The following is a 140,816-nucleotide window of genomic DNA, read 5'->3' as shown; positions in this document are numbered from 1 at the left end:
CATAAAAAATATCATCGTAAATGAGGTGCTATATATCCCCGGCAGAAGTTTTAGCAGCTACCCAGAGCACATTAGCCTTTGCTCCTGCAGGGCCACATTTCCATCACAAAAAGCTAACACCCTCTGCCTGTCCTTGCTGAAAAGGTTCCTGCCACCCCTGCCATGGCGCGTGGCTGTGGGACCCTCAGGGCCAGGCTGAGCCCTCGGGGTCACAGAGGATGGGGGGTCACAGAGGATGGGCGAGCTGGCCCAGAACTGCCCCAGAACTGCCCTAGGTGACAACCTCCTGCTGTGGCAGCAGCACCCTGCACCGGGTGGGGGCTGCTCCCACACACTGGGTGCTAGCCGGCACCTAGGGGTGCTGCTGCCCACGCAGCCCCGGGCTCGCTCCGTGGGGAGGCTCTGCTAATATTTATTAAGCATCCTGGCACCAGAGATTAATGGAGCTGGGATCATCCAGAATACCGAGAAGGGTCGTTTTTTCCCCCCCGGAGTTGTTCTTGACCTGTCACTCGATCTCTCCCCACACACTGCCCGCCAAGCTGGCTTCTCCAGGGACATTGAGGAAAGATGTGCAGGCAGCAGCCTGGATTGCAAGCGATCCTGGAGCAGAGCCTTGGGATGCTCCTGAAAACCAGGAGGCCTGGAGGGAGGCTGGTGGCCAGGCAGGACCCCACATCCTGAGGCACGAGCTGACCCTAGCATCCCTGGGTACCACTGGGCAGAGCATCTCACTGCCGTAGCTGGCCCCTCCAGACCCATCTCCACACCATGGATAACCCAGAGCACGTTTCTTCCACGTGCAAACCCCTAATACCAGCTGCTCAGTTCCTCAAAGCCAGAGAAACCTTCCCAGTGAGACCCCAGCCAAGCCAGTACCTCCTGGGGAAACACAGCTTTGCCAAAAGAATGCTTCCTGCAGAGAGGTCCACAGGAGGACTTCGGTGGGGAGAGGCTCCATGCCACCCTCCCCCGTGCAGGGAACCCGCCGCTCTCGGCGCCGCCTTATCAAATAAAATTGCTTTGTGCTGTGCCGTGCATTAGGGAAACTCAACTGCGCAGCGTGATTGATTCTCCCCCAGGGTCCACCATTAAAAATGTATGGAATTACTCATGCAAAGTCCCACTTACACATGGGTCTTTTGTGAGGACATTAAAATACCAGCGTTTGTCAGTCACTTACCCACTGTTTGTGATTTGCTCCCATTTATTATCATGAACAAACCAGCACTGATTCTATTTTCGACTCCTTACACATCACACTGAGCTCCCCGGCTCCCCGGCAGGGTGATGTGTGCTCGGCGCAGCGCGGCTCCAGCCCCCCCCCCCCCCCCCAAGTGCCCTGCTCTGCCCTGGGCAAAGCTCACCTGGGGGCAAGCCAGGAGAGCATTAGGATGCTCAGGATGCTCAGCATCAGGCCCCCCCATCCCCTCCCAGCTCCCTTTCCACCTCCAATGGGGACCAAGCCCACCTTGTGGGAGGCCAGGGGAGCATCAGGATGCTCAGGATGGAAGGGGCTTTATCCTTGACCAGGATGCAGGCTTTCCCCCAGCCCCTGCCCAGCATTCCCTTCACCCCTCCGGGCCAGGCTGGATGCAATGGGTGCCCAGCCTGTTGGGAAGCGGGTGCCGCAGCAGCCAGCTCCTGGTTGCAGCCCAGGCTCTTGGAGCTGGGGAGGGAACAAGCACATTTACACACACGGCACAGGGAGGTGAAGGAATGTGAAGAATACAGTATATTGTGTTCACCGGGTTCCTCTTGCTGGGAGGAACGGGGCTTGAATCACATAATATTTCCCCTCTGCTCTCAAAGCATTTCAGCTTGTAATGCATTTCCCTCCCCGCCTGAGCACCTTGCAGAGTCAGAAAGACAAATTTCCCAAGGCTTCAAAAGCTGCTGAGAGCCACAGCTTCGTGCTTTGAAACAATCACTCATTTACCCAAACAGCCTCTGCCTTCAGTGCCTCTTGCCCACCCTCACTGTCCCCTCCTCTCTCATCCCAAATTATGAATCGGTGTTTTCCCAGCCTCAGGGTGAAGGTGCCAAGTGCAGCCACAACCTCCAAACCTGGGGGAACACGGCATGGTGCCTCCCTTGCCCACCTGCCAGCGGGAGGAGGGAACCCCAAAGCCCAAAAAGCAGAGGAGGATTTAAAGCAAGGTGGGTCTGGGGGCTCTGGCTGGAGGGAGAGGGAAGGACATGGAGCTGGCTGGATCCAGCCCCTGCCCTCAGGGATGACAGCGTGTCATGGAGGGGAGCCTGGCGCAGGTGAGGATGGTGCCATCGTCCTGGCAAGCAGCACCCGAAGCGGCAGCGATGACCTTAGCGCCTACAGGGACAGCACCCGAAGCCACCAGTGACTGACCCTTGGCTGGAGCTGGGTCCTGGTGGGAGACTGCGCCGGTACACAGGCAGGACACGTTCCACAACATCGCCCGGTAATTGCATCTCCCAAAAAGCAATTACCATGTAACCAACCCTGCGGCTTCAGAGGCGAGACATTATTTATTTACCCAGTAAGGAGGTGGCAGCCCTGGAAGGTCCCCTGGCACAGTGGCAGGGCATTTAACCCCCTGTTAGGTGGCCGTGCCATGCCATGCCACGCTGGCAGCCATGCCCCAGTAGGGCAGCCCCATGCCCAGGGGCCAGGGCAGAGCCCTGCACTGAGCTCCCCTGCATGCCACTAGCCCGTGCCTCAGTTTCCCAGCCCTGTTTGCATCCCACACATGCTCAGAGCAGAGCTCTGCAAGGTGCCAAGCCCAGCCAAGCACTGGCACCCCTCCAGCCTCTGCATCTGATGGAGCTGGTCCCCCCAAGCTGCCCCATCCCCGCCTCCGTACCAGCAGTGGGTGACAACGTGCCAATGCAGCTGAGCCCCAGCAGGTAGAGACAGTAGGAACAAATCAATACCGAGTCTCAGGCAACATCTAAAAATAGGCTGATGAGGATCCCAGCATGTGTCACCTCCCCAGCTGCAAAGCCCAAGGAGATGCACGCAGGGTCTGTCGGTCCCTGACGCCAACCCATGTCACCATGCCGCGGCAGGGACTCTGAGGGCTGGGGAGCATGGCAGGGGCTCTCCTCCCCTGCAACCCCAAACAGGGGGTTTAATCCCAAATGCCGCTCCCCTGGCAGGGGCATGGCTGAGGTCCTGCCCCATCTTTCCTACTGGAGACCTGGAAAAGATTTCCTGCAGATGAACAAACATCGTCTGTGGCTTGAGACATCAAAGGGGTAAAAAAAAACAACCAAAAATCAACAAAACAAAGCAAAATGTGACATTTCTCTCCAGGACCAAAATAAGCAGCGATATCGAAGTGAGAGATGCCACTTGGTTACAGCAGCTCCGGCAGACTCTGTTCGTTTTGACTCTTGCAATCAAGGAAAATCAAAACATTTCACAGCCACCAAAATCCCCGTGCGGGAGCCATCAGCTCTCGCCGAGCCCCAGATCCCCGGCATGGAGCTGGGCAGGAAGCACAGGCAGTCTCTGAATTGGTTTAAAATGGAATTGGCAAGAGGAGAGACCTCCCCTCTCCCCTCTCCCCTCCATCACACCTTCCCATCACACATGAGATGCAGGACGCGTCTTTAACAGAGAGGAAGAAACGGGCTGCGGTGTGCTGCTGGGGGTGCATGGAGGGGGATCTGGGGACACCTCCCACCCCTCGCAGGGTGTGAAGGCAGTGGCAGGTCCCATTCGACGCCTGGAATGGGGGCAAAGCACAGACCCACATTTGCCAGCCAGGAGACAGACAAGGAAGGACTTTTTTCTTCCAAAATTATGGACCAGTTTTGAAACCTTCTCTCCGGTAGCACAGAGGATGGAGGTGACATCTTTGCTCATTCAGGGATGGCTGGCACCGGCGGAAGCTTCTGGGGGATGACAGGGCATGCCGGCCACCCTGACAAGCTCCCTGCAGCCCACACCAGCCCATTCCCCTTCCCCTTCCTTCCATCCCAGTTTCCCCCATCCCCCAGAAGAATGGCGATGCACCAACCTCCTGGAGGGAGCAACCTGGGGCGCACCCCACGGCGAAGCCCCCTTGGAGCAGCATGGCCAGCAGCAGTGTGGCCCCATCCCCACGGAGACCCCCTTGCGGTCCCCAGCACAGGGAGGGGACCACTCCATCGCTCCACCCGGACATCCCTGGGCCAGCGGGTGCTGAGGTCAGGGTGGCACCGCCAGCCCCAGAACTGGCTCTGAGCTGCGTGGCGAAGCAGCGCATGCAATTAGTAAATTAATTATCGAGCGGTAACGGAGATTTCATAGCTTGGAGCTGTCACATCAACAGTGTTTTGTCAACCGAGATGACGACTGGTAGAATTATTACTGCGGTGCTGGGGCTGAAAAAAGAGGAGAGAGAGACTTGCAGGGAGAGGGAAGGATAAAAATATAAAGGGAAGAGATAGGAAAGAACAAGATAAGTGGGTTTTGTTGCTAATGGAAGCTGGCACAGGGACAGAATCACAACTATTATAAGACAACACACTACACTACTAGTGGCTCTGAATGATCCTCTTAATTAACAACCAGCACAAAAGGAGCCCCTGCCCACCTCCAAAAAACAGCGTCGCTGCTGGAGCATCATGTACAGTTCCATGTGCATCCAGACTGGGGCCAGTGATGTTCCAAAACACATGGCTGTGAGCTGGTGGGGATGCTCGGAGTGGAGGGGATGCTCAGAGCTGAGGGCAGCGAGCCCTTTGGATCCTTGTGTGGAACAGCCCCAGGCCCTGATGACAACTCCACGGCTTTGCCTTCCCTTGCTTTGAACATTTGCAGTTTGCACCCAGCGCCGCGGCAGCATGCTGAGCTGCAGGGACTTACCCAACAAGGGCACGGACAGGAGCACGCACAGGTCCCTGTCCCCTCCTGCCACCCCAGCCGGGGCCTGGGCAGGAGGGACACAGTGTGGTGTGGCCAGGGGCTGGCAGCAACAGGCAATTCTGGCACATCCAGAGCCGGTGGCTGCAGAGCAGTAACACCGGGACATGATTTCCCTTCCCCACCCTGCCCCATTTCCTTTTCATTTTCCAGGGCCAGATTTAAGCTGCGTATCCAATAATATATAAAAATAACACCCCGCCCTCCCACTTGGGAAATTGATTCCTTCGCTTCCCACCCGGCTCTGGCTTTAAATATCCCCATTTAAATGCAGATTGTGCTGCCGCCCTGCCACAGCCTGGTGCAGAGCAGGAGCGGGTGGGTGCACAGCCATGCTGGGACCCCAACCCACTGCTGTGCTCAAGCCCAAGGTGGGGAGAGAGGATTCAGAGCAAATGCCTCCAACGAGGTCCTTGCAATGTGCTGATGCTCCTTCCCAAATCGGGCACCGGCTGCACCGGCACGCCGGGGATGGCACTGCAATCGAAGGCCACCCTGCCCACGTTTTGCCATGGGAAGCCAGGCAGAGACCAAATGAAGCAGCAGGACTTGGATCCGATCCCCCCATATCCATCCCTGGAGCCCTCCAGCCCTGTGTGTGCTGCACCCTGGGAGGGACACTTCTGCTCCCCCCCCACTGTCCCCAGCACCAGGAGCAGCAGATGCCAGGGGGGATGAGGAGACGTGGGCAGCATGGCTGTGCCCTAGTTTTGCAGGGCAAAATCTGGAGGGGGAAGCAGAGCTGTTGTGTGAGCAAATACAGCATCTGTGCCGACTGGCAGAGCTCACACCCACGGCCCCAAGCCTCCCTGTCTCCGAGCGAGCCTTCCCCAGCCCTCCCTGCATGCCAGCACCTGCCTCAGTGGAGAGAAACCAGACTGGGGGAAGAAGGAGCACGCAGCACGGGGGAGAAGGTGTGGGCTGGGATTTAAGGGTCCCTCAGGTCTCCCAGTTGCCTCGCAGGGAGGTTGGTGCACGGATGTGGCAACGGGCACCCGAGCATCATGAGCTGGGGGGGTTGCAGCGCCCGAGCGGAGCAGGGATGGGCAGCGTTGGCAGCAACCACGTATTGTAACTTCTGATGGGAGGGAAAAACAACGATGGGTTTGAAGAAGCCACCGCAGGGCTCCCAGAGGGACCTTTGCCAGCTTCTCAAAGTGCTTAATTCCTTCCCCTCGGCAGCCGCCGGAGAAGCCGAGATTCATGGCACCGCTCCCAAAATATCCCCTCTTGCCGCATAAAGAGGAATCGACTCCGGGCTGTGAAGCTCTTCCTCTAAGAGAAGTCCAACCCTGTGCCGCAGGGCTGAGCCTGATCCGCACACCCCCACACACACACCCCCACCTCCTCCCAGGAAGATGCTGATTCCAAAACATCCCTCGGCGGGATGGGGACCAGCCAGGAGCGACACTGTGTCCCCCCCAGGGTGGCCAAAGGGAGCTCGCATGCTGCTGCCTGATGCTAGCAATGGCACTTGCCAATTTTGGGTGGAAAATCAGTCCTTATAGGAGCTTCTGGGAAGACCATCATCAGTGCTGAGGGGGGCTCCCAAATCCAAGGAACCCCAGCTCCTTGCCCCCCGGTACAGCTCTCTGTCCCAGCACTCCCTGATCCAAAATCACCTCCTCAGGCTGAGGTTGGAAGAAAAACATCGTTCTTGCTGAAATTAAGGAGGCAACAGGGTGAGCACAAATAGCATTTACATATTCAAGCGCCTTAATTCTATTTTAGCACCTCTTTGGCTATTTTTGTCACAACGGAAACACAACAGGAGGACAAGGCCAGAGAAAGGGCAAGGAACGGGCTTGAAATGTGGGGCAGAGGAGGAAAAAATAAATTCCAACCCAAGCACAGGAACGACTGAGGATTCTACTCATCATAGGCACTGCCTTGAGTGTCTGGCCGTGCCCATGTCCCCCCACCACGCTGCTACTAATGAGATTAAACTGGGTGTGAAAGGCACATTTCCTCTGTACACAGTGGATTTATCCAAGGGGGTTTTAAACGGGGAAAATTCACCTCATTTAAAAAAAATAATAATTAAAAAAGGGTGTAATTTGAACATCTGCTCATCCTTTTGGGCTAAACTGCTGCTTTCCATGGCAGGGTTCAACTCTGCACCCAAGTGTGGCATCTGAGGGGGGAGATTGGGAGGGGAAGATGGGGGGCTTTGGTGTGGGTGGGTGTCCGGCCGGTGCAACACAGCCACGCGCCAGCACCAGGGGCTGCACCGAGACCCTATCCTTGGAGAGGAGCCCCCCAGGGCTCTGCCTGCCCCAGCGCTGTTACCTGCTTGTGGCAGGGGGGCTCTTAAGTCCCAGAAGACCCCCTCCAACAAAAGGCTTAATGCTGGCAGCCAGGCAGGCAGCCTGCCGATAATTAACTAATTGATACTTCGCTGTGCTGCCAGCCCCGCTTTGCTCCCCGCCCCGTAAATAAGCAGAACCCACTGAGGAAATGAGTGGGACAAAGGGACATGGATGCCACAGTCACCCCTATTCTGTGTGCAGCCCGGGGGGAGTGGAGCAAGCAGGGGCTGTGATGATGGGGTTGTGCCCACCATCCATGGGGCAGAAGTGCTCTCCTCGCTGGCTGGCTGGGAAATGCAGCGGGACCCTCAGATCCAGGCACAGGGGGGATATTTCAGGGTGAGGGTAGCCCCCCGTAGCCGGAGGGGACCAGCCGAGGCTGGCTCAGCAGCATCCTTGCCTGTTGCCAGGACAACGGGATGTGATGGAGTCATCTCCATCAGAGTGATCACAGGCACAGGGAGATGTTGGAGCGTGGGGGATGCAATTAGCCAGCAGGATTGGGGTGCTGGGGAAGGCCCCCCAGGCTGGGCTCCATATAAGCCCCTCAGAGAACCCCCTCAAGAGCTACCTGCATCATGCTGAGCGCAGCCCCGCTGGCCCCACGCGGACAGGGACGTGGCCCCATGGCACGGGGCACTGTGGGGACATCGGGAAAGCAGGATGGAGCAGGGAGCCCACAGGGAGCAGCCCCAGATCCCTAGGGAAGAACCAAGGCGCAGCACCAGTGCCAGGGCCCAGCTGCCCCATCCTGGCCCCTGCAGACACTGGGCAGAGGCCAGGGGCAGGCAGGGGGACTGTGGGGTCCTCCGCACCCCGCAGCACCCCACCACCCCAGGGAGAGGGGCTGGGAATGGCTGGAGGCTCCGGAGCAGCCATAAAGGTGCAGCTTCATTTCTTTGCTTTTGGTACCATGGCAACCTTTCCCACTTGGCTTAATTACAGAGCTGGTTGCTGCCTCCGTGGGGGGCAGGGGGGGCTGTTTGCTTGCTGATCCCCAGAGCCAGGGCTGCAGGACCGAAGCCAACAGGAACCCACGTGCTCCCAAGGGAGCTGCAGGGTCCTTGCCTGGCCCCAAAGGAGCATCCTCATGGCACAGCTCTGGTGCATGGCTGAGCTGATGTGCTGCTGCCCTCCTATCCATGGCTGGTCATGCTGGGGGGACAGTGTCCACCCGGATTCTAGGGCAAAACCTGTTCCTGTGCCAGGGAAAAACCTTTTCCTCATTATGGCACAGCCACCATGCACCAGTGCCCCCAGCACCTTGCCCCAGCTCATTCCTACCCTTGCTGCTCCTCAGACCTCACCACATACACCAGGGTGGCCCAGCCCAACTATGCATCCCAACCGGGGTGCAAAGCAAGACCAAGGGGACCAGGTTTCCCCAGCGCAGGAGCCTGACGTGCCGGCACACGTGCATGCAGCAGGATGGTACACGCTTTCCCACGCTCCTCCCCAAAACACCCCAGGCTGCAGCTTGCACCATTCCTGGCTCAATATTTCCTCCCGCTCCTGCCAGGGTCATCATGTTGCTTTGGTGTAAAAACTGGCTCTGGGCTGGCTTTTTCATGTGGGATGTGGGAAAGGTCCATCACACCAGGCAGCAGCTCAGCAAGAGGAGTGACGGCAGGGCAAAGCCTTGCAAACCCTGCAGCGTTTGCAAGCAGCCAGCACCGAGGCAGGCGAATCCCGAGCACTCACGCATCGAGTTAAAATGAGCAGCAACGAGACATCCCCAGCCCCGCAGCGATCAGGAAGGGAAGTCCCCTCACCAGGGCAGGCGAGCAGCTCTTCGTTACCGATTACAAACAATTACTCTCCCACTGCGGCTGACCCTGGCCCTGTGTCCAGGTGCCAGCTGGCCAGATGGAGCCTGGCCATGGCCGGCTGGTGGGGATTTAATAACCTTATTGATCTGCCAGACAGCCCAACATGCTGCACCCACTGTGCTGGAGACCATGGGGAGCATTGGGCTGAGCCCATCCCCTCGCCGGGGGCAGATCTGAGAACCCACAGGGACAGACAGGACTGGGGAAGGAGGCAGTGGCAGGAAGGAGAGCATCTCTGGAGGAATGTTATTTAATGCCATTAAAAAGCAAGAGAAAAGGAGGTATAAAACAGCCCTTCTGAAACAGGGGGGAGCGTGAAGGAAAAAAAAAGAAAGAAAAAAAAAAAAAAAAAAGGAAAAAGATATACAAAAAACCAACCCAACCCAGCAGCAGCAAGTGCTGGGCTTCAAAGGTCACCTCTGGGCATGAATTTTAATTTCACAGAAGAGTTTTGTTCATTTGTTAATTATTTTCAGATGAAAAGGGAGATATTCCTGCAGTGGGTGAGGAAAGGGCTACAGCAACATTTGAATTTCAAAGGCAAGCTGTTTGCAAGGAAAACAGAAGGGGAGAGGGGAGGAAGGACTTCAGGAGGACGGAGGGGCTGGTGAGGGTCCCCCACTGCCACTGGCATTGCCAGGGACATGCCAAGGGCATGGGGGCTCTGTGATAGACCCCAGCTGATGCCAGCCCTGGTGTGGCATGCACTGACCCCTCTCTCCTGTCCCCTTGCCATCACATACTCTGCGCCCTTCCCGAGCAACAGGGACACCAAGGATGAGTCCTGACCCCGGGATGTGGCACAGGCTGGGGGGAAAAGGGCCTTGAGGATGCTTCTACAACCAGCTACAAGCTTCCCACTTGGCTTAATTACAGAGCTGGTTGCTGCCTCCGTGGGGGGCAGGGGGGGCTGTTTGCTTGCTGATCCCCAGAGCCAGGGCTGCAGGACCGGAGCCAACAGGAACCCACGTGCTCCCAAGGGAGCTGCAGGGTCCTTGCCTGGCCCCAAAGGAGCATCCTCATGGCACAGCTCTGGTGCACGGCTGAGCTGATGTGCCGCTGCCCTCCTATCCACACTGTCCCCCCAGATTCCAGGGCAAAGCCTGTTCTTGCACGACTACAAAGAAGGGAGAATTGCCTCTGCCCCTCTGCAGGGTCCGCAAAGGGTCTAACGCCGGGGACAGAGGGGAGAAGAGAAGCAATGAGCAAGCTGGAGCCAGACAGGAGAGAAAATAGAGCGGGGGAAAATAAGCCGGAGAGCGCTTTCCTCCTCCTTTTAGTTTTTAAAGCAGCCGTTTGCTTTTTATGGAGTCAGAGGCCCGGGGAGGATGCGAGTGCGTTGCACATAAAGCACAACCAGGCGCGTTAGCCCCCGAGGGCCGTGCAGCGCAGCAGTGCAGCACTGTGCCAGCGTTACAGCCAGCACCCCCAGCACCCACCCCAAAAGGTGGCTGCTTTGGGATTGAGCACAACACACAGCCTCCCTAGGAACCTAGAGGTGTCCACAGCCCCCAGGACCCCCACCACCACCTGGACCAACCCATCCTGGATCATCTGCAATTTCTTTCGCTCAGCAGTTGTTTTTCTTTTGCAGCAGAGACATAAACCCCTGGAAAACGAGCCCCTGGAAAGGCTCCTGCCCACGGTGGGGGGCAGCCTCAGCTCCATGGGGCACAAATATTGACACTGCCACAGTTACTCTTTGTGTGAAAGAGACAGAGTTATTTTTCCACTGCTGAAAGGAAACGTTTCCCTTCTGCAGATAAATGTGTTTATCCTAAAACAAGGGGAAGGAGGCAGGTGTTCTGGGGGCCAGAGAGACCCTGCGCTGCTGCCTCCTGGCTCTGGGGAAATCCTCTATTGAACTGCCAGGTTGGGCTGGTGCTTCGCTGCCCTGTGCCTCAGTTTCCCCAGTCATCAGCTGGGGAGGGCCAAGGCACTCTGCAGGCAGCCCGCGCACGAGGAGCTGAGAACGATCGTTATTTGCGAAGAGGAAGATTAGACCAAGGATTCATCATGATTTCATGACTACTCTTGATCTCCCCCTGAAGCTACCACAGGGATTTCGCTCTCAGCTCCTCCGCAGCGGTTCTGCCCTGCCAAAGCCAGGGAAAAGTCCAATTCCAACAGCTCTGAATCTGTTCTGATCTCCTAAAACCAAGCGCATTTATGCATAATGCGGAATTAAACTGCAGCAGCTTGCTGGAGGAGAGCGTGGTACGCAGCAAAGGGTCTGGGGGCAAAGCAGCTCTCCCAGCAGCCGTGATCCTGCTGCCTGGGCAGGGGATGCTCACGCTGTCCTGCCTGCTTGCCTCTCCTGGCATCATCCCTCCCATCACCAGCAATGTCGGTGGGACACAGAGGCAGCAAAGGGACCCGATGATCTGCAAACCCCATCTGCTCACCCCCAGCCCCAGCCTTTGGGGATGCCAAGACCTGAAGCAGCAGCACAAGAGGCTGCCCCGGACCTGGAGGTGAAGGGCAGAGCCCAGGACACCCTGATGCCATCCTCACCCTTGCATTATCCCTGTGGCACAGGGACATCCAACCCCTCCTGGGGCTCCCAGCCTGCCCATCCTGGCGGAGTCATGCCCCAGTGCATATATCACTTGTATTACCAGTTCCCCCTGGGCTCTTGCTAATAAGGCAGCAATAAAAAAATCAAGGGCCAAGTTATTAATAAAGCGAAGCAGCTCAGCAAAGCTGCATTCCCCTCCCAGCAGGATGGGAAGTCAATACAGACAAGCAAACCTGGCACGGTTTGAACGTCGCTGCCTGCACCAGCAGTGCCGAAGCTGGCCATGCCGCAGCTCCACGATGGAGCCGCTGCAGCCAGAGCCTGTCCGCTGGTGAGCATCCCTGGCCGCGAGGCAACTGCTCCTGCCACCCTCCACCAGCGCTCCTCCAGAGCTGCAGCATCTCACGACGTGCTGAAACGCTCAGTATTTTATGTGTCTACAAGAAAATACCAAGTGGAGTTTGCAAAGATTAGGCACATTTAAATGCAAATTGCGTTATTTCTGTCTTGAAAAGTGTCATTAATACATTTTCTGCAATTTGGAGAAATCAGTGGCAATTATTTTTTCCGAAACGAACCATTAGCCAACTTTCATTTGAAGGGGGAAAAATATCAAGAAAAATCATTCTATGACTGACACATTTCCTCTCAGGTCTCAGAGCTGTTGAGCTGCTTTCTCATACCAAGAATAATTTCTAAGGAAAAGAGCTAAAAAGTACTTCCAGGAGACGGATATATACGAAGCCAAGTGTCTTTTCTTTTGCCGTTTACTGAAGGGTTGCACCAACACGTGTGCATTCGGACCAGCCCGAGCTCCCACGCTCATCAGTCCCTGCCCAGGAATCACCGTGTGGCAGAGCCCATCAGCTGTGGCATCAGGGCTGCATGTTTCTTACTGGACCTTCTAATGAGACAGGTCCCCAAACCTTTGTCAGCGTTTCGCAATGATCGTGACCACATGCTGACTACAGCGGAGGGTTTCTGGAGGGATGTAAAACACCGTAACAGAGAAGGCTGGGCAGGGGGCTCTGCTGCCGTGCTGGCACGTGCTCCCTGTGGTACCGGTACCCGAGTAACGCCCGACGATGAAATCCACATGCGCTGGTTTGAATTCAGCATTTGGTGTGATCTCCCAGCTGCTTTGCTGCTAAATGAAAGGAAAAGAAGGAAAAAGAAAAGATGATCTGTGGCGAGATTAAAAGAGAAAGGGAGAAAAAAAGGTACCGACTCTTACTTGATTCCTTGGGGTAAGAGTGAAGAGCCAATTTACATAATGCTGTAAGTGCTCATTAACTGATGTTAAATGACAGGCACCTGCCTATGGAGTACGGCGGGGATACCTGCTGACCTCTCCTCTCCCTGCCCGCACTGCAAAGCCACACCATTAAGACACCTTCAAAGCAGCCCTCGCTCCCCGGGGAGGAACTGGGGCCAAGCTGGAGCCACTGGGCTGCCCACCCGACTCAAGGTTGGTCTCTCCCAGCACCGTGCCCAGACTGTGTCCTATTTTCCCCGATCTCCATCAGTGCCTCTCTGCAAGGCGGGGTCTGGCAGCCGGCGATGCCATGCTGATGAACGCACCACGTCCCCCTCCAAAAGTAGGTGGGGAGAGCCAAAGTATGAGGCCAGAGCCACCGAGCTCTGCCTGAATGCCACAGTCCCCGGGACATCCCCGTCAGCATCACCCGCTGTGGGTTCCCAAAGTCTTGCAATGCCTCATTTCTGCTGGATAATTAGTGAAAACCCTCACTCTCCCTCCCCAGGAACCCAGGAGCTGACCCAGCAGCCCCCTGCCATCAGCGTGGAGGACACAGGAGCCTCGGGGCTGGCTGGGTCCCGGGCCTGATCCATGCCCATCCCTCCATGGGATGCAGAGCACCCGTCGATGCTCAAGAAGCACCCACACGCTCTGGCACAGCCCTGCGGGCTCTGTACAGCTCTGGCTGAAGACATCCCAGGGCAGTGGCCAAAGGGGCATTGCAATTAGGCACAACACCCTTTTTGCCATGGGACCCCCCCACCACCCCACCCTATCGATTCCCAGCTGCTGCTAGATCCTCTGTTCCTGCACCTCGCCCGCAGCTGCCTCCCAGCCTTGCTGCCCAGCCCTGCCCAAAAATCCCCATCCCTTCACCCAGAGCCCTGCTGCCATCACCTCCGCTGGGTGACAAAAGGCCGAGGGAGCGGGTGAGCGAAGGCAGGAGACAAACCCCCCCAGCAGCACCAGCACAACCCAGTGAGGGGCCGGGTGGATGGAGCCACTGGCCAGCTCCACGGTCTTCCCGCTGGGATAAGCCTCAACCACAACAGCAGCTCCTCGCCTGTGATGGATGGGCCCTGCCATCCCTCCCGGCCCTTTCCTATCGACTTTTTTTCTTTAATACACATCACAAACCCCCCAGCAGAGCAGCCTGCCACAGCCGGGCAGGTGCCCACACATCACCTGTGGGCAGCAGCAGGACAGGGGATTGCAACCGCCCTGCTTAGAGCGGCCGATGGATGAGGGCTGTAAAGCAACCCCAGGGTCAACAGCCTCTTGGCACGGCGAGCACAGAGCCCTGCAGGTCCCAGCCGAAGGGGCAGCAGCTGAAGATCAGCCCCGCTCCCCAAAAACCACCTGCAAATTTCCCTGGGCACCCCGAAACACAAGGCTTTGCAGCCTGGTTTGCTCAGGGGGGGTGAGAGCATTTCCCCCAGCCCAAGGACTCAGGTCCTGCCTTCAGCAGGGCTTCGTTTACGCCAACAATTAAATCCCCGCTCCTGGAAAGCGTCTCCTTTGCTGCTTCTCGCTTGCTCTTTGACAGTCAACGGCTTGCACCGGTAAAGCACCTTCTTCCATCCCAGCACAACCAAATTGCTCCTTATCAATCTCAGCCTCCCAGAATCGCATTCCTGGGGTGCAATGCCCCACGGGGTCAGGCTGTAAGGGTCTCTGGGGGTCCCCAGGGCCATCCCTGCTATCCATCAGCCACAACAAGCTGCAGGTAACACTGAACCAGCGTTCTTCGAAGGAGCCAGCTCTCGGTGCCGAGCGAAACCCGGCGCGCAGCTGTTTAAGGCCCATAAATTATGTTTGGGTTACCTGCTGAATGCTTAATCAAAATAGCGTATTTCACCCGACGGCTTGACTGATCTCCTCTCCGTTTTTAGTAGCTTTTTTCACGTCCTCTTTTGCTCTGATATGGATCCAATATCTCCTGCAGCGTCCAAGGCCATAAAGATAAAAAATGGGGTAATTGTGGCAGAAGTTTATCGGTGGGAAAATACACGCGCACACAAACCAGCCCTGACAACTATTTTTCGGGCAGATGCTCTGCAGGGATAGACCCTCCGGCAGGAATCAATTCATCCTCTGGCTGTACCCGCTCCTGCCTGTGCTGCCAGGTGGCTGCCATCTCTGACGGAGGCACTGAGGTTTGAGTATTATGAGATGTCAGATGGGTGAGCGGCAGCCGGCAGGGCTGGGGCAGGGGGTTGCACCCTGCGAGCAGCCCAGCACCCCCTGAAATGCTGTCCCAAAGTGGCAAAGCAAGTGGGTTGGAAAAAAATCAGCTAGAGCAGAGCAGCCTCTCCAGCTCTGGCTCTCACTATCCAGGGTGAAATCTGGGGAGGAGAAAGGATGAAAGTGTGATTTTGAAGAAAGGAGCAGTTTGGGCTGCTCCCTCTGACACCGCCGGACATCCCTGGTCCTGTTCCACGAGGAGCAAGGTCCAGGCTGGAGCATCCCAGGGTGCCAGCTGGGTTTGCTCCCCTCCGGCTTTGAAGGATTTTGACTTTCCCAAGGCACACAGCTGCTCACCACGGCCATCAACCCTCCGGCACAGGGCCTGATGGGCAGCTCTGCTGGGAAGAGCCGACACATCGCCCAACATGCCAGCACCTCCCGACCTCCCTCCGCTTATTCCACCGATAAGCAAAAGCCCATAGTTAGCAGCCAGCAGCACCCGCAGCTGCTGACGAGCGAGACGCGCTTGCTCCGCTTTGTGCATCATCAAGCAAGTTGCCAGCGAGGCCCCAGTGCCTGACTCGTTATTGCCACGCTGATGCCGGAGTCAGAAATAGCCCGGCGCGGCATCGCAGGCAGCAGGGGGGAACCGCAGGCAGCAGGAGGGATGGGAGGCTGATTTATAAACACGGCAAATTTGTTATGTCCGACGCATTGATGGGAAATGGAGAGAAAGCCCCAAGATGGGCTCTTCAGAGAGCCGCTCTCTGTCTAGCGCTGCGCTTTAAAGTATATTCAAAATAACAGCCCAATAAATTAAGAGCCGCCAGGCAGCCCGCGGAGCCGAGCGGCGCGGCAAACTGATCTGCTCAGGCTGCTTCCCTGCTCCCATCGCTGATTTGGTGACAGTGTCAACGTGCTGCAGCACGCACCGGCATGCTTGCACTGATTTCCCCCAGATGTAATTTGGCCCAGGACCAAGCCCCTCTGGCGGAGCTGGGATCTCTCCCAGCAGCTGATGGGGGACCCTCTCCTCCCCCTGCTCTCTCCTGCACCATCCCCATGCTGTTCCCCAAGCATTTCTTGCACCTCCCATCAGCATCGTGCCTGACCTGGAGAACAGCGCTTCCTCCCAGCGCGAGCATCCAAACACAACGATCCCCCCGCAACTCCATCGGTGCCCCACAAACCCCCCCTCGCCTCATGGCACCGAGCCCTGAGCTCCGGCGAGCAGCTCCATGGATAAAGGTACGCTGCTAATTAAACCACAACTGACTACAGCTACATTACAATTAAAAGACAATTAGCTGTGCAAGCTAGTGCGTGGGACCGATGAGCACACTTTGGCAGGGAGACAAATCCCCCGTCCCTCCCAGCTGGGGCTGCAGCAGCCGGGTGGCTTCTCCCCACGGGCTTGCAGACTGGCAGCTCCTGGCTACCAGCCCCCTCATCGGCTGGGAAAACACTGGCTGCACCCCAGCACCCCCACACCAAAACCGAAGCCGCTCCCCCACCCACACCCCTTTCCGGGGGGGAAAAGGGGGTTGCCCCCAGCTAGAATTTAACTAAATCCCACCCAGTGCCTCCCCACCACCTCTCCCATTGCACCAGTTGAGCACAGCGCCGGCTTATTGTTCCCCTTTTAATTTCTTAACTCCTAATGACTGTGTTATTAAGCCTGTAATATCCAGTTAAATTGTGCATGTCCTTCTGCTGGATGCCGTCCTGCAAGGAGGCGAAGCTCCAGGCAGGAGAGCCGGGGCTGAATGGGTGCAGCAGCATCATGCTGGGGTGACTGCACCGGTGGACGCCTCCAGGGGTGAAGGTGGGCAAGAGGGACCCCAGGGCTGAGCAGGGAGACACTTTCCTTTGCCCCCACCCCCACCCCCACCTGGGAAATCCCCCTTTTCCATTTACAAAAGGTGGATTTGAGCCTGGGAATGGACAGGGGCACAAGGCAGCATCAAGGGCAGCTCCAGACATGGGCTCCGGCTGGGGGGATGAGGGGGGATCGGCCACGTGCTCACACCTGGGGCAGGATGGAGTGATGGACCAGGCAAAGCCACGCTCAGTGCTGGCACCGCCACCCCGTGCCGCTGGCTGCCAGCAGTCCGCCGCTGCTGTTCGCTTTCCAAGCCCAGCAAAAACCTCCCCGGGTTTCACACTAAGGCAACCGGAGCTGCTTAAGCTCACAAATTCGGATTTCCTTTTTTTTTTTTCCCCTGAATAAAGAAGAGATCCCGCGAGCTCCTCCAGCAACCGAGATTATCAACAATTTATCAAAAACCACAACACGCCAGCCCTTTTCCCCCACGCCAAGCCCCAACACGCTCTCCCCCCGCCACCCCCGGCTCTCCAGCGGCGTGGGTTATGGCAGCGCGATTGGATCAGGCAGGAATCGCTTGGCTTTGCTGGATCTTTATGCAAAAGCTTCACGCTAATTCGGTTTGATCCTCACTTGCCAGGGTCCCAGCGGAGCGGCAGTGAGAGGATGACTGCGGGAGATAGGCAGGGATGGGGCCGCAGGTGCTGGGCGAGGAGCAGGGATGTTCTTGGAGAGCAACGCAAGCTGACAGCCGGCTCCCACGGGATGCGGGGACCCGCGCTGGGAGATGCTTGGGCGGGGAGGAGAAAACCAGGCTTAAAGGCTGATAATTAAAGCCCTCCTGTCAGGGTATTAATACCTAAATGCAACCAGCGAATGCATTAGCAGGGATCCCACTGGGGCTGTTGTGCTGTTTTATTTGATGGGTTTAATTAATTTATTGCTCTGCACACAACTGCTTCCCAACCGGTGGCAAACACATTCAGCCGTGTCTTTCACAAGGGTGGCCCTGGAGATGGCTCCACCAGGCTCAGGGACCCCCACAGGGGCCCAGGGATGACCCCGAGCTGTCCCCCCACCACTCAGGGGCTGCAGCCTGGCTTCCGGCACACACCACTCACCCACCTTGGCTCCCCCAGCTTGGCCACTGTGCTCCGGCAGTCGTGGTCCCCAGGTCTCGGTGGCCCATTGCAGTGGCCCGGTGGCCCAGCTTGGCTGTGCACAGCTCCACAGGGTTCCAGTGCAGGGACCCAGCTGCTCTGAGCTCCCCACTGTGTGCTCAGCCCTCTCCAAACAGGGCAGGAACAGCCTCCACCTCCACCGTCATCTTCCTCCTCACGCAGCACAGCTGGGCTCATGGGTGGGGAGGTAACCCACACCCACCCACCTGCCCAGCCCTGCAGCTGCTGGCTACCCTCGTTAGGGACTCCCACTGGGAGCACCCCAGTGCTTCATGGTGTCCCTAACAGGGTGGCCCTGTCCTTGCCCAGTGCTGGGCTCACCTACCCTGGGCTCACCCCCAAAACATCGAGAGGACAGGGACCCCCAAAGGACCCATCCACCCACCCAGCACCCCCCTGTGGCATCACCTGCACCCGGCATCCCCAGGCTGGCACCTCCACCCCCCTTCATCTTTCTCCTACAGTCACATAAGTGCCTCTCCCCACCCCCAGAGCAGCCAGAAGAGACGCTGGCCCTGCAATGGGGCCAGGCGCAGGCAGGGCCACCAAGGGCAGGATGGAGCTGGGGCCACCACAGGCCATGTCACCGCAGGGCATAGCCCCAGATTCCCAAGGGGATGACAGCATCATGCACCAGCATCACTCCTGGTGCTGTCCCAGCACGTGGGGTGCCAGTGGCTTTTGTGCCGCTTCATGTAGGGCATGAAGCCACAAAGGCTCCAGGACTGCCTCTGCGCCCAGTGGCGAGGGGCAGGGATGGGGAGAGTGGCACTGTGCAGGTTTGTTTATGACACACCAGGAAGGAAATAAAAGGCATCTATAAATTATATGATTTCTCCCACCATGCTGGTAACAGGAGCGAGGTGGCTGGCGGTGACAGCCGGAGCCTCCGAAATGCCAAACCAGCTGTGCTGCCTGCCGTGATGCCAGCGCCAGGGCCACCCCCGTGTCCCCCAGCTCTGCTCCCCTCCGGCTGCCTGGGGGTGCTCGGGGCTGCACCCACCCCAGGGGGAGCATCCCCACTGCAGGGGGCTGGGGCACCCACCGAGGCTGAGCTGCAACTCGGCTCTTGCAGCCAGGGGTCCCCACCATCCCCACTGCCCCCACCACCGCAGCCATCCCGCTCCCAGCCCGGGGACAGCGGGAGGAGGCTGCAGTGCGAGGTCAAGTGATGGATGAGCAAAGACGAAGGTCCCTGCCTTGTCGCTTCGCCGTGGTGAGGAGCATCCTGGAGCATATTTATGGCTGCCATCCTTTACACACCAGAAGCTGTTACCTCCAGGCACATGCAGTCCCAGCAGCCTTTAGAGGACGATAAATCATCGCTTCCGATGTGACAGCATGGAGAGAGCATGCAGGAGATGGGGACCGGTGGTGGGCACTGGGACCAGCCAGCCCCGGGTCCCCATCCTGAGCCCTGGCCATGCCTCCAGACATGACGAGCCACCTCACCCCATCCCAGAATCACACACCAGGCAGTCCTGGGCTGCATGCACACCCCCCGGTCCACACACATGCACGCACAAACACACATGCACGCTTCCCAACACACACACTCGGGTCCCCCTTACTTCATCCTCCCTCCCATCATCACTGGCCACAGTACGGGGGAAGATGTGAGCAGCCACAGTGGCCCCCTTTCCCTCTCCTCTCTCCCAGGCTCCCTGAGGAGCAGCGGGCAGATGTTTGCTCTGTGACAACCTGCGTCCTGCTGGATTCGATAATAATATCAATTACCCCAAGCTTTCATCCACGGAGCTCTGTGCTCTCTGGAAATAGGGATGGATGGAGCCTCTTCACCAGCCGGAGGGGCAGGGGGTCCCACGCAGTGGCCCTCAGGAAGCCAAGCCTGGTGACAGATGGGGAGGTCACAGGGAATTAGTGGCAGAAGGAGCAGGGAAAGCCTGGGGCTGGATTCTCTCTGGGAAACAGGAAAACGCTGCAAAATTCTTCATTTCCAACCTCAGCTGGAGGGGAAGCCCTGAGCTCCGCATCAGTGTGCATGGGGGAGAGTGGCGCTGCGGGGAGGTGCTGGCCCCAGGCACGGGTCGCTTGGCAGATGGACACCAGTAGCTCCTTGACAGGGCACTGCCACCGCATGAGCCCACCTAACTGCTGGGTGGGAGCATCCATGCTCAGCCACCCACTGCACCCCAGCAAGTGCCCCAGGCACTGAGCACTCGCTGCCTCGGGGCATCCCTCTCCCTTTGGGCTGGATTTTGCAGTCCTTGCTGGCTGGAGTGAGGGGTGAGGTGGGATGTGGGTGGTGAACACCCCAAACCTCCTCTGGCAGCCCGGCTCTAGCCTGGGGCCACCCTCACCACCACGGGCAGGTCTGCCTACTCCCCAGGCTCCTTGTCAAGGGGGTATCTTTTCTTTTTTTTCTTTTCCACGCGTGTTATTATTTTGGCAGAGCTGGAGTCAAGTAGCTCAATTAAGCAATAACTGCCTCTGTACAGCTGCCCACACAGCCTGCGGTAAATAATTAAATGCTGAAATAATACAGCAGATGGGAAGCAGCACTGAGAGAGATCCGAGAGGAACCCGAATGGCTCCTGCCATGGCAGCAGCTGCACAGGGCCTGGGATGCTGCCCGCGGTGCCACGCGTCTCCCGAGCCATGGCCCCGGCTGCATCCAGCACCCCGCAGCTCTGGCTGGCCGTGCTGAGCAGCTGGAGGAAGGCATCCTGCAAACGCCACGTGTGGCTGTGGCTGTGGTGTGATGTGCCTCCAGATGCCCTGCTAGCAGGGGGTCTGGGGGTACCCCAGGGGTACAGAGATGAAGACATCCCTCCCCAGCTGACATTGGCGGGGACCATCCTGACTGACCCCACTCTGGCAGCCCCCATGTCCCAGCACCACAGTGCTGGCTCCTTCCTGCCATCCTCATCCCCGCCTGCCACTAGAGCAGCAGGACACCAAGCCCCAAAAATGGGGGAAATTCCCCCCCAGATCCCTGCCTCCCACCCCGCATCCCCCTTCCCGAGGAGGCAGCAGAGCGGGAGTGACGGCACATGGAAAAGCATCATGGAAAATTTTAACCAAGCCCCACTATTGATCTAGACGCGAAGCACATACCCAAGCAAACCTGCCGCTCCGCTCGCAGATCATCTGCATTTATCTACTTCAACCAAGTACAGGAGCGTCATTGAAAGGCCTAATTACCAGCCGTTGATAGATAAATATTAATGCCAAACCCCCAGGAATAAAAACATGGTTTGATGCTCGGGTTCCTCGGCAGGAGAGCCTCACCTGTGCGTGGTGTGACAACCTGTGCCATGAAAGCCGGTGCAGCTGCTTTGCTGTCCCAGCAAGAGGCAGCAGCGATGGCTGGCAAGGAGCCGGCAGCGCCCGACTACCGCGTGTGCCAGGTTCCCTGGCTGCGCCCCGGCACAGCCAGCAGCAAGGGCAGCAAAGGCAGCCAAAGCCTTTTCAAAGCGCTTGGTGCGTCACGCAGCTGCGGCAGTGCCCAGATCCCAGCACTGCCCAGCTCCCATCCACCTCCCTGGAAGCAGAGGGAGCCCTGCAAGCCTCCGGCCCCTGGCCAGGGCCCTAACGAACCTTGAGAGCTGTCATTTCCAAAGGACTGGAAGTGTTGATGTAAGCGGCTGGTTGGGGTCGATGTCTCAGTGTCCACAGGCTGAGGCTGTTGCTTTATTAAGATCTCGGAGGGCACTGGCTCCCACGAGGCAGCCGGAGCATCCTCTCCATATTCACATTTCCATCACATCCTCCTCAGACAGTACCGGCTCTACTCCTCCATCTGCTTAAATGCCACCTCCAGAAGGGATTGGCGCAGAACATCATCTCCCCTTGTCATTTGTTTCCCATCCTTCCCTCAAGGCTTCACCCAATTGATCCTTGGAGTTCACAAAGGCTTTGGACTTTTGGGGATCCAGGAGCAAGGCAAAATGTGTCCACCTGGGGCTGGGGCAGGGGATGGTCTCAGAACCTCCATGGGTTGCTTCAGGTTGGGTCCCTTGGCCACGCCGGAGCTCCCACGCTGTGTCCCTGCAGCCTGGCTTGCCCAGGGATGTGCACCCAGCTGGGCACAGGCACCCCTGCAATGAGGGGAGAGAAAAAAACTCCCATTTCTTAAGACAAAGGGCACCTGTTCGGGTCTGTAACAGCTCGCCCCAGACAAGGCTGTGGTGTCCAACCCCAGATGTCACCCACTTGGGCACAGCCCTGGGGACGGTTCCACCCCAGGCTCACAGCCAGGAATGGCTCTGCTGCTGCTTATTTTCTGAGCGTGAATTGAATCTCAGCTGACAACAGGCTTTTCTACAAGATCTACCTGCCCAGCGTCTGGCAAATCAGATCTGTAAAATGACCCCAGGAGACATCTGCCAGATCTTCATCTCCTCGATTATCAGCTCCCGGCCAATTTCAAAACAGCCTTGACACACAGCTCTGAGCTGCATTTGGAGCTTAATTTCACACCCAGCCCAGCCCTGTTGGAGCAAGATGCAATCCTGGGATGAACTGGGATGAGCTGGGATGCTGTCGGTGTCTCCCCGTGCATGGCTGGAGATGCACACACATGCACATGTGCTCCTCGGTGCGCGCACCGCCAGTGGCTCTGCTGAATGCTCTGATGGCCAGGGGGTCTCCATCCCTTGGCCAGACCCTGTGTCACCTCCCTGGCCTCGCACCCACCTGCTTTTTGGGGACCACGTTGATGCACAGCCCCCGGCACCCTGTTCCCCTCACTGCTGCTTGCTGGGAGGGTGGTGGAGGCGGAGGGGGGGACCCAGCGCAGCTGTAGCTGGCAGGGGATGTGACAGGGTGTTACAGCCTGTACCCCCCCGCCCCCAGCGTGCTGTCAGGGAGCGTTTTTCCTGGGAGCTGCTGAATAATTTGCATCCGCCAAGACGCAGCTTCTGGGCCATGTTTGTCAAAGTCAATCTGCAGCTCACTGCCTCCGGAGATTCAAACACGATAGCGGCATCAAGCCTAAACGACATGCATGGTGATTGCTCCGGCATGGCCCCCCCTCCTCGTGCTGGCTTGGACCCGCAGAGCTGGCCCCCAGCAGCATTGCAGAGCTGGGCTGGTGCTGGGGACCTTCTGTCCATTCCATACAGCCCCCTTTGCCCTTAACCCCACGGCTGAAAAATCTTGGGTCCCAGCATGGAGAGAGCCACTGGCTGGTGGGTGCCGCAGGGTTGAGGTTTCCCCGGCCCCCTGGCCCCGCTCCTAGATGAGGGCTGTCACTGGAGTCAGCCGCAGTGCTCAATGAGATGCGCCAAGGGGATGAAACACTATTTCCAAGCAGAAAGTGCAGGAGCATCACCCCCAGCTCCAGCATCAGCCCTTGTGTGCCTGCCCACGGTGCACGCCAGGAGCTGGTGCTCAGCTCCCACCTCGCCCTCCCTCCCCGGCACCATGGGAAGGGGACAGGGGATGCTCCAGGATGTTCCTTCAGTGACAGCTGCCAATCCTGCGATAGACTTGTGCTCGCTCGGGGACCGGCTTTGTTCCCCGCACAAAGGGAGCTGCCAGGGATCAGCGACAGTGCAGACAGAGGGACCGGGACTATCTGCGACATGGGAGGAGGATGGGGCTCGTCATCATGCTGCCAGGCACAGTGACACTGGGCTGAACTGGAAGCTGAGGGGGAGAGGAGGAAGAGTTGGAGCTCACATCTCAGGCTCAGACCCACCCCAGGTCCTCACTGAGCCTCCCAAGCACAAAAAATCACCCAAAGCCCCTTTCTGGGGTGCATCTGCCCATGCCCCCCCAGGTTCCTGCCCTGTAGCGATGATGGAGCCCTTGGAGAGGGACCAGGCACTGGGGCCAGGCTGGGGTGTATGACATGGGGACATGGTGGGGATGGCACCAGAGCTGCCGAAGTCCAGATGAGGTGGAGCCGGGAGCATCTCCCAGTGCGCCACAGGTCTCTGCAGCACCCTGCTCTGCACAGCCGGGGCACCCTGAGAGCCCTGGGGACCCCAAGGCAGAGGGGTGCTGCAGGCTTCAGGGCATCTGCCAGACGTGGTCCCCCCAAAGGCAGGACACGCTGCCCTCCCATCCCTCTGCTTCAGCCGTCACCAGTTATGGCCATTTGCAACCCCAGCTCGGCGCTCTGGGATTCCCACCCTCCCCTCGCTCACGTCCCGGCACACGCCAGCCCTGCTAAATCCCGGCGAGCGTCTCCGGTGATTTGCAGTGAGCCGGCTGGATCCATCAACATCCACCGGCAAGGCCTCCCCTTCGCTTCAAAAGTTCCCAATTCAAGGGGAGTGGGGGTTGTTCTCACTTTTATGTGCTATCTATAGTCCCCTCTATACCTCTATATATAGATTATATATCTCCTAGCTAATCTCTTTGCAATCATAAAACCATTAAATTAATTAACCAAGGGAAAGAGAGGAAAGGCTGGATGCCCCCCGAAGAACAGATGATCGTTTTACATTTATTTATACCAGTATTAAAGGCAGGCCAGCCCCAGTGCTGCCAGTCCTCAGGCTGCTCCAGCCACACGGAGCAGAGCCACAAGTCCACGGTGATGGGCCCCGCGGGCTGAGCCGGCCCCGGCGCTGTGAGCTCTGCCAGCACCACAGCCGCTGGCTCTCCTTCCTATTTTACAGGTGGGGAAATGAAACATGAAAAAAGCTGGAGGTGGCTGAAGTCATGCAAGACCTACAGCTCCCCCAGCCCTACGGGCATCTCCGTGCCGGATCCGGAGCATGGGAGGGTGAGGAGGGGGGTGCCAACCCCCACGCCATCCCCCACCTCCCCCCACGCAGCCCCGGCACGGCTGCTCCTGCCTCGCAGACGTGTGAGAAATCCATGCTTGGGCGCGGGGTGGGAAGGGAGGGTGTGAAATGGCGATAAAGCGGCAGCGAATGCCAGCAGCAGCCGGTGGCGAAGGAGCTGCAGCAGCCGGTGCGAGCAGCCGCGGGTGCCGGAGGTCTGGCCCAAGCCCCTGCGTTTGAGGGAGGGCTCGGCGTGGGCTGGGACCTGCACATTTACCATCAAATGCAACCCCAGCTCCTTTGCTCGGGGTCGAGAAACGGCGTCATTGCCCGGAGCTGGGTACAGCTGGAGCTTTTCCAGTGGATTTGGTCTGAACTACTGGGTTCAGACACGGTGGGAGAAGGGTGAGGCCGAGGTGAGCACCCAGGGAAAGAGACCACGAAGCATCCAAGGCTGCTTCCCCCCAAAGCTGGGACGGGGGAAGCTTCCCCTTCTGCCAGCTCCGTCGTGATTGATCAGCTGTCTGCCTGCAATCCGCAGCCGTCACTCAGCCTCTAATCCGCAGCCCTGATGCATTCTCCTCACTGACAACGAGCTGACACGGTTTTCATTGCACTTAATCAGCTCTTTAAATTTAATGCCCCAATCGGCAGCATCTGCATTGGCCACTCAACAGCAGCTGGGTCCTGCAGAGGTGGAGACCAGCAGGCAGGTTAAAATCCCTTACTGGAATTTTAAGGACCAGGCCAACAGCATGAAGCTGCTTTCAGCATCCAGAAGCCCCAGCAAAGGGCCCCCATCCAAAACCCAACTCAGCTCCCAGCACTTCCCAGCTGCACTGGCAGCAGCCCGGCGCTGTTTCAGCAGCTCTCCTTTCCCTCCCATTGCACTGGCAAAGAGCAGCTCAGAAATCGCCTGGGTGAGCGAAGCTCTGCAGTGTGGCATGTGTCCCCTGGCTCTGGTGACATCCCCCCGCTGCCCTGGCTGCAAATCATGCCACAGCACATGTCCCCACCAACAGCAGCGCAGCCCCATGGTGGCCCCGGATGGAGGGGGGCACAAATGCACCCCCAACACGGCCATGCATGGTGCATCTGCCCCAGCCAGGTGTGCTCTTTCCCCGTTCCCACACATACTGGGGAACCACCAGCTCCTTCAGCAGCTCCAGTTTTCCACCAGCCTCCCGGGAAGCCGGTGGAGCTCGTGCCAGGCCATGGCACTGCTGCGCTGGCACCTGCGCAAAGCCACCAGCAAAGTGCCCACAGCCTTGATCCATGGCACATGGTGCCACCAGCCCAGCTCGGTGGGGCTGCCCAGGGTCACCCAGCCGGTGAGGGGCTGCAAAGGGCTTCCACAGCCCTTGGAGGAGGAGGGAGGAGAAGAGGCAGAGAGGGAGAAGAGTTTTCACTCAGCTGATTCCTAGTGATGTGAAACCAAGACACACACTGTGCTGGAGCCTGGTGTAGATATGTGTGGTGGCCCCAGGAATGCCACGGTCCCCAGCGTCCAACAGCATCCGCAGCCCGCCGTGGTCCAGAACACAGCCTCCCACTCCAAGCCAGTGGATCCCAGAAGCCCCTCACAGTGACAAAGGAGGTGACCCCAGTGGCACAGGGGCAGTGGGGATCCTGGGCCCAGGCAAGCCCTGCAGTGAAGCCGGATCACGGTCGCCATGGGCAGCGGGATGAGGAGGTGATGGCTGGGCTGGCCAGCCGCGACAAGAACTGGTGGATGTGGGGAAGGAAGCCTTGCTGGGGGCAGGGGAGCATCGGGGACAGCCACTGCCCAGCTGCTGCTGCCGGAAGCGGTGACAGCTGGGCAAGGTGCTGCCCTCCCATGCGGCAGCCAAAGCCGAGCGCTGCGGGCAGAGGGGCACGGTGGGCTTCGCTCCACCTGCAACACATGGGAAATGATGGGAATGAAGAACCTGCAGCAAAGGCTGCATTAGCCCTTCCCGCATGGAGAGCCCGGGCTGCTGGAAGCAGCTGGGGATGAGCACAGGGATGCAGACGAGGAGGGTGCCATGGCTGGAGCAGCCTCCTGGGGCAGCTGCTGGAGCACAGCCAGGAGCTCCCACTGCGGCCAGCAAAGGGCACTGTGCCCACATGGAGCGCACAGGGCTGATGCCAGCAGCGTGGGAGATGCCCAGCAGGCAGCAATGCTTGCAGCACCCCCTGGTCCCCCAGCTGTGGGGCGTTCCTGCCTCCCCAGCACCCTGCTGGGTACCAAATCCCACCCAGCACCAAGGCAGTGACTGGCAGCCCGCTCCTGCCACCAGCTCCGCTCTCTGCTGCAGAGACCTGGGGAATTAGGAGATGGGAGAGATTTTTCTCCCTTCACCTTTCTTTGTACTTTTATGCTAATGGCAATAATAAGAATTAAACATCTCCTGTGCAGCAGAACAAAGGCCTCTTTTGAAAGGAGATCAGTGTGACCGCGGCTGACGGCAGGCTGCCAGCAACACGGCAGCCAGATAAAGAGCCCTGGACCACTGGAGCAGGAGCGAGGGGCAGCGAGGTGGCCTCGAGCCAGCCCCAGCCCCAACGCTGGGGCTCATCTGCCATGGGTGCACCACAGCTCTGCTACCACGAGCCCTCAGCCACAGCAAAAAGCCTTCAGAGGAAATTTCCCGAGCATTTTGCCAGCTGGCCGGAGCTGGAGTGTGCCTGCACAGGTGCCTGGGCAGCAGCCCCCATCTGCTGGGGGCAAGGCAGTCCCTGCAGCCCCCCATCGCTGCCAGAGCCGGTGGGCAGCGGCAGGCAGCCCTCGCCCCAGCGTTCACATGCTGCACAGGGTGAGAGCGGCTGCGGGAAGGCGATTGCCTGGGATGCTCCAGCCTGCCCTACATTTCTCCTAAATATAGCTGGCCAGGTGCTGCCGATGCGCCCACTGGAGCCAACCCAGGGGAGGCTTGGTTTGGTCTGGCTCACTTTGCCCTGGGATGCTGAGCCCACTGCTGCTAGTCCTGCTCATGTCGCTGTCCCCATTCCACGGCCCCAGCTCACCTCTCCCAGCCCCAGCATCACTTCTCCCATCCCCAGCCCCATCACCATCTCTCCCATCCTGCAGCCCCAGCATCACCTCACCCATCCCCATCCCCAGCATCACCTCTCCCATCCCCATCCCCAGCATCACCTCTCCTGTCCCTAGCCCCAACATCTCCTCTCCCATTCCTGCCCAGGACACCCCTGATGGCACCCAGGGGAGGCAGCCAGATGGCCGGATGGACCCACTCCCCACAGCTGCCCCCCCAAAAAATGAAGCCAAACCAAAAATAGACAGGAACACGCTTCACTCACCCCAGCAGCGGAGGGGGTGGTGAGTGCCGGCAGCGTACCACTGACAACCGTGCCGGATGGGTGGCAGAGGAGGATGAAAAGGCAAAGCGGAGCTTGCCACGCACACTGGCTCTCACCTTCTGTTTCCCAAACTGCTGGGAAAATACGGAGGCTGTGCTGGGGCTGAGCCATGCTGGCAGGCAAGGAGGAGATGGGAAAAGGGCTCATCCCCATCGTGGCATGTCCCTGGGTGCCTCCTGTCCCCAGCAGCTGGTTAAGGAACAAGATGACAGGAGCATGACTCTGTGCTGCAGAGGTTGCAGAGGATCCTGGCCAGATTTTGGGCTTTCTCCTGCCTGCAGGTACCATTTGCTGCCCACAGAACCGGGCTTGATGCACCACCCAGGGCCCGTTTGCTCCTTGCTGGCTGCTTTGCTTGGGGCTCCGCGCCTCTGGGTCCTGCAGCAGCGGTGATGCCAGTGGAGAAGCCCCCACGCTGGGGGCGGGGGGCTGGAGACCTGTCTTCCTGCTGGCTACCAGCTCCCATCACAGGCTCCCAGCTCAGAGGCAGTCACCATCCTGGAATTTGAGCTCATCCTCTCCTTTTGTCCCTAGGAGCCAGAGAACAGCCTCTCCCCACGTGGTGCTCAGCTCCCGGCCACCCCATTGCTCTGCTTGCCACAGGGCAGAGAGCTGCTGTGGGCAAGCACAGAGCTCCAGGTGGGCTGTGGGAACCCCCAGCCCCAGTCCCACTGCTCTCCCCTGCACCCCGGCTCCCCAAGGGGCTTGCAGACCCCCCTCTCCAGGCAGCCCCACGCCAACGCTCCTGCTCAGGGACTTTACTCCCTCATCCCGGCTTCCTAGTGACTGACAGCAGCTCTTTCATCTGCAAAAAGCCCTGGATCCCCATCACCTGCAGCTCTTTCATGACCCCCTTCCCCAGCACTGCCAGGGGCTGCCTTTCTCACTTGCCAGGCTCATGAAACAGCCAGAAAGGGCTTGAGATTCTTCTAACGAATCTCCCAGGGCAGGATCTGTCCTCCGGCAGATGCTGCAGGAGGGGCAGCCCCAGCCCCAACCTCCTCCAGCCACTGGTATGCCCATGCCAGCACCCTGGAAACCACTAACGAGTGGCTCATGCATGGATTGCTTGGGTGGCCATGCAAAAATTAATTGGGCGCTTGTGCATGGGCTGAAGGGGTGCTCATGCATAAATTATTTGGGTGTTCTTGCACGATCCTTCTGAGCACTCCCGCACATCCCTCTCCTGCACCTGGGCCTGGGGGTGGGCAGTTTGGTACCCGGTGCTCTGTGCCCGATGGAGTCAGGGAGTAGGATGAGTCCGTCACCTGCAGGGGACCGAGGAGCTGACATCGATGCCACGAGCATCACTAGCATCAGACTTTCCCCTCTTCTGCACTCGCTGCCCACCTGATCTCTTCATTCTCGCCTCCCCATCACCCTGCGTGCTGGCAGTCCTGAGGATGGAGCAACATCACCGACACCGGCTCACACTGTCCTTGTCCCTATTGTCCTCCAGCTGCCCCCAGCAACCTGCCCAGGCGTGCATACCCCCCTCACTGGTCTCCAAAACCCAACAGCCTCTTCCTCCCCCTGGAGCCAGGGTCACTCATGACCTCCCCACTCCCTGCACAGCCCCATGCACCCCAGGATGGGACAGCCCCATGGCTGTGGCCTCGCATCCCCTCAGGACCCTCCATGTCTCCAACCCCACTCCTCTCATTTTCCTCCGTGTGCTGTTTTCCCCTTTGCCTCCTGGCTCTGCCCAGGAGTTTCTCAGGCAGGAGCCAAGGGGTTTGCACCACGGGGCCCTGATCTCACTTAGGGACTCCAGCTGCTGCTGCTGAATAAAGGATGCCCTTTTAAAAGCTCCCAAAAGCTTCGGCTCTGGCAGAAAGCTGATGTTCACCTTGAAAAAGCCATTTGCTGAAGGCCAGAGACACGATCTCTGCTGAAGTCAAAAGCTGCTCCAGTAATGGATGTGCGGACAAAAGCACCGACTTGGCAGCAGAGGGTTGGGGGGGCCGCCTCACCCCCTCCTTCCACCTCAGCCCCCGGCAGCCCCGGACCACTGCACCAGCAGCCAGCTCCTCGCTCGGCTGGGTAGCCCTGTGTGCCGCCAGGCACTGTGCCTGAGGGCGATTTTAGTCCATCCAGACCCAGAGATCCAGCACGAAGCCTTGTCCTGACTCCCAAATAGCTCGGGCTGTGCAGCATGTGGCCCTGGGCTGGGGGCTGCCTTTGCCAGACGTGCCAGCTGATGGGGAAATCATGGCTTGTTCCCTGGAAGGAAGGAGAGAGCAAAAGCTGGTGCAGGAGGAGGGATGCCCACTGCTGCATCCCCCAAAATATGCTTCTTCCTCCTCTTCCTCGCTGCACAGCAGCCACTGCTGCTCTGCAACATGCAACATGCAACCCCCCCTTTCAAAAAGAACCTCCCAGATTGCAGCCCCAGGCTGGCCACACCTGCGCAGGGCACCCTGCCCAGCAGTGTGGGAGCTGGCATCAACCCCTAATTAACTGTCATTGTTAGGGCTGCCTGATGGAGCCATGGCACCGCCACGGGAAGCCTAATTACAGCAGTGCTGCACCATGACAGGGTTACATTAACATCGGGGGGGGGGGGGGTTGTCTCTCCCCTCCCCTGCCCGGCTCAGGCTGCTGACGAGATGCTTCCCCCCTCCCAGAAGCTGCCCACCACCCCAGCTATTCCCAAATTGTGGTTATTCCCTGGATTGTGGGTATTTTCCCGAGTCGTGATCTTGGCTGCAGCCCCCGGCTGGCTGGTGCCTGTTTGGGAGCTCCCCGCTTCCATCCCACCCCCAGAGCCACCATTGCTGTGGGATGCCGGAGCATCCCTGAGGGAGAATTTTCTTCCCTGGCATTTTATCATCTCATTAAAGCCCATTTGGGACCGGGCTTTATTCCAGCCCACCCAGCAGACAGCCCAGTTTGGGTCCCAACACACGAGGCAGGAGCTGCAGCGGGCACTCCCCACCCTTCTCGTCGGTAATGACCTCACATTCTGAGCGTGAGAAGACACAGAGGCCTTTTAAAATAGGAAGCAATTCATAAATCCAAATATTTCAGATAACAATCGCCTCTTCCCCCCCAAAACTGTACAACCTCATAAATATGCATTTCCCAATTTTCACTTTCTACAAATCTATTATTGTTTTTACCAACAACAGGAGGCTGCAGTTTGCATTAGGAGTGTGTAATTTATCATTAAAATGTAATTTATAACATATAGAGTAGAGCATAATAAAGTCTGGATGTGGTGATGGATGGCCGGGAAGCATGTGTTTAAAGGGTATCTTGTTTACATCCTTGTAGGTCTGCACAGAAAAGAAAATGTGATTGTTTAAAAATAATTACCTTCATGTTCTGCTCACCGTGTGCTGCCTCCTGCTCCTCTGCCCCCCCGGCCCCACTGCCCCCGGGAAAGCCCCAGAGCAGCACTCAGCAGAGCTGCTGGCCCCGGAGCTGAGCAAAGGCTTGAGGCTGGAATTACTGGGAATTTATGGGGCATCGGATGCTGCACTCCAGCCAGGGAAAGGAGAGCACCCAGGGGAGGGAGAGCACCCAGGGAATGGTGAGCGCCCAGGAAAGGGAGGGCACCCAGAGGAGGGAGGGCACCGAGGGGAGGGAGAACATCCAGGGAACGGTGAACACCCAAGGAAGGGTGAGCCCCCAGGCGCCCTTTGGCAGCAGGGCAGTTTGCATGGCGCAGGCAGCGCCAGGCTTGGACACCAGCAGCTCGGGCTGGATTTGAGCACCCAGGGAAGGCTCTGCCCTCCTCTGAGTTATTGCCACGTGGGTGGAGATGAACCAGTCCAAACTTTCCTTTCCCAGCGAGTGGAGCGGAGGCTCCGTGTATTTCTGGGCAGGAGGGACCGCTGCCATCGCTGAGCTGTCACTCGGCTGACAGCATCAGGACGTGGTGCCACCGGCAACGGGGGCACTTTCCTCCCAGGGACTCTCCTGCAGCGGCTGTTGCAGAGCTCACCCCAGCAGAGATGGTTGGGGCCGGGCCCCCAAGTGATTTATCTGCAGCGTAGAAGTCAAGAAAATTGTCTTTTATAAATCACCAGCCAGCTGCACGCGTGCATGCGCTGCTTGCACCCTCATGAGTCTTTGTGCCTTCTATTCCCTAAATATTAAGTAAATACAGGGGATGCAGGATCAGGACATGCGTCCCCAGAGCCACCAGCGAGCTGGGAAGATACTTGTGGCGCTGTAGGTGTTTTAAGGCTGCAAGTGTAGGAAATTTGGAAATGCCCAGGAATTACACAGGGAAAAGGCTCCCTGGAGGGAGGCGGGTGCGTGGACAACAGGCATCCCACATGCTTTGCCTTTGGAAGCGATGCCAGGCACTGCTCTGCTCTCCATCCAAGGGGTGTAAATCCTGCACGGCCCAGCTGATCCAGCAGAGATCCTGGCTTCATTCCTGAGCCACAGAAAGCCGAATCTGGCCCATTGTTTTCAATCTGTCTGCTTTCAAATTGCTCCTAAATAACACAGTTTATCTTTGGCTGATTGAGTCTAAGAATTTTGCAATTACAGACAAACAAGGACATTCAGCGTCACATGTTATTTGCATTTTTAAGGACCAAGATTTTTTTCTGTAGGTTTTTGTCTAACGATGTTATGGGTTAGGGCTGACAAGCAATTCCAAATGCCATCCATGTCGTGTGCTCAGCCTGTAAAGCTGATCACCTGTGTAGCAACTCTCCCCAGCCCTCAAACCCCCCCCCCCCCCCCCCCAAGCCCAGCCCAGGACTTCTCGTGCAGCTGGGGAAGCAAATTCAATCCCAAACGGTGCTTTTTTTTTGCCTTCCCCCCGCCCCCTCCTCCTCCAGCTGCAGTGAAGCTGTGGGAAGGCAAACTGCAGCCCCGGCACAAGTGACCCTGGAGCATCTCTGGGACCAACAACGGATCCAGCACTGGCGCTACTGGATCACCCCGTGGTGAAACTGGTCCCAACCTCCCTCTCAGCAGGACCATGTGCAAACACGTGCTTTCCGCAGGTGATCCTGCGCCCGATCCCGTACATATCCCACGCTGGCTGGGAGCACCCCAGCCCGGCACACCGGTAGCCGGGGCAGCCAGCGTGGTCACTGCAGGGTGCTCAGTGAGGGGTCACCGGCGCTCTGGCCCCGTTCCAGCTCTTCTTCCCCTTTCTCCCCGCATGCCGCAACCTGCCGCCCGGCTGCTCCATTAGGTAGGGCTCCCTCCTCCCAGGCCCCTTTTTCTGCTCTAATTACCTCCCCCCATCAGCACACACCCCCCTGCCAGCACTGCAGACCTCATTGATCACCTTGTCAAAAGTTCCCTGCTCACCGGGCTGGGGGAGCAGGGCCACGGCGGTGAGGAAGAGGAGCGGGAGAGGTGTAATTACTCCCTCCGAACAATGCCAGGGGTCCCAGAGCTGTATGAATGATTAATTACAGCCCGGCTGTATGTGCGGAGAAACCGCTGCTAATGCACTAAGTGCTCTCCCCTGCAAAATACCTACTCAAAGCCCGGAGGGAGCAAAGCAACCGCAGAGCAACTGAGGTGCAAACGTTGCACACAAACCTGTGCAATGCCCCAGTTTCAGGCCTGCGGGTGCTGGGTGAGGCACCCATCCTGCCCGGCTTCCACGGGAAGCCCATGGGTGCTGAGCCCCAGCAAACACAAGCTGGCACGCGAGCGGTGCCCATTTGTGCTCTTACCCCCGACATCTCCGCTTCCCCCATCCCCAGCCACCTTCTCCTGCCCTTTTAGTCAATCCTTTGAAATACTGGCTTGGGCAGCTTGGAAAAAAAAGCTCAATCCCTGGATTTTTGCAGCAGGGATGAGCAGGGAGGAGATAGGGATCGCTCAGTGCCGTCTTTGACATTGTCACTAACAGGGTGGCCATGCCCGAGCGGGTCCCAGCTGGGCGCTGACTCCCAGCACAGCTGCAGGACCACACGGTGAAGGGATGCTCCAGCCATCCCTATGCCCACAGTGCCAGGGAGGGGGTGGACACAGCCCTCCCCCTCACATGGGGTCTTGCCTCAGGCCTGCAAAGACCCTCCATCCCCATCAGCCCAATGCCATGAATTCCCAACGACTCCCTAGCCAGCAGGCCATTAAATCAAAGCCCTAGCTCATCTTTCATCCTATTTTTTTTTCTCTATTTTATTACGTTGTTTGTGTTGCTAAGTGCAATTAATTCCTGATTTGGATACAGTAGCAATGGGGAAGGGAAAGCACCCAGCAGCAAGGGGCAAGGGGCTTGGCCAGGGCTGGCATCACCCCCTCCTCCTCCCTCCGAGCTGTGGGGCCACCAGGATTTTGCCCCCGCACCCCACTGCAGCATTGCTGCCTCCCTCAAAGCCCTGAACAGGAGCTGCTTCAGCATCTCCAAACCTTCCAGCTAATTCTGGCTTCCAGTGCTCTCGGTAACGAACTGCTCGTGGAAGATCACCATCATATGGTTTCATGTTGTTATGGAAGAAGGACCTCATTAAAAAGGGAAATGAGTATGACATCGTAAAAATGTTCAATTAAGTTTATCTCATTACAGTTAATATTAGAAGGGAACTTTGGACTTTTTATATTTTACTCCAAAATTTGGGACAGTTAAAGAGCGTTACTCAATCACAGCCTCTTCCTTGGGAAAGGATGAAGGAAGGGGATGGGAGGATGGGGTGAAAAAAAATGGTATTTAATTAAACACGCACCTTATTAATGTTCGTGGCTAACCAGACATCTCCGCGCAGTCTCTGCAGCGCGTGGCTGTCACACGGGCAGCCCCTGTCCTCCTTGTGCCACCGATGTCCCACACCTGGCAGCTGGGGACCAAAGCGCTCAGGCTCCCCCCTGGCTCGGCAGCAGCGAGAAAACAAAGCCGCCGAGATGTTTTGATCCAATTAACCATAATTTATTTCGTACTCATCAGCACTTCCCCGCCGGGGGATTTGCAGTTTCACTGGGATGTGCGATCTCCACTGGGAGATCCCAGCAGCAGGAACCTTTCCCCTCCCCAGCCCGGCACCGGCTCTCGATGGTGATTAGCACCCAAGGGATACAGACATTTTTCAGTTTTATTGGGGTGAAGCCTCATAAATTTACACCCCATCAGTAAAGGTCCTTTTGGCATTTAGATTTTACACCCTGCACTTCTCAAGGAATAAAACTTGTGCTGTTGGGTTTTTTTTTTCTTTTTTCCTTCAGCACCCAGCATAATGAGAATTGCCCCTCTCCATCCTTGTCTCCCAGAATGAGCCAAGGGGATGGAGCGGGGAAGCATCATCCAGAGGACCTTCAGCCACGGGGACCCGCTGTGCCTGGGACCAGCCCAGGGATAAATAAGGAAATAAAAATAACCCCCTGGGGCAGCAGACGGGCACCTTTTTCTCCTTCTCCCTATATGACCCCCATGCCCAAGGAGGGTAAACAGATGTTGTTTTCCTCACGGAGGCTCTGATTTACAGCTGTTTCTAGACTCAAAGGGAAAGCAAGCAGGAGAAGGTGAAGAAGAGGAAGAGGAGGAAGAAACAGGGTTTTCTCCAAGGAACTATTTGCTCAGCCCACTGCTGCTGCCATGTCCCTGCTCACCCTTGCACTCCCTCCCTGGGAGTGGAGCAGCCACACGAAATGCCTGGGTGAAACCCCAGTATGCCCCATCTCGCACCAGCAAAGCCCCTCACCATCACATCTGCCCGCGGGCTGGTCCCGGGCGTCTGGCTGAGCCCTGTCACAGTGTCCAGCCCCAAGTCCTGCCCGTCACCCTTCACCACCAGAGGACAGGAGGATGCCCCAGGGGCGATGAGCATCACTGGCTCTGCTGAGCAGGGATTTCAAGGCATTTGATGCATCGCCTGTGAAATAAATTCCTTTGATGCAGAAGAGACTACAAAAGCACGTTACATGCATAAAATGGTATTAACGAAGAACGAGAATAATCCCTCCTGCCTGTGGCATGCAGGGCTGCACGGGGCTCCCCAGAATTCCTCTGCTCTCCCCAGCTCCGGCCGCTCCGGTATCGGGAGACCCCTTTTGTCCCCAGTCTCCTAATGAACGCCCACAGCCAAAGGGTCCCTGAAGGATGGAGGTCTCCTGGCTCCTGTCACCTTGGCCAGATGCAGCCTTCTGGGGGAACACGGGGACAGAAGGGATGCCAAAGTACTGAGCACAAAGCTGGAGACCCCCCCATGCCCTCTCCCCAGCCCATGGCGAGGGGAGACCGGGTGGGTGGCTGCCACCTCCTTTCATGTTTCCCTCGGCTGAACTTTCATTCCTTATAATCAGGCCTGATATTAATGATGCATAAAATTACCCCTGATTAAAAGAACCTTTTCCAGCCGCAGAGGGGAGATCACGTGGGTGAGGAGCAGCACAAGCTTCCACCTCAGGCACCCACCCCTGGACCCCCACGGGGGGAGCAAAGATGCTGTTCGGTTCAGCTGGCGGTTATTTAGAGACCGATGGCTCCAGTCGCTGAATCCTCACATCTTCATTACAAGCCTTAATTAAGGGATCAGTGAGAGCATCCCAAAGCCCAGGGATCAACAGGGATCACGCACCACCTGGGCCCCATTCTGCTCCAGGCCCAGAGCTGTTTGCATCCCCTCTGCACAACATCTCAGGGGGGACAGGAGGGTATCATCACCCATCCCTTTAGGGAAGCCATCCTTTTACCATAAACTCCGGCTTTTGGGGTGTTTTTCAATGCTTTAAGTAAGCAAATGGTGCAGCTAATGAATGTGAAATCGCACCAAAAAGAAAATCACCTGGGATCAAAGCCCCTGTGATCTGCCTGCGCAGGAGCAGTGATGGCTGTTACAATAACCATGCGGCAGGCGCTGGCGAGGGGCTGGTGGTACCAGGACAGCCAGCCTGGTGCTTCCATGCTGGAGCCAGTGGGATGCAGAGCATCGATGGGTGGCTCACATCCCAGTCCCTGCTCCCCCAAAACCCCTTGTGAGCCCTGAGCCAGCACCAGCTGGGCAGCCCAGGGCAGGCAGCAGCCCTGGCACCCCACACCAGCCACAGCACCCCCATCCTGTGTGGGGAAAAGGCTTTGCACCATCTACAACGCTTGGCCGTGCTCAGAGACAGGGTGGGCAACGGAGGACCCCCAGCATGGGGGATGCCAGACCCAGGACGATCCCCTTGGAGCAGAGGGAGGCTGAGAAGCAGTCAGGCACCCCAGGATCTCAGCTTTGCACTTCAGCTCAGCGTCAGCATCCCTGCCCTGAGTGCCTCTGCCCAGCAGAGATGCCAGTAAGATGCCTGCAGGGATGAAGAGGATAAAAGTGTTCCCTTAAGGGCTCTCCGGGCTCTGGCAAGAAAGGTAGGGACTTTTCCATCCCCTCTACTCTCAGCCCTGCTTGGGAAGCACATCCAGCTCCAGCAGAGCCTCGTGGGCCAGGAGAGGTCTGTTTGAAACACGGCTTTGCAAACCAGCCCAGAAGCAAGGAAAGAGGCAGCGATTACCTGCCACGTCTTGGTGAAGCGAGGATGCAAGGGGAGGATGGCCCTGCGTGGGGAAAGCAGCAGAAAGCCCTTATTGCACCTAAATTACTGCCAGCTTCTTTGTGTTGCTTTTAAGCAGCTCTTGCTGCAGCCCCATGGGCTTCGGCTGATGGAAGGAGATTATCTCTGCCCGAGTGGTAGGAGGGGATTAGTGACTCCAGGGAGGGAAAAGCGTGGCTCCACACTCAGGGATGGATGGATGAAGTGCTGGCAGAGGTGATGCTAGGGCTGCTGGGCACAGACAGCCCCCCCAGGAGCCCTGACCCCGCTGGGCAATGACCCCAGTGGCCCCCAAGCATCTCCTGGGTCACCAGGGAGAGCAGATACTGGGCAAAAGGGGCTCTGCCAGCTGGTCCCACACTCCTGCAATGCCACAAGAACACAAAAGCACCACGGGTGCCCTCCCCAAGCCCTTCTCGGTGCTCTCTAGGGCAGAGACTCCAGCCGGGTCCTTCTCCAGCCTCCCCTCTGTGAGAATTTCTAGTCCCATTTCTCTCCGATGTCACCAATGTTTGTGGAGGGCAGGCACCAAACCCCTTAGCCAGGGCTCCCGTGAGCAGCATCCTCCAGCCCTATCCCCATCACCGCTGTGAATCCCAGGAGCCTCTCACAAACACGCCCTGAAATCCCAGCCAGGGAGACGTGCCGAGGAAACAGCCAGCTTTCAGGCTCCATTAAATTTATATTTACAACCCCTTTTTATCAGGGCGTGGGTCCCGTTGCTCTGACGTGATGCATCTGGAGGATGCCCACAGCAGCGGCAAGTCCCAGCCATGGAGAGGCACAGAGATGGTGCAGCCTGGGGGGGACAACCCAAGACCACCCCCAAATCCCCCATTTGCAGTACCAAGACCCATCACCCACACAAAACCCACATCCCTGGGCTGCCCCGCGCGATGCTGCCAGCTCAGCACTAACCACCGCGCACAGGGATGGGGAGAGGGATGGAGACGGGGAGCATCCCTATGGCTTAACAACACACATGTCCCCCCCAGCCCCTCCCTGCTCAAGGGCTTCGCTGCCTGTCGAAGGACTTAGTCTAATCCAGGGAGAAAAATGAAAGCCCCGGCCCCGCAGGACCGAGTGTGCTGTCTGGGGTAGAACTAATAGTTATTATCTACATTAAGCACCACGGCTGTCAGGGAGGAATTAATTTCCAAGCAGAGAGAGATGAAAGTTCCCCATTTTTCAGGGAAATCTACACTGTGCGAGGTGGCTAAAGAAAAATAACTTAAACGTGATTAAAAATGATCCCCATTTTATTAAAAATAATTCTAATTTATCTCTCCCTCCAGCTTCCTGTTTCACTGGCATAAATCCTGGTTACCGGAGGAGAGGCAACTGCCACAGATCCCGGCAGCCAGAGCTGGGACATCCCCAGCGTGGCTCTGGATTTTGGGTACATGCCGGAGAGCCAGGCTGCTCCCTGCCAAGCCCTGACGCTCCTTTCCAGCACGAGAGATGGAAAAGCCAACCCCACTCCCACCCCTCTCAGCCCATCACCCTGCAGGCAGCGCAGCCAGGATGCTGAAATCCAAGAAAAACGGTTCGGGGGGGGGGGGGGGGGGAATAATTCAGATCTGGGAGCCAGCGCAGGGTCCCCAGCCGTGCCGAGGGCTGCTGGTAAAGCTGGGCACCGACTCAGCTGCGTGGCCAGTCAATTTGTCTCGCTGCAAAACGAGGATCCAGCTTCACTATCTCGCCAAGATGTTGCAAAAAATCAATTAGTTGCTAATGACATTATAGCATTTTGGAGATATAAAGCTTTACAGGAACGGTAAGTGGTGGTGATACACAGTAATTCAGATTCCAGCGGTGAAATATGGGAGATATTGCTCTCGTTTTATTAGCGGCCGCCAATGTTACTCATCTCATTAAGTTTATTAATAAGCTGATCTCCCCCTAGCCTGGCAGGGTCTGCGATGGAGATGCAGCTCCCGCTGCACGTGTGGCCTGGGGTGAAAGCTGGAGCAATCAGGGGCTATTTTAACCAACATTCCCCCCAGCCACTCACTTTTCTCATCCAAAAATCAAGGGATTTAGTAATCTGTCAGATCAAAAAAATGCTCCAAAATGGAAATCTTTTGCTTTCCAAAAATGTATCTGTAATAGAAAAAGTCAGGGCTTGGAAGCGGCTGTTTGGCTTTGAGCTTTCGGGCGGCTTTCAGAGTTTGATTTTATTCCTCTTTCATTGCAGCTACGCCAGCAGCGACAGTCTCCGTCCTGCCGGTGCCATTCTAATAATATTCTATTGTAATAGTTAAAACATTTTACTTTCTGTTTAAAGCCTGCAAGGAAGGATTCTCCTGCATATTCAGAGATATCAGCTTTCCCTTTTTCACTGAGATATAACCATTTAAAAAAAAACCACAACAAAAAAAGCCACATTTCAAAATAACTCCTGGAAAATCGAAAGCCTGCTCAGCCCTGCTGTCACCAGGATCTATTGCACCTGCTTCTCTTCCAGCTCAGATGTAGCACAGGTTTACACACACACACACAGAAAACATCCCCATGTTTGATGGTGAAGGGCTCAATACACTGGGAGCACTTCCCAAACCCATAGCAGATCCTTTAAAACCTCAACACTGTCCCCCAAATGGGGGAGACGCCCTCCCCAGTACCGTGCCTTGGTTTCCCTGACTGCACAGGCTGGGGCTGGTCCCATCCCATTGCTGGGATGTGGAGTGGTCCAGGGCAAGATGCTGGGAGATCAGTGCCACGGTCACGGTGCAAACATGAGGCCAGGCTCCCCATCCTAATCCTCTTCCACCCCTCATTTTAAGGTTAATGCAGCAAAATAAACCCCCTTTTCTCTCTCCCAGCTTTACCTATCTTTTCCGACGCAGAAAACCCAGCGCCTGGGGGAACCGTGACTCCCCAGGTGCCACCACCAGCTCCCGGATCACAAAACCCATCACACCCCAGGGCAGCACCCCCAACCCTGCCTCACCGCCTGCTGCAGCCCAGAGCTGGGAGCATCTCCCTGATCCCACCACCCCAGCAGTGGCTACAAGCCAACCTGGTGCTGCAAAACCACCCTCAGCTCCCCATTTTTCCAGGAGGATCATCCCAAAGGCAGGAGGGGGAAGAGGGAGAGGTCCCGGAGCAGCATCCAAAGCCCACACCTGGCAATGTGGGTTTCGTGCCGAAGAGCAGCCCGCAGAAAAGGTCATTCCCTCCGATAGCTTCAGTGTTTATTGACCAAGCTCTGAAACAGCAAAATAATTTAATAGCTTAATATATTGGATCAATGCAAGCAGGGGAGGGAGCTGCCAGCATCACTCCTGCGTGTGCTGGGGCCAGGGGCAACCCGGGGGGGCTGTGGGGCTCTCCCAGCTGGGGATGGGCACCCCCTCACAGTCCAAGGGAAGGATGGGCTGGGAAGGGGCAGGATTTAACCCCAGCCCTGTAGACCTCTGCACCGGGGTCTGCAAACGGGGACCCAGCAAAGCACTGCAGAAACTCCCGGCACAGTGGGAAGGGCAGCAGCGAACGAAGGCGTCGGGCACCGCACAGCTCCACCAGCAGCGTGGCAACTTCCATGGTGTTCAACCCCCTCCTAATTGTTTCTCTTCATCTTTTTATGGTTGTTAATTGCTGCCTCCTCCGTTTACTGTGTTACTCCAAGTGCTGCTCTTAATTTGCCTCTCTTGCTGCAGGTGCTGGCTGTATTATTAACTTTTAATGTGGAGCGTTAGGGATCCGTGAGTTTGTTTTCCTTGTTACTGATGGATATTTAATTGGTGAGTCGCTGCCGGGGTGGCAGGGCCATCCAGCAGGAATCCAATGCAAATACTGTTTTACATTCTTCTGCTCCCTCACCGACTGCCAAATATTTTAAACAAATAAACATGATTGCGTCAATATATCCCCGAATGCAAGGCTCACAGGTGCATGCACGGCCCCACCACCAGCACCCACAGGCTCTCCTGCAGCCCAGCACCAAACTGGGGTGGGATGAGCCCAAAGTTGGTCCTGGAAAAGCTGGGCAGGGGTTTTGCAAGCAGCTGCAACCCCACCAGGGAGCACCCAGCACCCCAGCAGGTCTCCACCATCAGACCCCACCAACACCAGCCTGGTCAGGCGGTCCTGGGAAACAGCTGCTTAATAACGCTTTGCATTAATGTCCCGCAATGCAGACACTAATCAAGAGGCAGCATCTCCCATCCCAGCGGCAATTTAACCCTCACTGGCTGCACGCAGCCGCATCCAGCCTCAGCGAGATGGCTGGTGATCTCTTCCTCTGCGCTCGAAGCCAGGTGCCAGGCTCCAAACCAGCCCAAATCCCACCTCCCAGCTTCAAATCCCAGTGCCTGCAAGTCAGTGCCCACCTCCCGCGCCCCACCGCCATCGGTCCAGCCCATGGTGGGGCTCAGCAGGACCCTAGGGACCCCAGCACCATGCTGGGTGCGTCCTTCCCGGCAGGGATGCCCCAGGGTGCCCGATCCCCTGCCTGGGCTGGGAGATTGACAGCTGCCACTCAGCCGGTCTCTGCCTGCATCTCCCCAAGCAGATGAATATTCATGCTTTTGGTGGTGCTGCGGGACCCTTCTGTGGGTTCTCTCGCCATTAATTATTCATGAAACACCAGGCAAAATGCTAACGGGTTAGCGGATCCTCCGGCACCGGCGGCGTTAGTGACCCTCACCCTCCCACGGCACCAGGGGTCCATGCTGGGAGAGGTGTGAAAACACAGAGGTCTTGGTTCAGGCCTCATCCATGGGGTGCTGGGGGCACCCAGGGGCTGGCAGGAGCAAGAGGATGAATGGCGGGGTCCCCCCTCATGGTGTGATGCCGGGTGGTGTGACCTTGGCTGGTGACTGCAACCCTCCCACGCATCCAAAGTCCTCAGCCACCCCGGCACAGCCCCAGAACAGCCCCTGCCCCCAGCACCAGCTGGCCCTGCAGCCTGAATGTGCCCCTGTGCGTGGCCGTGCTCTATCAGCGATGGGGAAACTGAGGCACGGAGCAGGACAAGGCCAACCCAAAGGCAGGGCAAGAGGACTGGCAGCAGCCAGGTCTTGCTGCTTGTTGCAGGCACCTTAACAGCACCCAGACGCTCGCCTGCACCGCGCTGGCTGTCTTAACCACAGCTCACGGCCCTGCAATACCATTAATGAGAGTGGCTGAGCTAATTAAATACCTGTTAGCGCTAAAGTCATTACTGAGGGCAATAAAAGCTGCCTCTAAGCTCCTTGGCTCCTTCGCTCTGCACCATGCCCAATGCCTGCAGCAGAGCTCCCTGCAGCACCCATGGCTTCCCACAGGTTGGACTGGGTCCCACAAGTGCCAGTGTGCACACAACACACGTGTGCTACGCGTGCCCCTGCCCCGTGCTCACGACATTTGCCACCAACCTGGGTGGCCCCATCAGGGTCCCCAAAACCACCGTCCCGGCAGCCCCCAGCCTCTACTCCAAGCCCAGCTCCCCCTGTGCCACCAAATCCTATAGGGATCGGTGGGTGCCCACCCACCCGTGCCCCAGGACCTCAGCAAGCAGGGGAGAATTGCGGAGACCTGCAACCCCCACTCCTCGTCCGGGGTCCCGGTGGGCAGTGGGCTCATCCTGACACTGGCAGCTCCCGCACCACGGGGCGGCTGTCGGTAGCTCCGCTCCATCCCGTGCGTGGGGCAGCGGGAGCAACGGGACCTTCCCCACCCACCCGTGGCCCTGAGCACTAATGCAAAGCAGAGGCAAGAAAGAAACACCCAGCGAGATAAAAAGCCCAAACTGAGGAGCCAGTTCTGTTCGCCGTAACAAAACAGGCATAAAAAAATAAATGAAGAGGGAAAAGCAGGAGGCTTGTGGCTCCTCCTCAGGGTGGGTGACCCCAGCAACGACACGCACCGTACCCAAAGCCGGCTGCAGGCACGGCTGGTGAGCACCAAGCACCATGCCCCGGGTGGCCACGCTGCACCCACGCCGAGGCAGAGCAATGCCTCTATCTCACCGGCGAGATGCATCAGGAGGCTGAGCCAGGGGAGAGGGGGGACTCATCCTGCACCCCCAGTACAGGCTGCAGAGCCCTGGCTGGGTGCTTGAGGGGGTCCTGCCCGCCAGGATGCTATTGCTCACCCTCACCCTGCCTGGCACCATTTATGTGCTGCAATCTGGGTCCTGGCAGAGTTGCTCTTTCTGCTCCTAAAGGGAGATTCCCCCCAGTTTTGGGGGGGGAGTGCTCAGGTATCAGGGAAACTGAGGCACAGAGAGATAAAGCACAAAGCGGTCTGGACTCACCCCTCCTGGCCACGGTTGTCACTGGTCCTGCTGCTCCACGGATGACATAGAGGCCTGGCTCAGCTCCCCTGAGCTGCCTGCCACTGCCCTAACCCTAACTGATGCTCAGGTGTGTTGGTGGCCAGAGCAGTGGGAATTAATTACCCACCCAATTAATCCTCACACTCCCATCACTGCTGCCCTGGTGCAGGTGGGCTCCCAGAGAGCCACGGGCTGTGTGCTGGGACCCCTCACTGGGGTTTTGCGGGGATGCTGCCGGTGCCGGGGGGCTGTGCCCCTTTGGTGGGAGCTCCCTGCCCTCTCCAGCAGCAGAACCCCCTTTGCCAGAGCCAGCTGCCCAGCAGCTTGGCAAAACAGACACCAGTGAACACCCCCCACACACACACCCCGCCGCTTTGCTTTGCCCTTAGCTGGCTTTGAAACCTTGACCAGCACGTGTGCAGTGAATTTAGAGGGCTTAGCTCCCACCCAGATAGGCAGCTGGACAGCCCCACAGCAACACAGTGGGGGGACTGGGGCTGCTGGCCCCATGCAGGGACCCAGCTGCTGCAGGATTCCCTGGGGAAGGGGTGCAAGCTGGGGAATATTTAAGCCCTGCCAGTAGCACCCCCTCAAAGCAGTCTGGAGCAGGGAGCTGGGACAGACAGGGAACCCAGGGACCTACATGGGAAATGAAGGGGCTGTGGCCAGGGGCTGCATGGCCAGGGACACTTTGCAGGGACACTTCCCAGCTGGCACAAAGCAGGAGAGGCTCTTGCATACGCTCAGGTGGCTCATTAATAGCCCATCCTCACTAAGGAGCTTGGCACAGCCGCGCAGAGACAGGAGGGATGAGTCTGAAGAGAGCCCTGGGGAGGGTCACCCTGGGGGGCCATGGGCAGTGGAGGTCCCCACAACGTTCCCCCTGCTCCATCCCCGTTGCCACCCGTGCACAGTAGGCAAAAATCAGGAGTCCCAGCTGCTGCCTTGGCTCACCGCCGCAATGGCATCCCCGATCTGTTGCCACGCCATGGGGATGACACCCTGCCATCTGCCTGCAGCCCAGCCCTGTCCCCATGCCACGGGGACCAGCCCGCAGCCTCACCAATGTGTCATCTCCAGAGCCACTCAACCCTGCACCCTCCACGGACACCTCCTGCCTGCCCCACACTGGGGAACTGGTCCCCTTATGCACATGTTCATCCCTAACCCAGCCTGGCTCTTTGCACAGGGGGTTTCCATCCATGCTGGAAAGCCCCATCTGGGCCAGCAGCCTGCAAGGAGCAACCAGCCTTGGTGGACCACCTGCTCCAGGACCCCCGGCTAGCCTGTGGACAGAGGGGTTTGATGCAGGATAGAGCCAGGGCTGGAGGAGGAGGAGAGGGCAGCCTGCCTCTTTCCCACGCTCCCTCCTTCCCACTGGAGATGCGACGAAGGCAGCAGCAGCACTTGCGTGTCCCAGCTCACCTTCCCGGCATGTTTGATCTTGGCGAAGCCTTGGACTGATGCAGCTCCCTTCTCCCACACCCCCCACCCCACCCCACCCCCCCCGCAGCTTTTCTTAGTTTAAACACATGGACGCATGAAAAATAAATGTTGCTCGGGAAAGACAGCGGCAGAGGGCTGGGAAGCAATTAGCATCCAAAGAGGCATAATTAGTGCTCAGAATGCAAGCGGCAGAGAAGAAATAAAGTAGCATTCGGATGCAATCAGGGTCGTGCCTGAATTACAAACCGTTAACTGAATTGCTAATTAAGCACAGTGTGTGAATCACGTCTTATTAAGGCCTCAGCGCAGTCTGCCACCCGGGACCGTGGTGGGACGGAGGGCTGATGTGGCTCACGGGGCTTTTGCCGGCTGTGGCCCTCCCTGGGTGGCAGCATGGTGCGATGCTTGGTGGCACGGTGCCATCCTCGGTGCCACGGTGCCACCCTCGGCACTGCCGTTCGCCAGGAGGGCAGACGCCACGTGCACAACGCCAGGTTTTGGGGACAGTCCTCACCAGGACGGCAGCAGCTACCATGCTGGCTCTGAGCATGAGCGTGCCCACGGCAGGGCCATGGAGCGTGGGGCAACGGCTGCCTGCTTGGCTGTTAATTAATTGTAATTAGCAGGATTCGCTTCATTTTAGCAGTCTGGGCAAATATTTGCCTAGGGAGCGCTGGCATGCTGGCTCCCTGCAGACCACACTGGCTCCTGTGGGGATGGAGCTGGAGGAGCCAGCGTGGGAAAGAGCAGGAGCACGGCTGGCCCCTGATGTCCCCCGAGGTCTCCTGTGGCCCTGCAGGATGCCCTGGCTGTCACCTTTGCTTCCCCCCTCATCATGGGGGCGAAGGCAGGCTCCCAAGTCCGGCCGCTTCCTTTGGGGGACCCCCCCATGCCATCCCACATCCCGCATCCCCACATCCCACGTCCCACATCCCTGCATCCCCACATCCCAGCACTGTCACCCCCCACATCTCCGCATCCCACGCGGGGCAGGGCCTCCCACATTTATCAGCTCGGCAGCAGCAAGTGCACAGAGAGCCCGATCCACGGGGGAGGGGGAAGAGGATTAATTATTCAGATTTTATCAAATTCAGACATATCGTTATAAAGGTCTAACAAGCTCCTGCTTTGCCCAGGGGGGCAGCTACCCTGGCTGCCTTCTCTTTTGCTTTCTAACCCTTTCTCTTTTTTCCCCAGAATTGTTTTTATCTTCACCTTGTCATTTCCTTCCTGTTTTCCCCAGCGTTTCAGCAACACTCCTCCCTGGTGCGTCTCTATAAGCCCGTGTCCTTGCCGGATGCCCCGATATCCCTCTGCAGCGGGTACCAAACTGCCAGGGATGCTCCGCAGCTCCGCTCCATCCACACTGGGCTCACCAAGGGCCAGGATCCCCCAGCCTTTCCCTGGAAGGCAAGTGGCAGCCCCGGCAGTTCCTGGTCTCCAGCCTGGTGAGCATCTCGCCAGCGCTGGGATGAAAGGCAGACGGCTTCGCTTGAAGCCTCGCAGTGGGGAAAGGTCTTTGGAGCACCACGGCGATCAAAGGGAGCTCTTCATCTATTTTAATAAGTCTCTGCTGAGGCACTGCAGTCGGTTCAGTGTGAGGAAGGGGCTTTCCGGAGGAGATCAAAGCCCCACGTGAGTGTCAAAGGACTGGGGGGACTTGGAGGAAGGAGAGGAAGAGGAAGGAGGGTAGGAAGGCAGCAAGGGCTGGGAACAAAAGGAGATGGAGAGGCCAGAGATGTGGCTCCGAGTGCTGGTTGGAGATTCCACTTGACGCTTCCCTGCTGCCTGGGCAGGAGCAGACAATCAGGGGAAAGCGGCTGCGGGGCCAAGGGTGGTCCGAGCCCCCCTGCCCTCGGCCACTGTGGCAGCCAGGAAAGGTCCAGGCTGGTGCCAGCCACCGCGCTCAGCACCACCACCCCATCCCAGCCACTCCTGAATCCAGGCTCCACAGAGCAGCCTTAGGGCCAAGTGGAACGGGAGGGGGACGGAGGGCTGAGGCTGAAGGGCAGCTGGCGAGGACATGGGCAGGTGTCCCCTCTTGCCACGTTGGCAGGAGGCAGAGAGCCACGGGGATGCTCCCAGGAAGGGACCAAAGGGTCACACCAGGTGCAGGTGGAGGGAAGGTCCCTCCTGCCCATCAGGGCCACCCGCAGGTCCCCAGGACCCTACCCGAACACCAAATCCTGGCTCATGAGGGACACCAAAACCAGCAGCGTGGCCTTGGGGCACAGCATCCCAGGGCCGGTCCCTGGGCTGGGATCTCTCTATCAAGCTGCAATAGCAGGAAAAAACACAGCGAGAACAAGAGTAAATGTGTGCAGCCCGGGCTCCCAGGGAGAAAACGTGCAGCAAATGAAGATGTGCAGTGCCGGAGCGTTTATCACTCATCAGCTCCAAGATGGGACCTTTGGAGATGAAAGCTCTTCTCCTTTCATGAAGGATTTATCAAGTTTTGTTTAAAAATCACCAAGGCAGATTCCCTATTTGGATAAGCCTCTGCCTTGCGCTGGATTAATGTCCCGAGCCAGGGACTCACGGCTGCCTGGGAACAAGATAATAAGCAACAGCAAACAGAGCGATAAGGCACGGCACAGCACAGAGAAGTGCTCTCCCCGGCCGGGGCAGCCCTTGCCAGGGCCACGCGTGCCGTAGATATAGGGAGGATGCCTGGCAGGGGAGCACATAGCCCCAGCTGTCCCTTGGCATGGGACAGGCACGATGCTGGATGCTGCAGCAAGGGCTCAGGTGCGGGCAAAGCCCAGGGACCGCTGGAGCCATGGTGATTTCTCATGCCCTTGGTCCTTTTGGGCGGTTGGGTGGGTTTTATTGTTTTTTCAAAGGAGAGAAAATGCAATGAAACCTCTCCCTGCTGCAGGGCAGGCACCTGGCTCTGCAGCAGCAGTGCAGTGGAGCTTCCCAGCCAAGCACTTGTCACAGCACAAGGCAACACGTGGCTGGTGTTCCCCCAGCCCTCCTTGGGAACAGCTCGGCTGCACCTTGCTGCCAGCACAGCTCAGCCCAAGCAGAGCTGGAGCTGCTCGAGCCTGGCAAAGCAATAAACAGCCACAGACCAGCTCCTGCAGTGGGAAAGCCTGGTGAGGGGCTCATGCCGGTGCAGTAACGGGGATGCACTGCACAGGGATGCTGCTCCTGGTCCCCATGTCTGGGCTGTCAATGCATAAAATATCCTAGGGCATCCCTGGGAATTCCGGGGCTGCAGGCTGGTTCTCCGTGAATGGAGCAGCCACACATCCCCACGCATGGGCCAGGGCACCGGTGATGCCTCGCATCCTGCATCTCTTCCCAAAGCCAGAGGGAACGTGCTCGCACCCCACGGAGAAGCTGGCAGGGACCCAGCCCTGCCCGGTGGTCCTTGGGCTGGTGGCAGCAAGACCTTCTGCTCCCAGGGCTGTGGCTGTCACCCCTGCGAGCCCGCAATGTCCCCCCTCACTGACGGCTCAATTATCAGCATTCAGCTCCTGTTTGCCCGCAGATCCTGTAATCAACGCCTGCATGTGTATTCTGGCAAAATTAATCATAATTGCTGAAAGCAAGACACATTGCACTTGTAACTTTGGTCCGTTAATTAGGATTCTGTAATTGGATACAGCACTCCCTGTAAATCCAATTACCTGGGATTAGAGCGGCAGCAGCAGGGCAGCGGTGCCTGGGCACCGGGAGAGGCACCACGGAGCCGGGGTGGCTTTGGCAGGGATGCAGCTGAGGTGGCCACCCCGGGCTCCTTCCTACCCCTCAAACTTTATACCAGCCCTTTTCTCCCCCCGGCACGGGGGAAGGTCTAGAGGAGCAAATGCCCCCACATGAAGAATCAGGGGAATGATGCTTCCCACCGGCAGCCAGCCCAAACCCTGCGCCAAGCCCCTCCGACAGTGCCCAAATTTCGGTGGAAAGCAGCGGCTCTGGAGGAGCCCGGCGGGAGCTGGAGCACATCAGCCCAGGGGTGCAGAAGGCAGCGACGCCCTCCCAGCCCCGAGGATGGGCATTGCCTGAGCCCCTCCATGCCTCTCCGCCAGCTGTGCACCCCCAAATCTCCCCCAAACCCTTATCCCCATCCTTTAGGAGCCTCAGGAGCCTCGCCAGCCCCCAGCGAGGCTGGCAGGACAGCCGCACAGCTGCTCTCCCCAGGTCCATAAAGATTAAATTACAAAAAAAAAAAAAAAGGAAAAGATTTTTTAACTACACTGAACAATCATCTCTTTTAATATCCATAGATAAAAACTGTAATTGTTTCAAGTGAGAGCTAGGTAATTTAGGCTCCGTTTTATGGTGTTTTGGACTATAAAGTCCCCGTGCTGAAATCTCCTGGCAGGCTGGTACAAAAGGCTAGGTTTGTTGAGGGTTATTTTTATTATTTTATTTAAAGTTAGTTGGAAAATATGAAATAATTACCCTTTAATTCAAGGTGTCCCCAAGGCTTATACTGTCTCAGCTCTCAGACTGCCTGAGGATTATGTGAAGCACAGAGAAAGCAGATAAAGGGGTAGAAGCAGCCACCCACTGCCCCAAGCCAATGCCCTGCTGCGCACCCCCAACACCCCCATTTATTTAGGGCCTTTTCAGACCAAGGGCAGGTCTCACTGAGGACAGCGCTGCTCTGGCCAGGTCCCAGCCCCAGGGAAGGGTCTGCATGAGCTTCACCCCTGGAGGAAGCCACACGTGGGGAATGGATGGGCAAAGGGGTGGTGCCCCAGCAAGGGGGCACGCCTGTACATGTGTGTGCATGCGGTGCATGCCCATGCAGGTATGTACACAAGGCATGCATGCCTATGCAGGCGTGTACACACACTGTGCATGCCCATGCAGGTGTGTACACAGGGCACACATGCCCGTGCAGGCATGTACACATGCTCTGCATGCACATACAAGCGTGTACACAGGGCACACATGCCTGTGCAGCCATGTACACACGCTGTGCATGCCCATACAAGCGTGTACACAGGGCATGCATGTCTGCAGATGTGTACACATGCTGTGCATGCCCATGCAGGTGTATACACAGGGCATACATGCCCATGCAGGCATGCACACATGCTGCGCATGCCCATATAAGCATGCACACAGGGCACACATGCCCGTGCAGGCACGTACACATGCTGTGCATGCCCATGTAAGCATGTACCCAGGGCACACATGCCCATGCAGGTGTATACACAGGGCACACATGCCCATGCAGGCGTGCACACATGCTGCGCATGCCCATATAAGCATGTACACAGGGCATACATGCCCATGCAGGCACGTACACATGCTGTGCATGCCCATGTAAGCGTGTACACAGGGCACACATGCCTGTGCAGCCATGTACACACACTGTGCATGCCCATACAAGCACGTACACAGGCCATGCATGTCTGCAGATGTGTACACATGCTGTGCATGCCCATACAGGTGTGCACACAGGGCACACATGCCCGTGCAGGCACGTACACATGCTGTGCATGCCCATGTAAGCATGTACCCAGGGCACACATGCCCATGCAGGTGTATACACAGGGCACACATGCCCATGCAGGCGTGCACACATGCTGCGCATGCCCATATAAGCATGTACACAGGGCATACGTGCCCATGCAGGCATGTACACATGCTGTGCATGCCCATGTAAGCATGTACACAGGGCACACATGCCCATGCCGGTGTGTACACATGCTGTGCATGCCCATGCAGGTGTGTACCCACACTGTACATGCCTCCACGGGTACCGCTGCCCGTGCAGCGCAGAGCCCAGCTCAGCACAGGGCTGTGCGTGCCTCTCTCCTGCCCCAGCAGCCCAGTGCCGGGGAAAAGCCGCAGCCAGCGTGGTGATTAACAAGCAGGCGCATCCCAGGTGGTAATGGATTTGTATCACTGCGAAAGACAAACTCACTCACTCGCACGCCCTGAGCCCTGCAAGGTTTCCGAACAACATCTCCCCTGTCAGGCTCTAAGCGTCAGCCCTAATCTTGACTGACAGTGGCCATTTAACTCCCGGATTTGTGGCACTTGTGGAAGGAGCCTCCATTCATCTGCCTGTTAATAAGTTCCATCTTCCCCTCAGACCCAGCCCTGCCTCATTAAACTCCCCGTCACACCAGGATGCCATTTGGTGAATCCCATTTCCATGCCAGCTCTTTGATCCTTCCCACACGGATGGTGCTGTCCCACGCATCTGTCACAAATGTCACCTCCATTCCCCAGCCCGACCAGGAGCCCTGCAGGTGACAGGGATGGTGACAGCCATCCGCAGCCCAGGGCAGAGTGTATTTTCCATCCCGGGAAGGACAGGACCTTCCCAGCTGCTCTCAGGGGGGGACGGCTTCCCATCTCAGCTTTCACGGCCCGTGCGTATCTGATGTCCTTGTCCTCGCGCTTCCCCGCGGGTCCCCAGAGGCCTGGAGGATAAAAGACTGTCACGCAGGATGAAGAAGCTGTGCTGGGTCCCCTGCCAACCGGTACAGGCAGCCACAGAGCGCTGGGAGCAGGGATGAGGGGGTAGGCTGGCAGGGAAGACCCCAAGCCCCATTCTAGCCATCCCCGCTGACAGAGCTGGGGATGCTGCTGCCCACGCGGGTGGAAAAGGGGAAAAAAAGGAGGAAGGAAAGGGGAGGGCAGTGAGGCAGCACGATGGAGGTGCTGGCGGCATCCCCAGCATCACCTGCCAGCCAAAGCCACCTGGCCCTTTGATGGGGGCTCCCCGGGGATGCAACAGACTCTTCCTCATGGTGCTGGGCTGCAAACCTCATCTCAGCACCCGCCGGCCCCTGCACACAGGCGCAGACGTAGCACACGCGTGGTGTCAGAGGCTGGCAGCCACCCTGTGCACCCCACTGTGCCCCTTGAGCATCCCTCCTTGAGAGGAAAGGGGATGGATCAGACCCCCAAGGGCAGAGCGGAGGGAAGCTCTAACCCTCGGTTTTGTGCAGTCACGCACTTCAAGTGCTCCGCTCTCTAAGCTGAATTATTCACTTACTCGCTTATTCACCTGCCACAGATCCCCTGTGCACCACTTCCAACACTGGGCTTTGGAAACACAAAACCAGCACGTCTTGAGGTGCTCACCCCACATCCCACAGCCCTCACAGCAGCTGAAACCCACCGCACCCCGAGGTGCTGACCCCACACCCCGGCTAGGTGCAACCTGCATGGCACCACTGCAGCTGCATGCAGTGGGCACCGCCGTGCCAAGCCTGCTGCTGCCCTCTGCAGCCCCGAGCTGCTGCCAGTGAAATCCTCCTCCCAGGACAGAGCTGCCCTCTGCCTGGACCCCTGGCCTCAGCCTGCCCATCATGGCCCTGCTCCTGTGTGAGCCCTGGGCTGGCTCTGCACCCCAGGGCAGGGATGCTCCAGCACCCCAGGGCAGGGATGCTCCGCGGGAGCCCATGAGAGCACTCTGGGAGCCCTGGGACTAACTGCAAACATCAGCCATGGAGATGGGCAGGAGAAGGTCGGTGCTGGGGGACTCCCGGTGCATGCAGGAGAGCTGGTGGGGTGCACAGTGACCAGCCTGGGCTCGGGGCACCATGTGCAAGGAGATAAACCACCTTGGGGATGGGAGACCTCCCTCAGCTGAGGCCCACTGGGATGGGGATGAGCATCACGAGCAGGGCTCCATATGCAGAGCCATGCAACGGGCTAAGGACACCAGCCCCACGCCAGGGACAGGGGTCCCAGCTGCATCCACGCAGCAGGAGAACAGGGCTCAGCACTCCCGGCTGAGGCAGGGCTGGACCATGCAGCCCCTTGGCTGCCAGCCCCGCGCCGCAACCCGCCGTGCTGCATCGCTGATGCCCTGCAAGCCTTCACAGTACAGGCGGCCCTATTAACGTAATTAATTATACCAGTGGCTTGTGGATTATCTAATTATAAGTGTGCCTAGTTTTGATTTTCCTTTTAATTAATTTGTATTATTTACACACAGCAACAGCTGCCCGGGCAGAAGTCAGGGTAAATGTCTCCTTGCTGCTTGGCAAAGAGCAGGTCCCCAAGGAAAGGGGTGGCCAGGGCTGACACCTCGGTGACAGCATCCTGCAGCCCAGGGCACGGCAGGGAGACAAGGTGGGGTCCCACACGGCCGTGGGAAAGGGGGGGCCAAGCCCAGCTGCTTTGTGGGTCAGTTAGTTTTAAGCTGGTGAGTCACCCTGCAGCAGGACGCGGGGCAGCCACGCAGGGACGGCAGCTCGCACCACCAAGTGCCACCAGCCCACAGGGATGCCCTGGGGACCCCAAAGGCTGTGTGTGCCCTTGCCCGAGGGGCCCCAAAGGGAGGTGTCGGTGCTGTGGGGACCCCAAAGGGAGCCCGGCTGCCAGACCTCACTAGAGGGCAGCAAAATGCTGTTGTTCCCAGGGCTGGTGACATGGGGCCACCCGTCCCAGGTGCTGGTAGCCACGACGTCCTCCTTGGGGGCCTCCAGCACTTGCACCCCAGGACTTGGAGGCAGCTCTCCCCATCACTCCTGGCCTCCGCTGAATGAGGAGCGGCAAACTCCTGGCTTTGCTTCCCCCATCAGCCACGGGGACACCTGGGAGAGGCCAGCCCACGTAGAGCCCAGCACATGCTCTTGGTTGGGTGATGCCAACGGTGACAGTGACCCAGCAGCGTGCAGCCAGCCAGCAGGTACTGTTGGTGATGTGACGGCTGGTGAAAGGGCTCAGGACCCTGGGGACCAGACCCCAGCTCTGCCAGAGATTTGCCAAACCCTCCCTGAGGCTGCCAGTTTCTCTCCAAATTCCTAATTCTCCAAATTCCAGCTCCGAAAGCAGGACCCACGGCTGAACAAGAGAGCAGTGGGTGCTCCCCGTGCCCTGCTCCCCTTGGCTCCCGGGAAAACCTCACCCGTGCTGCAGACCCCCGTGCCAGCAGCACCAGCAACACCGTGCACACAAGCAGAGCCGAGTGCTAGCCCCTGTCAGCCGGTGGGCTCCGGGTGCCAGCACCCTGGGTGCTCAGCACAGCCTGGACATGGGGTCACGGCTGCAGCCCCCAAAGAGGCAAGAGGTGAAGGAGACCAGGACCAACACGCCAAGGACTGTGGCCAAGACGCGCTGAACACCCGGCCAGAGCATTTCCAGCACCAGCAGGCTGCCTGCTGTGTTTACTACCAGAGGACAGGGAGCCCCGTGCCATCTGGATCCTGTACAAGGAAATGAGATAAATTCAGAGGCGCAGAATTTCCCCAACACGTTCAAAGGCAGCTGGTCACCCGCGGGAAGGAGATGAAGCCCCGCTGCTGCCGGAACGGGATCCACCTCTCACCCCCCTGCTCCCCACATGCAGCCCAGCTCCACGTTCAATGGTTACAGCAGCAAATCTCCAAGGCAATTCCAGGAAACACCTTGTCCGGACACAAATTCACCTCAGCTGCAGGAGCGATAAAAGGCTGCCAGACGCATCGCGCTCCAGGGAGCGATAAAAGGCAAAGTCTCTTTGGAGGGTGGGATTGGGCTTGCTGGGGGGGTGCCGGTGCAGACAGCACCCTGTTACATGGAAAGACAAGGGCAGGGGCACCCAGGTGTGTCTGGCCCAGCAGGGTGGATGCATGCATGCATGCAGGCGGGCGATGCAGCTTTGCTGCTCCTGCGAGATGCAGGTCTGCAGCAGAGCAGCTGGAGGTGACAGTGCTCGGTCAGGGACAAAGCCAGGGAGTGTCCAGCCTGGCACTGGCAGCAAAAGCTTCACGTGTTTGGGGCTCGAACACCAGTTAGAAATGGGGAATGCAGTCCTAGGCAGCCCAGGCACCCAGCCCTGCAATCCCCCAGCACTGGTACAGCTTTTGGGTGGCCACCCAGATCACCCAGCACCTTGTGCTGCAGTGCCACGAGAGCGAAAGGAGCAATTGGGAAACTCCGTGCAGAGCCAGGGAGAGGACGGGAATTTCCCACAGGCAGTTCATCTGAGCCCCACAGCGCGTGTCCTGCCCCACAGGCTCCAGCGTGGGTGGGCACCATCACCCCACGTGCTCCCGCTCCCCCTTGGCTCCACACCTCAGCTCTCCTGGCAGCAGGGATGCCCCAAAATGGGGCAGGGGTGCCTCAGGATGTGCACAGCATTTAACAGACAGAGCAGCGATCCTGGAGTTTTCTTCCCAAAGTGCATGCAGCCAGCCATCCCTCGTGTGTGGGTCAAGACACAACCCTGCAAACCCCACAAGGATTCAGCCACGGGGGTTCTGTCGTGACAGCTATCGTGGGATCAGGCTGACCTTTACCCAGAGCGTTTGAGAATCCGGCAGGTATTTCTGAGATACATCGGCAGTGCCAATGCTGAGCAGCAGTGCCTGGCACCAGGAAGATCTGGAGGTTTTATTTTTCCACCTACTCCAAGATTTTAGCAAAAACCAGCTCCCAGGTGGGAGAACCACCAGGGAAGGGCTTTGCAGAGAGTTAAAACCTTCAGGTCTGCATCACATTGTGCAAGTCAGCAAATCCCCCTCTATCTGGTGTCTGCACTAAAACCGGCATCGAAAAAACCTCCGTTAAAAGCCCCAAACTTCAACCTGCGCCCATGCCAGTCGTAATTAAAATTTAAATCCCTTCCTCTCAGCAGTCTCCTGTTTCTAAATGGATACCTAAGGCGCCTTTGCAGCAAGGCCAGGCTCCACCTGGTTAATGCAGGGTATTTTCCTGGCTTCCTGGGGAAACAGTCAATAGTTATTTTTTAGCTGCTGCAAGAAGCCAAGTGAGCAGAAAGCATCCTGCTCCCCATCTCACCTCGCAGTCAGTCCCTGGCCACCCACCCGTGCTGGGCTCCAAGCCCCCCCCACTATTCCTGCTGTCTCCAGCTCCTGCAAAGCCCCTCACCAGCAAACACCTGACCTCAGGGCTGAGTATCCCCCATCAGCGGTCCAAAAAGCCAGCCTGGATCACCGGGAGGAGATAAACACATGAGACCTCTTTGCTCTCCTGCTGTATGCTCCCTGTAAACGGCATTTGCAGGAACAAGTGGGGACAACCCATCCGTGTCCCCTTAAACAGGCACACAGTACTAGCCCGTGTTCTCTGACCACGATGGCATTTTCTAGCTGCCATCCGCCTCACTGCCACCCATCACCATCACGTCACGACAGCGGCGCTCCCCAGTGCCACCAGCACGGATACAGGGCACAGCCTGCAAACGGGCTGAGGGGCTTGGCCACGCAGCCTGCATTGCCCCGGTGCTGCCTGGTGCAGCGTGGTCCTGCCATGCCAGCTGCACGCGAGGGGATGCTGTGCCCCCCCGGCCCCCCACCCATGCTGGGTACCCTGCTTGCTCCCAGCTGGGCAGCCAAATCCCCTGCGCCCAAAGCTGCAGCCACAGCTTCCAGCACCGATGCTATTCTCAGGGTTTCTCCTGCCGCATCCGAAGAGCCCATCACTCTGGAGAGGGAATATTGTTTTCCTTCGAGTGACACACCAAACACTAATTGTCTAAATGACTCTAAATGAGGAGATGAACTAATTCTGCATGCAAACATGTCCCTGCAGCTCAGCTGTGACTTGAGGCTGACCACAGCTAAAAATAAGGCACCGCTGCTGTGGATGAGCTGCAATCTTCAGTCATTGCGGGCTGTGGCAGGAATTACTGGCTGCCTGGAAAGACCAAAACACAAGCCCTTTCCAATAACTCAGTTGCCATCAGCCTTCCTTTTCCCAGCCAAGGCTAAAAGCCCTTCACTGCCCCAAACAAAACTACTACAGGAAACTGATTTTTTTTTAGCCAGGGCTTGGGAGCAGGAGCAGGATTAGTCCCTGATGGGCACCATTGAGGTGCAAAGTTGGTTTGGTCAAAGGGTGCTGCAAACTCACGCACCGCTCCAGGCTCCGCAGCCACCCAACACCTCAGCCATGCGTGAGCCATCGGTCTCATCCCCGGGTGTTATGGGGAGCACGAGCCACCTCCTCTGCTGCTGTCACTGTCCCTTGTCCAAGGAGCTCCTCAGCACCAAAAGCAAGAGCCTTTGAAGGCCACCTCGGCTTTGGCTGGCTCTCTAAAATAATCCCCGGCATCCCTGGGGAGAACACAGCCTCTTGACTGCGTCTGCAGGGTGAAGCCTGCTTTACAAAACCTTTTTAAAACTGGCTTTTAAAGCCAAAGGAGCCAAAAATACACAAGATTATCATTATTATTTATTTGATAACCTTCAAATTTACTCAAGGCTCATGCAGGCAATACGATACCGAAACTGTTATTGCTATTAATCTCTATTATTTACTTCTAACATTTATAAAGTGGCCTTCCTGCGGGCTGGGGCACATGCTTTGCATTTCTCAGACCAGAAACAAACACTGGAAAGTGAAATGCTCTTAACCCAAGCTGCCGGGAGGCTTTTTCCAGCCCCTCTAAGCAAGGCACACAAGGGGAAAAAACCTCACACGTGGGAAAACCCCTCCTCTAGCTCCTTGAGCTGAACCCCATCTCCCCTGCGTCTCGGGAGCAGAAGTCTGCTTTGGTCCATGTTCCCCCACTGCATTAGAGCTGGGACATTGTTAATGCCAAACATCCGAGCAGCTCGGTCCCATCTGCAGGCAGAGCTGGGGAACCCTGCTGCAGAGCAAACCAGGCTGCGATGCAACCCCCCCGAGCCCCGCGCCCAGCGTGCCACCCAACGGGGGCAGCCCCAGCCCTTTGCTCGCTGGAGCAGGGACATGCTGGATGTGTCCACCCAGCAGCAATAACACCAGCCCCAAGGACACCCAGTGCAATGAGCGGTTTGGGCTGTATGGGCTTTCCTGACCCTCGAGGTCCCACCTAAGTGGGCTCCCCAGCAAGGGGACCCTGCTTTTGACTCCTAGGGAGGAGGACACGACACCGACGGAGCAGGAGTTTTGCCTCATCCTCCAAGAAGATGCAGCCGGAGGTTCCAGGGGAGTTTAAGGTACAGTAACTTCCTCGCAGCGTGAGCCAATTCCCCGGAGAGAACACAAGTAGGTTTGTTGTGTTTCAGAACAGCTTGTTCCAAAGCAGCTCTCTCCAACACCATGGCAATCTCATCCAAAACCAGGGTTTCGCTGCCTGCTCATTTAGGGAAAGAGGCATCGGACGTGACACTTTACCCAGTAATTGCACCCAGCTCCTGGGAAACATCAGCACGTTCCCCACGATTCTCACCCATGGGTCATGTCACCTTCTTCACACCATCCCCGGCAGAGCTTGTGCCCTTAACCCAACCTCCTTCTTCAGAGAGTGGCTGCCGACGGACAGACACCAAAACTTCCTCAGAAGATGCCTCCCTGCCTCCTCTGCTCATCCTCATGACGTTACCAGAGCCCAGCGCCGACAACCTCAGCCCTCCTTTCCAATAACGAGAGGGATACACGAGCAATGAGCATCCTCCGAGTGGGAGCACAGGGCCAAGGTGCTCTTCAGATCTCCTTACGGAAGGACCGTTTGAGTTCCAGCATCCAATTAAAAATTCTCCTTTGCCTTCCCCAAACCTCCCTTCCCATTCGTATTGATGTGGACAACAGAAGAAAATCATTTTCTGCCTGAAATCATCCTCAAAACAGGAGGTGCAGACAACCATCTCACCATAGACGTGACACCAGCTTCTCATTAGCGGCACAAAGGGCCCTCACTCTTGCCCAAGGTGGCTATTCAATACGTGCACTTGCTGAAAACAGAGGAGGACAGAGCATCACCCTGCTAACCCAGCTATCTTTGTCATTATTTTAATTCCTGCCTCTGCCAGGTTAACTATTTCGTTCCTCATCCTTGGCCCCAGCACAACGCTGCGCGGTGCCTAACGAAGGGGCCGACCCGCAATTAACTTGAGTCTGTCTTTAAAGTCAGGATAATGACAGCTGGGGGAAATGGCATGGGGAAAAAAAAAAAAAAAAAAAGAAAGAAAGAAATCATCACTCTGCTAAATTATAAGGTTGTTAAAGTCAAATTCCACACAACAGGAAACCTCAGGTTGCGTCACAGCATTTAGAGGCAGCGGCAGCCTGTGGCAAAAAAACAAGGTGGAATTATCTGCTGTGGATACGCATCCTTTCCTATTTTTCCAGGTCAGGATACCCACCATCCACATGGATCACTGCAGGTGACTGCAGAGCCATGTCCCCCACGCTGCCAGGCACATCCCACCGCCGGCTATGTTTGCCCCACCGGGATGTATCCTGGCATCTCAGAGCACCTAAATGCAGTTAAAAGAACAAAACGCAGAGGGTGAACGCTCCGGGTCAGGTTTAAAGGCTCCATGTGACAAGCAGCGATGCTCACCTCCATCCTCCCACTCCACAGGCTGGAAAATTCCCACCCCCCCACCCCCCCCAGCATCCGTCTGCCCCGGTAGCGGTGCTGCTTTATCTTTTTAGGACTGAGGTCGAATCGATTTACAGCGAGCCAAGGCGCTGCGCTTCAGGACAGGACCCCTGCTCATCTGCTATCTGGGGAATTAACGGGGCTGCCATAATAAATAAAACAAAGGTCACCTACCCATCGACCAGGGTGCAAGAGACCGACGGCGGAAGCACCGCCAGCAAATCTGGCGCTGTCACCGAGCCCCCGTGGGGAGTGCTTCCCCACCGCCAGACAGCTCAAATAAACTGAGGCATCCCCCTGCACCCCCTGCTACACCAGCAGCACCCGAGGCGATGCAGGCACCTCGCTACTGAAGGTCTTGGCCGGGGGGAGGGGGGGGGGGGGGGGGCGCGGGGCGGGGTGTGCTCCTTCTCCCCTTGCCCAGCACCCACAGGGAGCCCTGCCAAGCCAGGGGACCCTTTGCCATGAGGCCAGCCTGCAGAGCCAGCCTCAAAAATCAGCATTTTACACCTGTTTTCCCTGCAGGAGACAAAGGACAAGGGCAGGGTGGGCTGCACTGAAACCACTCGGCTTGCGGCATTTTTATTGTCAGCCAATAAAGGGAGAGGCAGAGCTCGCTCTCAGAGCTGGGGTAAGATACCGGCCAGCAGAGAAACCCCCTTTGTGACCCCTACACTGCGGTGAAGCCGCAGGAGCAAGAATAAAAACCCTCAGCTCGACCTACCAGGTGTGTAACGGTGCTGGGAGAGTCCAGCACCCCGATGCGCTCGCCCAGCTCAGTGATAACAACGGTGGCACTGGCACGGAGCTGCTGCCGGCCGGAGGGCAGTGCCAGGGCGGCGCAGGTGGGCTAACGAGGTCCTGCTAATTCAGAGGGACGGGAGCAGCGGGCAGAGGTCACCAGCTGCCTGCAGCCTCCGCCGGTGATGTGCCTCCAAGCACAGGTCTGTGCCGTCCTGCCAGGAGGTCCCGGGAGGCGAGACCGCGGGCTCTGCTCAGTTGACAAAATTCAGCTGTGACCTCGAAATGATGGCTTCTACTCCAGGGATGGTTTTGGCAGCTCCAAAGAGAGCTGGCAATGAGCAGCCACTGTTAACAGGGCCACCAGAGCCACCGTGCCCTGCCCGCGCCGGGCAAAGCCACAGCCTCGGGGGAGAAAGAGAGGGACCGCAGTGCTGTGCCACCATCCCGCCCTCCAGCCAAGCCATGGCAGCACGACCCTCCCTGGCAGGCACCTTTGGCAGCCCTTGGCCCCTTCCTCCCTGGCGTCACCGAGAGGAACTGAGGATCCAGAGAGTGCAAGAAAGAAGAAAAAGAAGGACCAAAGAGAAGGAAGGGAAAAACAAACAAACAGGAAAAAAAAGGAAAAAAAAAAAAGGGGGGAGGGGGCAAAGGGGGGGCAAAAGAAAAAAGGCAGTTCTCTTGTCTCGGAACTATTTGTCGCCTCGCACGGCTGCATGCCCAAATACTGCTGCCCGATTAATAAACATTTCATGCTCTGAAGTTCCTATTTCAGGCAGCAGGGTCAGGGAGCAGCTGCACTCGCAGCCCCAGCCACCGGAATGTCCCACCACGCTATCAAAAGGTGGGCCAGCACCTGGATCACCCACCTTCCCCATCACATCCCCCCCACGAGCAACCCCCCTGCTCCAAGCCCAGCCTCGGCAGGGCTCGACTCCCCTGGAAAAGGGGTTCTCCTACAGAGGGGGGTCACAGCTGCACCGCATTTGTCACCCAGGACCCCCGAGGTGTCCTGGGGCAGAGCCATGGGTGCTGGGTCCCCAGGGCAGCATCGCTTCCAGCATCCCTGGCTGCTGACGGTGCTGTCCCAGGGGAACCCCACCGGGAATTTCCACCCCAGCAGCCTTCCACAGCCAACTGCAACCGGCAGCGGGACCCGCCGTGGTGAGCATCAAGGGACAGCTGGGCTACCCGGACACCCGGGGCCACCCGGACCCCCTCCTCTGTGCCGCACCATCTGTCCCACACGCCAGCGGCAAAGGGGTTTCAGTCTCTTCTGCAGAGGGATGCAGCGGCACGGCCAGAACGAGCCACAGCTTTGCACCCAAATCCCCACTAAACCGAGATGCATTTTTCCAAGGTCAGTGCCCTGGAAAGTTCCCTTTTCAAGGTGACTTCTCAAGCTGTTGAGATCCAACATCTGCAGGATTTTCCCTTATAATAACAATAATCCTGCTGAGATTTACCTAATCTCCCAGTGACTCATCTGCCTCCCTGTATCCCCTGTCCTAATTACCGTAACACTCCTCAGCCTCTCACTCGTGGTATGTCTGCACATCCATGTTTTGCATCAGACCATTCCAAAATGGAAATAAAATTCCATTTTATTACATCCCCAGGCCTGGAAACACTCTCTCCCTCCCATTAATACCTCCCCAAATGCCTGGCCGGCACATAGGACCCTTGTTATATCCAGGGACATCCACCCCTTGCCAGGCTGGTCCCAGCAGAGCTGAGATTTCCCGGGCAGCTGTGCTGTGGGGCTCCCCAGCTGCTGGATCCCAGTGGCATGGGGGGCAGCCCCCCTGCCCCACAGCTCACGTGGGGCATTGTCCTGTGTGGGATGAATGTCGTCCTCCATCGCACACAGGATTCAGCAGCTGGAAACTTTCTGATGAACATGGAACCTTGGATGGATCTGGATGAACCATCGTGAGGCAAAGGGCTCGTTTATCCACCCTCCAAATCCTTTCTCCATTATTTCATATTCCCCGTGGGGAAATAACAGCCACGTCTTTCTGCTGTGGATCACAAAGGGGGAAAAAGTCCCCCAAATTCTTCAAAAATCAGCAAATCCCTCCCCAAGGTAATTTCTCCAGCGCCTCCCAGCTCTGCATCACAGGTGATTTCTGAATTCTCCTGCTCGGGGCATCCCACCCTGCCTCAGGCTCCTTCTGCTACAGCAAAAATTGCCAGCGATGAAGCTATCTTCAAGGCAGGAGCTGAATGCTGAGCAGGGACCAAGCTCCAGCCTGCAATTCCCCCGCAGCCCAACCCCACACAAAGCACTAGGCATTAACAACACTTGTTCACTCGACACGAACCAAATGTGGCCAAACTCCCAGAAGAAGCTGCTGAAGCCAAGAAATTAGCAACACTCCAAGAAGAAGCATATGTTTATATGCATAACAGTGAATCATCTTACAATAGTTAACTGCACACAGGAAAACAAAGGGAAAAACAACCTCATCCTTCTTGCTTGGGACAAATTTTTATGAGGCATCAGGCTGAAATGCTGACAGTGGGGTCTAGCTAGCAGAGGTCTTCTGGAGATCTTGGTGTGAACAACTAGAGACCAGACACATGGTGGACAAACTCTTCCCATCCTATCACATGCATCTTTTGAAGAGAGTAAATCATAACACCACGGGTTAAAAATTAAGGACCACAGGGATCTAAGTTTTCAGCCATCACCTCCTCACCCAAGGCACATCTTCCTCCCCAAGCACAGCCAAAGGCAGGTCTCCAGTCTCACACTGGGGCCAGCCAGCGAAAATGAAGTCTTGTTTATCTACGGCACCGCCAGGCAGCCTCTTCCCCGTGTCCTCACTTCATCGGTGCCTTTCCAACCTCATTCTTTCACTGGCAAAAACAGGTCACCATCTGCTCTCCCTCCTGACACTGGCTAAATGACAGCGCCTGCCTCTGCAGGAGATAAAACAACTCCTCTGCAAAGCGCTTGCCCTAACGCACACTGGGGACTACAAAGATTCGCTCTTCAAACCCGATGACCAACAAGGACACCAGGCGCAGGGATGATGGCTTTCACGAGGAGGCCTGCAGGCTATGAAATAATGACCAGGAACGTCTGTCACATTCATCAACATGCCCCCAGGAGACAGGAGACCTACAATCTCCCCCTGCAAGGAAGGAATTCAACCCGTTCCAGATTTTCTTTTCCATCCTGAAGTCCACAGTGACCTGCTCCTGTGCGGGTGGATGGACACGGAGCGCTGGAGCAGGCAGGTGACAGGCACAGACAAGAGCTCCAGCCCCCGCAGGCTCTGCGATCGCCAGCCTCTGGAGGAGAAACCAGGTTTTAACACGCAGAAAAGCTGCAAAAACAAGGGCCAGAGAAAAGCTGCCTTCCCTCTCGGGGAGCCTGAAGGGGCTGGCTTGGTCCTGCTGCCCTCCCTGCCGTACCCACATCGTCCCTGGGCAGGGCAGGTAGGTCCAACCTGGCACCCTTCCACCTCCTGCTGCTTTCCCAGCAGCCCTGCCCTGGGAAAAAAGCTGTTCCTAAAGCCTTTTCCAGCCTTACAAAGCAAGTCTCTCACCTAGTGACTATTTCAGAGTCTCCCCATCAGCGATGCTGCCCTGCCAGCCAAGGGCGACAGAAGCAAGCGTTGGGGTCCCATTCACGGGACAGACCTGAATCCACACCCCAGGCAAGTCCTCGATGCTCTTGGCTACCTGGAATCAGATGACTGCTCTTGTTCACGGCGATAAGATTTTAAAAGTGCTGGGTTTGACCTCAAAGCACCACCGCTTGCTCTCCCCGGGGGTGGGGAAAAAAACCCCACACACCAAACCCAAACGTCAGCAATGCACGTGGGTTGCACAGCATGTGACTGATGAACCAAAGCACCTTCTTCCTCCCTGAACAGAAGGGGAACAGAGATTATAACCTCACCAGTCTGCTCACAGGTATCTCATACCTGCTGTCTCAGTCCTGCAGTTATTTCAGCTGTAACCCACGGGAGACACCAGCCCAAGGACCCACCGACTGCTGTGCTGACAAAGCAGGCAGCCGAGCTGGGCAGAGCACGAGGCTCTCTCCTCTTCTGTTAGGATGGGACACGCACAGTGACAGCCACCACGATGGCTAAAGCCGCTCTGGCATTGCCAGGCTGCTGCCAATTTAGCTCATCTAACTTTGTCCATCTGCACTTTGCTGCTTGAAGCCTAAATCAGCAACCCCCAGCCCTCTGACGGGAGCAAGGCACGGCAGGAGTGAGCCTGTGCACCCCCCCACCCCCCCCTGCTGCTTCTACAGTAGTTTTTGCCTTGATGAAGCCATTTAATGCCACGCTTAAGGCAGCAGCCCTCCTCACAGTGACACTCTGCATCCATCCCTGCATCCTGGCATGTCATGTCGGTTGCCATGGCAATGGACCGTTTGGAGGAAGGAAGGTTTATTATCAGTTTCTCTATTGAATAAAGCCTTGGATGAAATTTTGTTTTCTCCCTGCTGATGCAAAATGTCACGGATTTGTTTCTGACCCTGCTGAAGCTTCCTCTGTATTTATAGATTATCCAGGCCAACTTTCAAAGCATATTTTCTATCACTGCTGAGGGAGTTTAATGCACACACCCAGTCAGGGCAGCGTCTGAATCCCCATTAACGACTCGCCTGAGCCCTGGGGTAAACCACAGAGAGCAGCATCCTGGAACAAAGCTCATCTGGCCACTTCCCAAACGCTCCAGAAACATGTTAACTGCTGTTAATTAAATGGCAATCAGCTGTTTCCAAGCAAAAAAAGCTTTTCTACACACGAGGAGTCCTTGAGATTAATCCTGTAAGGTACAGAGCACTTTCTGCTGAGCTCTTCCATGTGCTCCACAACAATACCGAGAGGCTGCAGAGCTACAAGACATCCAGTACTGCATGAATTAGGCCCTCAGGCTGAATATCAGAAATGCAGAGCAGCAGGTTTATGAGTCAGTTCTAGGAATGTGAGAAAACTGGGTAGGAAACGGCTAAACAAATTGCAGATTATTTTTTTTTTAAAAAAAAAAAGTTCTCTGTGTTGCAGTGCCAAGGACCCTTCCTACGCAGGCCAATTCTCCTCTTTCCCCTCACATCAAAAGCTCTTCACAATTTGTTCCCATCACGCTTTCAGGCTGACGAACTCTCCAGCGTGTTCTCTGAAGTACAATGATGTGACTTGAGAAACGCTCCAGTGTTTTTAACAGGTTTTTTAAAGTCAGTCGGGAAGTGGGAAGCAGGAAAGCTGAGAGCTGCAGCACCGCGCAGTAACACGGATGAGTTGCTCTCCTCTCTCCCAGGACAGGAGATTCCCAGAAACACATTTTAGCCTGAAAAAATCCCATTTTGCTGCAGCCCAGCGGTCCCTGCCTTGGCAAAGAGTCCTTCCTGGAAAAGCAGGGAGAGCATCATAAAATCCTCAGGTTTCTCCCTTGTGGAGTTTTGCAAGCTATTTGCAAAGCAGTCTGCTTCAGCCCAGGAAAAAGCAGCCTGGCCTCCCTCGGATGGGGTCTGGGAAGCACAGCCACGCTTTAGGAAGGGCAGTTATGTTTCTGCCCCAGGTCTGGCCAAGCCCAGGGTACAGGTGCCAGGGTTGGAGAGGGCACACAGCCATGCCGGGACAACCACCAGCACGCACGTGCCTTCCCCCATGCCGGCAGCGAGGGGACAGGGAGCAGAGCAGGGAAGCAGCAGCTTGTTAAACCACAGCCCATCACTCATTCCCCATCCCTGCTCCGCGAGCCCAGGCACGTGCGGCTCCATCTGGCACGGAGCAGGAGACCCACTCCACCAGGACACAGCAGGACACAGCAGGACACGCAGCAGGCGCAGCAGGCACGGCGGTCAGCCCCGGCTCCTGCCAGTCATCACTCGTGATCCCTTTCCATCCCCTGGGATGGCTCAGTCCCTGTCTCTCCCAGCTCCACCGGGCTAAATCCCAGGGTGCTGCACCACAGGAATCTGCTCTTCACTCCTTGGCAAGGCGAAGGCAGGTGCTCTACCAGATGGCAACAACATTAAAGCTGTACCCAGCATGAAAACCAAAGGAGTGTGAGCCCACAAGCCTTCCCAGTTTGATATACACCATTTTGGACCATGACCAAGAAGGGAAGTTATTTAGGGATATTCTCTTCTGAGCCAGAAACCCACCTGTGCTGGCCTCTGCCACCCCTGTGTCCATCTCAGTTAGCAAAGACATCCCATGAAGGGACATCCAGAGACCTCGGTGGCCTGGACCTGTCACGCTCAGCTAGGTGACAAATACGTCCCGTCCCCCTCTGGGATTTCATTCAGATCGTGCGAGGCAGACAGCAGATGGGAAAGTCAGGCTGTAGCTGAACCAGGAATAGCATCTACATCACTGGAAATCACAAAATATAGCTGCAGAATTCAGACAGGCTGAGATGTCACCCAGCATGCAGGGGATGGATTACATTTCTAATTACACTCCAAGTCTAAGGGCAACAAAGGCAGCCAAATTAAAATACCTTTTGATCTGTGACACGTCTCCCGTGGCTCATAAGGGGAGTTTTACAAAGATCGAGCCGTGGAAGAGTCAGCACCCCGGCGAAATCAGGCGGCAGCCTCTGAAACCTCTGCTCTAGCAGCAACGACATCTGGCTCGAGGGCCACCCTGGGAGAATCTCACCAACACAGAAACAACCTGCTGCTGCTTGAACAGCGAAAGCTTGCACATTTTGCAAGCTTCTGCAAGATGCAGTCTGCAACCGAGGGTCCCGCCGCCTCAGCTACTAAGAATTACCATCGCTTCACCTCTCCCCAGCGCTCTGGCTCCCATACGAGAGCCCTGCCGTACACAGCCCGGCACTGGCAGAGCATCTCACCGTGGCACGCTTCGGGTCCCCACGTGCAACAGGTTGACGGCCTCAGCACAGCATCACAAGCAAGGGGACAGGGAGATGCCCAGCCGCACAGCCCCATCGCTGCAGAGAGCGAGGAGCCAGAGCTCTTCGTGAGCATAACTTGTGTGGAGCCCCAACGCTGCACGTACTCGAGATGTTACAGCATGGATTTAGGAGGTCACTGTCCTCAGCATCGCTGTCTGCCCTTGAAACAGCCTCGTCAAGGGAACGAGAATCATCTCCTGCCTGAATTCTGCCAAGGCATCCATCTAAAATCCCTTCTTTGTCTCGCACCGAATGCGAAACACGCATTAAATCAACACCCCTGGTGTTTTATGACCCTTTTCTCACTCGTGAGGCAGTGCCGGACTCCAGGCGAGCGGGAGACATTCCCCCAGCCTTTAGCTCCCGGAGCCACGCTCATCTGTTTTCTGCTCCAGCAAACACGAGGGAGACTGGAGTTTATAATGCAAGTTTTATGAAGCATGGAGATACGACGTAACGATGGAAACGCAGCGACGGGACGGGATTCAGAAGGCAGCCTTGCAGAGCTGCAGGCAGGCGCGTGCCCTGCCAGGCTCCAGCCAGGAAATCACTTTACGAGGCTGCAAATATATTTCTTCCACTCCTCATGGGAGGTCCTGAGAAGGTACAGATTTAATGCCGCTCCATTTCTACCGCGTATTGATCAGCTATATCGGTGTTCTGGAGGAACAGAGAGCTCTCATCAATTAGGAGGACGCTCCCTCCTGCATTAAGCCACGCAGGCAGCAGTCAGAAGCCCTCAAAGGCTGACTCAAAGAGCAATTGTTTTCTGTGTTATTGCATTTTCAATATGAGACTGATCTTTAAGAAGTTACATTTATTCCCATCATCAAAAATTGCTAACCGGATGAACGACAGCCCCAGCAGTTGGACAGCAAGGGCATCACGGGGATATCTGCAAATAACCCCAGCAAAATGGGACGGAGCAGCACGGAGACCTTGGTTTGCCGTAAGGACACGCTACACAGGAGGGAAGAGGCCCCCCCTCCAGGGAGCTGCCAGCCCCTTACAAAGCACATTATAAACACGGCCAGATAATAATTCTGAAGAGGTGTCAAAAGAAGAAGATGTGCTGCTCGACTGGGTACCACCAAAGAGCATCCTCCAAAGAACCCACTCCCATCTCATGGCAAATTTCAGGCTTGGGGAGGCTGGATCACACTGCAGTACACAGGCAGTGGAAATGCAAGAGATTTGTGATCCAAAGCCTCCATCTGCCTGGACTGATGATTCTCCCCGTTGCCTGGGATTTTGTAGGCTTATTTCAAGGAGTAAAACTGAAAAAGCAAAGAAGGGGAAGGGTGTGAAGAAAAGCAGAAGGGCGTCATTGATGCATGCAGAGATGGCGCCTTCGCAGAGGGAAGCGTCTTGAGACACAGGTCAGGAATGCCACGCTTTGGGAAGCGCTAAAGGCAATAATTCATGTAGGTTCAAAAACAAGTAAAGGGACAGCTGCAGGTCCCACATCCCAGCTCAGGCTGTCAGCAGAATGGCCTAACCAGCTCCTACACTTTGCAGAAAACCAGAAAACCAAAGGTGAGGTGCCAGTGGGTGACAGGAGAGGGTGCAGACAGTCAGCGCTGCTGGAGGAAAGGCTGAGACATTCCCTGCTCTGCCTCACAGCTCGCTGTTCGCACCGTGCTGCCAGCAGAGACGACGGCTCCGCTGGCTGCAGAGCTCGTGTGAATGCTCTTCACCCAACCTGATGACCCAGGCTAGCACCAATCTACCCACAGCTCACATACCTCCTGCCCAGCTCCTTCTGCAGAGCAGAGGTGCTCAGCAGCTGGAGGAGGCCTGGGCAGACATCACTGCCACCAGCCAGGGACATCACAAGCCGCTGTGGCACTGCGCGGCGACTGTCCGAATCTTCCCTCCGACCTCAATCGCTCCTGCTTGGCTTCAGTTTGGAAACCGGACCGAAGCTGAAGGAGACCAAGGTGAGAGCATAGGGCTGAACAGCTCACTGCCTGCCGCGGTGCCCAGCCAGCTCTCTGTGCCCGGCCCCCAAACACCAGTGCTTCAGAAGCAAGCAAAAAAGCTCCCTCCCCGTTGACATGGGCTGCTCCACACGTTGCTTCCAAACAAACACGTTGCCGGAGCTCAAAGAGCCGAGCTGGAAGGGGCAGGAGGCGGCAAGGGAGGGTGCTCAAAGCAGGCAGTGCTGCGATCTGCTGGAGTGCTTTCTGATGCCTTGATCTACAGAGGTGAGCAACACGTATGCGGATCGCAGAGACAGTAAAACAAATGTGCTCATTGCTGTCTAGCTAAGAGGCATTTCTTTCATGCTACAGCAACTGCTTCCTGTAATCAATTCACCACTGAGGCCATGAGACAACAGAACATGTTTTTTCCCCCAAACAAGGAGCTGATTTCAATTGATCTGAAGGTGGAAAGAGTCTCCTCTTCTCCCAGAGAGGCCCAAGATTCCAGCATATTGCCAGGTACCCCTCAGAGCCTCTCCTGCTCCAGGCCAGCTCTCTCTAGCCCCCCGTGTTTCTAGGGGAAGGAGGAATTGGCAGCGAGCACCGCTGCCAGGGGAAAGCTGGCCCGGTGACTTGCTGAGTGAGCAGAGCCCCGGCTGGGTGCAAGGGAAAGTGCAAGCCGGGCAGCGGGATGCATGTGCTGAAGCCCAGAACCATTTGTATTCCACAGGATCCTCTCCTCCGCCTGTCAGCACAACAGCTGACGGGGTCCCCCTCAGAAGCCGAGGCTGGGATGAACGCTCAGCGCTTGCTCCGCTCAGCAGAAACGCTTGCCACAGCGCTGGCTTGTTAGGCGGCAGCGAACAGGGCCTTACCGAGATTCATCACCAGGGAGGTGCAGGAGCATCACTTTAGGAGCATCCTCTCGAGAGGATGCAGCTCTGCTCTGCAGAACAGCCACCCCAGGGGCTCCGAGGCAGCTGGGCAGCAGCCTGGTGTCAGGGGGCTGGCAGCCGGTCACATCACGATACGATACTGCAGCAGATACAAGCAGGCAGCAGTTTCTTGTTGTAAAAGCTGGGTAAAACTGCTTTTCAAATCCCTCTGCTTTTGAGCTGATCTGATTTTTTCCAACCCTACAACAATTCTCTGCCACACAGGACTGGTAATTTCTTCTTCAATTTCTCAGCAATCCCTCTAGAACAGAGCACAGCAGATTTCCCTAATTCACATTATCAGCACCATTTGCTTCATGAATGACAGAAGGACCACCTGAGATTAAAAGGAAAGCTGCTGCCCTTTGGGTTTTCCCCTCTCACAGGCTCTGCGATGCCTCTGCTTTTAGCATCCTGCCTCAAGAGCTGCACCGAGTTTCAATCCACTGCCCAGCAAATGAATGGTACATGCAAAAACCTCTCTTAAAAAGCAGAAAATCTATTCCCTTCCTAGGCTGTTAGACGCCATGGATAATTGATACATGACTCCACGAGATAAAGAAATAGACCATTCTTCCTTCTGGAGGCCCCTTCTGCCTCCGACTCTCAGAGCTGGGTAGCCTTTGACCTTGAGTTCTTGCATTAATGCCTGCACACAGGCAGAACAAGGATATCACACACGCACTCAGCTCATCTCCTGGGGTTTCACTTTCTTCTGCCCCTGAATAATGGCAGCTTTGTCCTCCAGTAAATGAAGGAGCAGCCAGTTTATTGCAGGCCCAGCTTGTTCTCCAAGATAAACCCAGTGAAAAATGTCACCTGCTGATGTGGTCAGCCCCGTGTGGCACTTTAGCAGCTGCTCTATCCCAAACACCCATTATCACCAAACAGGTGGAATAATGGCAGTGTATACAGCACATATACATAAACATGAGAGCTGGAGGAAAGACGGCATATCATCTCACAGCCCCGCAAGGCTTGGCTTAGAGAGCTGCTTTGTTTAGGAGCGACAACAGCTCGAATTCACAACAAAGCTCTGTCACTGCCCTGTTGGTACCGCAGCATGCGAGGGCAGAATTCACAGCAGCTGGAAACCAGGTCCCCCACGGACCACCCAGCTCGGGGGTCGGCAGGGAGGTGCCCCAGCAGCACGGCAGAGCCTTGGACTCTTCACACCCAGAGGAGTTTCATGCATGTCTGCACTTAGAGAAGCTGGGGGGGGGGGGGGGGGGGGGCGGCTCTGGCTCTGTAGCAGTTATTACACAACTATGGGGCAGGGGAAGGCAGAAAAGTGCAAGTGCTGTTTGCAAAACAGCTGCCCAGGATCGCCTCCCATCCCAGCTATCACTAGCAGAATCAGCTCTGCGAGCAGCAGAATTAATTTAAAGCCATTTCCAAGCAAAGGCAAACAGTTTAATTCTGCTGCCCTTTGGCAACCCTGCTTTGATTTCTTACCGAGGTCCTGAAATAAATGGAAGGCTTGGATTCAGCTTAGCAGAACACAAACAGGAAAGCCGTATGATAAATTACCTTTGCAGGCACGAAGGATTCACCTGGGACAGTGCTATTACCTAGTAACCAGGAAGCAACCGCAGGTTATCAGTGTCACATCTAGGTTTTGCGAGCGCAGCTTTCACCTATGATGCGAGTGTGTGGGAGACACCAGCTCTCTCATCACTCTCGGGCCAAGCAACTCCAGCAGCCTCACCCAGTGGGGCGACGTTAAAGGGAGTCGTAGCAGCAGCAGCAGCATCTTGAGACTTGGCAGCTACCCACAGCCCTCCTGGGGTGTTTAAATTTACTGTCATCATTAAGGACAAAGACACAAATGTCAAACGCAAGGCATCCTGTAATGGATTTAACGCAGGCTGGAGAGGAGTTAACTGAAATGCAGAGCATTCGTCTTGCTTTAAGTAATTATCCTTGCAGGAAGAATACTGCTACCAAAAGCAAGTCTGCAGTAATTTCTGTCACCTTCCTCCTGACCCCTTCGCCTATTTAAAATTTCTGGCTAGCTTTACAGAAAAGGAAAGCAAGACTGGCTCATTAATGAAGGTACAAAGACTAACTACAGCAGGTTGGGATGGAGTCCATACAGTAATCAAAACAAGGCTTTGTAGTTAGCACCGAATTCCCGCTGTCTCAATTACGTTTGTGGAGCCTACCCCGTGCTGCACGCAGCTCTGCTGTGGGGAGACTTTTTCTTTGTGCCGTATTGGCTGCGCACAGTGGTACTGTGAGAGCAGTTTCCTTGACAACATTTATTTTTTTTTAATAGAACCTTTTTTTTTTTTCCTTGCCCCACTCCACGGCTGCAAGATCAGGCTTGACTTTCAAACCCAGGGGCAAAGATTCCCCAAATATGAATGAGCGTTACATGAAAAGGAACGCCCCAAAAGCTGGTTCGTAATGCGAGGTCCCTGTCCCACACGGCTTGCAGTGTGACCAGCAGTGGCGAAGCTGAAATAACAGTTGGGAAGACTGTAATTATCATTAATTGTGCGTTATGCAGTTCTTCCTCCAGATTTTTTCCTGCTAGCCTGACAACATGTTGTTACCCTTCATCTTGTTTTCAGTGTCTAGGGAGAAGGGAAGAAATCTATGGATTATACCCACCCCATCACGAGCTGTTCCAGCACGGGTCACGCAGCAGGTGCTCTGTGGTACAACACACTCCAGCTGACTCCCCCAAAGCACCAGCCAACCCCCCCATCCCCAGAGAGTCCAACAAATCTGCATTTTATCTCCCGCCCTGTGCCCGATCCAAAGGCAGGAAACCCACTGACTCACTTACTGCCCCCAAGCAACAGAAACAAAAAAGCACCGTCTCGTTATTAAGACTAGTCAAAGATCTTCCAGCAAAACAGATGCTTCCCTCCCTGCCAAATGCCGAGATGATGGGATTGAAGTGTTCTGCAGGAACATATCGATCCCATCGTAGCTCTCAAAAAAGCAGGAGGCTCTGCCTGTACTCCTAGTGCTTCAAGCTCGCAGGCAGCAGGGCTGAGCAAGGATTAGATGTCAAAAAAGCTGCTGCTATTTTAACATTTCTCCCCCAAACCCCACTCAGCACCAGCCTGATGGGTTCCACTGCCCCTCGCTCTAGGAAAATGTCTGATTTCAGTCCTAAAGCCGTTCATACTCCACGGAAGAACGTCCTCCCCCCTTTTATTGTTGGAAATTGAAATCTGAAATGGCAATAAATCACAAAGTAGCACAAGAGTTAGCCTGCATGCAGAATTATCTGCAGCAAAAGGTACCCCAAAGCACTAAGTCTAGTCAATCGGAATAACCAGCTCAGCAAGACTGTGCCACCCAGCACGCTAATGATCCAACAGCCCTCTGGATAACAACAAGGACAATAAAATAAAAAAATAAAAAAAAAAACCCAACAACCAGAAACAAAACAGTAGCCCAGGAAGGTCACAAACTCCACATGCACGGCCTTGCCAAAGACAACCCAAGGGCTTTCTGAATATTATTTCAGCCAGGGGTTCACGCTGTGCTCTCCATTCTCCGCAAAACCCTGCAGACTGTTAGTAGCCCCAGTCTCCCTGCTTTGCTGGGAGCAGGGGGCCTTTCACAACATCCTATCCTCCAGCTCACTGCATGCGCAGCCCCTCAGGGTGCTTGTCAGTGAGAGAATTGTTTCTGTACAAGGCTCTGCATTCAGCCCTGCTTCCCAGCAAAACGGCCTCAGGACCCACAGAAGATGTCCCACATCCTGGGACCAGATTCGCTCCCTCCGTTGACTTCATCCAGCCCTAAAGGAGTCACATGTTATTACTCAGAGCTTTTGGTTTCCCTTGCTGGATAGAAAAGAAGAAATTCCTTACCTGGTTCTTTCCCCCGCCTTCAGCTCTTCTAATCCATCCACAGCTTTGGATCAGGGATTTTCCTCTGGTGTTGGCTCCTGGTGTCCCTCGTTAGTCTCCATCTACAGAGTTAAGCCCTGTAAGAAAGGGCACAGACATAGCCACCTCAAACTCTAGCTACCCTGCCAGCATCATCACAGCCACTGCCAAAAGCAAGCAGCTTCTCTAGCAGCTTTCTCAATCTCACCCACAGTTGTTCCTTCCAGAGGCAAGCTCCCTGCCAGCCGCACCGCTGCCCCCCCATAGCACTCGGTTACCTGGTGCCAAGCACAACCCTGCCATGAGGATCTGCTCAGTGGTCCAGAGCGCAGAAGCCCAGGTGCTGCAGCTGCACCAACCAAGAATTCTGTCCCTAACTTCATGAGACAACCTAGTCATCTTTTTAACGTTGTCCCCCCAGTAGCAGGATCTAGGCTAAATATACAGCGTGAAAAACAATTTAAGACTTCACTTACATCATTTCATTCATCGACGATGATGATTTACGTTCTGATGACACAAGCGGAACAAGGGAAGGTCCTAAGATTTAGCTCCATACTAAAGGTTTTGGCTTTTGCAAAAAATACATAACATAGAACTGTCAAGGTAATGATGTCTACACAGCCTTTGGACAGCCTAAAGTGAAAGGTGTTCCCGATACACCTGTGAAAGCATTACCTCTCGTGTCCCTTTGGCAGTTAATCAGACATAAATCCCTTTGGAGACAGGATTCCTCAACACCTCTGCTTTCATAGAAGTGTCTAGGGACTGCCTCATACCCCCAACTTTATACATCCACAAATTCAGCCAAGCCAGCCTCTAGGATCTACAGATGAATACGGTAATCCGTTTACCAGAGCTTAGTAACTTACTGTAGAGCTCAGCCGCAAATAACTGGGTGCTCCAAGTGCCTTAGCCCGAGTATGTAGGCTCCAGAACATCACAACGCAGAGCCAAGGCTCTGGCATCTTTAGCACACATGTGAACATCGCAGCCTAGAGCGGTGACACTACACAAAGCTAGAGAGACAACAAGTTTGATAGTAACCTTCACATTTTACTTCAAGATCTCTTTACTGACAAGAAGCTACTCTTCCCCTCCCTCAAGAAACGTGTCCTTAAAAATCCTCGCAGGAAGTTATCTGCAAGTGTTAAGACTAAGTTAAACCATTTATAATTTTCCAGTTAACATACGCTGTTATAGAAGTGCCAACCATGATTCCTGCAGTTTCTTTCCCCATGCAGAGTCACTCCACTCCGCTTACGATTTTTGATTGCTCCAAAAGTAGCATCTTAAGTGACAGAAATATGCATGTGATTAAGTATTGTCTCCAGTTCAAAGCATCGGTATCCGAAGCCACCTAGATGTCAGCGAAAACATAAATTAACAAGAGAAATAACTCACTTCATACAGGAATCTCTCAGCTCCAATTAAGTACGTGGTATTTTTCATACTGAGTAGCCTTTGATTAGCAAGACATTTCACTTACGTGTGTGGCAACCAAAAAGAAACTTTGAGAAACAAGCAAAGCAAGAGTTTGGTGTCAAAAAACATAAACCAAAACCCTATACAAATACAAACAGGAGATGGAACTTCACAGTTACTTCTGCCAGTCTCACAGTCAAAGTGGTTTATTATCTCATTGCCAACAGGGACTAAAAATTTGTTCTAGTACACTAGTGGGAAAATCTGATAAATATTAGAAACACGATACAGATTTGCAAGTAATATATTTCTTTGATGGCAGCAAAGCAAAGCTGATTGGATTGTTATCTGTGAAGCCCAGAAGACAGCACCTTAGTATTATTTAAATAAATTACACAGATCAACACAGTGGCATTCCACTTCCGAGGAAGGGGAACTGACTGGGATCCAGGATTCTAGAATCTCACACATTGTTACCCCAAAACAATAACCCCATTCAAGCTCTGCCAGGTGGCATGGTGTCTAGTCTTGTTCAGGGCACAACAGCATTTTGCAACAGATCTTTGACAGCTCTTGGGAAAGTTCAGAGCTGTCATTTGGCCTGGGGGGTGTTGTTTTGTTAGTTTAAAGGTAAGTTTACCTCTTTTAAAACAGGTAATTTGAAAGGAAGAGAACTGTTCCTGTCTCCAGCACTATTCCCTCTTCTCAAAGGGAGAACAGCCTTTCCCACCAGCAAATCCAAGCCATGGAGTACCCAACAGTGATCAGTAATACAAGGGGCACGGACAAACTTGTCCGAAGGCCTTTACAAATCAGATGAAAGAGCATTTAACATTAATGAGCTGCAATAAATTCATCAAGAGCCAGAGGGAAGACATTTTACTGCAAGAACTTTATTGCACCACGTTCAAGTGCTGAACCAAGTATTGTGCCTACTGGACATCGGTCACCATTACACTCCCCCCGTCTGTGTCCACACCATATGACAGTCTGCACTTTTCACTCTTTTTCCTCAATTAAGGCTGCAGAGTCATAGTATATGATAATTAGTACATTATAAATCAGAGTAAAAGTAGGGGGAAGAATGCAAAGTTATACATATAGCATGTACATTTTTTTTTATTGTTCTTCAGAAGGGCTTGGGGTTTGGTTTTTAATCCAGCTTAACAACTTCCCCTCCAATCTGACTTCCACCATTTGTCAAATCAGCTTTAACTACCAGTATTTAATTTTACAAAGAACATCCATTTTAATTTGCAGAAACAGTTAAAACATTAGGCTTCTAGTTTGCAAGGGGAAGGTAAAGGCCAGAATTAGGTAATTGCAGCATCATCTACCTTCCACATGGACTCAAACATTACCAGATACGTTATTTCCCTAATGTAGGCATTGACATCACAAACACTTTCACGTCTCCTTTATCTATTAAAGAAATCAGAAACGTTACACATCTTAAAGGGAGGAAGGAACTCAGTACAATAATACAGTTTGAGTCAGGGTACAGACCGAGTTTTGTGGAGCGCCGCGTTTTCTAGCCACGGACCTCAAACGGGTCTGCTGGCGTATCTGTAAAGTGAGGGGCTCAACAAGTACAATTATTTTTTGCTTATATTTATAAATCCCTTCCAGGAATCGAATACTAAAAGCCCATTACCTGTGTTCTGAAAATGTTTGCGCAGTTAAGCGGCAGACTAAAAGCAGAAGTCTGGAACAGGAAGAAATCCTGTGAAGGCAGTTCCCATCGCCAGCAGCTGAGGTATCGGTAAAAGATGGGTACCAGTCCACACCTCCTACAGGCACGGACCAACAAAAGCCTTTGGTGCTCCACAGCAAAAGATCACAGGAGAGTATGACCCTAAACCTGTATTCAAAGCCTTCAGTGGCTGAATATTACAGACATAACGTCAAGTTGAAAGCACGAGGTCACTACTGGGGCAGGGCACTAAGTTAACGGGTGTTTGGTAGAAGTAGCCTGGCTGAAACTGCTTATTAGAGGCTGTAAAAATGACTTTATTAATTCACAGACAACACCAATGGCCCTTCAGAGAGAACGTGGTGCAAGTGCACACTCCAAAAACCAGCATATTTACGGTCTGCCAATGGTGAATACACGGTAGGCATGTTGGTGTGTAACTAGAGATTCTCCCTCCAAAAAAAGCCGAATAAAAAAATAACAAGGCAATCAGTGGTTAAACTGAACTGTACATGAGGGCTAGTCTGGGAAAATACCCACACTAGACATTTATTCATGGACCGCATTTCTGTGTGTGTACCATCTTTACCTCCTATATGATACAAATGAGACCCTCCCCCCGCCCAAATCCTGATTGACTGTGTTCGGCAAGGCAGACAATCTGGACAGCAGCAAAAAGCCTTTTCTTCTTCCTTATGACAGATAAATTAAAGTCCTTGTCTGAATTGCCCCTTGCTCACCTAGGACACTTTTGAACATCAGTCTTCTGCCGGGACAGATTTTCTATCTAGCAACAGAAAGACAATTAACATTTCAGCCAAATTCTTTGGAAAAATAAGACTCACACACACACAAAATCACACACATGTGCATACACGCACGCACTCACACAGTTAAAAGCACCATCTCCTACCAACCGGAAAAGGCCTTTAGCAGATTCACCGAAGATATTAGGCAGTGAGTTTTCTGTTAAAGCCCAGCAGGAAGTTTTTTCCACACTTGCAGAGTCTGAACACCACATAGACATACAACACAGACATCACCAAATCTCTAGACTGTGCCCAGGCTGGGCTTAAGGCTGTCAGACTGCTCCCATACAGCAACAAAGGCTCCTCCTTATGTCCCTCTGCCAGGTCTCAGCAAGGTTTAAAAAAAAGAAGGAAGAAAAAAAAAAAAAAAAAAAGGCAACTCCATTTAAAAGAGTCCCATAGGAATTAATGTATCAGGCCCTAACTGTGGGGTACTTTCCTCAAATCAAGAAAATAGGTTTTGCACAAGCCAGTGCTCTGCTGGTTTTCCTTAGACATAAAATTTACTTTATTTCTTTTCTTAAAAAGTTAAAAATACAGAAGGTTCAGAAACTGATTTTCTCCTTGCAGATGTTCAAACTGCAGCTTAAGGAGAAAACAATCCTTCACTGAAATGTTTCTCAATTTTTTTTTTATTTTTTATTTTTTTCAATCATCACCACCATTAGGACAGAGGTTGAGGAGCACTGACTCCACCACTAATTTGATGACGTAGTTTGATTCCAGATTCACATTTCCAGGTGCCAAGAGTCCAGAAAACAGCCAAGCTAACTTCTGCCTTCGTTTGAGATTTTTTTTTTTTTTTTTATTGAACACAGCAGTGACCGTTGGCATCTTTGAAGCGTAATCGCATCTTAGGTCGGTATTTCTCAAGGTAAAGCAGCTGTTTGGAATTGAAAGCTCCCCTCCTTTTCCTAAAACAAAGAGAATGAAGGCTAATATCAATGGAAAAAGTACTGCTTCAATCACCATATACATTCTGAGGCAGCTTAGTCCTCATTTCAAAGCTTTTCTGGATCTACAAAACAGCATTTTGGTTTGGTTCTGATCCATTGACACTCTGAGGAAGGAAAAACCAGGCCAGCATTAGCAGTTCATCACCTACATGCTGATACTAAAATCAAAATCCAGTTAGCAGCTTTCAGCATATTTTCTTGGATTGGGAGAGTTTCTGTCCATCGCCAGCAGTAGTTACCGACCAACATCAAGGTCACCCTGTCCTTGCAGATGCCTATGTTACTTACTGTATTAGCTAAGACAGATCATGACATTTAGTTAAAAATATGTAAGGGGTTCTCTAAAAAGACTTTCCCAGTATAAAAGGTTCCGTACCCAGGAAGAGAAAAACTGAATTTAAGAAAGGAAAAATTCAGAAAAATCTGTTGACAGCAATACAGTTCACAAAGATAACTGAAGACCCTGGGAATCCATAAGGGGATGAATTGCTCTTTTGGCAGAACTCATTCAACATAAATCTTACCTGCTGGGCTTCATTTCAAGATCTGATGTTATCACTAAACCAACAGAGCTCTGCAGTCTCATCCTTCACCAGTTTTGTTATTTTCCAGACAGGGTGGTTGCTGACATTTCCTGGGTGGATAACACTCTCACCCACAACACCTGCAGGAATGCTGGTGCTCACCTACTTGCTGGCACAACCTCACTAGAAACTTTCTATTTTTTATTTTTAATTAAGAGCAATTAGTTCACATTCAATTCATCCATGATTTTTACAGCCCTGGCCTAGAGATTTTTTTACTCCCAAGTTCAAAATCTTTGCATATTAGGTCAATGGCTTAATATATAAGCCCTGATTTTTTAACAAAAAGGAGAGAAATCACCTTTTAATCCTCATCTCTAAACACTGGAAAGGGCACAAGCCTCAGCATTAATGTCAAAGTCATGCCCGTTATTGTCAGGATACAGCTGTTAGAAAAGAAGTCAGAAATCCAACAAACTCTGCCGAAGATGCATGCTGTTCAAATACAGTGTAAAGATTTCTTGAGAATGGGGAAGTTTAACTTACTGCCTTATAAACTGAACTGCATCTTCATACTTCATTCCACATTCAATGAGAGCAAGTGCAACCAGTACAGGAGCCCTAAAGGAGAAATCAATATTTAAGGAAGATCTAGAGAAACAATATATTGAACCTCTCAAAATACATCTGATTAATCTATAAACAGATAGCGTAAGTATTTTCTCTTTAAGTATCATCTACAGAAAGACATTTGCCTGCTGAGTACCTAATGTAAAATTTCTTTTAGCAGACAGCTCTGCTTCCAGCACACACACACACAAATAAAACTCAATAGCTCCTTAGTGTTTAGGGCATGAAACAATAATTCTAGATTTTTACGCTTTCTCATTTCACGATAACCTCATTTTCCACTTTGCTAAAACAAGTGTGTAATACCTCTCGCATGCATTTTGCTTCTTACGACACTGTAGATTTAGCAGTACGTGAGACAGATTATGAAGCACTGAACAGATGACTTACATAGTTTGGGTGGGGGTTTTTTAACGTATATGCTGTACATGGAACTGGGCGTTCCAGGGACAGAGTAAAACTGTCTATTTTGGGGTCTACATTTTGGAAATCTCTTAAGTGTAAAGAGCTGGCTTTTCAAACAAGCAGAAATCACAGCACACAATGACTTTCTCCTGGATCGATGTTCACCCCACTAAACACACAGTTGCAACAGGCACCTCTGACAGCAGAGTAGTGAAGGATTAAACAGGTGCTAGCAATTGGAAAACTTACACTCCTGGCTAAACAAAAACATAGTTCAGGAGAAACAACTGTCACTATCGCTGCCATGCCGCACCTGCATAAACAGAATTAGTCACTTTCCAAAGGAAACAATTCAAAACTTCAAAAGCCACTTCAACATAACATTAAAAAAAGCACTTTTTACTATAGTTGAAGTTCAATTCCCTACTACAAGTGGACAGTTTTCCAGATTGAAGCCTGATATTATGCAAGAAACAGGAGCTGAAAAAAAATCACTTGAGTTACACATGGCCACCTCCTTAATGATGCTCCTCAGATAAAAATAGAGCAGAAATGGATAAACAAATGTTAATTGCCTGGGGGGTTGTCTCTTCTGTCTTTAAATATTGGCCATTTCTCCCCCTACCTCTATCTCCCCCATCATCTTCTCTACAGGTGGAAATTTAAGAACTAGACACGCTCCAGCCCTGCACATACTTGACTTCTTTAAGCCACCTTTCTTGCCCATGCATTCATATCCTTAAATATTAACAGTCCCATGGTTACTGTAAGAATACTAACATTTAAGCTCCATTTCCTCCTAGCTCACAGGATAAACACAACACTCTGAGATTACATTTGAGAACACAAATGTAGCATTTAGCTTTTCTGAATCAGTCTATATATATATATAAATTTCATCTTGAAAGGAAGTTCTTCCCAAAGAAGGAAGTTTTATTTTGAGTGGTGAGGAAAGAAACATGTCTGCATGTGAGCAAGAAATACAAGCCTAACTTCTTGAAACTAAAGCAAAGCCACTTCAGAGTAAGAAAGTAATTGAACCAGTTTTTCTAAATGCTTTTTTTTATTACCACATGCTTAATAGTATATCAGTTGCAAACAGGAGGGAATTAAAAAAAACACAACAATTGTTCTATAGATGTATAGCACATTTGTCAAGAAGCACAAGAGATGATGTTGTTTTAGCAGAAAGACACATACTTTCAAATTAATAGCATTTCTAACTGCTCCTGTTGCTCATGACTGACAGAAGTATTCTCAACAATCTCTCCAAGTTTTTCCTCTCATCCTTGATCAGCGTTATGAAATTACTTATTTTTAAGCTGCAATAAGTCTCTCTTGCTTTAAGGACACAAACTTGATGCTGCTACTTTAAAGCATTATTTGGGAGAAAACAGAGAAATTGGCATTTACTTAACACCTTCCATGACGTACCTCCCAAACAAATAAACTAACTGAATACTAACCTTCCCAACCCTGCAACACAGTGAACAGCGACACAGCATCCAGGCTCTTCACGAAATTTGGTTTTCAACAGGTTTAGCCAGTCATCAACTATCTGATTCGGGGGTGGTGCTCCATCATCAAATGGCCAGTCCTTTGAAGTAAGAAAACTGCATTAGCTGTATGGATTTCAATCTATAATCAACAGCGAGGTAACCATGATTGCGAGGAGGAAAATATTGCATTTAGCAAGAAGTATATATTACACGAACAGTTCCATGAGTATTTTTCTGGTTGTGCGGAAGTTTGCAGATCAATATCATAATGCAACACAACATTTAACAACCATTTAATTGCACTTTTCAATAACATTGCAATAAAATTCTGCACTAAGTCCTTTGTAGTATAGAATTCTTAGAAAAATAGCTGCCTTTGAAATCTCTTATTAAAAATATGTAAAAATCAATAGACATTTCAAATAAACATTTGAAAGATGAGAACTCTGTAGACTTTCGCCTATGGTTGTGTCAACTTTTGAAAATGCTATTTGTACTTCAGACTGCACAAAGAAGGTACTTCATAACAATTCAAGGGGATCAGAGGCGAAGGTATTTCATAACAACTCAAATGGATCAGCTTGCCATGAATCCAATAAGCAAGACAGTTAAAACTACCCGGGTATTTTCAAGACAAAAAAACCCAACAAAACAAGCAAAAAGAGTGCTTCAACAAATGCAAAGTCAACAGCTAAGCAGCGTTTCACATTTCTGCCTATTAAAGTGAGTATCCAGCATTTAAACTACTGAAGCCACATTTAATATCATCAAATGGCCATCAATCAAAATTATATGTCAGAAGCTTCCCATTTTCCCGAGGTCACAGCTCTCTCCTGGAACATGTGCTAAGTGGAGTACTCCATGTCCTACATTTCAGGACCCAGCACATCATCACATGCTTTATAACCTTCTCAGACACAGGGAGTGCTGTAGAAAAGCACTCTTAGCTGCAACGGAAAACGTAATACTTAGTAGTTATTTAGCGCTTTTAATTAGACAACTGGCATTTTTCAAGAGAGGCTCATAGCAAGAGCCTCATATTATTCAAGAACCTCTCCAAACAGTAGGGAAATTGCTTTGAAAGGAGCTCTCTTCTTCCCTCATTGGCTAGAAACGAGACTTTCATGTATTATCTAGAGAACAGGTTAACATGAAGTCATATGAAAGAAGCACACAGAAACTCTGAACAAGCACAAGCAAAAGTAAAAAAAAAAAAAGGTCAGATTTTTAGTTTTGAATGCACTTATTGCTACCCTAATACTTCCTGAAGAGCAAGCACTGCTTAGCACAGACCTCAGCCGAAGAGCATCTTTATACTGGCACTTAAAAAAGCTGCAAAGTAGAAATCTGTGTCTCAGAACTAGAAAACCAAAAAGCTTTAAGTTACTGAAATAACTTTACATGTAATTAATTCAGAAAGATAGGCAAAGTCTGAAGAGTACAGAGAACTTTTTTTTCAAGCAAATGGGAAATTAAAAAAATCTGGGACAATGCAGCAAAATAAAAGGCTACAGAAACAAGATCATAAAGTAAAACTTGTTCTTTCTAATAAAAGGCTTTTACGAGATTTTCCACTCAATCACACACTGCAAGCTGTATTATTTTAGGCCTAGTGTCATCCGCCATCCCAGGAAGAGATGTATAGGCTGCCAAGAGCAGAGGCATTACCCATTCCAAGATGCTTTCTTTTGAAACTGCCTTGCAAAGAACAGGATTTACATGTCAGTTCTGTGTCCTAGTTTTAGATTAAATCCTTTCCTTCAGATCAAGTACATGAGCTTACTACATTGCTTTAGCTTACATGTTAACCATCATGTCCACACAACTCTTGTGCTGGCCTAAATTAATCACAATCATCATTTCCCCACAAAGCATCACCTTCTGGGGAATGGTGCACCACTGACGTTAAATTAGCACTGATAAAACATTGCTGCACAGGGCACTGCCCAGAATAAGGAACAAGAATAATTCTGGGACTAGAGGAGTAATTACAGCAGGTTTGTATTTTTTTTTTTCCTGAGTTCTGCCAGCATCACCTCTGAATTCCTGTCAGACAGGACAGAAAACAAATTGCTAAGCTCCACAGGCAAAACAGTCATTAATAACCAGGATGGTGCACTGAAATTGCACAAACAGAAAATACAGCTCTTTTGTGCCACCCTGCAGTAGCTGGGAAGGGTGACAGGCATGAAAGGGTTATTCTTATTTACCCTTTGTCTGGAGTAGCCTTGCTCAGCAGAACAGCTCTGGGTTTGTCTGACTGCAGCATTGGCAATGCAGAACTGAGATGACCAAGAAGCAGTAACAGGACTCTAAGGTGACAAAGAACCCTTTCTTCAAAACCCATGGGCAACTCACACTGAATTACAGCAGCAAAACGCTCCCAGCACTGCCTGCATCTGTGCAGGATGAGATCGCAGCCACAAGCACAGAATCTTCCCACCTTCAACACCAAAACCCACAGTGCTACAGTAAATACCAGGTGACAATGAAGTGACATCTCTAACACAGGCAAATCCCAACAGCTTGCTAAGCATTCAGGGGGTGGCCACTCTGGAGGGCACAGAGCGTAAAGAAAGTCTGATCCAGGGATGAACAGTAAACGAAGGACTGACAGAAGGAGAACAATGAAACACATCTTAGATCCTAAAGATGAACAAAACTACCGCAGCCTCCTTGGTTGCCAGCCAGTGCAAAAAAACTTCCAGAAAAAAACCCCTACCAGTTTTTCTGATGGAACATTTCTGTGTTACAATACCTTACACATGAACATAACTGCAAGAACTGCAGAAGCCCACAGAAACTAAATCTGTCCCCACCTCCTGTCTCCTGGATTTAATCTCTGTTGATAAACATGCGCATGCAATAGTACTACTTCAAACACAGAACATCTAATTCTCTGCTTTCTCACTATGCCATCTGCCAAAGCAACTCTGTAGCTGCCACATTCTACCCATCTTGCCAGTACATGATCCTGTATCACAGCATGAGAGCAGGCTTTGCTGAAGTGCTCTCATTTTCAGGGGTTTCACTAAGCTTTTGACCTCAACAGCTTTTAAATAGACACTAATCTCTCTCAGGCTGTGTTTTTAATCTTAATGTTATTTTTGCAAGCAAATATTAGCTTGAAATAGTGACGCGTTATTTTCTCAGCCAGCTGGTAATTCAATACCATTTCTGAACAGCAACAGGACTCTGCTTTGAAAAAACAACGCATTCATAGAAGGAAAAGCTATACAGGAGGTGGTCGTGTCGGTAACTGGTTAAGCTTATCTCAAATAGCAAAACACTATTGCAATATAGTAAATTACTAAGACAACCTCATGACTGGGATCATCAGGATCAGTGATAACATTAGCAGCAAGCCTTCCCTGTCACCTCCTGCTTTCTGTTACCCTTAACAGATGCCTGGTGGATTTATGCTCCCTCCTGGTTTTTTTCTGCAGCAGCAGTGGAATACTAAGAGCTGGTACATACCAAATGCGGAGAGGCTTGTTAGCTGAGGCAAATGTGTACAGACACAAGGCTCTCTCGCATGTGTTACTCAAAGTGAAAGGCTCTCCAACAGAACAGTGCTCAGCAAAGCTGGCAGAAACACCATTTCCAGTTTTCAGAAAAGCTTCCTCAAAAAAACTGCTTTCAGTTCAAACCAGGCCAACACTAACTTCTTAGAACTTCTTGAGAACCAAAATCCCCAAACTATTTCAGAAGCGCAGGCTCCAGAGCACAGAGAACTTCACAGCTCCTGCAGCTGCCCTGGGGGCCCCGGCCATGGGCAGGGGGAAGGTGGATTTCGCTCATGGCTGCGGGAGCCAAGGTCAGCCAGCCTCACCAGGCAGCCACCCTGGCAGAGCTGGACACCTACAAAACTCTCCTAAATCTTCTAGGAAGAACTCTGATCTCTGCTTTGGCACAGGAACACAGAAATACTCTTAAGCCCCGGCTTAAGCCAGGGCTCTGAGGGCTTCTACACCAGAAGTTTAATCCTTCCAGTCTCTGGCAGCCTTAGGAGTATCACAACTAGAGGTTTCGCAGTGGAAGCACTGTCATGTCCAAGCCCAAGACAGCTCTAGATTGAACAAAATGCTATTCCACAGCACAGCCCTAGGAGCACTGGTAGCCCTGTAACTCCTTTTTCCAACAACACTGAGGCACACGTGGCTGCCTGGAACTGGAGTAAATGCTTACTAGGGCCAGAAGCCAAGAAACCTGACTGACCTGTACGTGGAGTTTTCACAGATATGCCAGGATACAAGTTTTTTCTCCTAATGGAAAACTGCAGAAGTTTTCCTCTGACTGAGCCATAAAAATCAAGAGGCAATAGAAGACTGACTACCTGCAACAAGAAGGTAAGATGCAATTTCTGGCCTCACAACGGAGTATTACTCACTCCAGTAAAATAAACTGATTATATCTGACACACTATAATAATTTAGAAGTATTGCCTGGAAAAATACTGCCTGCAAGCTTAGTATGAGCACACACCTATTAAAAAAACCTCCACTAAAACACCAAGCAATACTAGACGATGCAGTCAGACAGCCGTTGCATAATGTTAACTATGAGTAGCAGTTAAAGAAATTCCACCTGCTGAACAGGGAAGCCACCAGCAGCCAGGCTCCATTTAGAGGTAGGCAGTGATGAGGCTATCGATCAATACCCTGCTACAGCCACTCCATGGACGCCTCTATCAACATGTCAGCTAGAGTCTCAAGAGGTGGCACTTTTTGAAAGAGTGAGAGAAGGGAGTTTTATCTGCATCCTGAGAAGGTCAACAATAAAGCCAAGAAGTGCTGTTCTTGAGAGAAAAGGACCAAACCGAGATGCGTGAACCGTAAGGCTGAATACTGGAGTAGTATCGAACTAGGCACTAAAAGGCAATCAAAGGATCTCAACAAATCCAGGAATCCAGGAACAGACAATTCTATTCCAACTAAAGCGCTCAGGCAATAGTAATGAATCAGCAAGTATCTTTCATAGAAGTACAGGGAGTTTCTCAAAAGCGGCTTTAGCCAATGCTGGGGATCACATTCTTTTGGCCAAGCTGACACAGTCATAAACTGTCACCCAAAGCATGAAGGCCAACCCCACTACTTCTAGACATGTCATTTTTCGTTTTTTAGACAGTTTTAAAGGCAACTCACTAGAACCTGGATTCCTTCTTTTTCGATAGGAGCTTGATCATAAGTAGCATCGCAAACTCGCACCAAGGTTGTCACTCCGTACTTCTTCAGCTCCTTTGAAAGAAAGGAAAACATGTGAGCACATCAACAGTGGGAAGAATTAAAGAACTTTCTCAGCAGCTACAAAACTAAACATTTTACACAGAGTCAGTGGTGTCGCGACTATTGCACAGCTCCAAGGTGACTACACAATGAAGGGGCAAGGGCCCACACAGAAAGGGGGTTTGTGGCCTGCATTAGGACAAGGGTTACAAATGGCAAGAATCAATGTGAAACACCTCTGATTTCTTCTTCTCTAGGGAAATGTCAAGGTGGAAAAAAATTGCATATATAAGAGTAAAATTAAAATAGGCTTATATTCTCCAAGCAGCTTCCTCTTCTCTTTAAATAGAAAGCCTGGAACTGTTTGCTTCAGCCAGTGTTGACATTTTGAGGCAGGGAGGAAGAGAACACACACACCATCATATTCTAGCTTCCTTGTAATGCACTATTAAGTAGCACATTGTGCTAGATAAATAATCAGAAGATCAAACAAAAGCTGTTCCAGTTGACTTTGAAGGTTCATACAGCAAGCAGAATTTCCTCTCATGTTTGGACTGAATCACTATAACTTCTAAAAATTAGCAATAACATCTATTCCAGAGTCCAAAACTCCTGAAAGAGAAGACAATCCACAATAATGGGGAAAATAATTTCTATTTTTATATATATATAAAGACCAAAAGAATGTGGCTTTCAGACAGAATTAACCACTAATATCTGAGTGGATTCATGGTGACGAGCACACTGCTAAGTGATGGAAGTCTGTTAATAGCCAGTCAGACATCAGTATGGGATGACAGGATCTCTTTGGAATGAAAAGGACCTGCATACACAAGATGAAAGTCCTCTAGATAGAAATGCACAAAGATACAGCAGTTTTGGAGCAAACTAGAATGCAGACATACACTGTACTACTACGCTTCTCTGATGATACCACCTGTTACTTTTAAAAAAAACACTTTAATATTAAGGTTTTGCTGTATTTAAGGTCTTGGTGTTTCAGCAACAGAGTGATCCACTGCCCATCATAACTGAGATTTCCCCTAGTTTGACCCAGGCAGATGTCATTTTTCACAAATGAATTCTGACACCTAAAATCTCTGACAATCCTGGGATTGGTAGGGCTGTTTGATAAAATTGATGGTTTAGTTGACAGGATGCGTTAAGCACTGCACTTAATCCTACTCCAAGGTAGAAGAAAGGTCAGAAATCAGTCACAACTCAGTTAACCACTTCTTTAAAAGCCAAAAGATGAGCAATAGATCAATGTATTAGAAGCACTGCATTACTTAATGAAAAATAGTTTAGAATCACAGAACAAGCAGTCCTTCAGAAACCAGGACAAGAACAGCACGGGTGCGTGTTTATATTCTAAAATGGAAGCTCATCCAGCCTCTTGCAATTAAAGAAATGCAGGACTTTGGAAAATGTGGATTCTCTTCTCATACTGTCAAGAGAATGTAAACAATATATTAAAGATAAAATACCTTAAGTTTCAAGAAACATGTAACACATAGCCAAAGCATTGAGAAATAGGTGTGAAGAATGACTGTTCAGTACTCGTACAGAAACTATGAGCATACAGGGGAAGAAGGATGATACTTTATTTGACTGCCTTACCTCTATGAACTTGCTGAGGGTTGCATTGGTTGGGTTGTGAGTGATCAAGAAACGCATATTCTCATAAGTAATTTCCACGGGGGCTGGACGGTTCATAATGGCAAACAAAATGTGTAAGGGGCCAAAAAAAAATTTAAAAAAAAAAATCAATAACCTTGGAAACGTTTCACAGCAGAAAACATTAAAAAGACCACTAAAATGCCTGGGATTGATCAGAGCTTGCTTTGACGTGTTTGTTCCTTAAAGAATTTGCTTCTAGAAAAGCAGGTTTGCTTCAGAATCTGTTTGAATTCAACTTCAGCCTCAATTACTGCAGGTGGTATCCTTCAGACTCCAAAAATTCTGACTACACACAAGACTAGGCAGCCTGTTCTACATTTAGGCACTGGTGAGGCAAAAAAGTAAGGGCAGATTTTCTCTCCACTTTGTTTTCTTGATGCTTAGTTTTGCTAGAGTCAGTAAAAGGAATATGCTTCCAATGTGCAGAAGATATCCCATATATTTGAGTGTGTTCGCTGTGTCTGGAGTCTTCAAGGCAAAGTAATTATGGCACGTAGAACCCCCTGCACTCAGCTCACTTGTCAGCCAGGATGCTGTGCTGGGCCTGGCAGAAGTCTGCCCTCACACTCAGAATCGCCATAAATGTGCGACGTATACTCCAACAGAACACCTAAAGAGAAGAAAAACATCACGTCAGAGGATTTGTTGCTTCTACTTTCAGAAACACCAAGTACTGACACTCCCAGAGAAACTCAAACTAGGTAAGACTATATGGGGGGGGGGGGGGGGGGGGGGGGGTGTTGGGTGTTTTGTTTTGGTTTTTAAACAAAAATCAACCTTCACTGGACTCCCGATTGTTGTAATGCCAAATATTCTTTTGGCACAAAGTATGCTCTAGCCCAGAGACAAGGCACTTCTGGTAAACGCTGCTCCTGGCAGCCAGGCACCGGAACGGAGAACAAGGAAACCTTTCTGTGCTCACTGCAGCCCCTCCCTCCCACCCAGGTGCCCTAGAAGAGAAGAAAAGAGCACAAAGCTAAGGACATGCTTGAAAACGGCTGTTGGTACAGTCATACCTGTTTGGCTTAAGCTCAAATATGTACAAAATATTGTTGGCATGGCTTTATTTTCTGAACAAAATAGGCAGTACAAGCAGAAATAAGAGTATAACTGAATGGCTATATAGCCAAGCTTTCACCAGCAGATAAATTTCACCAACCCTGTTGTATCACCAAACTCCCAACAGTCGCAGGGCGATAGCCTCCAAAAATCAGTCATTTCAAAAGCAACCAAATGGTCATTTAGCAGTAATAGCTTTTAGTTATCCTCTGTCTTATCTCTATTTACAGACCACGGCACTAAGACAGCAGCAGTTTCCAGCCCTAACACACAGCATTCAAAATACGGTTGTTTCAGCAACAGCAATAAAAGATGGAACGATGTAATTCTACTATAAACTTTAGGGGAATGAAAATGGAGCTAACCTAAACTAGCTCAACTCATTTAAGGCTGAAATACTAAATACGCAACACAGCTTTTCACTGCATTTAAACTGCGTGAAGCCAAAGAATCGCTACTAACACTTTTTTTTTAAGGAAAAAGTTTCAAATCAGTTGAATAAAATCCAAACTAGCAGCCAGAAGTCACAAACCTGCAACTCAAGCAGAAAGGTCAGCATGGCACACTCAAGTGAATACAATTAGTGAAAAACACACATGCATGGAAGTTCACACCCCAAATGTCTGGTGCGCTCAACATTTTAATGAGATCCTCACTGTAAAATAGTCAAATTAAGTACTATAAAATTACCTTTTTCACTGACATGAAGTCAAAAATCACCCAAAGAACAGCAATTATTTCCTTAAAGAACAGCTTTCAATGCCAAAAAAATACATTAATTAGGTTGCCAGAGGCAAGAACAAAGATGTTTTCAATAACCTCCCCCGACCCTAACGCAATTTTTACTCTGAGTGACTGAAATACAAATTTCAAAAATGAAACCTGGAATATTTTATCAGTGTAATGACTACAGGATTAAGTCTCACCCCAGATGGAAGAGTCCCATCTAAACACATCATACTCAAGTCCTTAGACTTGTCAATTCTTGCACATTTGTCATAACTCTCTCGTACATAGTACAGAATCTCAAAGCAAAGGATTTTTTAAAATGTATTACAGTCTGCTACAGCTATCATGTACCAGGAACAGAATGACTAGAGTTACAGCAGCCACATGTGTCCAACACCTGTAAAACTCTATGCAAGAAAGCCTTTTTTCAGGCAAACACTAGCCTGTTTTTCCCCCATTTGAACACACACTCCAGTCATCTGACATCCTGGAGAGTGATCTGCAGACTTACATTACAGGAACAGTTTCAAAACTAACTTCTGAGGGCCTAACTAGGTCATTTAAATAAAAAAGTGGTCAACAGATCTTGGCATAAGAGATCAAAACTTGGATCCAGAGAATCAGAGGCTTACAGCTTTACAAAGTACACTGTCGTGAGGGGAAAAGCTATTGTGTCATATTTAAACAAATCCTTTTAAACATTTTTCTTTTCAGCACCAATAATTTGGTTGGAAGAGCCTCATCCAGTGCTATGTGCACTCTGAGTTGTATCAAATCAGGTCATTATGGTTACACTTCTCCTCCCTCAAGCAAATCAAAGAGGGAATTTCAATTCAATTATTTTAAAAGTCTTTTTTACAAAACATTTACCAAATCATTAGGAAAGGACACATGGAGATGACATGTTCCAGTAAATTAAATATGGCAGGGAAAAGTCACCAACTCAAGTCCTACTCTCAGATCTGCAGCTGCTCCTGCTCTGACCTTGGCCAAGCCACTTTCAGTAGCTCAACTCCTCTGCAGAACAGGAATGACACCATCTTACCTTTCCCAAAGGAATATTACTGAAGCATTTAATTAGCTATTAGCTAAGGAGTGATTAAAAATGTAAAGCACTGTATTTAAGTCTGAAAAATTATTTCCAGAAGGATAAGAAGTTTACGTAGCACACAACCCTATTTTTAAAATTTTGGTTACTAACACACATATCCCTTCCTTCCATGACTTTCAACTGCTAGCTGTTAAGCTGAAGTTTAAAAGGAAAAATCAGACTTCTAATTAAGAAAATGAAAACCAGGAAAAACCCTATTGTCTACAACTTCTGATCTCCTCAAGTAAATACTTTCAAATTTCTTCCTCCCTATGTTAGCAACCAAATTTGCACTTCAAAATCCCAAGAGAACCGAGTGCTATCAAACTGCTGACAATAAATAATAACCAGCTCTGTGCACAACTTTAGACAAGAAATAAGTTTTCAGCCAATTAACCTTCAACTTTTTATACTTAGAAAGTGAGATAGCACATGGAGAGAAACCAAACATTACAACACATTTTATGCGGCTGGCCTCAGAAAGGGAGCAGAAGTCTCCGACACGTCAACACTACGAATGAGGTGCAATAGCTGCATCAGGAACCAGAGGAGGGGAAAAAAGCAGAGACAGCAGGACAAACGCACCAAGCAATAACCACACATGCATCTGAAAAGCACTAGATCTGCTTGGGAGTCAGTTCCTGATGTTGTTCAACTTAATTAGCCGGGAATAATCATCAATCAAGATGCCTACCTATACAACCAAGTTCAGTGAGCTGTGGCAGTCTCTGCACCTACAGACAGGACTAATTTAAAGTTATAACTAACGGCACTCAGCTTCCTACCTCTTGCGCTCACACAACCACACATGCCAAGAGAGCTTGATAAAGCCTAATGAAGCCAATTAAGAGAAGAATGTCTTTCGATATACTGTGAACGTGGAAGAATATGCTTAAAACATAAGCAAGAGGCAGTCGTATTAACTAGAATATATAAATCAGGGTGATTAAGAGAGAACAGCTAAATGAATTAGTAACTTGACAGCAGCTTCAGTTGAGATTACCTCTAGCAAAAATCCAACACACCTACAACACTCATCTCTAGCAGCTGCCTCATCTGTCGTTGCATTAACTCCCAAATTAAGATACTTCAATAAGGCAAGTCGCTCGCTCCTCTGTATTGAGCCTATGCAAGTTCAGGGAGACAGCTAATGAAAAACAAGTAATATCATCATTCCTAGTTCCACCATCTCCTTCAAAACACACTGGTAAAAGTGCTGCCTTAGCTACACTGAGACAGCGAAACAGCTTGCAACAGCTGCAGCTTCCAGAGATTGCAAAACATGGATACCTTTGGAAAGGTCACTTGGATCACCTTTCAAAATAACCCAGTGCACAGGATGCACAGCAAAGCCTGCTAATTTGTCAGTCAGTATTAAAAGAATACTTCAGTATTTTGAAGGTCAGTATTTTCAAGCCATCACAATTAATTTTGTTCATGTAAGTGGGAATCCACATTCGAGGTTAATAAAGTCAGGTCACGAGCTGCTGAACTTCCCTCTTTTTCCTCTTCTATAAAACCTCATTCTTGCAGTTTGCATTTACACACGTGAAATCAGCACTGCAGCATGCTGATGGTTCGCAACTCGATCCCCTAAAAACTGCCATCCTGATAGACACGACAGTCCAGTCCAGCCAGGCTTTTCCTGACACTCTGTAAGTCACATTTCACTTCCCTTTCCTGCACTGCCCCATTGCACGACCCACATTCTATCCATACGCTATCAAAATGTCCCATTTCATCTGGAGCACAAGGTGCTTTTCAAGTGAAAATTCACGAAGCCCTCCAAAACGAGTGTTAAAACAGTGGAAACAGATGTTAGCAAGAACCAAAGCAACCATCTTTTCTAAAATACAGTCTCCTAGTGTAAAGAGAAAAGAAACTCTGGAACTAACATTCTTGGAAAAATTTCTTGAACACTCTCTGAAGGAAGCTTGCTCAGAATGACACGTGCCTAGAGAGGGGTGAGGTCAAAAATTTTACTGTTCCACCCTATCCACCCCCGCCACGGAGCTCCCTCCCAGCCTGCTGACAAGTTCTGCGGGTGACTCATTCGTTTCCTTTTGCACTAACCCAGTCACTCTCCTTCATCCTCGGCCGTAAAACCCAGAGCAGCAGATAGAGATCTGCCTTAGCAAGAAGAAAAAAAAAAAAAAAAAAAAAAAAAGTAGCACAGATGAAAGAAGTCTCAACTTAAAAGTGACACATTAGGAAACAGTAAGAATTGCCAAACATACCATGCAAGGCTACTCAGCAAGAGAACAATCCTGCTGCAAAACTCAGAATTGAGTACTGCACAGAAGAAATTTAGCTGCCATCCCAGAATCTGGGGTGAGGTCAAACCACCATACCCGACACAGGCACCGATACACAGAGATCATGGTCCTGGTGAGCTTGGCAGCAGGCAGTGATTAGACACCATGTTAGCTCTTTCAGAAAGAACTGATAGGCATGCGTGGCTTTATGCTTCAGATCTTTTCTGTGAACTAGAACCTGCTTCGTAGTTAAAAATGCTGTTCTGACACAGGAGTTTTTTTAACACCTTCCCCACCCACCGTTTAGTTTTTAAAAACCCTTCAGAAGACACATTTCAATGTTATTTGCATACCATGCCCAAAAAGTTTAAAGTAACTAAAAGTGTTTGAAGTCAAAACCAAAAGGCCCTGCTAAGAAACTTAAGCTATTATCCTGTTTAAGTCACACAATTATATTTAAGGAAAATAAAAAATTACTTTAGACAACAGTTCACGGTACGTGACACTAACAACTCATTCCTAAAAATCAGAATGCTGAGCTGTCTAAGCTGGATCAACTGTTGGTCTCTAAAAAACACAGTCCTGCTAGATCATCAGCTCCCCTGACAGCTCAGACTAAATATTCTCACACTTTAAGATGAGGTATCAAAAAAACCTACCAAACCTACCAAAAAACCATTAACAAGTCAAGCAGGACTTAAAAGCAATTTCAAATCACACAGCAACAGGGATATTATTCTGTGAAATTACAGAGTTGAATTACTTGCATCTTACTCATCTCGTTTATTTGAATTTGCCATATACCTCTGCCGGAAAAATGACTTAGTGGAGAGTTGGCTCCTTTTCCATGCTCCTGTGGCAGTTAAATTCAGTCTGACAACTGAAACTGAAGCTTACTGATAAATTTCACTGCACATCCACAAAGTCTCAATTGTTAAAATCCACAGTCCATTATTTCAAGCAGAGCTAGACTTTCAGTGTAAGAGACCAAGGAGAATTTAACTTTTCAGTACACAACAGAGAAAAACAAGGGGTAAAAAAAAAAAAGGTACACGTAACAGTGACCTGCATCGAGACAGCAACCCAGCATCTCAAGTGTTACAACTGAAAAAAGCATCAAGAGATTTAAGGCTTCTTTACCCCTTCACAATTAAGCAAAATGAGCCCTGAGGTGGTACCAGGCAACAGCCACTATAAAGGTATTTTATACTCTCTTATGACACGCATCAGCCAGATACTGGCCTAAATAGGTGCCAGCCTGATCTAGCACTGCAATCCACATGTGCCAAAGAGTAACTTCTAGCCCAGATTCTCAACCCATTAGGTCTATTTTTCAATGTTTGAACAGAGCTGGTTTAAATTTCCAACTCTTTAACAGGCAAAGAAGCTGTCAAACTAATCCAAATACAACAGACAACACAGAGCTCCTCTCTGCTCCTTCAGTACATCACTGAAAACATGTTTTCTCCTCCAAAATACACAACCTACACCATTAACAAAAATTATCTGCTTGCACTACAGTATCTCAAGAGCTATGTATTCAGCTGTGGATCATCCTTGAAGTGAGGACAGAAACGAGCCTTTCCGATCCGTGCATCACCTGGCTCTCTCCAGGGCTACACATCAGCACGCTCCCTCCCAGGCCTCACAACAGTTAACTAACATGGCATTCCACACCGGGCAAAGTCCAGGAGCAAGGAAAGTGCCTTCGATCACAGTTCAGCTCTGCTCTGATAGAGGAAGAACATCTGAGTATTGCTGTGTGGAAGAGAATGGTGGATATTTGCAGGTAATTAACCTGAAGTCAACCATCTATGTTTATAAGAGATGTACATAAAAGCATCACAACTGGACCCTATATAAGGCAGCCTACGCTCCTAGCAGTGCATCCAATCCAATATGCATGCAGATACGTACTCCTACCTTCACTCTGATCTTTTCTTTCCAGCAGTTGAGTTCATTAAATATAAGTATTTCTACACGTTGAGTCATAAGAAGATAGAGTTTTCTGGCTGCTGCTACTGGTGGGTTTTATCTTTTTTCTTCTTTAAATACTAACTGCAGTTCTGAGTCAGAACCCAACTGGTTCATTTTGGGAGTTTAAAGCGAGTTTCCATTTATACAGTAGCCTTTAAAAGCCAACTTTCTGCCTTACTCCTCCTCACGCTGAAACCAACAAGCACACAGCTGCCCCGAGAGAAAAAGCACATTGTGACTAATCACCAAGGAACCATCACGGCAACTGAGTGGAGGCCACTTCTACAACCATCCCCATACCGTAACACCTCCCAACCTGCAACCTCGCCTGCGCTCCTAATCCCAACCTCCCGCTCTCAATAACCAGGGTTCCTCACCCACTAAAGCATGCCCGAAGCAGCAAACCACAGCCGTTCCCAGTAAGCACACCACTCCCTCTCCCAGGCCCTCCTGCAGGTCACTCAGCACCATCAGTACTTCCTTTAGCCACTGCCCTGGCCAGGCCAGACTTCATCAGCTCTCCCCTTCCAGCCCCAGCAGCTCCAAATCCCACAGGGCAGCCCTGTATCTACACAACCCGGCCTCAGCATTCACAACCCTGCCCCCATTGAAACCCCAGGAAAACCACCACATCCTGGTCACCCTTCCTTTCCAGCTCCACATGCCCCCCTCGAGCACCAGGAAGATCCCCCTCCCAACACTGCTCCCAGCCTTCCCCCTCCATCTTCCAGCCCAGACCCCAGAAAAATTCTTCACCCTTTACAAATGACCCCCAGGCCTAACACAAGGCAGGCCCCCCTTCCCACAAAACAACCCTCCCGTCTTTTCTCAAAACTCTTTCCCACATCCGTAGATACACACGACAATAAGTAACACCTTCTCTCCTCAAACAGACCCCCCCAAATGCCCCCCATACCAGGTACAAGCGAGACCCACACCAACCCCTTTGCAGTCCCCTTACCCTGTTGCACCCCTACAGGCAATGACCCCCCACTTCAGCACCCCCCCAGTCCAGGTACAAGCCAGACTCCCTCCCTTCAACCATCCCTTTGGGGTCCCCTCATCTCAGCCCCACAGCTGGGGGGGGACGGGACTCACACAAACCAGCCATACAGCCCCGGGGGTGGGAGCTGTAAGTCACCCCCATCCCACAGGTGAGGGGAGGACCCCTCAAACCAGCCATGCAGGGCGAAGGGACACGCCACAAAACAGCCCAATCCTGCAGGTAAGGGCTACCATCCTAAACCAGCCTTACCGGTCAAGGGGTCCAACTCCACGGGCAGGGGGGATCCCCCCCAAAACCACCCCCAAAGTAGAGTAGGGACCCCCCAGGCTCACAAGCTGCCCCCAGGCTTGCTTCTCAGACCAGGTGAGTCCCCAGGGCCAGGGAGGATTCCTCAAACGAGCCCCACAGGTCAGGAACCCCCCCCAGACCAGGGAATACCCACCCCACCCCCCCCGCGAATCAGCCCCCCAGACCAAAGACAACAAGGACCCCCCCAAACCAGACCCGCAGGCCAGGCGGGACCCCCAGAGCACGAAAGATCCCTCCAAAGGGCCGAAGGAGACTCTCCAGGCCAGGGAGATCCCCCCAGACCAGCCCCACAGGCCGAGGGATCCCCTCAAAACCTCCCAAGCCGCCGCGGGGTGGGGGGGCCACAGGCCGCCCCGAAGCCAGTACCCCCCTCCAGAGCCCGGGCCCGCCCCGGGGCGGGGGCTCCAGCCTCCCGCGGGCCCTCCTCACCCGAAGCCCCCCTGCTCCTCCCTACCGCGGCCCCTCACCCTGGGCATTGAGTGCGTCGGCGTTCTTCCGAGCGGGCCCGGCGCCTCCCACACACCGGGCCGGGGGACGGGAAGGAACGGGAAGGAGCGGGAGGGGGCGCGGCGGCGGCGGCGGGCCCGGCCCGGCGGCGGCGGGGCCCGTGACGGGGCTGGGGCTGCGCTCGACCCGGTCCGGCCCGGCCGCGCGGAGAGAGCCGAGAGCCCGCGCGCCGCCAGACGGCTCCTCGCCCACAGGCCGCTCCCTCCCCGCCCGCGCCCCGTGGTACGGCCCGCCTGCAGCTGATTGGCACGGCCCGCCTCACACCCACATCCGGCATTGGTACGGTCCGCCCCCCCTCCCCCCGCTCCGCTTTAACGCGCCGGGCGTGTCCACCCGCAGAGCAGCGGGGGTGCTGGGGGTATGCCGACCGCGGCGTGAGAAGCGTTGGGGCGGCCTCGCTCCGCACTGCCGCGGCTTGCCGTGCGAGCAGCCGGGTCCTCACCGCGCTGCGGGGAACGGCTTCCTCCATCCCGGCGCTGTTGAAACAGGCCTTCGACATCCCCACGCACCCCCGTGAGGGAGGCAGCATTGGTATAGCCCTCTTTCCCCCCTTGGGCATTGGTATGGCCCTTCCTAATACGGCCCAAGAACCCGGGGGCGGCTCGCCCTGCCCCACTTGCCCGCCCCCGGCTGCGACCGCGGCATGAAGCGAACCGCGCCGCCCTACTGTCCCCAGCCATCTTGGTACACCCCGGTCCCCCCTCGCCGCTCCAGGGCACTTGGACCAGCCCTCCGGCCGCACGTGCGCGCGGACCCTTCCACGGCAGCAACCCACCACATCCCCCCTCCCCGCCAGTGCACAGCAGCAGTGGTACAGGCCGCTTCCCCCTTCCCCCCCCCCCCCCCCCCCCGCCTCGCTCAGTGGTTCGGCCCGCCCGGCGCTTCCCACGGCTTCCGCTTCCCCTGCCCGCACCGGCGGACACGGGCTGGCGGCCGAGCGTCCCGGGGGAAGGAGCCCTGGGGGAAGCACCGGCGTTTACAGCCCCGGCACGGCTGAGAGCGCAGGGGGAGCGGGCCCTCGGGGCCGAACTACGTGAATGCCCTATTGATCCGGTTCCCTGCTCCGGGGCGGAGCAGCGGACACGGTGACTCAGTGTGGTGGTGGCAGGATGCTGGCCCGTTGGAAGCCCCACGCTTGGCCGAAGACTGGCCCGACTGCGTGGCCTTGGGCCACCCAAGGTGCCAGCCCCGGGCCCCTCCCAGCATCGCCTGTCTCGGCAAGGGTGCGACCGTGCTTGGGGAACCAACACCACCCAGCAGAGGCAGGCCGACAAAATGCCACGTGGAGCCGGCACGGAGACCCCCTCAGCTGGGCCAAGGCAAGGCTTTCCTGAGCACGGAGTGATGTTTTCTCCCCAAAAAGCTGCCCTGCTGATGGAGAGTGGCTGCAAGGACCGTGGCAGCCTGCCCCAGCGTCGGGACGTGGCACAGGGCTCTGGCTCTGCAATTGCTCCGGCCTCCTGGGAGAAGAAACATTTAGCCATGGGATGAAAATCACTGAGGCTCCCAAAGATCCCTAATAACAGCAGGGTTAGCATCTCTGAGGTTACCGTTTATTAATCCCCTGTAACAAGTACCTTCATTTGGAGCCACGGACTAACGTGTCCTTTTCAGCCAGCTGAGATAAATACAGAAGCAAAGGACAGAACCACAGGACATAGACCATTCCCACGGGCATTGCTGCTGCTGGCCCAGCCCAGCAAGCGGGCAACTGTGCTGGAAGCAGCACCAGCAAGAGCTGGAACAAGAGTTCCTCTGTTCTCTGCTCCCACGGGAAGCCCTCCGCAGGGCCTCTCGCCTGAGCAGGCAGCAGCAGAGCAGGCAGCCCTGCCTCTGACGCACAGCCATTTGCATAACGCACAATATCAAGTGCTCCAGGCTGCTGGGCCTCTTCCTCTTCTGCAGCAAAACAAAGACATTTGCTCCAAGAGCTGATGAACAGTCCGGTCAGAAGCAATTGCATCCACACCAGCCATCAGCTGCTCCCAGAAGACATTCACAGAGGAACAAACACTGGGAAGACAAAGCAAGGACGGCCCAAAACACACACCATCTCCTATTTTCAGCTAGAGGAAAACACTTCACTTCTCTGCCCTCAGCCTGGCGCTGTCTGGAAGGAAAACGTGTCCATTTTATGCCCAGTGACTATTTCTGAAGCAGCTGGAGACTCTGGCCAAGCTCAGGGCTTCGCTGCTCTCTCTGTAGGCTGTGTAAGGTAATAACAAAGGAATGTCTCAGCCCCTTTCCACCCTGAGCAGACCAGACAATATGAAGAATGATGGTAGAAGTTACTTAATTCACAGATTGTGAACTGACTGGTTAAGTAAAGTGTCCAGATTCACTGAGTAAGCCTGGGAAATATTGGAAAATGGTCCCAGATTTCCTAATTTCCAGTCCAGGGTCCCAGCAGGCAACCCAGCTCTAAAAACTGAAACACACTCTAAAGGAGTCACAAATTTTATTTTTTTTTCTGAAGTTCTTTGAGGAATGGGTCCAAATCAAATAGCTAATGACTGCTGCCACCCACAGCTCTGTGAGCACAGTAGAAGTGGTGGGAAGATGGGAGCTGTGTGGGCTCAGAGAGCATGGCTGCGGCAGCAGGTGGAAACCCTGGGGCAATGACAGCCCGTTACCAGGAAAGAGACTTTGTTCATCCCAGCTCTGGGAAGGTGCCATGGCATTTACAAGTGACGCAGCTGTGAGTAAGGATGAGACAGGGATGGCAGGCAGGGAAAGAATCTCAGTGGAAAATATGCAAGAATGACATTGAAGGTACACAACAGGGGTGAAGGAAAAAGAAACAGTATGTGAATGAGGAGGGAACTGACAAAGGAGGAGCAGATCACGCACACAGAGCAGGGACACACGCTGCTCTGAAGCTATTGATAGCAGGAGCTTCCTTACACAGGGGAGTCATTTTGTGCAGCCGTTGACCACTGAGTGACAGGTTTGCACAGGTTCGGGGGGGGCCGTTTGGAAACGGCACCCTGGAGGCAAGAGGGACAAGGGCGAGGTTCAGGCCATTACCTGATGACATTGGAGGTTACATCTGTCCATGAACATCAGCTTCAGCTCTGCAAAGAAGGGGCTGTTGCAGCAGTGGTCTGTCACAAGATATTGAAAGATCAAATAAGAATCACACACTTCCTTAGCAGGCTAAAGCATATGTGTAATTTTACAAATTATCCCATGTTCTTGTGCTGTGACTGTCAAATTACTAACAAAAAGCCACACCTGATACTAAATTAAGGAGCTGCAGTGCCTGAAATGTATCCTGTATGCCAGTTAAATAACTGCTGCCTGCACACTAGGGTTTTCACATTTGCAATCACCCTGACTGAAAAACTGTTCAATGCCACTTTGCTGGGTTTCAAAACTTCAGACAAGACTAGCTCCACCCCAGCATCTTGAAATGGAGCTCCTTAACCTCCAATAATTGTAGCTGGTAAGATTCTTGTTCTTCCCTCTTCAACACCGTGTGATATCACCTGCCACACAGAAATAAATTGTTCTCTCTAAAGCACAGGGCCAACATGACACGTACGCCAAGGGGTTGCCTTCCCAGCCAGTGCAGTCACAGCCCTGCAGGGAAGAAGAGGAAAGCTCAGCTCCCACACAGGCACTGCCACGGCCCTATACTGCAGGGCAGAGCTATGAAGGGAGGAAGAGGAAAGCTCAGCTCCCACACAGGCACTGCCATGGCCTATAGCACAAGGCAGGGCTACGAGGGGAGGAAGAAGGCTCAGCTCCCACACGGGAGCTGCCACGGCCCTGTACTTCAGGGCAGGGCTATGAAGGCCGGAGGGGGAAAACTCAGCTCCCACACGGGTGGTGCCACGACCCCGTACCGCAGGGCAGCTCTGCGAGCACAGGCCGGCCATGGGCCCAGCCCCCGAGGCAGGCCGCGCTGGCTTACCGTCCCTGCGGAGGCCAGGCGAGGGGGCAGCGCTGCCCCTCTCGCCCCCGGCCCAAGCCCCCACAGCGCCCTCCATGCCTCAGCGCTGCCGCCTAGAGGAAGCGCGGGGGGCGCAGGCGCGGCAGCCTCCCGGGCCTGGCGCGGGCAGCCGCCGCGCATGCGGCACAGCAACGCGCAGGCGCCGTGAGCCGGCCGGAGGCTCATTCTCGCACCAGCCTGTGACTAATGTCACGCCGTCGGGCCTGCGCATGCGCAGGAATAACGGCGGGCGTGCTCCCTACACACGTGGCTCGCTCGCTCTCCCACGGGCCCAGCACTGCGCATGCGCCCGGGGAGCGCGGCGCCGCCGAAGCCCGCCGTGGGGGAGCGCGCGTGCGCACGTGGGGGGCGGGCCGCGCGGCGCCCTGCGCAGGCGCAGAGGTGCGCGAGGTGGCCGCGCGGGAGCCGGCAGGGGGGGCAGGGGGCGGTCCTTCCGGCCCCTCACTTCCGGCCCTGGCGCTGCGGCGGACGGTGTGGCAGCGCCGCTCGGCCCGCTCCGCTCCGCGCCTGCTCGCTCCGTCGCCGCCCGCCGCCCCCCGCCCCATGCAGCGCCGCGACGACCCCGCCGCCCGCCTGGGCCGGGGGCCGGGCCCCGGCGGCGCTCGGCAAGGGGCACCCCCACTGCGGCGGCCGCCCCGTGGCGGGGGGGGCCGCGGGGCCGCCACCGGGGCGCAGCCGCCGCCGCTCTTGCCGCCCAGCGCCACGGCAGCCGCCTCGGCCGCTCAGGCCCCCGCCGCCGCCCCCACCCCGCTGCTGCCCGGGGCCTCTGTCAAGATGGAGCCGGAGAACAAGTACCTGCCCGAGCTGATGGCCGAGAAGGACAGCCTCGACCCGTCCTTCACGCACGCCATGCAGCTTCTCACAGCAGGTACGGGGCACTGGGCAAGGTGGAACCCCCGGGCAGGGTCCCCCTCCGTGCACGCTGGGGCGGGCAGGGTCCGAGGCAGCTCCTAGGGACCCCCTTGTGAGGGGAGAGGGACCCCCGGGCAGCCCCTCGCTGGGGCGGCCTTTGCGCCGACCCTTTCTGGCAGCCCTGCCCGGTGCGAGCTGCGACCCCGGGGGGTTGAAGCTTAGATATTTCTGTTATTTAATCTCTCTTTAGCCCAGTGCTTAATGCAGGGCCTGGGCCGGATTGAACGCAGACCCAGAAGTTTCTTTTTAAAACGCGGTGGGCGGTTATATTGGTTGTTCCCATCCCTGGGGAGCGAGGGGACTGAAGAGAACTGTGCAGCCGGGGTTTTCTACCTGTGTGTGCTTGAGCCCCTGTGAGGCACGGGTACTGAGCTCTTTGATTTTTCTCCTCTGGTAATCTGTATTAGAGCTTGTTTCATGCTTCTGATGAACCTAAGTAGGGAATGGAAATGGCAGTCTTTGTTCTGTGCCCAGACTGGCCTTCTCCTTCCCCATCACCACTGCCCAGTCGCCTGGCAGCTCTGATTCTTCCCTGTCTCCACTGTGCACCCACGGTCGGTGCTTCTCTCAAGTAGGTTCAGCTGCCTCAAGACACCGTAGTCAGCTTCAAATGGAAAGGAGTTAAAATATTTGCCACCACTTACTGCTTTATGTGCGTCTAGGGGGAAGCTGGGAGGTACCTAGCGCAGGAATTTAATCTGCAGATGAGCAGAGTGCTTCGCGCTCTGGTATTTACCATTCTGCTTTGAAATGATTTATTTTTTTTGCCTTTTCAAGTCTTTAAAATGTATAGTATTGCCATAGTTGGTGCAGTGCTAGATACTTTATTAGCTCGCCCTTTAATGGAGGAAATCATTCCTAGGAATTGCTGTCTCCCATTGCGCAAGGAACTGAGGTATATCATCATGGGTAACTTGGCATCACTCATGGACATCTTGATCTAAATAAATTAGTTTTATAATCCGATTTGCAATCAAATTAATGTTTTTCATTAATAAAAACCCTTTAGCCAGCTGATGCTCGACAGCTCAGTGATAATGCCTTCCAGTGAAATGAAACATAAGGAGTTTGCTAATTCCCACACAAAGAACAGTGTTCTCAGCCCAGTTAGTAAAGCTTCGTTCACTTGAGTGGCATAACAAGGATTTATGAGGTTTCTTCATTAATTTGAAAATTGCTGATAGTAGACTGCAGCTTCATGAGACTTAAAATTGATCATTGGAAGAGCTCCAGATGTTTTGTGCTTGCTTGGGATATTTTGGAAATTGCTGTCCTTTGGGAGCATTCACTAGCAGTCCGAATTCAGGATGATCTGAGCAGGAAGCTCATGAGAGATAATATGGCATAATACGGTGGTTTTCGGTGACTAAATCTTTTTGCACAGGTGACCCCAAACTGGTCTGAATTGTTCAGAATTCTGCAACTGCCATGGCACCCTTTGGGGATGTCATGTTGGAGAAACTGCTGTAAAACTTACTTTGGAATTTAGCTCTGGGCCAAAGATTGTGATGCATATGGCCAGCACAACTTAAGCAAAATGACTTCCAGACGAAGAAATGACTGATTATCCAATATCAGCAGTATTTCTATTCCAGCCTTTTTTCAGGAGTGCAAGTTGCTTGTCCTGCCTGCCTCTGGGAGGGGGCCCTACGGGAGTTCCACGTTGAAAATAAAAGTTCTTTTAAAACAATCTGTAAAAGTAGTTCAAAATACTTCTGTCATTCTTAGCGTTTCTAGAGAAAATTAGCATTATTTAGGAGTGAGGTGAAGGGCAGCACAGCAATGTGGTACTGATTCCTGAAAGATGTACTGTGTGATGAAAAGGCAGTAAAGTGGCTATGTTTTAAGGTTTCTTACCCAGCACCCTGAACAGAAACTGAAAACTGGGATTTCTTGCACCTTAGAATGTGATCCATGTTTCCTCACACCTGTGATTTGGGGGCTGTGTGACCTTCCTCTTCCATAGGAACAAGAAACCCCTTTTTCCTCGCTGTGATTTATGCCCTCCATCTGCTGCGGGGAGAGCAGGAGGAGATGCCAGTGTTTTGAACGGCACAGTCCTCTCTGCTTGCGTGCATTGGGAAGACGGGTGACATTCACCAGTGAGTTAGCTAGGCGTAGGGGTTCTTTTTTAAATTCTTGTGGTAATCTTAGCTATTTTTATTTCGTGAGGAAACTCCAAGTGAAAAGAGCTGGTCATCTCTGAGCTTCCTATGCTGCAAATAGATATGTGAGCTATGTCATTCCATTAACAAGTTTCTATATAGCTAGCATCTAGCTGATCCTGATGTTAAATGCAACCCCGTACATCCCCAGATGCATGGAGCCGTGAGGGATGGAGATGGGTGGCGAGGGGTGGATTTGGAGCCGTGGGTAGGGTATTAGAGCAGGACCCGTGAAGGGAGGGAGCGCCGAGCAACATGTTGCAAAGCAGGGAGCAGCTTGAGGTGTTGGAGGACTCTTAAACAGAATCCCCCGCTGACTGTGTCGGTTCTTGTGCCAGGTTCATTCAGTCTGTGTGTGTTCTAGGAAGGAAAAAGGGCTGCATGGGAAAGTCAGATGGATGGGCGGTGGCCTTGCCGGAGTGACTTGCCAAGGAACCAAATAGTGGGATTAGCGATGGGCTGAGGTCACAGGGGTGATGAGAAACTGCCTGTAACCCAAAGCAATACAATGTCCTGAAGTTTGCTGCGCGTGGAGTTAAGACTAGCCTGAAATGGAGAAGATTATCTGAATTTCTGTGTTTCCAAGTGTATGCCCTACCCCCCCCCTCCAAGCAGCTGTAACTGCTGCCTTGAACTTGTGCCCAGATGTTGCAGACTGTGATATGCTAATACCATTTTGCTGTTGCATTTTTGAATGTATGTATTGCTAAGCCATGCCAACATTATTTGATGCTGATGCTAGCCTGCCTGTCACTGCTGTGACTCTTACCTCCTCCCACTTCTCTCCCGGGAGCCTCCGCTACCTGTGCCATTTCTCATAGCTCACCTCCAGGCTTTCTCCTCCCTGCCTCATGCTTGAGCAGTGTTTCGTTTCTTCCCCGTGGCCCTTTTCCCTGTGCTAGTGGCAGTCCCCTTTCTTCTCAGCCAAAAGCTCCAAAGCAGAGCTGTCTGCATATGAATCCCAGCATACAGGCTGGAGCAGGGTGAGGGTATTTCAGCAGAAAGCGGGAGGGAAGCAGTGGGGTCGGGCTTGCCAAATTCTACAGCTTCCACTGTTGGCAGAGTCCATCCAGGAACAGGTCCCTGCTTCCTCTCCTGTGAAATCGAACCAGCTGCGGAGCAGTAGTGTAGGAGAGAGGGGGCTTTCTTCCAGAGGCTCCCATCCCCAAACTCTTTTGGGGTTTTGGTGTTTTTTTGGGGGGAGGGCGGGCACGGGGTCAGTATTATTGTACCGTTAAGGTAATACTCGCAGTGTTATGAATAAACGGAATGTGTCTCTGCTTACAGAGCACGAGTGTGCTGCAGGACAATGTTTAATATGTTTTATTTTTTGTTAAGGAAGAGCTTGGGCTTAGATCAGGAGTAGCACTGTGGCTGCTTAGCCTCCTCCTTGTGAAGCAGCGGTGTTACCAACCCCCTTTACCTACCCCTTAGGATTTCTTCTGAGACAATGCAATCACTGCCCCACATGAAGTCCTGGAAACCACTGCCACACATGCCGCCAGACTGCTGACATTCCCCGTGGCAAGAAGGTAACCTTCTGCTGCACTTCTGACACGGCTTTAAAAAATCAGCACTGAAATGAGGCATGCTTAATCCCTCAAGGTATACGTACGCTTCTCCTTCATATCAGTAAGTGGTCTGACAAACTGCTACCACTCATCAGTTCATTCAGTACTGCTTCATGTTGCGTAGCCAGAATGCATACAGATAACACTGGAATCCGGAGCAGTAGGACACGTCACGAGTGGCATGCTTTCAGTCCTCCTTCACACCTATTTCCAGACTTGGAGTTTGTTCTGAAGGTGTGAAGGGGACTGCTAGGTCACCCGCGCTGACCTAAATTGAGAACTGAAGAGCTATTCTGCTGTGCAGGGTTTTTGCTTCTCCTGTGTTTTGTATTTCGTTTGAAGACGTGGTGATGGTGGATCCAATGCTTTTTTATTATTATTATTATTATTATTATTATTATATTTTTAGCAAATGGTTAATTATTTGTTGCCCTTGCAGGCAGATTCCCAGATGTCGTTGCTACTGTTGCAGGAGGCAAAATGGGTTTTGTGGTGTGGTTGGTGTGAACTGTGATTCACTGATTTGCAGAGGCTTACATCTGATTGCGTTGTGTTTTGACAAGGTAGAAGATGCCTCTGGGTAGTTTAATTCACAGGAAGAAAGTGTTAGGGTGGTTTTATTCTCGATGTGTGCATAGAAAACACTTCTTGTTAATATGCAGAATGCAATTTCGGAAATTCACTCACTCACTGTTTCTGGAGAACCAAAATATTTGTGAAGTAATTGCATTGCATTACAGGGTCTAAAGCTATGCCTGAAACCGAAGGATGAGGCCACCAGTGCAATCTTTAGCTTCCAAATCTTGATTCTCTGATCTGTTCTTGTAGCTAAAATTAAAGAGCTACAAAAAACTAACCAAGGCAGCCAGCTCTTTTGGTTACTTTATAAATTTGACAGTGCTTGAACTTCTGAGTTTTTCATTTTTGCAGTGTCTTCAGGAAATCATTTCTCTTTAAAGCAAAAATCAAGCCATCTTTTTTTCAAAGCGATTAGATCCGGTAATTTTTTTAAACTAAGGAGTCATGGTAACACTTCTGTAAGGGAGCCAAAGTACTGTTGCAAGTAGAAATACAAAATTTAGGCTTTTTTTCATAATTATGCAACACGATCTCCAAGTTCTATATTTAGATCTCTAAAAAACAATTTATATTACTGTGTCCATAACTGAAAAATTAAAACATTGATCATTTGATGGTGTTTTCTTAAGGTGGTGGGGTTTTTTGGTTGCACCTCTAGTCGCTTGACTTCCTTGTGATCTGCATTATTTGAAAGATGCTTTTCAGCCCCTGAGGCTGTGTTTGGCAGTCTGGTCAGAAGGATGATGGTAACCCATTGTTTCTATTTTTGTTTGGATGATACCAGAATATTACTAGGTGGATAATACCTCAACTATCTGATATGCTGGTCTTCCGAGACTGTAAACGTGAATGTTTAGTCTGAAGCATATAGTTTCTGACATGGACAGAAGTCACAGGAAACACAAGATATTGCAGCTGCCCTCTTTAAATTCTGGTAATGACTAAGCAGTCTTCAGTTTCAGTTTTGTCTTGCAGCTTTAATCCAGTTACGTGTGTAATCTTGTGAAAGTGTCTCTCTTTCCCCTGAGATGTGAGAAGTTGTATTTAGAGCACTTTCGACTCAGAAGAAATATTTATAGTTCTTGGGTTTGCTGTTGAAATGACACAGTTTAATTTTTAAGGAAGGGTCACGCTCCTCTCCTAATAAGCATCTGTAAATAATAATTTGTGATGGCTCTGTATGGTGTGACAGCTTCTTGTTAGTTGGACCAAAGAGTGCATAATGGTTCATCAGATACTTGGAATCGGTAATAATGGATTGGCTCCAAATTTGGGGGAACTTGTCATCTAGTTGTTGGCCATTAAATAAAAACTGTACATGAGCAGACATCTCTGGAAAAGAAAAGCCAGTGAGCTATGGGCTATGTTCTTATGAAAAATTTTGGGTGTTATTCTTGTACAAGGGAAAGTGCATTAATGACTGTAAGAGCCTGCCTTGAAGATGATGTTCATTTTTCTCCATTTGGGTTGTCTGTTATGAGGTAACTGTCTCCTGCCATCTCTCAGTGGAAGTTTAATTTCTAGCCAGATTTGAGGTGTTTGTGGACTAGTTCCTGATTGGCCTACCTTAATGACCTACTTCCAGAAGGTTATTTGGACTTTGTTCCAGATCTCCCTCAGGCTGCAGCATGCCTTCAGTTCAGTCACGCTACATCAGTGTTTTTCCAAGATTCTGTAATTCACAATATACAATTAAAAATCAGAACCTTATTTTGAGAGACGAAAATTTGTAGTTGCATCGCCTGCATCAAGTTAAGGACTTCTGACACGTTTTTATGGCTATGTGCCTCAGGCTTACAACTTAAAAACCCTGTTATGAATTGCTTGTGTGATGAAGTTGCATTCATGGAATGAAATGCAGCTTATAAGAATTTCATAATCCAGACCATCCTCTAGGATGTCACTCGTTTGAGCTTCTGTTTATTAGGAATGTTTTCAACGTCACTGAAATTCGTAGTGTCAGTACGTGTTGGCACCGCTAATGAAATTACAGATTTCAAATAGTGCAGCAGCTTGAATGATTAAAAACTTGCCTGATTTGCTGACGGCTGCTGCATTAGAGCAGGCATATGCAGTTAAGCGTAGTTGGGGCTGGTTCCTTTGTAGGTTTAGGAGCCTACACGTGGGTGCTGTGTTTGCGGTGGAGGCGTGAGGTTGGGGACTGACAGGGGAAGACACAGCAGAAGCGACACGCAGAACTGTACTGGCAGTTTCCTACTGTTACCTGTTGAAGTTATTTGTAGGGCATTCTCTACTGTTTGTTCTTATTTTTGTTCGTTATCCCGGTTTTGGCCTTCTGGAATCCTAGATGTGAAGGGAGGAAGAGGCAAGCTGGGCTAGCACTATAAAGAGGTAGCCTCTGTCCAGATTCCATTAATACAATTAGAAACGTTCATATATTCACAGAGAATGAGGGTGGTATGTCCTGTCATAATTCAAACTCTAAAATGATGCTTGTTTGAGGAATATAAGCAGCCCTATTTTTATCTTGTTTAGAAATTGAAAAAATGCAGAAGGGTGAAACAACAAAGAAGGATGAGGAAGAGAACTACCTGGATTTATTTTCCCACAAGAATATGAAACTGAAAGAACGAGTTCTGATACCTGTCAAACAGTACCCCAAGGTGAGGGCCAGAAAATAGCTTACTGAATCTCTGTGATTTGCTTATTTTCTGTGGATTTTATGGCTGACTTTGAGACAGTAGCTGTCAAAGTGTCATCAGGAGTTACACCAGTGTTCCACGATCGCTATGGAATTTTTCCTATGCAAGCTTGCAGGATCTTATTTCTAATATATTACATTTCTAGAATGTCTTGGGATAAAGCTAAATGGCGATGCAGAGTTGTGATCTTTTATTACTAGAATAGATACTTCCATCTGTAGAGCTTTGTGTTTTACAGTTAAAAACTCATTTAACTCTTTTAAGACTTGCTGCCTGTAAAACTACTGGAGAGTAGATGTTAGAATTAAATGCTTTATATGAGTCAATTTAGCTGGATTTTCTGGTGGAACATTTCTACATGAAAAGAATGTTCTGGAACTTAAATTTTCCTCTGTATTTTTTGCTGAGGTGAAGAGAAAATGGAGTGGCTACATTTTTTGTCAGCCCGCATAACCTTCAGAAAACCTTTTGTTAAGGCTACTGAGCTCTGGAGATAATTTTTTTTTTTTTCCTTCATTTACAGTTCAACTTTGTTGGAAAGATTTTGGGACCTCAAGGCAACACCATCAAGAGACTTCAGGAAGAAACTGGTGCTAAGATATCTGTGCTTGGGAAGGGTTCAATGCGAGATAAAGCAAAGGTAAGGGTGTCACCCTTGAGAACATACATAATGTATTAATGCTTTTCATATCACTGTGAGAAATGGTGGTTCAAAAGATTAAACCATTAAGATCCAAAAGGAAGAGTAGTAGGAAGTCATGCTTCTGAAATTGCTCTGTTCATATTGGGAGCAGTCTTGATAGGGGCAGAAGTGTGATGCATGCTTTGTGACTGTCTTAGAGATCTGTCGTCATCTTTTGATGTCCTGTACCCTTGAATGCAGAGGTAGGTTATTCAAAAGGTGAAGTACCAAGTTTATAAAATAAGAATTAATCCCAGCTGCTCTGTGAAAAGTCATTCACTAAAGGCATACGTTTCCCCTCCAGGGAAAGGAAAAAAAAAAAAAAGTATCCTTTTTCCAGCTGTTCCCTGTGAAATCCTTAAATTCTCGTGGCTCACTGAAGATGTTGGAGCAGTATTTTCCTGGTAATGTTTAGTGAATCACGAAGTGCTGGGAGGTTTTTTTAACAGAAAATAGGAAAATAATTTCTATTCTTCCTGCTTACTTCCAAAATTGAGCTAACATTCAACAGACCTGTAACTTAATTCAGCTTTTTACTTAAGCAGGAATAAAAGCTTTTACATTTCTAGCGTATTTGTAGCTGGTTGAAGCCATCTGAATATCATGGGTATCTGAGGGCAGAGCTACACAGCAGGCTTGTTTCAGGCACGCCACATCCCTGGAAGTGTTCAAGGCCAGGTTGGATGGGGCTTTGAGCAGCCTGGTCTAGTGGAAGATGTCCCTGCCCGTGGTGGGAGGCTTAAAACTAGATGATCTTTAAGGTCCCTTCCAACCCAAACCGTGACATTCTATGATTAGACTTCACTAGATGGTAGCTACAGAGCACCTCGGGCAGAAAGGTGGTGTAGAGGAAGAACAACACTGCTTAAATATGCTTAATTTTCTGGAAAAAGTGGCTGGCATCAATGCATTAGCGAAAACATCGGTTACCTGAAAAGGCAGCTATAAAAGGCTGGAAGATACAGATTGCACGTGGCTTTTTAAAATACTATATGCTCATGTCCATCGTATGTTGCCATGATCTGTGTCCAGGCATGGCCAAAATGCTTTTACAGACGTTTCCTGTAAAGGCTTAGAAAACAGGTAAAAGAAGAATAGTTTCTCTGCACCTTACTTAGCTTTAGGAATCTAATCTGCTTTGTTTCAGGAGGAAGAACTGCGTAAAGGGGGAGATCCTAAATATGCTCATCTAAATATGGATTTGCATGTCTTCATTGAAGTTTTTGGACCCCCCTGCGAAGCATACGCTCTAATGGCTCACGCCATGGAAGAAGTCAAGAAGTTCCTGGTTCCAGTATGTATATTGGTGTTCTCTCCTTTTTGAGGGACGTGGATGGGTTGGGAATCTGGCTATAAGGATGGGTAGGATTTGCGCAGTGCTCGTGCTACAGGAATTGGTGTAGTTAAAGAAGCCTGAAGTATTAAGTGTGTGTGGCAGCTGAAGATGACCCCGTTAATCTTGCATGAAGGCATGTCTTATTCCCCTAACCGTAAGTAGAAAGACATACACTTACAGGGTGATTGTATAGAACACTTGAAGCAGGTGTTTCTCACCCAGTACTAGCTGTGGACACTGGAGGGTGGGTACCTTGTATGGCTCTGGGCATCAGTTTTAGCAGGAGAATAAGTTTAGCAGTGCCTGGCATAGAAGAGACTTCGTGGATGGGTGCCTCTGACTTGGACCCACGGTGTAGAAATCTGGCTAGAAAACTTCATTGGTCGGATCAGAGGCTAAGTACAGAGGTGTTTGCTCTGCTCTGAAGGGGTGGTGAGAAGATGAGGTGGGTGACTGCCCAGGCAGCTCAGTAGTAGTATTCCATGTTGTAGCTATTTTGAAACACACCTGTTAAATCAGTATTTCTACCGTTTTAAACATGAGTAATGTGAAGGAACCTCTTTTTGCTAACCAGGCATTTATACAATGATGGTTGTTAATCTGTTTGGGGATGTCTTCTAGTGGTGAACCTTGTAAGACCTTGTGGTCAAGTCTATGTCAGTTTTGTGCCAGTATGTAACACGACAATGCTAGAGTATTCCCTCCAAGAACTGCAGAACTTGAAGGAGTCTTTCACAGGTTATTAAAACAATAGTGTTGCTCGCTAAATTAGGAAAAAACAAAATGGGAAAGAAGCGCACAGAGCCCCCTGCTTCTGGCTGGCTTGGCTCAGAGACCTGGCAGGTAGAGAGCTGAGTATACCCTGGCACCGTGCTCTGCAGCTGAGCCTGGAGAGCTGAGGTGTTCTGCCTGCAGTACCAGGGGCGGGTGGAACCTGAGAGCAGTGGGTAGTAGGGATGGGTACTGTGTGATTTCTGTGAGTCTGAGACAGAGAGGAGGAGAGATTGCTGTGAAGTGTCTTTGAAGGAAAGAGGTCATCTTCAAGGAGCCACTGGGATGTACAGAACCTCAGCCTGCTAAAGCAAGTGTGCGGCCTTGCTATTTAAAGTGTCTTATCTATCACTGCCTTCAAACAATGTGTTAAAGTTGTGAAAATTGACAGAGAAGTCACTATGGAAGCCAGCAGTGCTGTGAAGACACATCTGGTAGGAGACTCCTTGCTTTGTAGTGTTGCCATGGCATCGTGAAGATGCTGGTGCAAGGCTCAGCTTGCCTGTGTGTTGAGGGGAGGGGTGGGGTGCGATGATTTCTGTGGGGTCACCAGAGATCTGTACCAATTCCTGAAGCTAGATCCCCCTGAGACCATAAAAATACACCGAGTCAGAAACATACTGCATTCCTAAGAATTTGAAAAGACGACCTGGATTTGCAAATGGGTGTTTGCTCTTCGTCAGGCTGCATCCTACCCTGTTCCTTTAGTGTGTCAGGAGCACAGCGGTTTGTTGTTACCTCCTGTGGGCTCTTGCCAGTTGCTGGCCTTTCAATGGCAGCTGTAAGATGCTTGAGGTGAGATACATCTTGCCTGACTTCACCTATTTGTAAATAAATCTTGGTGATGCCCTTGGGATGCCAAATATCAGGTACCTCTAGAGCACCTATGAGAGAGGTCTCCTCCCCAGGAACCAGCTGTAGAGCTCACAGCAGCTCCTGGACATGCAGGTGATGTGCCTGTCTTGGCCAGTTTGGAGAAAGCTGGAAGTTGTCCAGTGCTGCCTGCTGAGCAAATCCCAGTAAAACTAACCAGCAAATTTTAATTTAGGACGATCAGGTTATTTTGATTCCAGCACGGTAGCCTGTCATATCCAGGAGCACAGACTGGCTAGTTAGCTGTTCTTTGGAGTTTACTCTTTCCTCTTCTTAGGATATGATGGATGATATCTGTCAGGAGCAATTCTTGGAGCTCTCCTATCTGAACGGTGTACCAGAGCCAACTCGCGGCCGAGGAGTCCCCGTGCGAGGAAGGGGAGCTGCTCCACCGCCGCCTCCACCTGTTCCAAGGTACCTTTCCCAAAAGCAGGGACCTGGAAATGCTGTGTCTTGCTCAGAGTCGTCCTGCCAGATGAGGTTAAGCCACTTGTTCTTACATATCAGCTGTTGGCCTTGACCTTGGCTTTTGGCCAAGGCTTTCTAGCCTTGTGTTGCAGGCTTGCTTTTAGCAAGCTGGCATCAAATGTTTTGCATGTTTCAAGGTGCGATCTAGCACGGTGAATGCCTCCTGTATTATTTTTGATGTTTGAAATGGGTAGCTTCACAAAGTAATCTATCAGAAACTGGCCTACAAAATCGTGCAGATGTGTCATGTTTGCTTCTGTAGCCTTCAGCAGAATAAGCATTTTCAGTTTAAACTGACCATCCCTTGAAAGTTATAGGGTGGCATTATTCTGTCACTGCTGTCAAGGTGTTGGGATAAATTGGCGATAAAACTCCGTTACTGTAGTTCTTGCTTCACTACCTATTTCATGCAGGGGAAGTCTTTACTTCTGAGTGTTTAGCCCAGAAGCATCCCTGCTCATCTCATCATTGATCTTTACAGTTCTGGAGGTCTGGCAGTCATTACAGGTTAGTGATAGAGGGTTGCTTAAAATGAACTCTGAGAAATTACTTGCCCAGAGTTCTGTATCAGATTTGTTTCTTTGTCTGTACAACATCTAATGCAGTAGAGTTCTCATACCAGAAGAGGTTTTGTAAATCCTGTGACACAACAATGCTACGAATTCTTGCGCTTTCGTTCTTGATGAAGTGGCTTAGTTGCTGGTAACTGTATTTATTTATCAAGCTGTTGCATTTTAAAGCAGGTGTAAGAAGCGTATGCGCTGCCCTCAGTATTCAGCACGGCCGTAGTTGTTCACAATCCTTTTCATCTCCTTTCCAGGGGGCGTGGTGTCGGTCCTCCCCCTCCTCCTCCTCGGGGGGCCCTTGTGCGAGGAGCCCCAGTGCGGGGTGCCATTGCCAGGGGAGCTGCCGTAGCCCGCGGAGTTCCTCCTCCCCCAGCAGTACGGGGTGCGCCTGCACCCAGAGCACGTGCCACTGGCATCCAGAGAATACCGCTTCCTCCTCCTCCCGCACCAGAAACCTACGAGGAATATGTAAGAAACTATATATCTTTGGGGTTTTGAATTCCAGCTAGCTGACCATCTATTAGATACTCAGCATTATTGAAATAAGGGGTGACCACAGGAAGATCACTTTGAAGAAGGGACTGCTGGTGCAGACACTGCTGTGGTGCTGGGTGGGTGACCTGCTCTGCCTCTTCAGCCCTCAAAGAGGGGAACTGCTAGTGTCCTAAAAACAGGGTAAGGGGTGTTTTTTATAAAGCTGAAATGTGCCCCAAGACTGAAGTTTGCTGTAACTGTCATGGTAGAAAAATGACATCACAAAGATGGCTGTAGTCCTCATTGCGTTCTCTTCCTGCAAGAAAATTCTTTAAGCAAGAAACACCAAAAGTTTCTTACTTCCCTTAAAATCCTTGAAGTAATTATGTTAATTAGCATGATGATGTTTCAAGTCGTAGAACTAAGCACCACCCTCCTGCCAAGCTTATCTTGGCATCTGTGCTCTTGGTAGTCTAAAGGAAAAACAAGACAACTGTTTGATGCACAACAGCATTATTAGGAATCATCACAAATACTGATACTCTGAATCTGTTTCTTTTCTTGGTAAAACTTCCTAGTTTTTCCACTGAAACCTATCATAAATTAATAGATTGGGTTTTGCCTACCTGTAAATCTGTGTTTTAGCTAAGTTACAGGCGTCGTGGCACATGGATTTGTACCACAGAAAAACTGCAGCCTTAGACACATAAATGACTTTCAAATGCATTGTAAATATTAGTATGTAAATATTCATTCCTCCCTAGCCACAGGACACAAGCAGATCTTATGATTGAGCACCTTCGCTGCCACAGGCTCCTCTGAAAGCTGCTGTAGTCAGAATTCAGTTTTGCCATTACTCATGGTCAGGCATTATGCTTTGGTCCTTCCATTAACGCCGTTATTGTCATCATCCATTTCAGGGCTATGATGATGCATATGCAGACCAGAGCTATGAGGGGTATGAAGGCTACTACAGCCAGGGCCAAGGGTAAGTTTGTCTCCTGTCTGTTACTGAGAAAATTATGCATGATCTTTTTTCTGTTTTCTTATAAGGGAATGGAAGCACTCATTTCTCAGTTTGAGCTGTAGGGAAAGTGCCCTATTCTCTTGGAATCCAGGAGTGCCTGAGAAATAACTTTTGGGAGTGTCCAAGTGTCCTTGACAGTTCTGTAAAAGCAGCGGTCAGACACACCACAGCCACGAGCAATATTGGGCATTTTTGCTTTTCTAGTGTTTTCTGCAAGTTGTGTCAGTTCAAGAATACAATTTCAGCATTGAATATAACCAACATAATTACTCTTCCAGGAACACAGAATACTATGATTATGGACACGGGGAGGCACAGGAAACCTATGAAGCTTATGGTATGTCTGGGAATACTGTTCTTTTGACAGGGAAGGGGGCTGCACATAATTGGGAATTGCTTGTGGCCAACCAGCTGTTTTCCAGTGCCACACCACCCTCCGAGCAAAAACTTACTGAGGAGGGCCTCAAATAGTTTTCATGGTAGAAATTTCTACCCTACAGATTATCCAGGTCTGAAAAACCAAAGGCGTTCTGTGGTTTTTTTGGTTCTTATCTAGCTTGATTGTCTCAAAGGTGACACTTTTAAAATTCCGGTTTTTAACTAAGGAACTATCTTTTAATTTCCTTATAGCTTTAGAATATTTTAAGAGCTCTGGATTTCCACCCACAGCACTACTTTTGCTGCAGTCTGGTTTTCACGGATTATATTTCATTGAGCTGGATGAGTGCATGGTTCCATCTGCTTCCTTATCCTCAAAAACCCACTAGCTGATACTGACTCTGCACTATGCATTTGCTTGAAAAACGGATTTAAATGTTGTATGAAGGCCTCCCTTTGACTAGGTGGAAAAATTTTGGTCAATATGACTTGGAAGTGTTCTATGAAGTTTAGCTAATTTGAATTATGTAAAGCTATCAATTTAGGCTAGACTAAGGGGTGTGGGAGACCGGCTTAGCCAGAACTGTGTAAATCACCAACTGTTGAAAACAATAAGCCTTACATCTGAGGTGCTGGCAATAAAGGATTAGGTGACTGCATGTGGGTTTTTTTAAAGCCAGTTCATATAGCCCAGCTTATGAATGACATCTGTGTGTGGCAAGGAGTAAGATTCATTTGCCTTTCTCTGTAAACAAGCTGAACTATAAACAAGTTACGGAAGCTTTACGGCGAGCTGCTTAATGGCACGCAAATCCACAGGACTGAAAACGGTCCCTTTAGCAGTGTCAGTTGCCTGAAGGTGTGAATGAATGCAGGTAGTGAAGGTAATGACCAGCTGGAGGGGCTTTCTGGGATCCTCAGGAACTGGGAATACCCTCTGCTGTGTCATGCCGGTAAAAGGGAAGCAGAGTTGTTAATATGATGCCTGTCTCCTGTGCCAGCCTCAGGGTGTTCCCTGTTTTGGGATTAAGTTGTGAGAAGTTCAAATTCAGGTGCCTAACCTGGGATGCTTTTCCAATGCAAGATGCATTTGAGTAGACAGCTGCTGTCAGTAACATTGGCTATCTTTCCTGCCTTCAATGGCTTGGTTTGTTGCCTGTGTTAGTCACGCAGCACAAAGAGGCTTTTGTGCCTCCTACTTGGTAGGAGAGCGGTGGTGTTGTCTGGGATGTGAAGGCCAAAATGCTCATTGTATACTTGGCATGAAGTTGCCACAGCTAATCTGTTTATCCACAGTAATTTCCTTTGGTCTCTGCTTTCATGAAAACAGAATTAGCGAAATAAATTGTTGAGCCAGGCTGGAGACAGTTTTGAGAAAATGGAAACGTGCTCCATGGTGGTAGGAACAGGCTCGGCTGTCTTCTGGGCTTCAGACACTTGCTTTCGTAAACTGGTGACCTTGGAGAGAATGGCAGGCATGCAGGTCTGAATGTTGCAAGCACAAGCCGTAATGAAAGCTGAGCTTGGATATTTGGGGCTTGAGCTAGCTCAGGGACAATAGGGGTGTGAACTTCATTTGCTTCGGTGGCAGTTGTATGTAGCAGAAGGGTTTGGGCTGTCCTGTCGAGCGCTTTGTCCCATCAGGAGTTGATGCTGGGACAGCACTAGCAGGTGATGTCTGCTCCGAAGAAATGAGCAGGTGCTACGTGAGCTGCGGCTGTAAATCTCCCGATTCTCTAAACGTGGAGGTGAAGGAACAGCAAGTCACAGTCAGAAAGCAGACAGGTCAGAAGTTCAGTCAGACGCACTGCCATCCTACAGCAGCGTAGGCACTTAATTATTTTGGCACAATTATCCAGGAGCTGCCTTGCTGGGCGCCTGGGAAGGAGAGAAGCGCTACCTGTAGCAACACCCCCCCCCAGCCATACATACCCCGGGCTTATAGGTGCTGCTGGCTGCTAGCCCGAGGGGCCGTGACTGCTGCAACCTGCCGTGCCTGGCTGCCAGAGCTACCCCGTGAACTGGCTTCAGCTCTGCTGAAATTAATTACTGCTGAAAGGCACTGGGTTTGTCCAAGTCGGTACCAAGCCGGGCTGTTGGAGCTGCACGCTTCCCAGGGATCCCGCGCAAGGGGCTTTTTCTCTGGTAACGTCAGACGTGCTGGAAATGACAGGTTTTGATGGACAGCGGAGTGTTTTGCAGACTGGTTTTGGGGTGAAACCGCTGTGAAGATGTCCCACATCTGCGTCGACTCCGGAGGGGAGCCCGGCCGGCACCACCGCTTCCTCTGTGCCCCTGGGCTCGCAGCGCATCCTTGACATTATCCCTCTCTTTTCCGCAGGGCAAGATGACTGGAATGGAACCAGGCCCTCCCTGAAGGCCCCGCCGGCCAGGCCAGTGAAGGGGGCCTACAGAGAGCACCCATACGGACGTTATTAAAAAACAAACATGAGGGAAAAATATCAGTTATGAGCAAACAGTTGTTACTGATTCTTGTATCTCCCAGGATTCCCGTTGCTTTACCCACACCAGACAAGTAATTGTCTAACTGTTTTTCTTCGTGGCCCTTTTTCTCCCACTCCATCCTCACCCTGCATTCTGGCTTCTGTACGTAGTATCTTAAAATGAGTTAAATAGATTTAGAGGACCGACTTTTAATTTTTTTTTTCTAAGTGTGTAGATGGCTTTTTCTTTCTTTGTTGTTTAGATAAACACAACTGTACCTTTTTTAATAAAAAAAAAGTTGAGTTAAAAATGTTAGTTTCAAAAGTGACATGCTTTGCTTAGCAGTTATGAAATTAAGGTTTTGTTAACCTATTAAGTTTGGTTTTAAGGAACCCATAAAAGTTGTAGTTGCAGAATCCCAAAGTAGGCTACATTTCAAAATTCAGGGCTGTTTTTAAGAATTTAAAATCATAATGTAACGGTAGTAGCTGCCACCGTTTAAAAGTAACCTCAGATGTCAAACTTTCCTTAAAAGCAGATTGCTGGTGAATCTTAAATTTATATTTTAATACAAAGGATCCTCAAACAAATTAAATAGCATTTTTTAAAGGTAATTGACTTAAAAGGAAAAAAAAAATTAGGTTTGTAAAATTGACTTTTCTTATGTGGGTTTTGAAATCTAGCCCCGAACATGCGGTGTTGAGAGATGCTTGGGAAGCAGATGTTTCAGTGTAAAGGGGTTCTTAGTTTGATTCTATATGAAGAACTTTTAAGGGAAAAACAAATTAAAGCATGGCTCTAATTGCCCAGTGTTTGATATTAGAAAACAGAGTATTACGTGAGTAGGTCTGAACTCTGTAAAATTACAGTCTTCTCATTTTTATAGTGCTTGGGGCAGATAACACAGTGCAAGTTTAAAACTGACAAAAAAAAATTGTCATTATTAGCAATCCCATTGACTTGTTCAAGTGTATCTCAACACTAGCTTTGCATAAAAAGGGACACTGCAGCTGAAAAAGAGGAAAAATTTCACGTTGTACATAGGATAAAGTCCTAATTGGATTTGTACACTGTCCTCCCACTCTGTTCTTGAAGATTAAATGCTACATGTGTAAGTCTGCCTAAATAGGTAGCTAAAACTTGTCAAAATGTCTGCCGCAGTTTGTCAATAAAGTTTAGTCCTTTTTTAATCCAAGTAAATGTGATGAATTGTCATTTTGTTTGTTGAGCAATAAAATAGCAATTTTTTTTCAAATAAATTTAAATTAATGCTAAAGCTAATTGTCTTTTTAAAACATGGAGACATTCTAAAAATGGTGGTTTTTGTAATTCTCACAAAAAGTTTATCAAGGTCATTGGATGAGCTTAATTTAAAAAAAAAAAAAAAAAAAAAGGCAAGCAAAATTGTTTTTCACCCCCTGGAAGTTGTTGAAAGCAGTTTGATCCTGGACTGTGGCAGAAATCTGACTTCAGTCTGCTGGAAAGTGTTTATGGTTCTTTGCTGAATTACTGATTCAGATTTCAGGTGGCCTCGCAGTGTACGCCAGGCTGCAGACTCCAGATTGAGTCTGAAATGGCTGGTTTAAACGTAGCGTGACAAAATGAATGCTGAAAAAAATCCCCGGCTTAGCTGCCACCAGGAGGAGAAGGAAGCTTGCTTTCTGCTTTATGTAAACACCCCTAACCCCCTTGGCTGAGATGATGCCCTTCCTACTTTACGGTGGCCTTTACTTGGAAAGCCGCTTTAAAAACGTATCTTTGTTTGAGAAGGATGCTGCAGTTGTTCCTCATATCCTTCTGAGAGGGTGTGTATGTCTAGATATATAATATAATAGTTTAAAGTAAACTGCTTCTTAGAGAGACATGAAAAATGGTTTGTATTTCCCTTCTGCCAGGTGAATCTGGCGTTCTAGGGGGAGAGAATTAAACTGCTCGGGGGTGAAAAATAGAGCATTAGGAGCCAAACTGCTCGTAGCAGTGCATGATTGAGGGGAATACTTTTAAAACAAAAAGTTGTATTTGTAGATTGTTATTAAAGTGTAAATAACTGAATTTTCAACAATGGTTTGGAGTCAGCTTTCAGGGCATAATGTCTTGCTTGATGAAAAGATCACCCTATTGCCCCCCTTTTAAAGGAAAATTATCGCAGGAGAATCAGGATGTGTAAAGCTAACATGCATCGCAAAACCCAAAAGGTAACCTAAATGTCTGATTTTAATAGCACATTTCTCTTTTACATAAACTGTGACGGCAACTTGCATAAACTTTATTGAAACAATTCTTCAGATGTTAAGTTTAATGTAAAAATTTGCAAAAAATGTTTAAAATAAACATTTAAAAAAAAACATGCTTCTGCATAAATTAGCAATAACTTTAATAATGTGCCCTTTGAAAATGCACTGTAATGTAATGTGGGCAAAAAGGAATCGGCGAGCTTAAATATCAAAAGATGTAAAATGACAACGAATATAGATAGTCCTGCTACTGCCAAAAAAAAATTCTGCTCAGTTATTTAAAAATGTAAAATGATGGCCCTTTTTAGACCCCAGTATTGATATTTACTGTGAAATATTCAAAGCTCAGCTTAAGTTGCATGTTTTCCTTCCTGTGTAATTGCATGCAGGAATCTTTTTTTTTCTTTTTTTTTTTTTTTTTTCTTTTGATTTGTGCTTGCATTAAGGAGACTCACAAATGTCTTCAATTTGCAGGAGTCAAGAGTACATCGCTATGAATCACTTGGGTGAAGATGAGCAGGGGCAACACGAAGTGGGTGAGTTTGTTTATTTTTGCAACCCCTTGCAAGCTGCTAACATGTTCTGTGTGGGAAGTGAAGGGCGGCACCATCTGAGCTGCTAAATTGAAGCCATTCTTTATAGACGCACAAATAAATTACTCTTGCGAAAGGCAAGTTGCACGACTGACGCTCTTGCAGAGGTCGCGGTGTGGAGGAGGCTTCAGTATGTACCTGTGTAGAGCTCTCCCACCGAGAGCCCACGGAGAAGGAGGTTTTAAGTGGATTTGAGGAGGAAAATGTAGTAAGATGTGTTTCTTGCAGCTGATTCCCATTTGGGGTGCTGACCTTCATGAGAGTGCTCTCAGCATCAGAGTAGCGTCGAAGTTGTTACCCAGCGCTCCAGAAACGGAGCAGCTCAAGGAATGGCTCAATAAGAATTCCTCTATGAGTCCATAATGCATTAAAATCATACACCACAGATTTTTAGACCAGATGCTGCCCAGCTAGACCTTGCTAGTTCTAACCTTTCCACACCCCCATCGACGGGCTCTGAAATGTGATCTGGCCACTGGCTGGTCTTTTATGGCTTTTTGTCTGATGTTGTGGCCTGACGTGGCTCCATCTGTGGTCGCGCCATCCTGGCTGGAACACATTTAGCTCAAAGCCCCGCAGGGCTGCGTGCCTGGTGTCAGCGAGTGAACGCCCTGAGCCCTCGGGAGGGGTGATGGACCCCCGGCACCTTTGGGTGCAGGTCAGCACCCATGGCAAGTGAACGCCCTGAGCCCTCGGGAGGGGTGATGGACCCCCAGCAGGGGTGATGGACCCCTGGCACCTATGGGTGCTGATCAGCACCCACAGCAGCAGGGCTCCCTCTGGCGGCTGCTGTGGCCCCACTGGTGGCTGGTTCTCCAATCAATACCTTAAAAAACGCACACCAGTGCTAGCAAACCGAGTGGTACCTTGGTTGAGGAGATTATCACGCATCGGTGGAGTGACCTGCTTACACAGCAAGGACACATCTCCCTCCAGGCCCAAAGGCAGCAGCCATAAGCGTTTCCTTTGGGGACAGCTAATCACTTTCTCTCGAATCTGGAGATCACTGAAAGTCTGAGCTCCATAAATAAAAAAACAAAGAAATAAACCCTTGCAATGCTGAAGAAGTCTAATGGCTTCAAGAAAGGCCCTGGGCGTAGGACATAGAAGGGCATAAGTCTTGTTTTATTTGGAATTGTAAAGCTACCAAACGAGCTTCTCTTATCTTAGGAGTATGAGGAACGAGAAAGTGCTAATATGTGGAAATGCCACAAGAGCGTGAGATTAGCCTCGGTTCTTTGACTATAACTTGAAAATTGGATCCGTAGTTTTCTGCTAGGGGAACTCATAGCGTGTCTGGATTTGTGGCCTGTTTATTGAATGCATCTTCATTTACAATGTAATTGGAACATCAATTTATATGGTCTTATACCAATCTTTCCCATTTCTTTCTTAATAGGCACAGCTTTTATATCAAGTGGAAAAGATTTGATAGAGATCATCTATTATGATGCAGGTTTTTACCAGTAGAAGCGGATCTTATGACACTGCCTTTGGAGTAATACAGCTTGCTTGTGCGTTGCATTTGTTGCATGGTTATGTGAAAGATTTTAATGTTATGGAGGAATGTAAATCTTAATATATTGAAATAACTGTATATGCTAAAAGTATTTTGAAAACATGCCCTGCATCAAACATCTTCTTCCCTCTCATAGCGTTAGTATATTCAGATTTTAGCCTAGAGTGTTGCAAAAGCTAATTTGAGATCCCAAAATAGCCATCAGCGTCAGATACGTCTCTCAAAGATGCTCTAATTAGCCAGACGTTCCAGGGGTGACACAGGGCTCGCTGAAATTTGTGAGGGGTAGAGATTCCTTTGAGTACTTGAAGTCTGAGTCACCTAAATAACCTTCCCTTTTCTGCTGACACGTAGCCACTGGAGGTAGTATTCTGCTGGCTGTGCGCTCGCAAGCGCCACTGACCTTTCATCTCCTGATTTCCCCCAAAGGGCTAACCCACATTATCTTATTTGTAGGATTTTGGTAAAGAACATATTGTCCTGCACAGTGTGATGTACAGCAGCAGTCACGTCTCCTCTGTGGAAGTGTTTCCCCAACAATACCGTTTCTCCCAAGAGAAGCCTGGCTCTAGAAACATCCTCCTGCTGCAGAGCACTCCGTGCCTCAGCAGCCCCATTGCTCCGGCCCTTGCTCCGAGTGGCCGCAGCTGCTTCAGCCTCTGGTCCAGCCCTTTGCTATAAATATTCAGGCTGACCCTGCTTGGAGCTGGTACAGACCTGGACTTTACACCTCCTCGGTGAGGTCTCGCCATGCGTAGCGGCCCGTAGTAGCTTGGACAGCAACAGGAGTGTGAAACGGAGCTTGTAGGAAAAATGCTCCAGCTGGTATTGCAGAGATGTCCCCAGCAGCTTTTCCTGGCAGGAGACTGTCCTACCCTGCCCATTCCTCACCCCTGGTTTCAAGTTGCTGTTCAGATTATTAAACCAAGCAAGTAGCTACAAGCTTTACAACTTAACCTATGGTGTTTTTATGTTTCATTTCAAACACTTCCAGTAAGACTAAAACATTACCTTGATGTGACCCTCTGTAAAATGCCGTATTTGGGAAGTTGTTTAAGTGCACAGCTGGATTCCCCATTCGGCTGTTACAGCAGATGATTCTTTTTGTACAGAATGAGTTTTTAAATTTGTATGAGAGCATCTATCACGAACAGAGCCAAGAGAAACAGTTTAAACGTATGCGTCTTCCCTTGCTGCTGCTCTCCTAAAGAACGCTGGGGCTGGGGGGGGTCCTGCAGTCTCCGATAGACCCTCCAAGCGATCCCAGCGGAGAGGAGACCAGCTGTGCCCTGTCTGCTGGGAGACGCAGGGGAAAAGAGACACTGCCGCTCGCACGGCTCCTGGCTGGGCTGCGAGGAGCAAGTACATGTGGTGCTTTTGGGGAGGAAGGCAGGGCTGGGGGAAATTCTTCTTTCGTTGATAAACCTATAGCGTCTCGGATGAGATGTTGGACACGTGCCCCATTTGTAAGCTTTGAGGGGGAGGAATTCCTGCAGGTTAGTCAGGGCCCGTGGGAATTCCCATCTCGAATGTGGATGTTCCTCCTCTTTCTCGACTCGGGAAGCTCCGTTCCTGTGAGCACAGAACAGAAACCTTGGCTCTTGCTGCTCAGTCGAGCCTTCCATCGTTACCATATGTTTTAATAGAAATGTTTGTTTCCACACTCGTTTTGCTCCTTTTGCAAAGCGGGATGAATCTCCAACGAGCTGATAAAGGAACCTGGTGAAGATGCCGTTGGCTTTGCTGTGGATGAGCGGGAGGAACCTGCCAGCTCCGGCTGAGCGTTGGGACACCGGAGCCTCGCTGGAGAGCAGTAACTCTTGTGAAATAGAAAGTTTTCTGATGAAGCTATTACTTTTACCACTGGTTTTAGGCCAAAATGCAACCAAAGGCTTCTACATGGTGTTCCACAAACCTGTTTTTAACTTGACATCACTACATCCCACCTGTTACCTCTGTTGTTATTGCTGGAAGACTGTTAAAGCCGCAGGTGCCCGGATGCTCCTGGGTTTTGATGGCTCCTGCCCGACGTAGGAAATGGAAAGATCAGCCCTGTGAAGGTTCATCCATTTCGGAGACAGCTTTGCCTCCAGCCCAGGCAGGTTGGATCTGGGATTGTGTAATGCGCCATCCGTACCGACACCCACGAGCGGAGGGGATGGAGGAAGGATGCTGCGGGGAAAACGTATCAAGGTGAATCACGGCGTTAAAATAACTTGTCTAGGAAAACTGGCAAGCCCTTCTGCAGCTGGTATTTAGCGAGAAGCATCCGACAGATGTTGAAAGTGATTAGTCATTCCCTGTAATAAAGGCCTGGCATTGAATTTTTTTTTATTATTATTTATTTTTAATTTGGGGTGTGGGGTTTCAACGGCATCAGGTTTTCCCCTTGCTTCTCTCCCTGTTGCGGCGTTGATGGGGGTGGGGGTGCTGTGCCCCAGGGGGGGTACCCGGGGGGGGGCAGCCTCGAAACGCGGGGGCGGGGCCGGCGGGGGCGGGGCGGGGCCGGGCGGCGCGCAGGAGGTTTGGCCGCTACCGGCCGCCATCGCGCCGCCGGCCCCGCCCGCCATATTGTGCCCGGCGCCAGGCGGAGCGGCGGCCGGAGATGGGTGAGGGCGGCCGAGCGGCGGGACGGAGCCGGGCCCCGGGGCTGGCGGCGGGACGGTGGCGAGGGGCGGGCGGGGGAGGGGAGGGGGGAGAGGGCCGAGCGGCCGCCGGGGAGCCTGCAGCTGGCCCCGCCCGCCGCCCTGAGGGGGGCGGCTCCGCGCCGCGGCCTGGCCCGGACCCCCGGCCCCCAGCCCCTCGTGTGCCCCCGCCGCTCTCTCGGACCCCCGGTGGGGTCTCCAGAGCCCCCCGGTGCTCTGCTGGGGCTCGGCGCCCCCGGAGCTCCCACAGCTCCACCGCAGCCCCGGCCTGCGCCCCAGGGGCCTTTATAGCCCCCGTTACCCTGTTGCCCCCCCCGAGGCCCTGCGGCCCCCACACAGTCGCCACTTGTGCCCCCGGAATCCCCAGTTGTCCCCTGTAGCCTGTGCCTGCGCCCCTGAAGGGTCTGTGGCTCCTGCCAGCGCCTCTGCAGACCCCATAGCCCCTGGCCTGCGCCCCCACAGCCGCCCCTGCTCCATCAGAGCCCCCCTCGGAGCTCCTGCAGCTCCCGGCTCTGCTCCCCTGCTCTCTTCCCGGCCCCGACACTTGCATCCTACCACTTTTCCCTGTCAGACTCTCTTCTCCTGGTGTCCTGGGCTCAAACCCGCTGCCTTCGCCTCCCTCCAAAGTCTTGCCCGTCTGGTGCCCCCAACACAGCCCGTGTCGTACCCTGGGGGGGCCCCCCATGCACAGCCTGCCCTGTTTGCCAGCACCTCTGTGTCACAAGGGCTCCGTGTGCCGTGACACATACTGGGCTTTCTGCCCTTTGCTCTGTCCCCACCAGTTCCTCCAGTGCTGCAGCCACCGCTGTGCCCCACTGGCCCGTGTGATAGCACCCATCTTTGGGGTATCTTTGCTTTTTGTGGGTGCAGCCCCCTTGCTCCCTGTCCCTCTTTCTTTGGCGCTAGTGCAGCAGTTTGCTGGAGGACTCCGGAGCTCAGCATAAGCTTTAAAACTTCTTTAAGCACAGTCTCTTAAGCCTTAAGCAATTTATTTTTTTTACTCTAGATGCTGATTGCTCCGTGATGCAAACTGGAAATTAGTGATCAGAAAATGTTAAGCAATTGATACGAACTGATCCGAGATCCTTCACAGCTCAGATTGCGCTTCTAGTAAATGGCATGTCATCACCCTGTCGTTCCTCTAAGTTGTGTAGATTCCTCTAAAGTTTAACAGGATTCAGAGAAGGTTTTTAAAACCTTGGTATTCGTGTTATTGTTTACACTGTGGCAAGCAAACTCTAGAAAAGCTAACTTTGGGCTAACGTCCTCTTGAGCTCTGTGTCATGCAAACATACAGCAACAACAAATACCCTAAAAATGCTTCTTTTTCCCTGTCTTAAAGGAGAAAAAAAAAAAAAAGAAGGCCTTTTGTGCGCTTTTGCAGCGTCCCTTTAAAAGAGCTGTGAATCTTTGATTCCGGCACAAAATTGGGCAAAAGGGGACTTAGGTAATATCCCCAATTTACCGAATCCTTTGAGCGAAGTGTTTAGCATCTCGGTAAGTGTATCGCTCTGCCTGTAAAACAGGGATAACACCACAGCAAGGCAGATTAAATTCTTTGTAAACTGCCTTGGGTTGGGAGGGAGGCCTGAAAAGCTTCTTCCTGCTCCCGTGGAAGTCTGCATACGTTAGGCTTTAAACTCTCGATGAATTTGCAGTACCTTAACAAGCTGCTGCATGTCCTAGGAGCGTCAGGGGCTATCTGGGGCCGCATCTATAGCCTCTGGCAAATACAAGAGATAGAGAAAAGGGCTGAGCAAAGTTGCATTATTCTGCTTTGTGCTGCAAGCTGGCAGAGGGAGCGATAGGTTACTGCCGGTCACCAGGGTGTGGTAAGCAGGATGAGCCTTAAATGATAAATCTTTTCCTTTCAGTTTTAAGGACTGAAGACATAATCACGCAGTGAACAGCAGAGAAGCCACCTTGAAGAACAGGCCTTCGCACCCTCTGTTGTTATGGCAGGGGGAAGGCGGGGTCCTAACCGTACCTCCTACTGCCGAAATCCCCTCTGTGAACCTGGGGCCGCTGGCGGCTCCGGCCATTCCACGAGCTCCTCCGTCACGGGTGTGCGCTCACGCACCAGGTACGTTTGGCTCTCCACGTCTTCACATCTAGCCAGCTGCTCCTCTCCGAGGCGGGTGTGAGGCCACCTGTATCTCCCCATCTCACACACTGCTGGTTTTCCAGTGGCTCAGCAGTTTGTTAATTCCCAGTGTCTAGCTGAAATCCTTTTTCTGTATGTGGCAGTGTCCATGCCACATGTAGTGGGGATAGGTGGGTTCTAATTTGCCTGAGACTGTTAAATGCTTTAGCAGACTGTGACAGACTTCCAGGAGCGTTAAAAGCTTTTAGTGACCATTTAGTGGAAAGCAAGAGTAGAGACAAATTTTTATCCAAAGCCTGACTCTGGGGTTCAGCTTCTACATCTCCTGTGCCCTGAAGTTTATGTCAGGTGAGGCATTTCTGGGGTAGAGTTTAGCTAGGTCAGGTGTTGTGTAGGCTGTGAGTTTGGTTGTGGTTTTTTTCCGGGTTCTAGCCTAGCTGGCTGGTTGCATTTCTGCGACTGAGGTAGAGAAGAGGAAGGAGAAGCAGAGCACCGACAGCAATGCGTAAACAGGAGGTGCCTTATGAACTCTCTGCAAAGAAAATGTTAGATCTGTCTTAACATACTCCCTGCTTACAGCCCTAGGCCAAGAAATTTACAGGGATACAGTTATTCAAACAAGTTATTGCAAGGCCACAGAAGGTGGAGCAATCCACCTTGTACATACTTTGCTGTGAGAGCACGCATATAGGCCCTTACCACCAGTAGCTAAGGCAGTACAAGTCCATGCCCCACTTTCCCCCTAATGATTTTTCTCCGGAGCCGTACCCTCTGATACCCGTCACTACATGGCAGTCCAGGCTGAGGAGTCCCAAAGTGCTTTATGGATATGAGAGCCTTGTTGCTGCTCTTGCAAGGACACCCTTAGATTTCCTGTGTCTGCTCAAAGCAGAAAAGGCTTTGTATTTATATTTAAAGCCCTTTTCTGGAGGACCAGAACAGGAACTCTTGCTCTGTGTACAGGAGCGGAGTTTATTGGTGGATGTATCAATCCCGAGGAGGTGAATCAGTCTTGTCAGCTTGGGAATCTGGGGCTTTTGGAGAGACAGCTTGGGTTCCTAAAGCTTTTCCCTCACGCATGGCCTTGTTTTAGGCTGCCAGCCTTCTGTTTTAAAAAGCACGGACTGATCCACCTGTGTCCACCCCTAGGCTAGAAGTCTTTCTGCAGTCACACTCGGGAGACTTTTGTGGTTTCATTTTGGGATTTTCAATAGGAGTTTGTGCTCTGTAATTCCTTTGAAACCCACACCCAGATTCCTTTGACTGTTGTTATTTAGAGATTGCAAATCAGGGGAGATATATCTAGTATATATTAATTCCCTTCCCTTTGATTAAAAGGTTTGCTGTCTGGGATTGTGTGCGTGCTCACACAGGAGTACACACCTCTGACTAAATTTGTTTTTCCTCCACCGTTGAATAGAAGTTGAAGAATGAGAAAGGGCTTGTGTTTAATTGCTCTGTATTTCATGTTCAAGCGCTCTTAGAAATCTAAATAGCAACTGGAGGCCTAAAAGCTTCCAATTAATTAAGAGGGCCACTGGTTGCCCCTTGAATAGCATAACACAGCCACAGCTTTTGAACCTGACTCAACGCAAGGGATTTAATATCGAATGACCTGGTGCTGTAGGCTGGCCTGGTTCCAAATCTGCCTTTCGCTGGGCAAATTCCTGCTCACATCTGCCTGTAGCAGGCGTTCTAGCCATCTTCAGGGTGTTGGCACTTCTGGTTTGTGGCAGCCATTGACCGTGACAGTCAGCTTAGGTTTCTCAGTCAGTATTAGGCCACCAACTGGGCTGGAGGGCAGCGCTGTGTTTATCTCAGGGAAGTGACTGCAGGCTTTTGGTTTTCCTTGGTAGGAGCGGTTCAGGTACAGGCCTTTCCAGCCCACCGTTGGCAACTCAGACAGTCGTCCCCCTCCGGCACTGTAAGATCCCAGAGCTGCCTGTGGAGAGGAGTGTGCTGTTTGAACTCCAGCTCTTCTTCTGTCATCTCGTTGCTCTGTTTGTCCACTACATCAACATCTACAAAACTGTGTGGTGGTACCCACCCTCCCATCCGCCTTCGCACACGTCATTGGTAAGCACCAAAGGACAGCTGCTGTCCGCTGATACTCACAGACTGTCTCTTGGGTTGTTAGACATAAAATTTTCTATATATGTTTGATGCAAACCACATGTGACTCTGCAGCCCTGGAGGGTTGCTCACGTGACTGTTATTTGGCGAATTTTGGGCACTGGCTGTCTGCTTGGCATTCTCTTTCTGGTCTTGGAAGAGAGAGTCCGAGGAGAAGAGAGTAACTTGGGAGCTTCTCTGGTGAATGTGGGTTTCTGCTGCCTGATGGAAAGTGGAATCATTTTGTTTTTGTCACCGCAGAACTTTCATCTTATTGACTTCAACGTGCTGACAGTGACAACAATCGTCCTGGCACGCCGGCTGATCGGTGCTATTGTGAAGGAGGTAAAGTCCCCAAGCAGATCTCAGAACCGTTCTTTCCTCTCAGGCAAAATGTAAAGCCGTGTGTCCCTTCTGCAGTTCCAGACTCTTTTGCCCCTTTCTAAAGAACTTTGTGCTATGGCCAAGTCAAAAACCTAGGCACGGTTTCTAACGGGAAGAACGTAGACCAGAAACGAGCACCTCAAACCGTTGCTTGTGACTCTGTCCTTCTGTGATTGTTTCTGAATTACTGTCTCAACTAGACTGTAGTAATTCTGCTTTGCTTTCTTGCAAAGAACAGTATTTGGCTCTTCTCCCGTTCTCTTAATTACTTGAGCTTTCTTGCAAGGAGGAGCTGGTGTAGGTTGCTTTCTGCTGACTGCGGAAGCTTTCTGCGGGGAGCAGGTCCAGGAGAGTAGGCTGGTCACCCCGATAACTCCCAGACCTTAACAAGAAACCCTGAGAGCTCTCCTCACTCCAGCTTGAGGAATGGGGCCCTGGGATTTGGAGAGTCCAGACTCCCAGCTACAAGAAGGCCTCCCCTTCCTGGTGGCAGTCCAACAGAGCCTTTCACTAGCTCTTCCTTCATGCGTATGGAGTTGATTTTACAGATTGAGTGCTGCTCATTTGCCGTTTGCTCCCTGTAGGAAGAGTGAATTGGTCTCCCCTCTGCCCAGCTCTCTCTTCTCTTCCCACAGGCTTCACAGAGTGGCAAAGTCTCCCTGCCACGCTCTATTTTCCTCGTGATCACTCGGTTTGCTGTTCTCACTGGCACAGGCTGGAGTTTGTGTCGATCAATAATTCACCTTTTCAGAACCTACTCTTTCCTTAATCTCCTGTTCCTGTGTTACCCGTAAGTATCTCTTCTGTCACTTGTGTGTGATTTCTAATGTTGCTTCCCTGCAGCGAGTGTTGCTCAGTTGAAATGAAACCTGAAAGTAAATAAACACTCAATTACCTGGTAACAGAACTTAAACTACCCTTTTCCCTCTTGCTGCGTCACATTTCTTCTCGGTGGCAGGGCATATCTTTAATTTACCTATATTTCAGCTTTAATGAAAGCATTAATTACTAGATTTCTGGTGTTCTCTGAAAAGGATTGTATGCTTTTCTCATGGTATTGAGAGAACCCGTGTCTTCGGTTTACCTTAGTTCTTAGGTGCCTCTGCCAGGTGGAGTGAATCAAACAGCTTCCCTGCTTCACGTTAACTAACGAAAGGAAGCCAGTTCTATTTCCAGTAGTGGAAGTAGCTCCCTTCTTTCTGGTAGATGCAGGAGAAAGCATCTCATAAAGATCCGAGACGTGGGGCTTGTGTTTGAGATCAGACTGGTGAAGCTCTTTCCTGGAGCTTATGTAGGTACTAGATGCCATTTAGGAGGGGGATGTGAACACAGCGCTGCCAGGCGTTTCATGGGGAGCTCGTAGGGAAGTAACCTCCTTTCTGCACTTTGCTGCTCCAGGTTTGGCATGTACATTCCCTTCCTTCAGCTGAACTGTGACTTTCGGAAGACAGGCCTCTTCTCCCAGGTGGCCAACATCGGTCCCAGAGAGACCGGCGAGGTGAACTCCAGGGGCCGGGACTACCTGACTGTCCTAAAGGAAACCTGGAAGCAGCACACTCGACAGATGTACGGCATGGAAGCCATGCCCACTCACGCCTGCTGCCTCTCCCCAGATCTCATCCGCAATGAGGTGGAATACCTGAAAATGGACTTTAACTGGCGGATGAAAGAGGTGCTGGTGAGCTCCATGCTCAGTGCCTACTACGTGGCCTTTGTGCCGGTCTGGTTTGTGAAGGTGAGCAAGGGCCGTCATGGCTCTTGCAGATGGGGAGGACTGCGGGGAGGTGAGCTCTGGGTTGTGGAGGAGGTCTGCTTCTCGCTTTTTGCTTCACTGGAGCGTGGGCAAGGTTAGTCGGAGGGCTGGTCGGCTGTCACAAACCCGTTCACAGAAGCTTTGTGAAAAGCAAGAAGTAAAACCCACCAGGTTTAGCTGTGCTTAAGCTCCAGAAAACAGAGGATAGTATTGTCCTGATGAGGTGTGTTCTGTCATGAGGGTGTGCATCCATCTGTTAGGGAGCGGTGCCTTCCTCCTGCCTCCCCGTGAAGCTAGAAGGACTCCAGGCCAGCCAGTCCTTCGCACGCTGACCTTCTGTGAGGACGGGGCTCCAGGACAAGGGGATTGACCTTAATAGGGGAGGCAGACCTTAATAAAAGAACCTTGCTAGGTTTCTTAGCTGTTTTATTGAAGTTCCTAATATGTTTCACAGTGAGAATAACGTAGTAAATATGTCAGACCTCGGGGGTGAGCCCAAGTCCCCTTCCCCTGAGGGGCTGGTGCTCCCACCCATTGTCTGCTGAGCTGGGGGAGCATCAGGAACTATCTCCCTCTTTTTGGCGGTGGGTGATGATACCATAAATGTTTCGCTGTGGCGTGTTCAGGAGTTGTACAGCAGCCGTCCTATGTGGGCGCTTCTTTTTCAAGCCAGATGAACAGCTCCGTGAAAAAGCCCTTGTTTTACCTGCCTGAGTGATTTGTGTTTTGATGGCTTTGTTAGGTGAGGCTGTCCAAACACGTTGTCACACGTTCTTCTTGTCCCCCTCACAGAACACTCAGTACTATGACAAACGCTGGTCGTGTGAGCTCTTCCTTCTGGTTTCCATCAGTACGTCTGTGATCCTGATGCAGTACCTCTTACCCGCGCGCTACTGTGACTTGCTCCATAAAGCCGCCGCACACCTGGGCTGCTGGCAGAAGGTCGATCCAGCCCTCTGCTCCAATGTGCTGCAGCATCAGTAAGGAACTCTCTCCTGGGGCTAGGGCTGGAGTTTTCTCTTAGTTGGCATGCCTGTTGGCGTGAGCAGAGGCTGGATGGGGGAGCTCAGCTTTCCAGCTATCTTTTGTCCTCCTTCTGTTGCTTAAAAAAAAAAAAGAGAGAGAGAAAGAAAAATGAAAGCAGAGTTGTCGGCTGACACATCTGACAGCGCGCAGACGCTGTCTGTACTGTCCACTTCCAAGCGCAGCAAGCAGATACGATTTTTAGCGAGATGCCTGCTGTTTCTGGGCACAGGTAGCTGCCGTTTGTCACTGCCGTAGTTACGTGCCTCAGCAGGCCAGATTCTGCCCCGGTAAATGATGGCAGGCCAACGCTGCGGAAATAGCGCGGGCGTTATCCCGGCTGATGGTGGGAAGGCAGCAGACACCCCCCCCCCCTTCAGCTGTGGAGATAGAAATAAGGGCTCTCTGCTCGTTCCCTGCAGGTGGACAGAGGAGTGCATGTGGCCACAGGGAGTGTTAGTGAAACACAGCAAGAACGTGTACAAAGCTGTGGGTCATTACAACGTGGCAGTGCCCTCGGACGTCTCGCACTTCCGTTTTCACGTAAGATCGCGCCTCCTTTCTGGGGACCGAGGTGTGGTGGCTCGGCAGGGGCACGGTCCCCTTGTCCTGAACGCCTCGGGCTGCGTGAGCTGGCGCTCCGAGCAGGATAGCTGCCCACGGGGTGTTCCAGGGTGGTGGGACAAGTGGGCTTTGGCACGGCATTTCATGTTAGTCCCACATCTCCCATCGGTGCTGCCAGAAGGGCGACTCTGGCCCCTGCAAATCGGGGCTCTGTCTGGAGCCCTTCATGGGTAAATGTTGCGTCTCCAGAGGGGAATCCCAGAGGAATTGTCGTAGACCTCTGCCTCACACATCCCAAAGGGTCTGTCTGACCTTCCTCGGTGACTTATTGTGGTCTCTCCTACAGTTCTTTTTCAGCAAACCACTGAGAATCCTCAACATCCTGATTCTGCTGGAAGGAGCCGTCATCTTCTACCAGCTTTACTCGCTGATTTCGTCAGAGAAGTGGCACCAGACTATCTCGCTGGCTCTGATCCTCTTCAGCAATTACTACGCCTTCTTCAAGCTGCTGCGTGACCGTCTGGTGCTGGGCAAAGCCTACTCATACTCTGCCAGCAGAGACTCAGAGCAGAAGTTAAATTAAAACAATTGCACTGATGCTCAGCTTATTACAAAACAAACAAAACAAGAAACCCTCAGAGCTTTGTATTTTTGTTACCACTGCTTTTTTTTCTTTGATAACTGATGTAATTAAAAGGAAAAAACATATTTTTTTACTCCCAACAGTTGTTTGCGTGTTTGTTGTCTGGTAAAATCCCCCGAGAAGGCCTCCTTCTGTTTGTGTTTGAGAGGAGTGATTTATTAACAATGGTGCTTCGTTCCAACACTCGTGCTGGCGCTGAGTGGGAGGATGAGAATTACAGGTCCGGAGAAGCTCACAGCTTCCAGCCCAGGTTCCTTGGGAGGGGGGTGAACCCTCACCTGGCTTTTCCAAGGATCCCAGAGGAACCTGCGACCCCCCCAAACTCTCCAGCTGCCTTTCATTAAAATGTGAGGGTTTAATTGCTGTGCCAAAACTGCAGCCAGCTGCGTGCAGCCGCACAGGTGAAGGGCTGAGGGTCCGCAGCGGCAAGCGAGCGGACCCACCGGGGAGGGGGATGGGGACGGGGGCTTTGGCTGTTCTCACCTGCCCTGTCGCAGTGGGTTGGGTGGTCCCACCCACACACACACCCCGTTGCCGCAGCTCCCGACCAACCTGCCGGTCAGGTCTGCCCGGGGCTGGGCCCGGGAGGGGGAGCGGGGTGACATGAGCGGGGTGACATCACCGGGGCGAGGAGGAGGGGGAGGAAGGGGCACAGCGCAGCACCCGGGTGCCTCGCGGCTGGGGGGCAGCGGGGCCGTCCCTGCTGCCGGGGGCTGCGGCCGTGCCCGGGGCCCGGCCGGTGGTTGGGGCTCCCGGTCGCCGCCGGTGCCGGATGCGGCCTTTGTTCCGCCAAAGCCCCGCCGCCGCCAGGGGGCGCCCGCAGCGCGCAGCCCCGCTCCCGCTCCTGGTCCCGGTCCAGCCCCGCTCCTGCTCCCGCTCCCGGTCCAGCTCCTGGTGCTGGTCCCGGTCCGTCCCCAGTTCCGGTCCCGGTCCAGCCCCGGTCCCACTCCCGTTCCCAGCCCCGGCCCCGCTCCCTCTCCTGCTCCCGGCCCCGCTCCCGGTCCAGCCCCGCTCCAGCTCCTGCTCCCGCTCCCGGCCCCGCTCCCGGTCCCGGCCCCGGTCCCGGCCCCGGTCCCGGTCCCAGCCCCGCTCCCGCTCCAGCTCCTGCTCCCGCTCCCGGTCCCGGCCCCAGCCCCGCTCCCGATCCAGCCCAGGTCCCGGTCCTGCTCCCGGCACCGTTCCCAGCTCCGCTCCCGCTCCCGGTCCAGCCCCGCTCCCAGCCCCGCTCCCGGTCCAGCCCCGGCAGCGCCGCCGCTCCCCGGGCCGCGGTCGCACCGTCCGCCCCCGGGAGCGGATTCTCACGAATGAAACCGGCCACCAGACCCCGGGGGGCCCCGGGCCCCGGCCCGGCCCTGCAGCCCCCGTGCCCGCAGCGGCACCGGTTGGGGACAGAGTCCCACGGGCGGCCGCGGCAGCGAGTGGCCCCGGGCCCGGCGCGGGGTCTCGGTGATGGCGGAGCCCCTCAGCCAGCCCCGGGCGTCTGACCCCCGGTAAAGCGTTCCCCCGGCCCCAGCAGCGGTGGCGGCAGGGACGCGGTGGGGCCAAAGGCCACAGGGAGCCAGGCCACCGCCACACGCCTGTCCCTTACCGGGGCACGGTGAGGAAGAGGAAGGACAAGCGGTAAAAACAAGGCCCAGGGCTGGCGGGGAGCCCTGTGGGCTGGGGTGCAGCTGGGACACACACACACACCCCCCGGCATCGGGGCACCCCCGGGGCACAGCACAAGGGGACAGGGACGGAGCTGAGCCTCCCACCCCCACACTGGAAGGCCGAGGGGCTCACAGTGCAGGAAGGCTGCACGAAGCCCCCCCCCCCCCCCCAGGCCCCCCAGCAGGTCCAGAGGGGGTGGAGAGACCCCCCCAGCCTGCCCCGTGGCTCACACAGCCCCAGCCAGGGCCAGCTCCCGGGTTCACTGCCCAGGCTGGGGTCACTGCCCGGGGTGGGGGGTGATGTCGGGGCGCCACGGGTGGGTGTGCCTGTGCCCTGGCCCCCTCCTCACCACGGCAGGAGGAAACGGCCATGTCCAGCCTTTCCCGAGGATGAGGATTTCCTTCCTCCCATTGAGCGGGGACTCTGAGGTTAGCACGCAGCTGCGGGGCACTCAGCCCACAGGATGGGGGGCCTGGCTGGGAGGTGGGGGGCAGAGACCCCCCCCTGACACGCAGCCCTGGGTGCAGCTCCTGGCAGGAGCCCACTCTTCCCTCCCCCTGCCTGGTCGGGACCCCGTGCAGCCAGAGGGACAAGGGAGCCGGCTTTGGGGAGGCTGGGGATGGAGACGTGTGGCCGTTTCCTTCTCCCCCCCCCCCCCATGGCTTCACCCCCTCCCCTTTGCCCAGCCCCAGTGGCTGCAGCTGTTCTGGGGGGCGAGCAGCAGCTGGGCAGGGCAGGCAGCCCTGGGGCGATGGAGCCCATCTCCCCTCCGGGTGGCCCAACAGAGGGTGGCCAAGCCACAGCCACCCTTGACTGCAATTTTTAGGGTCCCAGTCACACCGGGAGGGCTTGGGAATCCCCCTGGCTCCAGCAACATGACCCTCGGCACTGGCCACCTCTAGGCAGAGCCCCCCAGCCCCGCTGGGTGCCTGCACCCTGCTGCACCCCTGGCCCCCTCCTCCTTGCAGGGACCTGGCCCAGGCACAGAGATGACGAGATTCCCAGAAAAGGCTCTTCCTGCAGCTGGGAAGGGCTGTCGTGGGGCTCAGGGGACACTCCCCACTTGAATCATCTGACAGTGAGCGCACAGGGGCTTTTCCAGGGCCCCCGGAGGGGATGACATCCCAGGGGAGATCCCCGGTGGGAATTCCCCTGGGAGCAGCCAGGTGCTCCTCGGATGTGGCTTCACTGGGGACCCAACTGCCTTGGTGACCCCAGGGGTCCTAAGCAACCCAAACGGTGCCCAGCCCATGGGCAGCATGGCACCCCGGGGGTCCCGGCCTGGCCAGGCTCCATCTGCCACCTCCCCCGCAGCCGCTAATCCCGGGATTAGCAGCCAGATGCCAGGCGCAGGTTTGCTGCAGGTAACGAGGATCCCTCAGGGAGGAGGTTGGGGACATCAAAATGCAGCAATTATGGCTCATCCCACACCTGCGCCCAACGAGCTCCGCAGCCATCCTGCCGGTGCCAAGCAGGACCAGGCACCCGCTGGTCCTTGCATCGCGGTGGGGACCCCGCTGGCAGCAGGGACAAGGAGCCTGCGTGTGCTGAGGACACGTCCTGGGTGCCCTAAGGATGGGACCCCAGCATAACGGCCGTGTTGGTGGGGTCACGGAGCAAAAAGCCAGGGAGAAATGTCCTACACCGGGCTCAGAGCTGCTGGGGGCACGGCTGAGCCCTCCCTTGTGCAGACCTGAAACAGGGCACGTGCACAGGGGATAAGCTTTGGCCTCCCGCTGCCCGTGGGGAATCCCCTCATCGCTCCGCTGGATGCAGCTGATGGGAAGTGGCTGTTTTTCCCAAAGAGCCCATCCGAACATTCCTAGGAGGCCATGTCTGCCACCCGCATCCCCGTCCCTGGGACCTCCATCCAGCTGGTCCCACCCCGGCTCGGTGCAGCCAGAGGATGGATGCTGCACAGCGCTGCGGGCTGCGGCTGCTCAGCACCATGCTGCTGGCAGCCCCCAACCCACAAACCTGCCCTACGTCTGCACCCCGCTGAGCTCCTGCCCCCAGGGGTGGGGGGGCAGAAAGAGCCAGCACAGATTTCACACCTGAACCTGCAAACGCCTGTTTTCTCCCCCAGTGCCACTGCCACCCTCCAGCACCCACGCAGAGATGGTGCTGGGACACCGATGGTCCAGGGTCCCGGCTTGCTGGGTGAGCCTACAGCAGTGATACCCCACTGGGGGCCTTACAGACACCCCCCAGCTCCCCCCTGTCCCCAAAAAAACACCAGCTGGCCCCGCGTTGGTGCACTGCTGAACCCAGCGTCCAGGCTGGGGTGGGGACAGGGGCACGGGGGCTGGGGTGGCACACGAGCACCCCAGGAAGCCAAGGGTCCCCATGCTGGGCACGCGATGCGTGCGGGTAATCCCAGCTGGGCCGTGTTGTCCTTTATCTGGAGGCTGGTAGCTTTAATTCTTCCTTAATAATCGTTTATGCCGTTAATAAAGCCAAATCCCTGAAGTAGCTAATTAAGGATTTGTTTGCCCACTGCCATCCCACACCGCAGCAGTTTTGTGTGAGATCAAGGCGGGGGGGGGGCGGGAGAACACAGGGAGGTGGTGGGAGCATCCTCCCCCGTGCCCATCCCACCAGCATCCCTGCTCCCCTGGGCTGGGAGCTGGGAACCAGGGATCCCTGAGCAGCACCACAGACCCTGCGCTCCCCCAGACCCAGAGCCGTGGGGTGTCCCTGGGGCCTGGGCACCCAAAGTGATGCTGAGCCGAGCCAAGCTGGCCACCACAGCCCCTGCCTGACCTTGCCCAGGGCTCACCTGGCCAAAACCGGGGCAGGACACAGCCCACGAGGCCCAGCCCTGAGCCAGCGAGACCTGCCATAATTGGCAGCCCTGAATTAGCATATGCACATCCTCATTAGCAATTACACACACACACGCCCTCGTTTTCTCATCTGAACAAATCCATGGTGGGGAGCCAGGAGCCGGGATGGGCAAGCATGGGGCAGCGGGGCCAGATTCCGAGCTGCCCACCCTCTCCTGGCGCTCAGCTCATCGCTCGAGACTGCTAAACTCATTACACGTGTGCGACGGGGGGCACAGCCAGCACCGCCAGCACCCCGAGTCCCCGGCACCGCTGGTGGTCCCAGGCCAGGGCAAAGAGCAGATGGCCGCTGGCAGCACTGCCCTGCCCGGGGGAGGGGGCCAGATGGACCCAGGGGAGCAGAGCCACCCCCTCACCCCCCACTTGGCTCCTGCTGCCATTTTACCCCACCAGCTCAACCAGCAGCTATCAATATTTAACAGCTCCATCCTCTGCTCCGCCACTGAACTGACAGCCGGAGGGATGGCGGGTCCCATTGTGCCACTGGGGGCTGCTGGGCTGAGACCCCCCCCAGGGGGCACGGCCCCCTCCCCACAGCATTGCTCTGGGTCTGAGCATCACGCCAGCGAGCTGGGCTGGAAATGCTTGTGGGCTGGAAAGGTGGTGGATGGAGACTTTGGGGGACACGGGGATGTTTCCCAAGAGCTGGAGACGAGATGGGGGAGCAGGTCGCCTACCTCCCAGGCAGGTGTCAGGGTCTGCGGTGGCCCCATCCCAGGCACCAGGCAGGCTGAGCACCCCTGAGCCCTCGCAGAGGTCCAAGGGGCCATAAGCACCCCCAAACCCATACCTGCACCCATCTACCAAGGGGGATCCAGCTCCTTGGTCAGCCCCCAGCCAGGGCAGCCACCACAGGGGGGGTGCCAGGGGTCCACATCCCGGCCGGCAGCGGAGCAGAGCCGGTTGCAGGATCTCCCACGCTGCAGCACGAAGCTGCGAGTCCCGGCACGCGGCTGCTGTGGGGCACGCCGCAGCCTGCAGCCCCACGGGCGGCGGAGAGGCATCTGCAGCCGAAGGCTCGTCCAGCATCCAGCTGGATCCAGCCCTTCCCAGCACCCAGGCAGTTTCGGCCCCACGGTGGGCACGGCCGGTGCCCCCTCTTGCAGCCTCAGTGCCCTCGTGGGACACACGTGCAGCAGGGCAGACCCTCGCCGGGGCCAGGCTTCCTCTGGCCGCCACCACCGTGGCCCCAAGCTTTTCCGCCGCTCTTCCGCCGACCCCAGGGCCGCCGGCTGCCTTCCTGCCCAGGCCCGGCACTGCCGCCCAGTTTCCTTCCCGCTGGCTGCCTCCTGCCCCGCCGCCCCACCGTGCACCGAGCATCCCCGCTCGCCCCGCCAGGCCAGCACCATCCAGCCTCCCTGTGGCTCCTTCCCAAGCCTCGGACAGCGGGAACTGGCTCCAAGAGAGTGTCCCCAGCTGCTGTCCCAGGACCCTGTGCCCCCCTGGATGCTCTGGTCACCAGTCCCCATGCAGGACCTGGCCCTGACACCGCTGCGGCAGTGACCCGGCTCAGTCGGGCGATTTCAGGGGGTCCATGTTTCACCAGCTGTTTCCTTCCAGCTCAGTGATAAAAGTATTGACCGGAGCAAGTCTCCCCCCAGGCTCACACCCGGGGAGCAGCAATTCCCCGATTGCAATCACTTTTGGGGATCTACCAGTGACCTAGTTTTTAATCTGCTGTGCACGGGCGGCAGGGATTGCACGCAGGGCTGCTTTCGGCTGGCAGGAACCAGCAAGGGCTTTCCAGGAGCAGGGATACCCCCCCCAGTGCAAAGCCCCCCCGCCTGGTTTTAGGGAGTTGAGGGTCCCCAGGCAGCTCGGCGGGGCTGGCACCGGCTCTGTGCCACGATGCTGCCGAGGTCAGGCGGTTCCCACGCCGAGCCCCAGTGTCTCCCCCAAACCAGTCGGGCGTGCGGAGCCGTGACTCAGCCCCGAGTCAGCCGGCGGGGAGCAGCGTGCATCAGCAGGCCCGGGGGGGCCGGCGGAGGGCAGGGGGTGCTGCGGCAGGATGGGACCTGCGCGGAGGCCCCCGCTTCCCGGGCAGCCACGCCGGATCCCTTCCCAAAGAGGGAAGCGAAAATTTTCCTTTTCCTTCCTCCTTCAGAGCTGCAGAGCAGGTGTCGTCATGCTGGGGTGACCTGCCCTTGCACCCCACTCCCTAACGCAGCCCTCCCGTGTCCCCCCAGGCATCCCACTGGGTGAGGACTGGGAAGGGCTCCGTATCTCCCTTCCCAGCTGATGCAAGGCTTGCTCATCGCTGCTGCTCCCCAGGGCCACCCCACTGCAGGGCAGGTG

The 140,816-nt window shown here is 52.7% G+C and overlaps 4 protein-coding genes across 7 annotated transcripts; 2 read left to right on the top strand and 2 right to left on the bottom strand.

Annotated features, from left to right (window-relative positions):
* Nucleotides 1-76,106: 76,106 nt before the first annotated feature.
* On the bottom strand, nucleotides 76,107-97,822 carry PTP4A2 (protein tyrosine phosphatase 4A2). The gene is made up of 6 exons (XM_055704913.1): nucleotides 97,547-97,822; nucleotides 88,595-89,264; nucleotides 86,894-86,986; nucleotides 81,717-81,847; nucleotides 79,762-79,836; nucleotides 76,107-78,649 (listed from the first exon to the last, which is right to left on the bottom strand). Exons 2-6 carry the CDS (start codon nucleotides 88,688-88,690, stop codon nucleotides 78,541-78,543), a joined length of 504 nt encoding a protein of 167 aa, XP_055560888.1. The 5' UTR covers nucleotides 88,691-89,264; nucleotides 97,547-97,822; the 3' UTR covers nucleotides 76,107-78,540.
* A 75-nt stretch (nucleotides 97,823-97,897) lies between these two features.
* LOC129735628 (spidroin-1-like) lies at nucleotides 97,898-101,595 on the bottom strand. The gene is made up of 3 exons (XM_055704883.1): nucleotides 101,503-101,595; nucleotides 100,614-100,690; nucleotides 97,898-99,599 (listed from the first exon to the last, which is right to left on the bottom strand). Exon 3 carries the CDS (start codon nucleotides 99,122-99,124, stop codon nucleotides 97,898-97,900), a length of 1,227 nt encoding a protein of 408 aa, XP_055560858.1. The 5' UTR covers nucleotides 99,125-99,599; nucleotides 100,614-100,690; nucleotides 101,503-101,595.
* A 378-nt stretch (nucleotides 101,596-101,973) lies between these two features.
* Nucleotides 101,974-125,121, top strand: KHDRBS1 (KH RNA binding domain containing, signal transduction associated 1). The gene is made up of 9 exons (XM_055704264.1): nucleotides 101,974-102,409; nucleotides 109,265-109,392; nucleotides 109,955-110,071; nucleotides 111,261-111,407; nucleotides 113,371-113,507; nucleotides 114,382-114,595; nucleotides 115,522-115,589; nucleotides 115,907-115,965; nucleotides 118,348-125,121. The coding sequence occupies exons 1-9, from the start codon at nucleotides 102,085-102,087 to the stop codon at nucleotides 118,443-118,445; spliced, it is 1,293 nt and encodes a 430-aa protein (XP_055560239.1). The 5' UTR covers nucleotides 101,974-102,084; the 3' UTR covers nucleotides 118,446-125,121.
* TMEM39B (transmembrane protein 39B) lies at nucleotides 124,852-134,105 on the top strand. Of its 4 annotated transcripts, none has more exons than XM_014281801.3 (9): nucleotides 124,852-124,990; nucleotides 127,317-127,525; nucleotides 129,403-129,622; nucleotides 129,920-130,003; nucleotides 130,678-130,832; nucleotides 131,441-131,720; nucleotides 132,588-132,775; nucleotides 133,241-133,361; nucleotides 133,729-134,105. In XM_014281801.3, the coding sequence occupies exons 2-9, from the start codon at nucleotides 127,398-127,400 to the stop codon at nucleotides 133,963-133,965; spliced, it is 1,413 nt and encodes a 470-aa protein (XP_014137276.1). In that variant the 5' UTR covers nucleotides 124,852-124,990; nucleotides 127,317-127,397; the 3' UTR covers nucleotides 133,966-134,105. The 4 variants fall into 4 exon arrangements, with proteins under 4 accessions (XP_014137276.1, XP_005441529.1, XP_055560236.1 ...); XM_005441472.4 differs by having other exon boundaries at nucleotides 131,441-131,777; XM_055704261.1 differs by lacking the exon at nucleotides 124,852-124,990 and adding an exon at nucleotides 125,303-125,406 and having other exon boundaries at nucleotides 131,441-131,777.
* The last annotated feature ends 6,711 nt before the right edge of the window (nucleotides 134,106-140,816 follow it).

The sequence above is a fragment of the Falco cherrug genome, chromosome 3 (assembly GCF_023634085.1).
Source record: "Falco cherrug isolate bFalChe1 chromosome 3, bFalChe1.pri, whole genome shotgun sequence".
NCBI lineage: Eukaryota > Metazoa > Chordata > Aves > Falconiformes > Falconidae > Falco > Falco cherrug.
The sequence above is the reverse complement of the archived record's forward strand: the minus strand, read 5'-3'. Positions and strand labels throughout refer to the sequence as shown.

Excerpts from the sequence above, each read along its gene's own strand:
- PTP4A2 (XM_055704913.1), bottom strand. The coding sequence starts at position 88,690 with ATGAACCGTCCAGCCCCCGTGGAAATTACTTATGAGAATATGCGTTTC. Across the intron at positions 86,987-88,594 it reads CCCTCAGCAAGTTCATAGAG|GAGCTGAAGAAGTACGGAGT; the intron begins GTAAGGCAGTCA and ends TTTCTTTCAAAG. Across the intron at positions 79,837-81,716 it reads TGTGTTGCAGGGTTGGGAAG|GGCTCCTGTACTGGTTGCAC; the intron begins GTTAGTATTCAG and ends TTTCTCCTTTAG.
- LOC129735628 (XM_055704883.1), bottom strand. The coding sequence starts at position 99,124 with ATGCTAACCCTGCTGTTATTAGGGATCTTTGGGAGCCTCAGTGATTTT.
- KHDRBS1 (XM_055704264.1), top strand. The coding sequence starts at position 102,085 with ATGCAGCGCCGCGACGACCCCGCCGCCCGCCTGGGCCGGGGGCCGGGC. Across the intron at positions 102,410-109,264 it reads CATGCAGCTTCTCACAGCAG|AAATTGAAAAAATGCAGAAG; the intron begins GTACGGGGCACT and ends TATCTTGTTTAG. Across the intron at positions 113,508-114,381 it reads CCGCCTCCACCTGTTCCAAG|GGGGCGTGGTGTCGGTCCTC; the intron begins GTACCTTTCCCA and ends TCTCCTTTCCAG.
- TMEM39B (XM_005441472.4), top strand. The coding sequence starts at position 127,398 with ATGGCAGGGGGAAGGCGGGGTCCTAACCGTACCTCCTACTGCCGAAAT. Across the intron at positions 129,623-129,919 it reads CGCCTTCGCACACGTCATTG|AACTTTCATCTTATTGACTT; the intron begins GTAAGCACCAAA and ends TTGTCACCGCAG. Across the intron at positions 130,833-131,440 it reads CTCCTGTTCCTGTGTTACCC|GTTTGGCATGTACATTCCCT; the intron begins GTAAGTATCTCT and ends TTGCTGCTCCAG.